At 45.7% G+C, this 121896-nt stretch overlaps 1 protein-coding gene and 1 long non-coding RNA gene across 3 annotated transcripts; one reads left to right on the forward strand and one right to left on the reverse strand.

Moving 5' to 3' along the window:
* Positions 1 to 54081: 54081 nt before the first annotated feature.
* On the reverse strand, positions 54082 to 76595 carry LOC142459057 (uncharacterized). The gene is made up of 3 exons (XR_012786437.1): positions 76469 to 76595; positions 75552 to 75769; positions 54082 to 54599 (listed from the first exon to the last, which is right to left on the reverse strand). It is a non-coding gene; the product is annotated as an uncharacterized LOC142459057 (long non-coding RNA).
* Positions 76596 to 78455: 1860 nt separating this feature from the next.
* NR4A3 (nuclear receptor subfamily 4 group A member 3) lies at positions 78456 to 121099 on the forward strand. Of its 2 annotated transcripts, XM_075560218.1 has the most exons (9): positions 78456 to 79034; positions 82207 to 82380; positions 83234 to 83305; positions 84461 to 85422; positions 89000 to 89129; positions 89691 to 89863; positions 98468 to 98667; positions 102446 to 102624; positions 117790 to 121099. In XM_075560218.1, the coding sequence occupies exons 4-9, from the start codon at positions 84463 to 84465 to the stop codon at positions 118035 to 118037; spliced, it is 1890 nt and encodes a 629-aa protein (XP_075416333.1). In that variant the 5' UTR covers positions 78456 to 79034; positions 82207 to 82380; positions 83234 to 83305; positions 84461 to 84462; the 3' UTR covers positions 118038 to 121099. The 2 variants fall into 2 exon arrangements, with proteins under 2 accessions (XP_075416333.1, XP_075416332.1); XM_075560217.1 differs by lacking the exon at positions 83234 to 83305 and having other exon boundaries at positions 78460 to 79034.
* Positions 121100 to 121896: the final 797 nt, after the last annotated feature.

Here is a 121896-nt window from a genome sequence, read left to right on the forward strand (position 1 = left end):
TGAGGGTCAAGGTGTGCCTAGCCCAAGCCAGAGTATTCTCAATTGCCACAAGTTGCTTGAGAAAGTTAGACGTTACTCAATTTCCAGCTTCCTTATTCCAGGACGATCTAAGATAAATCAATGCATTCGGATGATGGTGCTGGTGAAGACTAGTCAAAAGACCGTGGACTGCCAAAAGAACCAGCACAGCTGCCTTGGAAGAAATGCCGTCAGTGTGCTCCTTAGAAGAGCAGATGGTGGGACTTTGGAGGAGGACATTGTGCTTGGCGATGTGGAGGGACAGCAAAAAGGAAGAAGACCCCAGTGAGATGAATCGACCCCGAGGCTGCAGCAGTGGGCTCAAACAGAACAACCGTGAGGCTGGTGCAGTACCCGTCCATCTTGGGTTCCATTGTCTGTCCCACAGAAGGTTGCTGTGCGCCAGATCCAACTCGGCAGCACCTAGCGACAACATCAATGATGTAGAAAGAAAGAACAGGTTTTTAAAAAATCCCATCCAGTTTAGAGATAAAGAACTGCTCACTTTTAAGGGCCCTTATAATCTTTCTAACGATTATTGAAGCCAGCCTTTAATCGCGGTCTTTTGATAATAAATCTCTTTTATCATTACATTCTTTGTCCTCCTGTAAGCCGATTTCAGGAAATCTGCACTCATGCCCGTCCTTCCAGCTCAGCTTCTTCAGTCAGATTCCACCACCTCTCTGTCTCCTCTTCACACAACCAACCAGTTGTCAAAGTTTAATCAGTCTTACCCGCAAAACTCCTGCGACCCAAACTGTGCCTCATGGACCAGCAATATGGTACCTCCTGGTTGTCAATATATCATCAAACCCATCGATACTTACTACTCAGAATCTGCATTTGACGAGACCAGTGTAGAACTTGTGGGCACATCGCTGTGGGAGAAGCACAACTCTAAGTGATTGTCTCCTCCCCGTGATTTTTCTTTTTCTTTTTCTCTACTCTTTTTCTTCAGGCTCTGGGCATCTCTCCCCTGCAGGGTTTACTAACACCGTAACTAGCCATCTTCCTCCCCTCTGCGATCTCCTCCACCTTTCACCTGCTGTTTATAAACCGACACACTGTTTCTGAAACAGACGGAGTCACTCTTCCCACTCAAAACTTCTACCAGCTCCTCAGTCCCTATTAAAAATAACAACAGTTAACAACAAGGGGCTTCCAAAAGTTCATGGGGAAAAATGGAATCAAATGATCATGGAATGTTTCACACCAACGTATTGTAAACACCTGGGATTAGGTACATGCTATAAGCACTTTCATTAACTCAGGAGTACCAGGGGTGCAGTAATTAAGCACTCAGCTGCTAAACAAAATGTCAATGGTTCAAATCTACCAGCTGCTCCACAGAAGGGAAATGTGACCATCTGCTTCCAGAAAGATGGCCGTCTCAGAAATCTGATGAGGAAGTTCTACTCTGTGAGTTGGTTGATTCAGCATCCACAGGTTGAGTTTTCTTGTTGTTGGTGGTGGTAGGGGGTGGTGGGGGGAGGTTTACATTAACTCATTTACTCCTCACACCAACTTTATCAAATTGATGCTAAAATGAGCTCCACTTGACAGAAGAGAAAACTGAGCCTGAGAAAGATTAAGTAACTCGCCCTAAGTCACGTTTCAGGTAAATGGTAGGACCATGTCTAAGACTCCAGCTAACTCCTTAGCCTTGCCTACCGTGTCCGTCACGTTCATATGAGACACTGGACAGTGTAAGATATGACAAAATAATAATAATTTATAAATTTTCAAGGGTTCACGAGGCAGGGGGGAGCAGGGAGGGAGGTGGGGAAAGGAGGAGCTGATGCCAAAAGCTCAAGTACAAAGCAAATGTTTTGAGAATGATGATGGCAACAAATGTATAAATGTGCTTGACGCAATGGCTGGATGTATGCATTGTGATAGGAGTTGTACGAGCCCCCAATGAAATGATTAAATAAAAAAAAGAAAGGATGAGTAAGTTTCTTTAACCAAGTATCTACTCTACCCAAAACCTTGATAAGCATTCTTCCTTGATCATATCATGTAAACCTTTCAAAAAAGCTTGCAGCAAGGTTCTGATGTTATCGTTCCAGTTTTCGTAGATAAAACCAAATTTCCGTTAATTCCAGGGCAAGACACTTCCTGTTGTGTCATGTTACTGTCCTTTCCTCCAGAGCGGTTTCCCTAGTGGTGAATGAAGGGGCTTCAAAAAGGTCATGGGAAATAAATCCATTACTTGTTAATTCCATTTTTCCACTCCCTTTTTGAAACACCCTTGTAAGTCCATAAGTATTGCTACTCGAGGTTCTGTTCTTTCATGCATTGATTTATTCCAAACAAAATATGTTTAGATACGTGCCCAAGATCAGTGGATGATTGAAGACAAGCTCTCTGAGAAAAACATTTCTCTTCGACTTCTTAGGGTTCCTTACCAAAAAAATAAGAAGACGAAATAAATCTATGGCCAACAAGTTGATTCCAACGCTAAACAAACCTTCAATAGGGCTTCTTGAGGCTGTAACTCTTTGGGGAGAGCAGACAACCTCCTCTTTCTCCCACAGAGCAGTTGTTGGTTTTGAACCATTAACCTTGTAGTGTGCAGTCCAATCTGACAGCTTCACTAAGGCTCCACAAAAGGACACCGCCCTCCCCCCCCCAAAAAAAAACATGTGTGAAGATCAGCTAGCTCAAAGCAAGATCAAAGGTAATGGAGACCATTTCATGTTGTGAGAACTGAAACCAGGGACAAATCTTGGGTCTTCCAATACAATGCAGAGAGTGAAGTCCAATCAAAGCAGTGCTTACTGAGAGGATCTGCTGAGCCATTTAAACTCAAGGCAGAGAGAACAATTCTGACGGTTACAGAAGCCAGTGTTTGGAATTCCAAAAAGAGAATCTTGATAGATTTGATTGAAGGGCCCATGACAATCACAGAGGCTTATTATGAAGCAGTTTTAAGAAACTGAAAAACTTCACTGGTGAGAAAAAGGCCGGAAAATTTGCACCAAGCAATTTATTTTTACATCATGACAATATTCTTGCTCGTTCTCCAAGGGGACAGAGGCTGTCCCCAAAGTATTTCATTGGGAAACCTTACGCCATCCACCTGACAACTCTCATTTTGCCCCCTCGGACTTCTTTTTTTATTCTCAAAACTCAAAAAATATTGAAAAGGCACAGGATTTGAGTCCTTCAAGGAGGTCCAAACTGCTGTTTTGATGTGGTTTGCTGTAAATCTACAAGTGCAGAATCATTTACAGAAGAATCGAGAGATGGAAACTCTGCCTTCAGAAGTCTATAGACCCACATGGAGATGTCAAGAAACAATACTTTCATGGGTTATTTTCTGGAGGGTTGTTTGTTTTTTTACATTTTTGTTGATTAAAAATTTCTATAATTTTGTAGCACTACTTTTTCACTTACATTCCTAGCTCCTCGTGAAGAAAAGATAAGAAATTATCTAAGGGAAGAGGATTCCAGGAAGAGTGGAAAGTTTGGGAGAATTGTGGTTATTGTCCCTGAAATTTGAAAGGAGACAGTCGATTTGAGGCATGATGATAAGAAAATTAAAGATTAAAAGAATGTTTAAATACATTTATTTCTAAAAGCTACAAGTGCAGGAACTGAAACTTAAAACTGTTCATATGAAATACTTTCCTGGAAAATAAACAATTTGAAAAATAGGCCAAAATGAGCATTTATTATTTAATGTCTTTCCATAAAACCGAACAAAACCCTCTTATAAGTGTATTTTTATGCAGCGTGGGTTTTTTTTTGAGTTCTCTACCCGCTCATCAGTTGTGTTCTGTCAGTCGGATTGCCTCTTTACCCATCTTACTTTTCCTAACAGGCATTACCTCGTATAAACAATCCTTTTAGATGGCCCCATTTGGAGAATTGTTCCAAAATTACCTCAACATAATTCCAGCCTGTTCATACTGCTTGGCATAGGTCATCCCCACAAATAGCCGCTTTAAATTCAGTGGATTGTGGAGGGAAAGGGGGAGAATGAAGATTTCGCTTACATACACTTTCTTGTCATGATCGTTCGGGTGCAAGTTGACAGAGTGCTTTCGTTCCCGTTCAGCCATTCAGATCAGTTTGCTGAGGCGATTGCTATCCCTTCCATGTAATGGCACTCACCTGCGGGCGCCTTCCGCCTTCACAGCTGCCTTCACAGCCTTCACAGCCTTCGTCCCTGCCCTTTCCAGCCTCCCCAGCTTTGTTTCTGGGCAAACGCTGCCCTTTGGTCTCCTATGGCTGACTGTGTTAAGAGGTTTCTTTCTGCCTGGTGTTAGTACCCACTTTATTGGGCTGTCTCTTCTGCTGAAAGTTGGTCCCTGGGAGAGGGTTTGGTTCCAGGCTTGAAGTGTGTCTAAGGGCCTGCAGTGTCAGGATTCCACACGCCTCTGTCTCACCAGTGAATCTGATCATTTTTATCTGTTTGAATTTTGTTCTATGGCTCTTTTTACTCCCTCTCTGTCGAGGACTTTCTATTGCGATCCTGATCAGATTGGTTGCTCGTGGTAACCAGGCACCGTCTAGGTCTTCTGGTCTCCAGGTAGTGGAAGCTAAGAGTCGCATGATCTATAAAGAGCCATGGTTACAAGCTAGACTGCTTGCTAACTGCAAAGTCAGTAGTTCAAAGCAGCCCCTCCGCGGGAGAAAGATGAGGATTTCCACTCTCATAAGGAGTTACACCCATGGAAGGAACCCCACATGAGCAGTTTCTACCCAGTCGAATAGGGTAATTCAGAGCTGAAATCCACTCTGCAATATTAGCTTTGCTTTTTATATTATCAAGCCAATAATAAAGTTTAAATGTTTTGCTGAGAATCGCTGTGAATTCCTACTGTCACAAAGAGAGAGCTTTACATTTTGTAACAGTATGCAATCTGACAACTCAACTGATATTGTGATATTGGCAGCAACCAAGAAAATTGTCATATATTTACCTATTTCCTCTTTCATGGAAGTTGACTCCCACATCTAAATAAAGGTTAGTGGTAATTGTTCCAGTAATTCTTTTCTTCTTTTTTTTTAATGTACTTCAAAAAAGCATAAAAATACATATATATTTATTTAAATCTCCATTTTCTAAGGTGTTTTAAAAATCCACGTTAACTGAGGACATCGTTTGCAGCTTTTGACCTGAATCCCTTCTAGAAAGAGCATCTCACACTGAGGGACCCTTTTAAAACAAACTGTTATATATTCATTTTAAGACCAACTTCCACTTTTTTTCCTATTTAGTTCAAAGGGGACTTGGAAACTGTGTGGCAATTCCCTTCTACATCCAGTATTGTCAACTCCATATGGCCCAGAAGTTGATATCACTTAACCACATAGAAAATAGGTCCTGTCTTTCTCATGGTTACTGAAAAATTTCCAGCTCTTAGAACAATGTATTACATATAATGTGCTTAATGTTTTTGAAATAAATAAACTTTCCAAATTTCAGAGATGTGGAAATTAAAGTCCATGCAGTCAAATGACCCGACCAAGGCCACATGCAGACTTGGTCGCAATACTAACAGTAGAACTTCATCCTCGTACTATTTCCATTTCCATTTCCACTGGTGTCATTCCCACTGATCTCAGCCTACGCAAATGCAGGTGCTGGGTTGGGGAAAGAAGTGAATGAAAAGGGAAAAAAAATAGATACCTGGAGACTGTTTTCCATCATCTCATTGAAAGCTCAGAATAAAACAGTATATAAAATGAGAAAGTTCTCCAAAAAATTATTTTTAATTAAAACTTTCAAATATTTTTTTAAAAACATAAATATTGTTGATAACTAAAAAGAATTGCAGTGATAGAAAAAAAAATCTGGTTTTATCAGTAGACTATTAGCCCATATAAGGAAAACCAAGAAGCCTACAAAATATATCAGGCTAGCTATAAACTGAAAACTAGACAAACTCTCATTTGGGAAATACTTTGCAAAGGACTCCAAAGCCTGTGAGCATTTTTAACACACACTTTAAAGCAGCAAAAAGGACTTAGGAATCTGAGAGATGACCGTGATCTAAAGAGGTCCCCTTGGGGAAGATCAGATGGCAAACGGAGCAAATTAACCATCGCCTTTGGTCTTCATGGGACAAAATATGCTAGCAGAAGGGACACTCGTCCATCATTAAGGTCTGCGGAAACACACAGTTAACCTATAAACCATCAAATAGTGGTAAATACCCAAGAGTGATCAGGAAAGGGGCAAAGAGGTTCCAATATGGGTCAAGTATTTATTTAGGCCATTGGGTATAAAAAGGTAAAGTAAGTAAATAAATACTCCCAACTCCATATCATGACACCATTCCCACCAGTAAGCCAGGAACAGGACATAGACATGCTCTAAAGGCAAAGATACCCCGTCAGGATGCTGCCGCAGCCCAAACTCCAAACCAAATCTGGCTAAATGGCATCAACTAGATTGCAGGAAACAGGTAGAAAATATTGCCACTTCTGTTTTTAAAAGTGGTCCATTCATGGTGGGGGAAAATAAATGCACTGTGGCCGGGATGTGAGGAAGCACGTACATAAGAGACTTGGAGCAGACCAGAGGGAAGGACTGCAGTGCTCAAGGAGCTCGTGAAGCCAACAACGGCTCTCCAGGTGGACTGTGAGCTCAGGAATTGCACAAATGCTCTGGCACTGCCACCACCTCTGGCTTGGGGTGACTTTCTCCACTGGGTGAAAATGTGACTACTGTTGGCTGCCGTCAAGTCTGCTCCAACACACGTCCTGTGCCATCTTCAAGACCATCTGCATGCTTGAGTCCACAGGGGCGTCGTGGGTCTTTTGGGTGCCTCTCAGCCTACAATCTCACCTTCCAGCACGTGTGCCAAATGATACTCGATTGTGATCCACAGCATTTTCACTGGCTCATTTTTCAGAATTAGCTCGCCAGGCCTTTCTTCCTAGTCTACTGTAGTCTGGAAGTTCTGCTGAAACCTGCCTGCCACAGGTGACCCTGCTGGTATTTGAAATAATGATGCTACAGCCTCTGGCATCATGGGAACATGCAAGTCACCACAATGCAACACACTCACAGACCTGTGATGGATGTGAAAATAGGGGTCATTTTAAAAAGTGCTTAATTATGTACCAAGCAAAGTAAAAATCACTTTATATCCATTATCTCATTTAATCTTCAACCCATCCCAAAGAGTGAGTCTTACCCGCTTGACTGGTAAAGAGATTAGTTTGTCCCATCTCGTTCAGCAAGTCAAGAAGAGGCTGAATATGATCCAAGGCTGGTCAAACTTTTATGTTCAGAACGTTACCATATGTCCATAACTGGAAGTCAGTTATACTACCTCCTGGGCCCTCGCTTTTACTCGTTAGTGGGACTGAATACTCATTAGTTGTCCCATTGGGTGTGACTAAATTGATTTACATTACATTACATCATGTTATAACAAATCAAATGACTATGTGCAGAAAGAACCATGTTTCATTTGTCTGTGTGTCTAGTGAATGGAAACATGTTGAATAAATATCCTAATAATACACACTGTAAGTCATCCTCGGACAAACCCCGGACAAGGAACCTGGTTAGCTGTGCCTGGGTGCGTGAAGCTTGTCCTTTAAAAAATGAAAGCAAAGTGACTGCAACACACAAAAGCTAGGGTTTTCTATAATGGACACATCGGCGCTGGCATAGAAATGACATAGAACAGCACCAGTAGACCATAGAGAATCGGTGCTGTAAGGAGGGTTATTGGTTGCAAACAATGGAGGAAAAAATGAATTTATTTAAAGTTATGGGGTAAGTCATAGAACCGACACAAAGGCAGAAGAACCAAAATGCAAGCAGAAACCATGAAACCAGAGCCAACCAGAGTCACTGCCAAGATTGCATGGCATGAAGATGGGTTAAATGGCACAGATGTCACCACGGGATGTTGGATTGCCACAGCTGGCACTGCCACCACCTCTGCTCAGACTGCTGCCTTGGCCACCAAGGGCTCTGGATGCTACTGCCAACACCACCACCCACCCCCGGGAATTCGAACGTGTCCTTACTCTTTCGGGTTACTCCCTCTGGATTCAAATTCATGGGCCCGAGAATCTATGGCGGAGGTGAGCAAGCCGAATGCCAGCTTACAGAAAGACCAAACACCAGATTTTCTATGTATCTGTAGTGGAGTTTATCCTGCTTCTCCGGGATTTATACATGAGCCCCCCAAACATAGAAACGGGGTTCTTGATAGTCTGTGATCAAAACAAAGAGGTAGGAATTTACTGCTCCAATCATGGTCTGGGAGAAGGGTCTAGAGCTGGATTAAGGACAGACCTGCTGACTATGGGGTGTCTCCAGGTCACCCTCTTTAGTAGGGGGACTGCAGTCCTTCAGAAGGATGCATGAACTGCATAGGCACTGTGGTGGGATCCCAGGGAGTTGCATTTCTTGCGTCATGAAGGGGCGGTCGTCCATTTCGTTCCAGGAACATGCCTGCAGACATAATTATGTTTCATTCCTGTTCAGATATTTAGGGGCCCTGGTGGTATAGTGGTTACTGATTGGACTGCTAACCTCAAGGTCAGCAGTTCAAGCCCACCAACTGCTCCGTGGGAGGAAGACTTGGCTTTCAACTCCCAGAAAGAATTACAGTCTCGGAAACCTACAGGGGCCGTTTTGCAGCAGTGAGCAGAGAAAGAGTTCAGGTATTTATCCGTCCTGGCCTCCCAGGTTGCAGTTAAGCTTCCAACACCTTTCAGAACGAGGACAGGGATGGTTACATCTCTTGAGTACCTGCTGAGTGTCCGAATCGGGCGAGGGCTTTACCTGTACTAAAGAACTTTCTCCTCACCAAGAACTCGGTGAAGTCGGGGCGATCGCTTTGTATTGAGACAAGTGAGGCAGAGTTTGCACAGCTTACCCAAGGACACCTGATTGGCAGAGCCAAAACTAGAACCCAGCAGCCTGGCAGCAGAGCCAGCTCTTGGCATCCCCTCCCTCAAGAGAGGACTCTGAGCATGCTGTAACGGACTGCTGGGCTTCGCCATCATTTTTATCAGATCGCCCCGTAGAGAAAATGAGCACTTTGAACAGCCAGAGTTGGACTCCTACTGCGTGGTGGCACCTCCAGCACTGCCACTGACACACCTTCTCCAGCTCTGTGACTCAACCCCACTCTCCAGGCTGAGACCGCGTCAGGAAGCGGAGCCGCAATAGACAGCAACAGACTAGCATGCCAGCAGCTGGCAAATCCTCCTCACGAGCTCCAGCTGACGGTGAGCTTCGATGGAGTTCAAGCTGCTGCTCTTGATGATCGGTCCCCTGCTGCTGCTCAGGGCTCTAATGGCTGACGGTGTGCAAGTGTGAATCTACCCATCCTTGCGGCACAAGCTTCACTATCCAGCCAGCATTGTTCCGGGGAAGCCCTCAGTAAGACATCGCCATGAATTGGTGCCACCTCTACCACAACTTGTCATTTATGTTATGGTGGTAATATATTTATATTTAACTTGATGGTTTAATGAACTACACATGATGTATTCTGTAATGTGTAATTAATTCTCACTAATTTCTTTGATGCCTCTAACTAATGTATTTGATGTTATCTTTCCCATTTCACTACTTCTTTTCAATGCTTTCTTACTGTAAAAAATTGAGTATACAGAAATGTGGGAAAGCCTGTACAGTAAACACCCATACACCTACCCGCTGGATTTGACAACTAGCATTTGGCCACATTTGTTATCACTTACCTATCTAGCTGCATATCCCTCCAGCAAACCATCTTTTGCTTTTAACTTAGTTACCGCTTGTGTTTTTAGTAAACATTCATTAAAAGTTGGAAGGGGAGAGTAGCAAGGAAGCCTGTACATGAATCTTCGTAGCAACTTTATGTTTAATAACCAAAATTTTAAAATTACTCAAATGCCCATGAACAGGTATCAGAACAGGTTAAACAGTATGCCCACGCGATGGCATATTCTTAGCAACGTAAAAGAAATGTTTTTGAAACAGTTTTATTGGGACATAATCCACGTGTCACATAATCCAATAATTCAGTCATATCAAGAAGAGGTGTACAATCATTACCCACGGTCAAATTAGAACGTTCCCTTCTTACTTGTCCTCCTTGTCATTAGCTCCCCATTCCCCCCACCTCCCCTGCCATAACCCCACAACGCCATCATTGCAGCTACTGTCTCTATGGATTCACCCACCCTCGGTTTCGTCTACCAAAAAACATGTAAAAACAAGAAAACTAACAACAGTAATAAAATAAAGGAAAACCTCGATCGAAAAGAAAGCAGAAATTTGTGTTTTAAAAAAAACTAGAACAACTTTAAGGAAATAAGTTCTTGATGTAAACAACTCAGGTGGATGTCAGGGCATTCTATGCTAAATTAGGGGCGGGAGCAACATGCAAAGGTGTCGTATGAATGTTGCAATTTGTGGGACATTCCTGCAAATGCAGCCACATTATGCTCATAGGAGTAGACTAGCAGTGACCAGGCCTGCAGGGTGCATTTTCAGGTTCTAAGAAGATATGTTTGCCAAAATAAGAGGTTTATTTCCAAAATTTAAAACCATCTTATTTTTGAAGGTTTTTCAAAGTAACTTGCCAATATCGCGATACTTCACCCACCAAACACTTCAGCATGAATACCACTACATAGCATTTAGTACATGCTTATGTTTCTTTTTTGAGATAAAAATACCATGAAATGCAAAATTCTTCAAGCGTAGGAGTTTGAAAATACATACCTGTGTAACCCAACCCCTTGCAAGCTATAGATCATTACCATATCACAAAGTAGATCAGTAGCATCTCACAAAACGGGTCTTCATGTTCCCTCCAGCCCATCGCAGAGCACATTCACCCCCAGGCCAACGGTTGTTCAGAATGTTTTTCACCATAGATTAGTTTTTCCCGTGTTACAACCTCTTGTAAACAGTCATGTACAATATGAACTAGGTATTTCCTTGTGCCTACCTTCTTTCACCCGGCACAGCTTTGGGTCTTTTTCATTTTGTTCTGTGTTTAAGATTCTTTGCAGCTGTGTGATGTTTGAGTAATCTGCTTTTATTGCTGAGCAGAATGGCCCTGTTGGACTACATCCCACATACTTTCTGTCTGTCTGTCTGTCTTTTGTAATGTTAACAGTTTGATTGACATAATTCTACACACATTTCCTATATCATATTCTGGTGACTGAGCACCAGGATTCGTCTCAATATTTTGTTGTTTATTAATAAAATTACCATGAGCACTTACACGAGTATTTTGAGCAGTTTTTATTACTATTGATCCTCCTGGGTAATTATGTAGGAGTGAAATTGCTGGGTCAGAGAGAAGTTATATTTTAACTTTATAAGAAATGTCTAGATCTTTTCCCAAAAAATGGTTAAATCACTTTACACACCCAGCAGTCTGTCTGAGTATACTGTCATTGCACATCTTCTCTAACATTGACTGATAACAGACTTTAAATTTTTATCCATTCCAGTGAGTTTTTTATGTTAGTTCACTGCGGTTTTAAATTTCATTTACCTAATGGCAAATGATGTTGAGCATGTTTTTGTGTATCTTTATTATTGACTGTTTATATATCTTCTTTAGGGAAATATCTGCTCCGATATTTTGCCCATTTTCATTATCCATTTGCATATTTTACTATTGCATATAGTATTCATTCTATTACACATGCTTTTTTTTAACAATTTATTGGGGCTGATACAATTCTTTTCACAGTTCATACATATACATACATCAATTGTATAAAGCACATCTGTACAGTCTTTGCCCTAATCATTTTTTTCCCTTTTCTTCTTTTACATTTTATTAGGGACTCAAACAACTCTTACCACAATCCATACATATACATACATCAATTGTATAAAGCACATCCATACATTCCCTGCCCCAATCATTCTCAAGGCATTTGCTCTCCACTTAAGCCCCTTGCATCAGGTCCTCTTTTTTTCCCCCCCTCCCTCCCCATTCCCCCCTCCCTCATATGCCCTTGGTAATTTATACATCGTTATTTTACACATGCTTTTACTTCGTGTCTTTTGTAAGATCCAAGTTAAATGAACTCTTTCAAGTTCATAAAATATGACACATGAGCCAAGGTGTCCCAAGTTCTAGTGTGCAGATGAATTTAAAAGCCCATTTCCCATATTAAAAAAACCCAAATCAGTTTATCACCAGATTCTTTTTTAAGCAAACAAATTATTCTTTCCATGTTGAACCTCTTCACACACTCCAATGCAGGGATATACAGGTGTCAAAGTCCTCGGAAGCTGTTAGACTCCCTAGTCTAGGGACACAGTCCCGGACAGCAATAGATCTCTCATCCCCCCTCGCCCCTGTCCCACCCCCGCATCTTAAGTCAATGCTTATCATTTGCTAACAATCTTTTCATCCTAGGTTTCCTCAGCCTCAGAGTCCAGAGCCCAGTCTTTGCATTCTTGCCTTGGAGAGAATACATCATGACCGACTTTCTCGGTGAATCCGTCCTCCTCAGTAATCCATGTATTCCTTGGTCAACTCACGTGGCCTTCTGGATGGCCTTGTGGCCCCGCTCACTTGGAACACTCAGCAGATGCTCAGCAAACGTGCGATCCCGGCAAGTCACATTAATAAACTAGTACCTCTCCATGTGTGGAACAGGTCATCTGGAAGAAGATGAGAAAAGTGAAACAGTTGGGGCTGTTGAGATGACAAGTAACAGGAACCCGGCTAGAGGGAAACATAATGAATGGGTCATGCCATCGGAAAGCCAGGGCTATCTCTGGACGTCAAAGGTAGGCACTTGAGTGCCAGAAATTTTGGAACCAAAAATCTGAAGCCCACGAGGATGTCCTTCTTGCCATTGCTTTTCTGAGTAAGTTCACGTGATCCTTTTACACTAGTTGCAGGCACGTGATAAGGAAAACGGCCGCCAGCCTCTAGTGTGCTCAGCTTTACCTCCTTGGTCCCTAATCCAAAAACCCAAAGGATGAGTTCAGACCACTTTTCCTTCATCAACTGGGGCAGGTGGCAAGGTTTGCAAGATCATGGCAGTTCACAGTTGAACCAACTAACATGAAGCTGGAAGGAGCATTTCCCAAAGGGATGGACCATGTTCTCAGGAGAAGAGTGAAGTGTGCCAACAGACGAAACAGTGGAGAGGCCCCATAAAGAGAACAGCCAGAGCCCCAGGGTGACTCGGGCGGGTGGAGGAGGGAGAAAGAAACTTCAAGATAAAAAAGGAGCAGGAGAAACTTGTCAAGTAGAGTAGTTAGCACCAGGCTCGCTTCACTTACACTTCAGATACAGCTCCACGAGCACCTTCTCTGTAGACCAAGGCAAAGCTATGCAGAGCCATTTCCAGGCTTTTGAGAGAGACGGCCTGCTAGGCCACCGTTTCCTCCACAGAGTTAGTTGCCCAATGCCTCATCCTGGAAGTTAGATTTCTTGGGGACCAATGCTTCAGAAATTCAGAACACCTTTTCCTAAGCTGATACCTAAGAAAGACCACAGAAGCAAGTTGTAGTCCACCTATGGGACTGCCAGCAGCCGTAAATGCGCATACACACACACACACACACACACACACACGAGCTGCGTATATCAGTACCTTTGCCAATACCCTGAGGATGAGGTCTACCAATCCAGAAAAGTGTTAAAGGTGTCTGTATCACTCTTCAGTGTGAGGGACTCCTCTGAGGCCACCTTGGAATTCAGCCAAAACAATCTGAGTCATTTCATTCCTGCTCCTGGGCAAGAGGCCAGAACTAGCACTGACCCCCACACCCTGGTGAAGCCTGTGGAACTCCCTGATGGCCATCCCCATCTGTGTCACAGCAGGATCAAATAGAGCCAACACTAACTATATGTTTTGAAAACAAATGCCTAAGAAGAGTCATACTTTTTTGGAAATCAGGTTCTATTTAGTTTCAATAACAACAACAACAGCAAAATGCCAAGAGAATTTTCTAGCTGGGAGTAATGATGATACTCTGCCTATGGTGGCCATTCTATCTGCTTGGTCGGTAGCTAAAAAAGGATGCATATGGAGACAACAGAGAAGAGTTGTGACCCTTAGGGGTCACTACTGAAATTCAATATAAAGTTATTAGTTAAGCCAGGCCACAGAGACAAATAAGAGTGTTACAGGTAGTCCGCAGCTGATGACCTATTTGAACTATGACAAACCACACTGACAGCCATCCTTCATCAATGATCCATGTTACTATTTATGTCTGTATGGATTCTATCTGTAAATTTATATGTAATATTCCCAGCCCCCCCAAAATCGATTATAGATCAGCTTTATAAAGATACTGATACTAAAAAAACAGTAATAATGAAAAGTTTTAAAGAAAATAATCTATTTGCAGAATCATTGGAATGGAGCCCTGCCCTAAATGAGGGACAAGCTGTACTTCACTAACACCTGTAAGGGAATTCAACCTTTCTGGAAATTCTGCTGGATAATTAGGACTTAGAAATTCAAAGCCTCCTCTTTAAGATTTTTCAAAACTTTCGGTACTAAGTTGTGGGACCTGGAAATAAGTTAAATACATGTGGAAAACTTAAAATATTGTTCTCACTTTCATTGCTAGGAATGACAGAATACTTCTAGATGTGTGCTAACTTTTGGGGTTATCTCCCATAACTGTAACTGTCATATTGAAAACTAGACTTTGATTATCAAGTAGGCACTAGGACAACTGAATTTCTTTTAGATAATGATTTACTTGGCCAATATGTTTTGAAAAATATGTATATGGAAAATCATCATTGTTTAAACATCCCCCAAGAAAAGCTTACCCAAAACACAAACTATAGAGAATTGTAAAATCACTTCACTGCGATTCACTAACCTGCTATCATACATGGGTCTGCTTTTCTGGCTGGCTCACTTTTAGTCAAATTTCAAAACCCAGATTGGATTTCAGATGTAACCAATCCTCTAAGTTGACTTTAAAACCAATTAGTACATCTCTTTTTTAATACATTTGCTCCAACAGATCCATAAGAGTGTGGGGATCAAATTCCTTACTTATAAAATATACAAGGGGAGGGAGGGGGGAAATGAGGAGCTCATGCCAGGAGCTCAGGTAGAAAGATGTTTTGGAAAAGATGATGACAACATATATACAGATGTGTTTGACAAAATGGATATATGTATGGATTGTGATAAGAGCTGTAAGAGCACCCAATAAAATAACATTTAAATTTAAATATATATGTATATATGTGTGTGTGAAAAGTAAAAGAGCTCCCTCAAGTTCCATAAACTTCCTTGAGTACTGCTAGACCTGGAAGTAGTTTCATGTTCTTGATTTACCTTGCACTTTCTTGGTTTTCTTTATCTCTTTATCAAGCTCAAAGTTTCTCTCCTTCACCTTTTACTAATTCCCTGTTCCATTCTCGTTAGTGGCCTTTCAAAATTTTCTCTTCCTCTTAGTTGCTAAAATCCCCAATCACAAGACTCCACTTGTAGCTTCTATGTTTCTGAGAAAATATGTGTCTCCTTAATTCCATTCTCTTGACTTCTACTTTCCTCTGTAATGCACATTATATACATCCCCTCCATTTTTGCATCTCTAGCTCCAGGAATAAATGTCCATCATTCTGGTCAAATTAGCTCCTTCACCTTGACTCTTGATCACACCCTTACTGCTCTGATCCTTTAAATTATCTTTACTAGCTCTTTGATCCCTCCATTGACCCGTGCTGACCAGTCACCTCTTCTGCTGCCTACTTGGGTTGACAGTTTTTAAAAGCAAAATAAAACCTCACTCTTGACCTTGCGCTAGTCTCCAAGTTTCACCCAGATTATAATGATCTAAAATTTGCTTCTTACATCTGTGCACTCAGACCGAGGTGGGGCGCTGTTTTGTTCTGTGATACCTAAGACCTCTGATAGCCATACAGAGACATACACAACCAACTCGATGCCTCTTAGCAGCAAATGCACCTTAACTCATTAATTCATGCTAGGATTCAAACGTACCTCCTACACACCAACTCCAACAGCTTTTCTCTAACTTCATTCTCATCAAGTTGTATGCAGTATGTCAGGATACTGGTAAATGTATGCTCTCTGAAACCCTCCCTGGCTTTGGTTTTGTGAACCTGAGCTACTTTCTTGGTCCTAGGAGTGCTCTGGCCATGCCTCCTTTGCTTCTGCTTCCTTTTTCGGTCTAGAGCAACAAGGTACTTCCCATGGTTTACCCTTGCTTCTCCTCGTGGTTGTTGTTAGATGCTATCCAGTTGGTTCCAACTCATACTCATACTTACAACAGTGCCTGGTCCTTGCAAGATTCTCACAATCATGGTTATGCTTTGACACATTATTGTAGCCATCATGTAAATCTATCCCACGGAGGGTCAATTTTGTTGTTGCTGCTCTGTTTTGCCAACCATGATATCATTCTCTGGTCCCTTCTGCTAGCATGTCCAAGTACATTAGACTCAATCCTAAGAAGTGTTCTAACGTTTCTTCCTCCGAGGCCGATTTGTTGGTGCTTCATTGGTGCTTTCCAGGTTCTTTGCCAACTATAATTCAAAGACACCGAGTCTTCTCCAGTCTTCCTTGCCTGTGGCCCGGCTTTCGTCTACGTATGAAGCAGTTGAAAGTACCACTACTTGAGTCTGCCATCCCTTAGTCCTCAGCGTACTTCTTTCCTGCTTCACGTTTTAAGCCGGTCTTTTGTAGCAGATTTGTTCGATGCAACATGTCGTTGCCTCTTGGACTACTGTTACATTGGGTGCTTATCCAAGGACAACGACATTCTTGAGAACTTGAGTATTATCTTCTTTCGTCGTCACGTTGTTGCTTGGTCCAGTTGTAAGGATTTTTGTCTTCTTTACATTAGATATCTTACATCCATCCTGAAGGCTGTAGTCTTTAATAGTCATCAATAATTGTTTCAAGACCTCTGCTATTGGCAAGCAAGGTTGTGTCATACCTATGCATATCACGGGTTGTTAATGAGCCTGCCTCCAGGCCTGAGGGTGACCTCCTCATACAGTCAAGATCACAGATTATTTTCTCAGCATACAAACGGAATTAGAAGGGTGTAAGGATAAGCCACTGATACCGATCTTTCTGGATTTCAAACCATTCCGTTCTGTTTGAACGACTACCTCTTGTACTGTGTACAGATTGCACATAAATTCAATTAAGCGTGCCGGAATCCATTATTTACAATGTTACCTGTCATCTGTTATGATCCTCTCAGTCAGTAAAACCCAGGAAAACATCTTTCTGGTATGTTTGGTGTCCGCTAATATCCCTCGTGTCACATCCTCCTTTGATTCCAGCTCAATGATCTGAAGTTCCTCATCTATTTGCTTCTGCAACTATTCGTGAGTTATCTTCAGCACAACTTTACTTGTACGGGATGTTAATTATATCGTTTGTTCATTTACTCATTCTATTGGACCACCTTCTATTGGACCACCTTTCTTAGGAGTGGGCCCAAATAGAGACCTCTTCCAGTGGGTTGGCCAGGTGACTCTCTTCCAGATTTCTTGGCGTAGACTGAGTGCTTCCGCATTGCATCCATTTGTTGAATATTTCTATTAGTGCTCCATCAATTTCTGGAACCTTGTTTTTCACGAATGCCTTCAATGCAGTTTGAATTTCTTCCTTCACTACCATCCGTCCTGGATCATAACAACCTATTGAAATGGTTGGTACAGCGACTCGGTGTAGTCGTTCCATCTTCTCTTATGCTCCCTGTACTGTTCAATAGTTTGCCAACAGAGTTGTCCAATATTGAAACTCGAAGCTTTAATTTTTTTCTTCAGTTCTTTCAGTGTGGGAAATCGTTAGTGTACTCTTCCCTTATGGTTTTCTAACACCCAGGTCTTTATTCATTTTATTGTAATTTCTTACTTTGTCTTCTCTGACTGCCCTTTGAAATGTTCAATTCCGTTCTTCATTGCTTCCATTCACTGTGTTCAAGAGCATGTGTCAAAGTCTCTTCTGACATCCAATGTGGTTCTTTTCTTTCTTTCCGGCCTTTTCAATGACCTTTTGCTTGCGTCGTCTACGATGCTCTTGATGTTGCCCCCCAGCTTGCCTGGTCTTTAGTCGTTAGTGCCCAATGTGTCGAATCTGATCTTAAGATGGTCTCTCGGGCAAACTAGAGGTGATCATTTGGCTCTTGTGGGCACATGTTAATTTTCTTCAGCTTCAACATGAATTTTTATGTGAGAAATGGATGTCCTGTTCCTGATCTTGTTGGCTGATGCTATTAAGCTTCTCCATCACCTCATTCCAGATATAGATTTCATTCTTCTATATTCCAGCCGATGAGGTCCACATGTATAATCTCCATCTATATTGTTGGCAAAAATTACTTGTTCTCTTTACACCTGCTCCCTGCTCTGCCCTTTGATCCTGCAGGGACTGCGATGGAGCCGCAGTATCTTTCTTAGGGTATGGATCTCAGTGCAAAGGTTCTCTGCCAAGCTCCACTTTTCAAATTACTTGTCAGACAACTGTCGGGGCTTCTTAAATGAACACATTTTTCTGCTTTAACCCCTAATTCCATCATCCATGGCCTAGAAAACAGATTAGTAGTAACTGAATAAAAGTTACTTAAACTGAAATTTTCCAGCCAGCACTTGGAACTCAACAGTTTCCATTGCTGTTGGGCCTCCCATCACCAAACCCGCCACCTCCTCACTACTTTATTTCTCCAGATGACCAATATCTAACATCCAAATTTTAAAATCTCTGTTCCAACTTTGACTTGCTCTTCTCCTTGTCCCCTGTATCTAATAAGTAACCCTGTCCTGATGTGCTTGCGGCCCGTCTATTCACTTACCCCTCCTACTGTCATCTCCGTTTAAGGTCTTGATCGCCACCTACATTTCTTATTGTAACACCTTTCCAAACCAGTTTCCCCAATCTCTCCTACATACTTCTCCTAGATGAAGTTTCATCTAATCCACTTCCAATAATATTTCTCATCTCAAAAATGTCTATCTCCCTTGCCTAGTGAATTACATCTCGTGTAGCATCCCAATTGCTTCATAATATGTCCCTAAAAATGCCTATATACTTGGAAGGATTCACATTCCACTCAAGGAAACTCAAAAAGGAAGAATTTGAAAATGTAAAGGATATGCACTGATCAAAAGTCCTTGAAACCCAGAAAGCTTTGAAACTCGGCCCTCTGTCTCTTTCTACCAGTGTCTCTGCTTCTCTTTTCGGTTTCTCTTCTCTTTACGGTCCTGCTTCCTCTGGCTGCTCACACTTTCCATCCCCTCACAGTTCTAGCTAGCGTGCAGTGCGATAGGCCACTCCTGGTGCCTTTTAAACCCGGGCAACTCTCAGCACATCCTTGAACTTCTGGTTTAATTGGTTCAGTCCCTTGATGTCCCAATTCCAAATGACCCAATCTATCTTTTCATGCTGAATTATAAAAATTCCAGGAAACAGCTTCTGGGTTGTCTGTTTTGGGATCAGATGCCCACATCTATTGTAGTCAACTGTGATCCAATGGCATGTGGGAGGGGCAGGATAGCGGGGTCAGAGAACGGAACCTTAGAAGGCAGGAATAGAGTCGGGAAATGTTCTCTTTATTTTTAAAATGAGAATTTGATTATTAACATGAAAGAGACTCCATATATAACTAACTGAGGACACAATAAGTAAAGAATAAGAAAGAATACTTTCAGAAGGAGGAGGAAAGGGCAGGCGATCATCAACACCTCTAAGGCATATTTTTTCCTGCATTATTCTCCTACACATATCACACACTCCTGTCAAACTGGAATTATCATCTTGAAAACCCACTTTTATGATCCTACGCCTTTGATTTTATGCCTGTGCTCACTGTGTCCTCTCTGCTTGAACAATTCCTACCACCATCTTAATATCTTAAAATCTGCCACCCCAGAGGCATGAAAGAAATAACTCATGAAACATTCAACACACAACAGAAAGTTACTTTAGCACAGAGAAATGAAACTTAAAGTAGCATGGCTGTCAGTTAACTGATTAAAATAAATTTAGAATGACTAGCACATCTATGAAGGAGCCTTGGTGGCATAGTGGTTCTCTGCTGAGCTGCTACCCACAAGGTCAGCAGTTTGAAACCACCAGCTACTCCTAAGGAGAAAGATGGGGCTTTCTGCTCCTGGAAAGAGTTAAATTTACAGGGACAGTTCTACTCTGTCTTATAGGTCTGTTATTAGTTGGAATCAAGTCAATGGCAGTGAGTTAGTGCATCTATGGCGACCCAGGCCCAGCGTCACAGTAGGTTCCATGTTGGGCTGCTAACCACAGGGTCGAAACGACTAACCACGCTCAGGTACAGAGACCAGGCCTTCTGCTTCTGTAAAGGTTCACAACCTCAGGAAACTGAAGGGCTAGTTCAAGCTAAGTCCGATCAGGTGGGCAGAAGTCAGAATCAACTTGATGGCAGTAAGATTCTGTGAGGGTGTGGGTGTATCTATACCAAAGAATTCAAGCCTCATGTTGCAATACTGAAGGTGTCTATAGGCAAAATATCGAACAACTCAGGCAGCATCAAAAGAAGATGGAAGGAATATACAGAGTCGCTTTACCAGAAAGAATTTGTCCGCTTTCATCCATTTCAGGATGCAGCATCTGATCAAAAACGCTCAGGCATATTATGGAAGACATGCAAGGTGCACTGAAGGTATTGATGCAAAGCAAAGCGTCTGCAATGGAGGGAACATCGTTTGAGATGTTTGAATAAATGGATATACAGCTGAAAGCACTCACTTATCTATGTCAAGAAACGTGGACAACAGCGAACTGGCTGACTGGCTAGAAAGGAAACATATTTGTGCCCCATTCTAAGGAAAAGAGACCCAATAGAATGCGGTATTATCAACCAACAACATTTGTATTACACTCAAGTAAAGTTTTCCTAAAGACATTTTTAAAATGAGTACAGCAGTACATTGACAGGGGAATTCTAGAAATTCAAGCTGGATTCGGAAGAGGATGTGGAACAAGAAATATCGATGCTAACAACAGATGGGTCTTGGCTGAGAGCACAGAATATCAGAAAGATGTTTACCTGAGTCTTGTTGACTATACAAAGACATTCAACTATGTGGATCATAATGTATTATGGATAACATGTGACAGATTATTAACAAGTCTCCCTCAAATGCCATTTTCTTCTTCATACAGAATTCGGCTCCTTATGTTATTTTCCAAGAATGAGAACTCTAGAACACTTACCTGTGCACAGACCTAGAGGTAGTCATTAAAAAAAACAAGGAGCTAGTGCATGCTTCGAGACCAAGAAAGGTGTGCATCAGAGTAGAATCCTTCCACCATACTTATTCAGTCTGCACGATAAACAAATATTCTAAAAAGACGAATGATGTGAATAAGAACACAACATCAGGATTGGCGGAAGAATCATTAGCCGCTGGCGATACACAGATGGCACAACCGTGCTTGTTGGAGGCAAAGAGCGCACAGCACACTCGTTGAGGTCTGCAGCCTTCCTTAGAGATTGCTCCTCAACCAGAAGAAACGAAATTCCTCACAACTGTACCAAGAAGCCATATTCTGGTAGCAATAGAAAATAACGAAGTTGTTAAGGAATTTCATTTGCTTGGATTTGCAGTCAACCCTCAGAGAAGCAGCAGTCAGAAAACCAAATGGTGTGGTGCACTGGGCAAATCTGCTACCAAAGGTCCCTGCCGAGTGTTGAAAAGTGTATGTCACTCTGAGCACTACAGCGTGCCTGACCTGAGCACAGTATTTTCAATCGCCTCATATGCATGTGAAAGCTGGAAAACGAATAAGGAAAACCAAAGACCCGTGTCTTTGAATTATGGTGTGGCGAAGAATCTCGAATATACCAGGAACTTCCAGAAGAATGAACAAGTCTGTCTTGGAAGAAGTACGGTAGAATGGTCCTTAGAAGAAGGAATGGCTGCGCTCCATCTCACATCCTTTGGACGCGCTGCCAGGGGTGACCAGTTCCTGGAGAAGGACGGCATCTGGGTAAGTAGAGGGTCAGCGAAGAAGAGAAATGCACTTCATCAGGTAGACTGGCACAGGAGCTGCAGCAGTGGGCACAAACATAAGAGCAATTGTGAGGAGGGCCCAGGACCTGGTGGTGCGTTGTCCTGTTGTACAGAAGACCCTATGAGTCACAACATCTAACACTGTCATCTATGATGAAAAATTTTTATCTGACTAAAATATAGCCCAAGGTAAATTCATTCAATTCAGGTCAAGATTCTGTGAAGATGTGTAAGTAGAAGGAGAAGCACAACAACAACAACAATAACAACAACAAGAAGAAAGGGTGTTTCTAATCAAGAGTTTCTAAATAACAGCACCACACCACGTTGTTAGAGTCCAAGAGAGCCGCTGGTTTGGTAAATAAGCTGATGGTACGGCAAACTCACGGCATCCTTGGAGAGAAAGCAATTTGCCAACATGATCCACTTTGTAAAACACAGAAAAATCTAATTAGGAAAACAAAATTAGCTCTCCCTCTCGTAATCCAGATAAGTCCACTTTTAACATGTGGCCCATAGCCACCTACGGCCTCTTAGTAGGGTCATTTTTTAAAAAATAGAAGTTCAGTCTAAGTATGCTGTCATATTTTATCATCTTTTCCTCCTCACTATCTCATGAATATTCTCAAATGCAGGGTCTTCATAATAGTTTACCATGTGAACATGGGGACCATGTTCATGATAGTTTACCGTGTGAACCAGAAGACAGAGTCAAACTGCCCCATAAGATAACCAAGGCTATGAATCCTTACAGAAGCAGACTGCGGCCTCCTTCTCCCACAGAGTGGCTGCTGGGGCCAAACGGCATCACTTTAACCACTGGGCCACCAACGCTCCTTCCCATTGTTGATAAAGACCTTAAAATTAATAATTTTGTGAATTCTTACTAAGAATTCTCTACAATCAAAACTCGTAGCTACATGCTGCGAGAGATACAAATAGTCTATCATTTCATGCTCAGAGAAGACAATTATTGTCAACAGAAGAAATACAATAAATACAGTATTGTCAAACATAGAAAAGTAGTCATGAATCTGATGAGTTTCCACTGCCAAGAGTTGCTAAGTGTTTCTCCATCATATTATCCCCAGGGAGTGGAGAAGAGCGAGCTATCAGACCCAGATTTCTCTCTTGGTCCCTCCTTGCGACTACTTTCTGCCTTCTTCCCCTTTCCCTTCTCTGTGTTCAATCCTCCCTCCCACTTTCCACTTCTGCCTTTCTTTAAACCCTCCCTGGGAATTCCCTTTCCCTTTCTCCTGTCATAGCCCCACCTCAAACCCCAGCTCTGAGGTAAAGAAGGGGCCCGTCGATTGTCTTTCCCCACTCACAGGAGACCAGAGATTTGACTTTTAGGTAAATAGATGCCTGGCCAGGAAGAACATCTGACAAAATAACAGCTAACATTGTAAATATAATTGAGACTAAACGAGTTGGAATCTTATCAGAATGCCATGGTCAGTTTCTCTTTTGCATTTAACTACTATTTGAGTATAATTCTTTGACCTTCAATAATAAATTAAATGCTAAATTGCATTCGTTTCTACTTTTATTATTCTCCCTTTTCAGTGTTGTGTCTGATGGCCATTATGTAACTTCAGCATCTGCTCTCCAACGTGCCCTTCCCCAACCTTCACCAAATCGACCTCTCTCTGCCAACAAGTGGGGACGTAAGTACCTGTGTCCTGTCCTCATCTGAGTCTCTGTACTGATTAAGCTGGGTCTCTGTGCCGAGGAGTAAACAATATACGGCTCCTTCCTTAGGACGAGCTACATCCAACTATCATATTACAGAAAGCTCAAATTCACATTCTACAGGAACCTTTGGACTCTGAAAAATGTGGCTTAGCATCCCACCACATCTGTGTTTTTGGAATGAATGTTTCATCTTCCAGTCAGAGTAGACATATTACAAGAAGAATCTGGGAAGGAAAGATGAGAATTGTCTATCCGATGAAAATATCAACTTCGACACCGAAGGGGGTGCCAGAAATAGTTGGCTAAAGAGGACTATGTCCAGGATTTAGATTGTACACATGAGTCTTTACAGTCAATCTAACTCTCCAAAAAATAACTTCCAAATGATGCTTAAAGTATAATAAATCCCAAAATACCACCTGAAAGCAGTCACATAAATGAGGATGGCGCCCACAGGTCTAGAACTTAGGCAAAACCCGCCTCAAAGATTTGTCGGTGCACCAGAACAAGGACTGTATTTGTCGGTGCACCAGAACAAACACTAGATTTGGTTCACAAATTTGGGTTTGCAAGTTTGACCTTCTAACCCAAACATCTCCATTAAACTGCTCTCCCTCACACTGTTGTCTTAATTCCCCATATGCAGGATCATGCTAATGAATTGATAAGATGGGAAAAAGCTATCAGAGGCCCTCTAGGCTTCGCATTAAGGAAACTCACAAGGACAACTCCATCCTGTCCTCTAGCGTCCCTCTGAGTCCGAATTGACTCCATGGCAGGGAGCTTGCTTTCTGTCAGGGTGCTGGGCATTGTGCTGGGGAATTTAGAGCACTTTTCTGCTGCAAACAAAATATCCAAAGCCTAACTATTTGTTGTTGTTGTTGTTGCTGTCATTTGTTGTTGCTGTTTTTGTCATTTTGATTTCTCATCTAACCTCGTGCTTCAATCTGGCCTGACCTGGCACTATTTTTGATCCTATCTTTGTTGACATTTTTGCTATTTTGCTCACTGTGGGATTTTTGCATGAATATCTATTTTTAGACATTGCATTCAAAGGTTTCATCTTGATAACTGAGTTTTTCATCACCCTTTAATTCTTTGCACCTGAAGCAAGTACTGTATTTAACTCTCCTCTTCCCCTAGTCCTCGCCCAGATCAGAGTTTAATAAGCCACACCAGAAATTTAGAAAACGTTTTCTGTTAGGGTCAGACAGTTAGTCTTCAAGGCTTCACGGAGTCATCTAGTCTCTATTGGAACAACATCACTCTGCCACGGCAGCACAGAAAATACCACTGACAGCATTTAAACAATAGGCCTGGCTGTGCGCCAATAAAACTTCATTTACAAATGCCGGCTTGAGACCAGATTTGGGGGAACAGGTTGTAGCAACAACTCTGTGCTGTTGTTGTTGTTACATATCATTAAGCAGAGACCCTACATGACAGAATAGAACAGTCCCCATAAAATGTCCTACATTAATCTTGACAGAAGCAGACCGCCAGCTCTTTTCTTCTGCAAAGCCACGGGGTGGGTACGAACTGCCAACCTCTTGGTTGACCTGAGCGCTTAGCCGTGGCCTCCTTTGCCAACTCCTCTTCTACACTAAATCCTCATTAATGAGTTTTCTCTCAACAGCTAAAGCTTCCCTTTTAAGAGTCAATGCTTTTTTCTAAAATAACCAGTTTGGACTAAAATCTTTCTAAAATGAATGAAACACACCCTTTAAGAAAAGGAAGAGCAAAAAAAAAAAGGTGTCTTAAAACTGAAAAACATTTTCAAAGGAAGCTAAAATCACCCACAAGCACTCAATACCCACCATTATCATCCTGGTGAATTGTCTTCAGATCATTTTTTGCAAGATTTTTTAAAAGATCATTTTATCTGGGGCTCTTACAGCTCAATTGTATCAAGCATATTTGTACTCATGTTGCCATCATTATTTTCTAGACATTTACTTTCTATTGAGTCCTTGGTATCAGCTCATCTTTTTTCCCTCCCCCACCCCTTTCATCCTCGGGACCCCTTGATAAAGTATAAATTATTATTAATTTCACATCTTACACTGAAGCAAGTTTCTTATAATGTTAAGTCAGGACAGGATAGAGCACATCGTACTAACAGATTACCCTCTGTTTCTCACTAGTGCTACCTGTCCGCGACAGGTTAGGAGAGGGCTTTGCCCCACCGACTCCATCAAAGGCCCAGGCTGAAGCGCATCTGGGCCCCTGAGCCCTCCAGTCCCCCATTAGTGAGTCCCGCCACTGTTACAAATGCTCTTGGGGACTGGGTATTTTCCTAAGTGCTTTGCTTTTCTTTACAACAGTTTTTGTTTCCTGGTTGATAGAAAACTTTTATTTTAAATGTGAAAACCTTTCTTGACTTCTTACAGGAATAGCCTCATAACAGTATTTAATGGAAAACTTTTAAAAATCTTTTCAACAGTTCTATTAGCACTTTATCCACATGTCACACAATTCAATAATTCAATCATCAAAAACAGTGGCATAATTGTCATCATATTCAATTCTGGAACATTTCCTTCTTCCTTGTCGTCAATGGTATTCATGTAATTTTTTTTCAAAGTGTGGCAAAAACATGCAGAACAGCACATTCCCCAGGTCCACAACTTCTACGTGTGTAATTCGGTGCCATCAACTATCCTCTTCATGCTGAACAGTCACTTTTGATAACCTTTCCCAAATTACTCTACTCAATGCCCCCAACGCAACTGCACTTGTTTCTTAACCCCTTCAACTTCCCCATGTGGAGGATGGACTAGCGTTCTCCTCTGAAAGCTTGGAAAATGAGCCTGGCGAGTCTAGGTAACCCACAGCCCGTAGTCTAGAGCTCCTTCCCTAATTGCAGGTGGCAGAGGGCACCTGTCAAAGCGCTGGCGAGGACTGCTTGGTGAGTACCCCTCTCTTTGTCAGGAGCCCGGGGTCACGCTGAATACAGAGCTCAGCTGCTGACTGCAAGGTCGGCAGTTGGAGCCCAGGGGAGAAAGATGCCGTGGTGTACTCCTGTCCAGAACCACGCAGCAGCACACAGGATTGCTCCGGGTCGCATTCAAGAGTCACACATAGACACAGTTTTACTCCTCTTTTCGAAGATCACATAGGCAGGAAGTAGCGGATCTGGACTCATCTACAGGATTCCCAGACATTAAAACCCATACTCTTAACAGAGTTTAGTTTACGGTGAGACCTAAAGATGTTTCGAGGTACACTCCAATTCAAGTACCTTTAGAAAGTGCAGAGTTTGGGCTCTAGTGGGGTGTGTGTGTGTTGGTGTGGGTGTGTGCGTGTGTGTGTGTACATGCGTGCACAAATCTGGGTGCATACACTCCATTAGCAATTAAATAAACCATCTGTCTTACAAAATCTAGCAATAACCCATTTGCCTACAACGCTGACCATAACTCATTTTTCTGTTTTATCCTTCCTAACCTCTCAATGTTCTAAGGACAGGGACTTTGGTATTTGACATATGAAAAACAAAAACATCAAAGTCATTGCCATCAAATCTCACTCCCAGTGGCCCTGTAAGACGGAGTGGAACTGCCCCCCTGGGTTTCCAAGGCTGTGAGTCTTTACAGAAGGAGACTAGCACATCTTCCGAACCCTGCAGCTCCCTGAGCACGTGGTGGGTTTAAACCGCGGATGCTTGGGTTACTAGCTGAGCGCTTAAACACTGAGCCACATGGCTCGTGCTCTCTAACATGCACTGTTGATGAAGGCTACTGCCATGAAATGAAGCCTGGCATAAAGGGGTAGCAGCCCGACGATGTCAGCCAATGATGCTGGTGATGATCATTATGACGCTGTGCTAGTTAGTGATGGCAGTAAATCGAAATAGGAATTTCTAAGAATGCCGTTGCCTTCTATTTCTCGCAAAAGAAGTGCCTTTTTCAAAGGAGATAAAGGCATTCAAGTATTTGCTTATTATTTCTTACATAATAGGTACAGATAGAGATCTGGAGTTTATTTTTAAAATTAAGAAAGTAACCAAAGCTCAAAATAAATATCTTCAGTGGGGAACAATAGTCTTGTAACAATGCTGCCTTTAAGCAAAGCACCTTGGAGCGATGAATCATTGCACTTGATGATCTTAAACAAGTTTACATATAATTAGAGAGCCATGGGAGCTAGGGGGTTGGTATTGTTGTTTCACACAGAGATCTGGCCCCAGACATTTAATAAACATGCAGTGGTTTGCTTGCATCTTATGTAAGGATTACAGCAACCCTAACAGGAGGAAGAAGAAGAAGAAAAAAAACCTCTAGTCAAACTGTAAAATAATTTTTCACTTCCGTCTGTGAGTCACTTACTGCAAATTGCAGGCCAAAAATAAAAACACACAATCGGTAAAGGAGTCAAGCTAATTTTCTATTACATATTTAGATATTTTGCCTTATAATATATAGTACATATATACTTAAACATTGAGGGGAAATTTCAGGGAATATTCACAAAGATGCACTCATATTATTTTGTAGCTCCTGATCTGCCTTAATATAGGAATCAGCATCTGGGAAGCCAAGGTCATTGTGAGGTACCACTGGGTCCTTTCTGACTCCTCGTGACCCAGCACACCACAGAACCCAGCACTGCCTGGTCCGGCCGCACCCTCGCAGCTTTGTATGTTTGAGTCTGTGGTTGCAGTCACTCTGTCTGTCCATCTCGTGGAGGGTCTTTTCCTTTGAGTGGACCCTCCACTTTACCAAGCCTGATGTCCTTCTCCAGAGACTGGTCTGTGGAAGTGGATGCTATTTGGGCCACACGACGCATTTCCGCAGCAACTCCATGGCAGTGAGTTATTCAGACTCACTTCTTGTATAGTTTACATCTTACACCGGAGTCCTTTCTCTCAGTCTTGGCTTGGTTATCAAACCTCATTCCGATTGCTGGCACTTATTTGCGAGAATTTGCTATCTCATTGTCCCTCTTTCCTGGCACTACTGTGATTCTTACTACTTTACATCTTTCCGACTTTAATCTCTACTCCTGGCCTCCTTCTCGCGGCTCCTCTCTTGAGATCTGACACTATTAAAACTGGATCCTCTCAACTTCAGCTGACCGCTCTCCCAATGGAATAAGGTGCCAAGCAAGCCTTTGCTTCAAGCCCAAAGAGAAAGCAAAAAAAAAAAAGTATGAAAACGTTTTCCCATTGCAGATTAAAATATAGGACTTGGATGTATGAAGAGGTACCTTCAGCTGTGGACAGGTCTCTTATTACATGGCTTCGCTCCTTGTTTTGGTCATTGCTTCACAGGACCCAGCAGCCCAGGGTATTGCTCTGGGAAAATCTGCTGCACACAACCTCGTTGGCCTCTTTAAAGAGCAAAGATGTCACTTGGAGGACTGAGGTGTGCATGACCCAGGCCATGGCCTTTTCCATCATTTCACATGCAAGTGAAAGCTAGAGAATAATAAGAAGCAATGGTGCTGGCAACAAATATTGAAAGCACCATGCACCGCAGAAGATTAAATAAAGCTGTCTTTGAGGAAGTACAGCCAGGATGCTCTTTAGAATCGAGGATGGAAAGTCTTCATCCTCTGTCCCTGGAGAAAGACATCATGTTTAGTAAAGTAGAAGGTCATTGAAAACAGGAAGACCCTCCATGAGATGGATTGACATAGCAACAACAGCAATGGGCTCAATCTTTAAAAGTGATAGTGATGCTAGTGCACAACCCGGCAGTGTCTCATTCGATTGTACAGAAAGGGACCAACTTGATGGTATCTAACAACCATAAAGCAGTCCATTCACAGTTTCACCTCCAAGGGCTGGGGGCACCTGGCTTGCTTAGACTCCCCAGTTCATTGTGGCCTTGGCACAGGTTGTATCTGATTCCTCCATTGGATCCGAAATTTACTAAAGACTCCACAGTGATACCGAAGAGGTTATAAAAGCCTAGCTTCTCTGCACATCCCAAATAACAGCCAACGCTTCAGAAATATACCTATTTCTCCTCGAATTCCTGACAGCTCAAACAGTTCTAACTCTTCCACTACCATTTTGATCTAGCTCCTAAACTTCATAAAAGTCTGCCTGGTTTCCACTGAAACCTTCTGTTGGCTTCCTGTAACCTCACCAAATCTGCAGGCACTAACTCTAATATCACTGACATTCCATAAATATCTTTTATCCACCGAATCCATGAAGCCCAGCTCAACCACGTGTCCTCACCCACGAGGGCTGGTATTCCTATCTCTGGAGAATGAAAGAGGAGGCAGGAAAGTTGGTGTACCTATCAGTAACCTAAGAAGTTAGTAGAAGATTCACTACCACTCTGCTCAAAGCTTTTTTTTTTAATCATGTACAACTCTTATCACAATCCATACATACATCCATTATGTCAAGCACATTTGTACTTCTGTTGCCCTCATAATTCTTAAAACATTTGCTTTCTACTTGAGTCCTTGGTACCAGCTCCTCATTTCCCCCACCCCTGTGCCACTCCCCCCTCCCTCATGAACCCTTGATAATTTATAAATTATTATTATTTTGTCATTTCTTATACTTTTAAAGAAGTAATTCACCAAGTTCTGTTCCTCTACTCTGTCAGATGATGGTTATTTTTTTAGATCCTTTAGATGGAAGAGATCAAGAATCCAAATACAGGCCGGATTTGACTCAGCTAGTTCATCCTGAAGAAAGCTATGGTGGTCCTGTGCCCCACCTCCGGGAGTCCAGTCCCCTGGCATTACCTAACAGTCACAAAATGCAGATTCATGGCCAGTAGAAAAATAGGACCTTTGCAATGCTCCAATAGACAAGGTCATTTAATAAAAATAAGTCTAGAGAATTATTCCAATTAAAGTCCATATTCCAAAAAATCACCTGAAGTGACTTCATATTGAAAACATATGCCACCTACATATAATCTTGTATGTAGATAGATAGATCCTTGTTAAATACACACACACTTTCCATTGGGATTATTAGGTGAGAGAAATTTTTATGAGTCTTTATCATGCTCAATTTGCAGATTGGCCACTTGACCTGGTCTGATGGGTGAAACTGATGATGGAAGAATCATATCCACCGCCAGATATTGTGTGCACAAACTTAATGAGAAACAAAACAAATCTGTAGTTGGGTGCTGTCGAGTCCATCTCAACTCACAGAACCCCGCATGGCACAGTAGAACTACCTCTATGTGGTTTTCTAGGCTTTCATCTTGATGGACAAAATCATCAAGTTTTTATCCCTAAGCCATTGGGTGGCTTCAAACCACTAACCTTTACAGATCGCAGCCAAGATCTTAGCCAATTGTGCCAGTGAGGCTTCTACAAACAACTTTCTTCAGTGGGAAAATTGACTGTTCTGTACTAACTGCTACAAGCCACGTCATTGGGAGCCCCCACGGGGCAGTGCTTAAAGGGACTGGCTGCAAACCAAAAGATTGCCAATTCAAATCCACCAGCTGCTCTGTGGGAGAAAAATGTAACTTGTCTACTTCCGTAAATATTTGCAACCTTGGAAACTCTAGGGGGCAGTTCTACTCTGAGTTCACTGAGTCGGAATTGGCAATGGGTTTGGTTTCTCTCTCAGTCCAGTTAGAATGAAAAATGCAAAGGGGCATTATGTGTAAGAGCAAATACAACATAGCAACAACTAATGGCTGCACAAAGAGCACAGGAGCAGATTTTCTGTCTGAAATCACTTCTATTTGCTTAAAAATTGGAACAGGAAATGCAGTGTCTCTTTACAAGGCCAGTGATGTTGAACTATGATCTTTGTGGAAAGACAGGTATTTCTGAGTAAAGTTGAGTTTCACATAGCATCAGATGATTACATTCTGAAAACACTGAGTTTATACTCACATGCGATCATCATGATACCTACAAATGGTGGCTTAGATAAATCAGAAGCACATTCTTCACAGAAGCCCTATTAGGCAATTGATATTCTTGAAATCAATAAATAATTTATTCATAAAGAGGCTTAATTATACATAAAACTTTAATATATGATAAAGATCACAAATCAGTGCATAAGAGAAGTGATATGTAATAACTGATTCTTTGATCAATTTATATCTGTATTTCCTACTAGATAAATTTCAGGTGGATAACAGAGTTATATGTAAAAATGAAATTATAAAGCCTACAGGGTTTTATAACTAATAATTGGGGGGAACCATGGAAGTCATAGAACCCCCACATAACAAAGGGAAAATGCCTTCCTAGGATTTTTCTAGGGTATAATCTTTATAGGAAAAGAGGTCTTTAAATCATGGTAGATTCTTTTTAAAAATTTTAAGGAAAAGATTGATAACCTAACAACATAAAAACATTAAAATCCCATATGCCCCAAAAGCACCAAATCAAAAGTTAATAGCCATATACAAAAGGGGGAAAATATAAATATAACTGACACAGGGTTAGTATGCCAAGAGGATACACAGGCTAATAAGAAGAACCCTAAATTGGCTGTTAACAAATGGCATATGTAAATAATTCACAAAGGGAGAAATGTAAGTACCCAGCAAACCTGTGGAGGAAATGGTCAGCCTCACATATGATCTATGATCACAAATTTTTTATAGTCTGTAGTTATTTTTTGGCAATACAATTAGCAATCATTTTAAAAAGAAATTCAGTTCTGTCTCACCACTATTATACTTTGTAGGAAAGAAACAAATAGAGGAAATTAGACCTGTTGGGGAAAAGACAAGTAAGGTTTTTCTCCACCAAAAGGAGAAATGCCATCAGTTGCCCTCTCTGTAACCCAAGGTCTGCCAGAAACCACAACTCGATCCAATCTACCAGCTCAAGTCTACCATGCTCTGAGAGGTGTCCTCAACCCAGCTTTCCAATCCATGGCTATTAAACTGTCTCCTCACTGATATATGCCTAATCTTTAGCTAACTTCATTGGAACCACGTCTCGTGGAATCTTTAGTTATCTTCTATTGGAACCATGTCTCGTGGCTGTTGAAACAAATTATGATTGTGGGCTTCAAGCAACAGACACGTGGCCTCTCACAGTTCTGAAGGTCAAAAGTCTGGAATCAAAGCATTGGAAAGCCAATACTTCAGTCTCTGTCTCCATCCTCACATGGCCTCCTCCTCGACTCTCTATGTGTTTCCCCTGCAAGAACACTTGTCATTAGATTGAGAGTATACCTGGTGATCCAGGATGATTTCCTGTCAAGATCTTGAAGTTGGTTATATCTGCAAAAACCTGCCCCTTCCCCCACCCCACCCATTTTAGCTTGTTTTTATTATTATTGTAAATTAGGGGAAGGCCTACACAGCAGATCATCAGTTTTACACTCAACAACTCAGCTACAGTGTGTTTCATCCCACTAGATTGGAATCCCCTCAATGTAACATCGCTGATCCAACTTCCTCCCTGAGTTTCCTGGTCACATTCCTCCATCTTTCGTAACCCTTTTGAACTTTGTCCTTAGTTTAATACTTACAGGCCAGGGCATAGCACCCCATCAGAATTGGCCGGAAAACACTCCTAAAGCTCAACAAACAGACCTTGAACTATTTATAGGCTATTGGTTTTTTAATCATTGGTTTTTGTTGTTGATTTGTTTTCTTTTGTTGCTTTGCTTTGCTCTGTCTTGTGTTTGTTTTTTTATTATCTCTGCAGGTGTATCTAGATAAGATTGGCATGATAAACAATCTGGAGGAGAAACAATGGGACCAACAGTTCCAGGAGGGACATGGGAGAGGGGGAGCTGGAGGAAAGGAAGCGGTGTTAAGAAACCCAGGGACAAGGGAACAACAAGTGATCCAAAATTGGTGACAAGGAGGGTGTAAGAGACCTGGTAGGGCTTGATCAAGGGCAATGTAACCGAGAGGAATTACTGAAACCCAAATGAAGGCTGAGCATGATAGTGGGACAAGAGGAAAGTAAAAGGAAATAGAGGAATGAACTAGAAGGCAAAGGGCATTTGTAGAGGTTTAAATACAGGCATGTACATATGTAAATATATTTATATATGATTATGGTGAAATAGATTTATGTACATATATTTATAGGTTTAGTATTAAGGTCACAGAAGGACATTGGGCCTCCACTCAAGTACTCCCTAAATGCAAGAATATTTTGTTCTATTAAACTGGTATTCCACGATGGTCACCTTCCCAACACAATCGCTGAAGACAAAGCAGGTACATAAGCAAATTTGGTGAAGAAATCTGATGGTGCCTCGCTATCAAAAGATATGGCATCTGGGGTCTTAAAGCTTGAAGATAAACAAGTGGCCATCTAGCTCAGAATCAACAAATCCTATATGGAAGAAGCACACTAGCCTGTGTAATCTTGAGGTGTCGATGGGATCAGGTATCAGGCATCAAAGAACAAAAATCATTATCATTGTGAATGAAGGGGAGCATGGACTGGAGACCCAAAGTTTATCTGTAGACAACTGGACATCCCCTTACAGAAGGGTCTCGGGCAAGAGGTGAGCCAGTCAGGGTGCAGTGTACCAACGATGAAACATACAACTTCTCTATAGTTCTTTAATGCTTCTTCCCCTTCCGCCCCCTCCCCACTATCATGATCCCAATTCTACCTCACAAATCTGGCTAGACCAGATGATATATAATGGTACAGATAGGAGCTGAAAACACAGGGAATCCAGGATAGATGAATCCTTCAGGACCAGTGGTGAGAGTGGCGATACTGGGAGGGTAGAAAGGGAGAATCGATCACAAGGATCTACATATAAACCCCTCCCTGTGGGGCAGACAACAGAAAAGTAGGTGAAAAAGATGCCGGACAGTGCAAGACATGACAAAATAATAATAATTTATAAATTATCAAGGGTAATGAGGGAGGGGGCGGGAAGGGAGGGGGGAAAATGAGGAGCTGATACCAAGGGCTAACGTAGAAAGAAAATGTTTTGAGAATGATCATGGCAACAAACGTACAAATGTGCTTGACGCAAAGAATTTATGTATGGATTGTGATGAGTTGTACAGACCCCCCCCCCCAATAAAATTATTTTTTAAAAGTACTTTACCTACAATATTCAGTTGCATACTTACAATCCTGTGAAATTGGTTGAGTTCATTCCTTCTCCTAGCAACCCTATGTACAACAGAACAGAAGACTGCCTGGGTCTGCCTCATCTCACAACTGATGTTCAATGAAAAGCTACTTCACCCCAGAACTGATAGCAAAATTTGAAGAAGCAGAAAATGACAAATACCGGAGGGAGTGCCAAAAGACTGACTCATATCCTGCTGGTGGGATTGTATCGCAATACAACCACTGTGGGAACTGGTGAGATGCTCCCCTCAAACAACTGGGAAGAGAAATACTGTGTGACCAAGCAATAGTGCTACTTGGTATATACCCTATAGAAATAAAGTACTTAGCACAAATAGATAGATGCACACCCATGTTCATTCCAGCACTATTTACTATAACAAGAATGTAGAAACAACCTACCGTATATACTCGAATATAAGCCGACACGAATATAAGCCGAGGTACCTAATTATTACCTGGGAAACCAGAAAAACTGATTGACTTGAGTATAAGCCTAGGGTGGAAAACGCAGAAGCTATTGGTGAGTTTCAATAATCAAAACAAATGAAAATAAAATTACTAAAAATTGAGACATCAGTAGGGTAATATATTTAAATTTTTTTAAAACATAAATAAAAGGACAAGAAGTCGTTTAACATTAGTAAACCAGCACAGTAAGTGGAAAATAGCTTCAACAAAAACAATAAGGTATCAACAATGATACCTTAAGAGTGCTATTCCCTGAGCTCAATCAGCAACCAAGCTAAAATATAAAGAGTTAAAATCCTTCAAAACTGGATTCCTCATCATCATCCGTATCCCAATGCAGAGCTTCAGCTGGTGTGAGGTCATCATAGACGCTGTCCTCACTGAGGTCGCCGTCATCACCATCACTGCTGTCATTTTCATACAAAGCGCAGTCTTCACTGCCATCCATAGCATTACTAATACTACATTTCTGGAAGGCATGTCGCACCATGTCTTCCCATGCATCTCAAACCCACTTTGCTATTAACTCTATGCCAGGCTTCATGAGATTTCCTCCTTTTGTTAGTCGGGCTTGACCAGATGACATCCATTCATGACACATCCTTCGCACACGGTCTTTAAAAGGCTTGTTCAAAAATAGACGTCATAGGACGGCTCTGATTGGTTAGATGTGAGTAAACAAACATTCAAAGCCCTGCAGTGTCAGCAGGGCTTTGAATGAACAGTGGAGAAACGGCAATCACCCGCGAGATGTTACACCTTACTTTGGTACCACTGACCCGTGTATAAGCCGAACCCCAGTTTTTCAGCACATTTTTTGTGCTGAAAACCTCGGCTTATACACGAGTATATACAGTATATGCCCATCAGTGGGACAGTAGATAAATAAACTTTGGTGAGTACACCCAGTGAAATACTATGCAGCACTGAAGAGTAATGAGCTGTCAAACTGAAACAGCTCTTGACATGGGTAGGTGTAGAGGACATTATGCTGAGCAAAGTAAGTCAAACACAAAAGGACAGATATTGTAGTAGACCCCTGTCCTTTTTAAAATCAAGAAAAGGTTTTCATACCAAAAGATACAAACTTTGGCAGTTATAGGGGCAGGTGGGATGAGGTCAGTGCAGAAGGATACCCCAATGAAGAAATAGGCTAGACAGGTATTGATTTGGGTTAAAGGAGGGAGATGGTATGAGCAGGAGGGAAGCAAGCGGAGGAAATAGGACAAGACATTGGAAGATCTGATATGTTAAGCTGTTGACTGCGAAGACAATGATCTTACAGTAAACCCTCTAATTCACAATAATTAGTTTGGGGGTAAACTATTGGTAAGTTGTAGCTAATTGTTGCAGTTATTGTGTCAGTCTCTCTCATTGAGGGTCTTCCTCTTGGTTGTTGACCCTCTACTTTACCAAGTGTGATGTCCTTCGGCAGGGACTGGTCTCTCCTGACAACATGCCTAATGTAAGGTGAAGCTTGTAATCCTAACTTCTAGCACAAGGGACATTCTGGGTATGCTTCTTCCAAGATGGATTTGTCTGCTCTTCTAGCCATCCTTGCTACTTTCAATCGTCTTTACAGCACCCCAATTCGAATGAATCATTTCTTTATTCTTCCTTATACATCGTCCGACTCACATGCATGTGAAGTGATTGGAAATGCCATGGCTTGGAGCACCTTAGTTCTCAAAGTGGCCTCTTGCTCTTCAGCACTTCAAAGAGGCTTTGGGCTGCAGATCTTCCCAATTGAATACATCTTATTTTCATTTCACCGATGAGGAAAATGAGACTTTAGGAGGTTAAGTTATTTGCCTAGTCTCAAACAGCTAATAACTCTAATACACGCCTATTCAACAATAAGGCTCACAGCAGTTTTACTATATGGAGCACATCTGAAAGGCCACGGTTTGACCTAAAGAATAAATCCGTATGGTTAAAAAAATGAAATATAAAGTTATGTACTCAGCATCTACCTAGGGAAATCAAGTATTTTCTGGGAAGTCAGTCGGTACTGAAGGAAACAGAATCTTACATTATGTTTTACAAACTATTATTTTCTCTGACTTTTCTAGGAATTGGAAGATATAAAAAAGAAAAACAAACACCATCCTATTACATAAACTGAAAGGCCGTGGACTAACAAGAGAAAATAATCATATATGAAAACAAATATTATGATTCCAAGGTGTTAAATGGAACTTCTCGTATGGTCCCCAACCCGGCATTAGTCTCCAGAGGAAACCCATGAGCATTATATCTCCATCTTCATAGCAACAGATTTCTTCCCTCAGGGCTTACTAGTAGGCAAAACTAATCCTGTCACAACCAATCATCAACCGAACTCCTACACACCCCCAATCCATGTAAGAAGCCTGAGAAAGAAGAGGAGGGAGATTAGAAACCCCGAGCCTTACCGAGAGAATAATATTTACAGGGGTAATTGTGCTTCCCCTTACACCCAACTCCAGGAAACCAAGTGGTAAAAGGGAGAAGAGATAGGGCATAGCTCCAAGAGAATTACTGATCGAGCCTGACAGTGACCACAGAGGGGAAGACTCGTATCTCACTGCCCACACTGGTACCACCATTAGGGCAGCGTGGACAGTTCTTGGCGGAGAGCCTGCTAGAGGGTTCTCAATGGGACTTGGTATATACGCCCTCGAATTGATGATATACACTTGAACATGAGACCTAGGTTTACTCTTGATGTGGATTTCTGAAGGCAATATTGGGAAGAGAAGGCTGGATGTCATGTAGAAGAAGACTTCCTCCACACTTCCTACACAGTTGTCAGAGCAGACAAGGGCCAAGCTTGGGACAGAAGGGACTCTCTGGAGTGCCGGAGCACATGAAGTGACACTCACCTACACAGGGGACCACAAGGGTGGACCGTTGGTAGGGCTGCTAACCTGTCAGACAGAAGAGAAGAGCTTTACTTTACCAAGAATAATATGGAGACCATGACATCAGCACAGTCCACCAGAAGTGGACAGACCAGAGCTATCAAGGCAAGCCAAAGACCTAAAACTGGCAGGTAACCACATACGTAAGGTGACAAGGGGGCTTCAAAAGGTTTGTGGAAAATGGAATAAAAAACAATGGAATTTTTCCATGAAACTTTTTGAAGCCCTTCATCTTGTTGCCTCTCCTATGTAAGCCACCCCTTCTCCCACGTCTACCACCATGTCCTGGAGGATCTACAAATGCACAAGGAAGAGAGATACCTCAACGTGTCTCTCCTCCTTCCCCATTGCCTTCTCTTCCTCTCTCCCTCGTTCTTTCCATCGTTGCTTTCCTTGCTCTCCTCCTCCTGATCTCTCTTTCGTCTTGCTCTCCCTCTTCCCTTTCAGCCTCCTTTCTTTCTGCTCTGTCTCACACTCTATCTTTCATACATTCTCCATCAGGTCACCTGAGCAATCAGACAGGAGAAGAATTTTAAATGAATATGAGATCGAGGTGTGGGACTCAGTTTTTTTTTCTTTTAATAAATTATTGCATTGGGGCTCTTACAGCTCTTACAACAATCCACACATCAATTGTATCAGGCACATGTGTACATAGGTTGCCATCATCATTTCAAAAACATTTTCTTTCTTCTTGAAGCCCCCTCCCCTCCCCCTCGTGAACCCGTGATCATTTAGAAATTATTTTTGTTGTCATATTTTGCACCATCCGCTGCATCCCTTCACCCACGTGTCTGTTGTTCATTACCCTGGGGAAAGGCGGGGACAGGTTGTACATCAATCATTGCAATCGGTTTTCCCTTTCTCCCCCTTCACCCCCCACATTCCCCCTATCCTCATGGTATCGATGCTCTCATTATTGGTCCTGAGGAGTTTATCTGTCCTGGATTCTGTGTGCTGAGAACTCTTATCTGTGTCTGTGTACATGCTCTGGTCTAGCCGGATTTGTAAGATGTAACTGGAGTCATAACAGTGGGGGGAAGAAAGCATTAAAGAACTAGAGGAATGTTGTGTGTTTTGTCAGTGCTCTACTGCACGCTGGTTGGCTTGCCTCTTCCTTGTGACCCTTCTGTGAGGGAGTGTGCAATTGTCTACAGATGGGCTTTGGGTCTCTATTCCGACCTCCCTCATTCGCATCGAAATGGTTGTTTGTCTTGGGTCTTCTGGTGCCTGATACCTGATCCCATGGACACCTCATGATCACATGGGTTGGTGTGCTTCCTCCATGTGGGCTTTGTTGCTTCCCTTTAAGACCCCAGGTACTATATCTTGTAATAGCCGGGCTCCATCAGCTTTCTTCACCACATTAGCTTATGCACCCATTTCGTCTTCAGCGATCATGTCAGGAAGTCAGCATCACAGAATGTCAGATTATTAGAATAAAGTGTTCTTGCTTTGAGGGAGGACTTGCATAGAGGCCCATTGTGGCACTCGGTATTGGGCTGAGTTTTACCCATCAAAAATACACAGGATGGTTCGGTACCAACTTATGACACTATGCAAGAAAGCAACAATGAAGATTCTACGAAATGGGTAGAAAGCAGAGAATGCAGGGGAATTAAAGTGCTTACCCAACTAAGTTGTCAACAATTTACATTTTACTACACAGTCTTGGAAGAACTGTGGTTAGAACCTTACCTGAAGTAGGTTAGCCCATCTTACAAGATAAGGGTCAAGGTTGACTGGGGTGCTCTCTGGTTTCCCGATTATCCTGTTTGGGCTTGGGGCTAGAGGGGGATCACTTAATGCAATTTCCCATCCATGGGAATCAATCACTAGGGATCAGGGCAATGCACGTGAAAATAAATAAATAAAATCAGAGATGTAAGTCATGTTCGTGCTTGGCAGACAAGCTTTAGATGAAACCTGCCATCCCTCTTCTTGGTGAGTCCTCTAAATACTAGAGGAAGCCATGACTTTCCAGCAGGACCGGTGATAGCCCTGCCACACAACTGAGTCGTGAGAAACCGACCAACCAGGCTTGACAGCCTCAAACCACTTCTGCTCAAACCATTCACCTTTACGCTTCTTTTCATATTTTTCCCAGAATCCCTGCCTAGTGGAATTAGTTTGATAAGAACACTCTACCTGCTGCCCTCTTGAGAGGACACCAAGACGTCTACAATCCCAGAAGCTATAAACAGCATTCTACTCTGTTTCTTACTGACAAAAACAAAATGGATCTCTCTCTCTCTCTCTCTCTCTCTCTCTCTCTCTCTCTCTCTCTCTCTCTCTCTCTCTCTCTCTCTCTCTCTCCCCCCACCTCCCCCACCCCCCAGGGAGGAAAGAAACGACCCAGATTTCTCAACAGTCTCAATCTCAGTTGGGTACCGTAATTGCCATAAATAAATTCCTTACACACGCAAACCAGTTTTGCCCTTTTCCCAGGAGGTTTTTGTGAAGCCCAACATAAATTCAGCTATCTCATATGATGCAATTGTGATTTAGGAAAAGCAAAGACCATCATCAATACACAGCTCCATCCTCCCACACCAACAGCCCCATCTAACTGCCGCCAAGTCCCCAACCCTGAAACTCCCACCCACAAGCTGCCAAACCCTCTGGTTGCCCTATCCCTGGCAGCTGCTACGATGCTCTGTCAGTAAAAGGTTTGTGAGAAACTGAAAAGTGTACAAAATCAAACAGAATGCAAAGACATTTTTACTGAGTTCAGTTTCAGGATTCTAGAATGCGAAATGCTTCAGAATTCAAAGATATTTGAGAAAGCATAGCCCAGTCTTTGTCTGGCCAACTACAAACTGGCTATTACCTGCCTGTCTAAAGTGAAACCAGAGAAGGCAGTTTGTGAAGACTTTGGGTATGCACCATGCCAAGTATCAGAGACAGACAATGTGGTGGTCATTACTTCTACATTCAGGCGATACAATGAACTGCACAGCTAAAGAGCAAAGTTACTCTGAGAAGGGGGAAAGTCATAGGCCCTTGTCACTCACAGGCATTGGGCTGAAGTGTGTCCAAAGATGGAAGATCATGCTGGTTTAGTGCGCTGAAATTCTAGAACCACGCAAGGCACCAAACTGGACACACTTTACTTTGCTCTTGTGTTAGTATGGGTACTTTAGAGAAACAAATTCACAGAAACTTGTGTATATGAGAGTTTTATATAAAGGTTAAATGTGCATCAAGAAAATATCCCAACCCACTGCTGCCCAAGCCCACAAGTCCAACATTAACCCATCAACCCATATGTCCATCATCAATCCACAAAGTCCTCCTCCATCTCACAAAGCACACGCAATGTTGCTGACTGCAGGAGGAAAGCTGAGTCAGGGAATGTGTAAACATCTCAGCACTGGCAGGGGTCTCCACACAGTTGCTCCAGCACCCAGGGCTGCATCGGGGCAGATCCATGTGGCTTCTCCTTGGGGATGTCTTGCAGGAAGAGAGCCTTGCCAACTGAAGCAGGGAACTGGCTAAGGCAGCTGCACCCTGGTCCCACCATCACAAAGCAAGAGACCCGAGAACTAGAAAGGCGAGGCTCACTGAGCCATTTATCCCCCTGCCCTTCAATTAACCCCACATGTGTTTATCGGCCAGGTTGGCACAGTAAACTAACTACCTTGGTTCTAGAAAGCAACCTCAGTACTCTGAGCTCCTCACTTTACCAATGAGGAGACTGAGGCACAGAGACTGCCCTGGGTGGTGTCCGATGTTAATATCCTCGACTACTAACCAAAAGGTTGGAGGTTTGAGTCCATTCCGAAGCCCCTCGGAAGAAAGTCTCTGGCTATCTACCTCCCAAAATACCAGCCCTTGAAAACCAGAAGGAGTATTGGCCTTTTCTAACACATTGAGAGGAGGGGGCACCGTGAGTTGGAAGTGAGTCTCAACAACTGGTTTCCCTGGGAAGCCCAGGAGGCTTCGTGATCAACCCGTGTCAAATAGCTCAGATATCAAAATAGCTAAAGCCCAGACTTTTTACTCCCAGGTTAAATTCATTCCACCCTTTTTCCTGCCACACAGTCTCTGTTTCCACAGATACTTTCCTCATCCAAGTCTCCTCTATGCGCTCCTGCCCATAAACTGCCAGATCGCCAGCACTGCTGCAGTGACCCGAGCCGCATCTTTGCCTGCTTCCCAGTGCCGTCCCTCTAGCCTCGCACTTCCTTCTCCCTATGACCGCACACCGCACCTTGTCTTTCTGGTCCTCCCAGCACTCTCCTGGACCGCAGATGTTTCTCTACCTAGACTTGGGATTCATTTATGAGCCCCGGACCTCCCTCGGTCAATGCTTACACTGAAACCTTATATACTAAAATAGTGCATCATTTTCCCCTAGGCTGTAACAATTACCACAAAGCCAGTGATTTAAAACCCCAAGAGTCTTCCCTTACAGTTCTGTACCTCGGACGTCCAACAAGCTAAAATCAAGGTGGTAGTCGGGCTACATTCCCTTTTGGAGAATTTGAAGGGAATTTGTTTCCTTGACTTTTCCAGCTCCTAGAGGCCGCTCACGTTTATTGGGTAACCCCCTTCCCCCATCTTTACAGCCAGCATGGAGTAAACACCCCTCTGACCCTGCTTTATCACATCTGACCCATTGTCACATCTCTGTATCGGGTTCCCTTTGTCTGTCTCCATCTTCCACTTTAAAGAGCATTTTAAAGTGATGGTGCTGGGCCTGCCTGGGCCAACTCCCTGCCATCCAGTCGACTCTGACTCACAACGATTCTATAGGCCAGAGTAGAACTGCCTCTGTGGGTTTCCCAGACTGTAACTCTTTATGGGAGTAGAGAGCCTCATCCTGCTCCTATGGAGCAGCTGGTAGTTTTGAACTGCCGACTTTGCATTATCAGTCCAAAGGGTAACTCACTTGTTACCAGGGCTCTTTGCCAGGCAGAACTTCCTAGTTTAAGGGCAGCTGGCTAGTGATCTAATTCTATCTGCAACTTTAATTCTCCTTTACCATGTACGCTAACATATTCAGGTTCCAGAGATTAAAATATGGACATCTTTTCTTTATTTCTCTCTTTTTTTGGGGGGGGGCGGGAAAGCGCAGCATCATTCTGTCTATCAAGTATCATTTCTCTATCTTTCCTATTCCATCAGCTCCCTGTCCACTCACACACATACACACACAGACAGACACACTCCAGTCCTAGAAAGAAAGGATTCTGGATTGACTAGATCCCTAATTAAACACTGGGGTACATTTCCCCTCACCCACTCTCTTCAAACGTTTGGGAAGGCCATTGGACAAGGCATCATGCAGACCTCTGTTTGCATGAATTTCCTGGAGCTAGAACCAGCTGAAGATCCTTGAGGTGAAGAAGAGAAAGGTGGGGTATGGTGTGAACGTAATCCTGGAGGAACTGAATCTCAACTCAAGAAAAAGATCATCTGATTCTTAACTCAGAATAATAAGCACATACTTCCATTGTTGAGGCTAACTTTGGTGTTGAGCAAACACAATTTAAGCTTATAGGTCACTGTCTACTGACATCTTACTCCAGTACAAGAATGGTCTGTTTAACCATTACTCACCCTCCCGATACGATTGCTGAAGACAAATTAGGTGCATAAGCAAATGTGGCCAAGAAAGCAGATATAGTGTCTGGGGTCATAAAGGCTTTAAGTTAAACAAGTGACCATCTAACAGGGAAGCAAAAAGCCCACATTGAAGAAGCACACCAGCCTGTGTGATCATGTGGTGTCAACAGAAATAGCTATCAGAAGGTCAAAAATAAGCAACTGAATCAATGTGAAGGAGCGTGATGTAGTGAAGATGCAAACCCCACCTGTAAGATAATTGGATAGTCCCTCACAGAAGGGCCAAAAGGAAAGGGTGATATATCCAGGGTGCAGTACAGCACTGATGAAACACATAGCTATCCTCTAGTTCTTTAACGTTCCTCCCTACTATTATGGTTTCAGTTCTACCTCATCAACCTTGTTACACTTATGAATGGTCATTGGTAAAATTAAAATTGTTCAATGCATGAAAGCCAGCCGAGGTAACCCACCCAAAAATGTAACAGGAGTAATGGTTTCCTCGAGGGTACCAGAAAGGGGAGAGGGAACCAGATAGCAGTGAGGACTGTTGAACCCCACGTGAGGGGAGCAAACAACAGAATTGTAGGTGAATAGATATACTAGATAGTATAAGATACAGCAAAACAATATATATATATATATATATATATATATATATATATATAATAAGGGTTCCAAGGTGGAGGGGATAAAAGGGAGCGAATATCAAAGAGGTCCAGAAGAAGGAGAATGTTTGAAACGGATTGTGGTCACAAGTGTACAATACTGCATGTTGTGACTGAACTGTGGAATGTTCATAATTCAAGTCTGTAAGACCTTCCAATAAAATGATTTTTTTTAAGAAAAAATCTTACAGGCCATTAAATGTATGTGTTGAGCCCTCAAAAGGAAATTTCTTGGGACGTATTTCATATTCCTTGGGACATACATATTTCATAGCAGACATTGTGAAAATTAATTGTCTTGTTAGGTAATCTACATTTTGGGTGGGAAGCCACATCTAAGACCATTGTCCCCCAAACCCACCAAACCCACTGCCATAGAGTTGACTGCAACCCTTAGAGGCCGTATAGAACACAAGGATCCCCATGGCTTTCTGAGACTGTGCATCTCTCTGGATGCAGGCAGCCTCCTGGCTATCCCCTGGAGTGGCTGGCATGTTTAAACTGTCTGCATAACCCCCTATGACAACAGGACTCCTTTGGATCACTGTACATGTTACAAAATCAAAATCCATCCTAGAATGAGTCCTATGGATCAACTTTTAAGGTCCACATTTTTCTAACCTTTCATTTTGAAATAATTAGAGATCCAAAGGAAAGTATAAAGAGAGGTCCCCTGTACCATCAAACAGTTTCCCCAGTGGCTACCACCTTCATAACTATAACAGAATAGCAAAACTAGGGAATGGATGACGATGCAATGTGAACATATAACTTTATATTGTGGAATGTACATTTATAAGGAACTATAACGAGATAAACGTATAGGTCTACATCAACCACGCAGTCAGAATCCTACAAAGATCAAGGAAGCACTCCATAGAACTTGTGGACTCTTCTTCCACCAACTGACAAGATTGGTACTTGCTCTGAGTTGGAATACCAGGAGCTTTAGTGGTGACACTGATTTGATACCTGCAAGGTCTGATGTTCAAGCCCACCAACCACTTCATGGGAGAAAGATTAGGTTCTCTACTTCATTAAAGATGTAAAGTCTCAGAAACCCAAAGGGACAGCTCTATTCTGTCCTAGAGGGTAACTGTAAATGGAAATCAACTCAACGGCAATGAGTTTGGTGAGTTTTGTTTTGGTTTGGTTTGGGGTGAGGTGGAATCAACCCAATGGCAGCAAGTTTAGTGAGCAAGATTCACAAAGCTCTAAGGTCAAGTATGCAAAGAGAACTTGGCAAGGGCCTCGACCAACATGAAACCACCACCCAGACTTCCTGACATTACACACAACTCACTGATCTCCTGGCGCACCTGCTCCAATGAGGAAATGATCTTTAAAAATTTTGATATGGTTTTCTTCCACCTCTTGGAACTGTCTTCAAACTTCAAAGATACCAGACACGGTTTTCTTCTCTAAGAAGAAAAAAATAAGAGAGCTCCTTGAAATACCACCTGGGGTCCTCACATCTCTCTCCCAGGAAAGTCCACAAAGGATCTAGAGTGGGCCTTGGACTTCCCGGTTTGGACTAACCCTTTCATTCACAGATGAAGAAACTGAGGATGAGGGGAAGGGCTGCTTAGAACCTCTAGTTAGTGGTTGTGTCAAAATTGAAAGCTGAGTCCTTTAACTGCTAAACTTGCACATTGTGTAGTATGCATGTTATCTATCTTAGAATATATGCTCCTGAAATTTCAACATGGTTCTCAAAGAAGGATGAGTGGTAAGAAGCCAAGCAGCCAACTCACTGCCATCAAGTTGATTAGGACAGATTAGAACCACTCCCTAGGGCTTCCAAGGCTGTAGTCTTTATAGGAATGGACAGCTTCATCTTTCTCCCATCACTGGTGGGTTTGAACTGCTGGCCTTGTGGGTAGTAGCTCAATGTGTAACTTTCTATGCCACCAGGGCTCCTTTACAGTAGCAGAGAAAAAAGACAATGGCAACTCTCAACCCCCACTCATTAAAATGTAAATCCAAGCAACCACTCCGCAGGTAAATCTGGAAATGTCCTGAAATGTTAAAGACAAGCATATTCTGCAATATCCTACTCCTAGGTATATGCCCAAGAGAAGGGAACTGGCCCACCCCCAAAAAGTACACAATTGTTCAAAGCAGCCTTGCTCTAAGTAAAAAAACAAAACCCAAGTGTCCAACAAAAGAATGGGGAAATCAATTTTGACATAGTAACAAACTACCCAATGATTTCAAAATGAGTAATATCCACACCACAAACAGCTCTCAGATATACTATGTCGAACAAGATAATCCAGACACGAAAGGTATGTATTGCGCCCTCCCATTTACAAGAAATTCATAAACAGTCAAGACCCAGTTAAACCAAGTCAAATAAGGGTTACCGTACAAGGACACTGGGAGTGGGGGTGCCCCCAGGAAAAGGACCTGAGCAGGGGATAAAAATGTGGCCCATCTCTCGATCAGGATGGTGACATAAAAAGTCATCCAAGTGTACACTTAAAATTTATGAACACCACTGCGTGAAAGCTACAGCTTTACATGATCAGAATCAAAGCAAATAACACCCCTATGCTAGCACTGTGGACATCTTCTCAATGGAGGCAAGCGAGAGGAGCAAATGAAATCACTCGCTGTCCACCATTCACCTAGACTACTCTTCAGTGCTTTCTCTGACCAAGGTGGTTTTGTCTCTGTCTGTTTGAAACTTGCCTATCATACTTTTTTTTAAGTCCGTTATTTTGTAGTGAAAATATTATCTTCTTTTTTATTTTAAAGAAGTCATCTTCAAACTTTTCGACAACAGCAACCTTTCCTGAATGACATTTCCTGTGGCTCTGCCCATGTCAACATTCTCGTGGTGAAGCGCATTGGGGAGTCCTGACCTGGAGGCGGGGCTTCCCCTGTGACCATCCCTCAGGGTCTCGGAGGGCACAGTACCCAACCCAAGGAAAAAACAACCAAACCACTGTCCGGGAGACGGTTCCGACTCCTTGTGGTCCTAGAAGACACAGCAGAGCAGCTCCTTAAGAGTTTCCAAGCCAAAAATCTTTCTCGGAGCATCCTTCTCCTGCCGAGTGGCTGGTGGGTTTAAACTACTGACCGCTACACCCACAGAGTTGCTGTCAGGGAACCCTGAAAAGCACGAAAACTTTCATTTTTCATGACTGTGCTCCAGTTCATAAGGAAGCCGTGATTTATTTAACTCCAAAAGTGACAAAAATATCAGCCCCTCTCTTTCTACCCCCCCCCCCAGGTAAACCCTGGAGTTGTCTAATGAATGTCGCCCCCATTCACCCCGTCACCTTGAACGCCTCCCCAAATAAGACTTGTCCAATCCAGTGTAAGAAGGCTTTTTAAAAGGGAAAGATGGGCAAGGAAGAAAGTAACAAAGATCCAGGAAAGGGGAGGTTGGGGAGAAATAATTTGGAAGAAATGCTGGAGAAAAAGGAAATCGAATTGGAAGCAGCTGCAGGGTGGGGAAGGTATTGGGAATAAGGGGAATTTGACATGGTGAGTTGAATCAGAAGAGCATGACAAATTAATTTTCTAAAGTAAACTAGCCAGTAGTGCCCCACAACCACCCACACACCAGATTTTTTTTTAATCATACAGTATGATCCTCTCCGTTATCAACTGTCTCCTTAATTATGTGTTATTTTGTTCTATAACCTTAGGACTGCTGCTAGACTTTTGATTCTTTGATAGGCCTATCTAAAGAGTTCTTCGCACTCAAAGCTCACTGCCATTGAATTGATTCTGACTCATATTGACCCGATCGGACAGAGTAGAATTTCCCTGATGGGTTTCTGAGGCTGTAAATCTTCGCCAGAGCAGAAAGCTGCATCTTTCTCCCGTGGAATGACCGGTGGGTTTGAACTTCTGGCCTTGCAGTTAGCAGCCCAACGCGAATTCTTATACAATACAAATGATCATCACTTCGTAGTGTTGTAATGTGGAGGTGGAGAAAAAACTCCATTGCTAACCAATAAGTCAGGGGTTCAAACCCTCCAGCGGCCCCAACAGAAGCCAATGATGGCAGTCTGCGTTTGTAAGGGCGCCCGCCGGGGACACCCTCGGGGCAGCTTGCCTCGTCCCGACAGAGCCGTCATGGGCTAGAATTGACTCGACGGAACAGGTTGGTTTGTTGATTAGGACAAACTTCTGCTAGTTTAAAAAATCATTTTTAGATAATTTTGAGTGCTTATAATTTCATCTAACTACTAGTCTGTCAAATTCCCAAAAATCCATCACTGAGATTTTGGGGGTTAGAATTTAATCTGTGGAGTCATTTGGAGGCAACTGAATTTGTTCAGCCTTTCGGCTCTAAGTATAGTCTGTCTTGACACTTATTCAAAACTCTCTGCTCCCCAGAAAAACGCTGTCATTCTCTCCATACAGTTCAGCCTATTTCTTGCCAAATTAATTCCTATTTGCTTTTTATTGTTTGTGAAAGGAATATTTTTTCTATTATATTTTCTAACAGGTTGATGAGCATTTCTAGCTGGGAAAAAGTACACACATGACAGTGGCTTCAAGGAGTTCATGGATAAACTCCTTTGACTTAATTTCATTTGTCCACAAACTTTTTGAAGCCCCTCCCTCTCCTTTATACTCTCAGGGTGGGGTACATGATTTGAGTCGTCCCCAGCGAACCAAAAGCTGTGTGTTCAAGCCCACACAGAAGTCCTCAGAGGACAGGCCTAAAATGACTTTTTCTTTATGTGGAATATATTTATACCCACATCTTTGCCTGACCTATCTTTGTAAAGAGATTTTCCTATTTTCTTTAAAAGCTTTATAGATTTGATTTCATGTTTGGGTCAGTGAGACATCTCTAAGTTATTTGATTTTTTTTCTTTTCTTTTTTTTTATGGTTTTTTTTCTTTTTTTTTAATTTTAACAATTTATTGAGGCTCATACAATTATTTTCACAGTTCATACATATACATACATCAATTGTATAAAGCACATCTGTACAGTCTTTGCCCTAATCATTTTTTTCTCTTTTCTTCTTTTACATTTTATTAGGGACTCAAACAACTCTTACCACAATCCATACATATACATACATCAATTGTATAAAGCACATCCATACAATCCCTGCCCCAATCATTCTCAAGGCATTTGCTCTCCACTTAAGCCCCTTGCATCAGGTCCTCTTTCCCCCCCTCCCCCCTCCCTCCCCATTCCCCCCTCCCTCATATGCCCTTGGTAATTTATACATCGTTATTTTACACATGCTTTTACTTCGTGTCTTTTGTAAGATCCAAGTTAAATGAACTCTTTCAAGTTCATAAAATATGACACATGAGCCAAGGTGTTCCAAGTTCTAGTGCGGTGTGGAACCTTGGAGGAAAAGCAGGCAGTGAAAATATATGGGTGAGATGAACACGAAATTCAGAGACTTCATTTGAAGTCTTAAGAGACAACCTCCAGGTTAGACAGACAGACACACACACACACACACCACCACCACCACCACCACCACCTCCCCCTCCTCTCCCCCCCCACCCCCGCAGACATCATGCCACAAACTTTTTGAAGCCCCTCAGATCAGATCCAGGCCTAAAGGAAGCCCTGAAAGACAGATTCACTGCTTTGAGCATGGCTGCATGGCCCACTAACCTTGGCCCAGACAAGGTGTGAGTGCGAGCTTTCAGCTGTTTGAATATTTCTACAGCTTTTCCTGGGAGCCCTGGCGGTGCAGTCACCACCAGCTGAGCTGCTAACAGCGGAAGTCCGCAGTTTGCAACCACCAGAAAGACTTCTGGTCGGGGAGAGCAAGGGGGAGAGAGGGGAACCCATCTCAAGGTTGGACAGATACCCCCCCAAGGGGAAGAATAACAGAAATGTGGTGAAGGGAGACAACGGACAGTGTAAGATATGAAATAATAATAACAATGTATAATTGATCAAGGATTCACAAGAGGGGGAGGGTGGGGGAGGGAGGGAACAAAGAGGAACTTATACCACAGGCTCAAGTAGAAAATGTTTTGGAAGTGATGATGGCAACATATGCACAAATATGCTTGATACAATTGATGTATGGAATACTATAGAAGCTGTGAAAGGCCCCAATAAAATGATTTTTTTTTTAAAGACAAGGCTTTCTATTCCCAAAAAGAGTTTCAGAGTCTGGGGCAGTTCTGCCCTGTCCTATACCATCACTGTGAGTTGTGAGATATCTTTTCCTAGGAAACTAGTAGGAGTTATAGGGAGGGTTAGTTCAACATCATTGTCTATGCAAATTTGAACTTACATCCCAATAGTTATTTATTCTAAGACTATGTGCTCCAGGTATCAACAGCTATTATTTTGTAAGTTTCACACTCAAATATGAGAATTGAATTAATTAAAATGAAAATTATACCAATTACTAAATTGGTTGAGTCAATGAGAGAAAAAGTGTACAGGAGAACTAGAACAGGAAGACAATGAGGGGCAGTTACTGTCATTTCATAGAGGGTCAGCGACTGGAAACCAAGAGGATTTGGGGGGCTGTCCTCCTGGCTGGGGGAGTGCAGAAGCCTGTGATTTCCAAGGGGCTTTTGAGCCTAGTCAGTCCTGACACCTTCCATTTCTTTCTTTCCTCCTCGCCCCTTTCCAACTGTGAGAAGTGAGCTTGTGGGTGAAAGTCCATGGAAATGTGTCCAATATGAAGCCTTGAAACTTACAAATGAACTTCGGGGAATGATAAACAGCAGGGAACAAACCTACCTCCCTTTGAGGATCTCCTTCATCACACGTGAGCAACTGCTGGGCTTCACCACCCGGGCCACACCCAGGGAATCAAAGAAGCAGCAAGGTCATGGGAGCGAGCTCTAAGGTGACAGCAAAGGGGGAGGGGTACCCGCCTACTAGAAATATTCTGACTTTTCCAAATGTCAAACAAAATGATATTTTTGCATGTTTGGCTGTGATTGAGTGCCATTAAGGTACAGAATGTACAGAGCACTTTGTCTTTTATCTGCTCTTTCCAAATCATGTTACCGAACATCTACTAGATACCGGGTATTGTGCAAAGAATAAAGGAATAAAATGGTGAGGAAAAAAGGAAGCTAACAGACAGTCATGTGGGGAATGGGTAGGACTGGAGAAGATAAAGTGAATTGATTGCTCATAAACTGTATTACCAAAGAGAGCATGTTGATGGGATCTTAAGTCGGGGGGAAAGGAGTAATTCTACTCTAATAGGTAGCTCAGGAAGTGGTGTGTGTGTGTGTGTGTGTGTGTGTGTGTGTGTGTGTGTGTGTGTGTGTGTGTGGTTGATTTGGGAAATAAGGGAGCATACGGAGAATCCCTCAATTTCTGCCCAATAGAAGTGGGAGGATGGAATCACTGATGTTCCAGAAGCTAAGAAAGGAAAAATGTAAATTATTTTCTCTACGCATGTGGTTTGCACAACATCCTCCAACATAAGACTCCCACTTGGGCCCTAAAGTTGGAGAAATCCAAGGGAGCATGGAGAAGGCGAATAGAGGGACGAGACTTGGCATAGAATGCCAGATGTCAGCAGCCTGACTTCTGCAGGGTGACCTTGTAAGATATTCTCTGGACTCAGTAGCCATGTTGCTATTATTAGTTCAGATTAACCCATTCCCTTAAAAGACCAAGGCAGCATCCAGGGAATTCCATTTTACTGAAACTATGGGATGTGTTAAGCACTGTATTAGGTGCTAAGGTGCTAAAATTACCTATAACATGTTATCAGGCTCCCCCAAAAGCTCCACAGAAAGCTTACAGTTCAAGCTGGACACAAACGTTGAGCTGACCCCTTCCTGTCTTTCTGGCCTTATTTCCTGCCCCTCCCCTCTTCCATGCTACAGCTAGGCTGTGCTACTTATCATCCTTCAGAGTGCCAGATATTCAGCACGGCCATGTCCTGCAACCTGCTATTCCATCCATCTGGAAAACTCCCTCTCCTACCCCCTCTTCCACGTTCACTAGTCAGCTCCTCCTGGAATTCCCCATCCCGTGAGATTAACGTACCACATTTTACTAAGATATTTTTATTGATCTGCCTCCTCCATTATGCCGTAAGCCGCTAGAGAAGAGTCCTGGTGATATAGTGAGTTACACAGTGGACTGCTAAGCACAAGGTCAGCAGTTCAAACCTACCAGCTGTTTTGCTGGGGGGGAGGGGGAGAAGAGATTTTTTTCTGCTCCTGCAAAGATTTACAATCTGGGAAAGCCACATAGTGATCCTATGGAGTCACTATTAAGATGGAATAAACTTGATGAAATTGTATTTGTTTTTTAGAGATAGGGTCGCCATGAGTCAGAATCAACTCCTTAGCAGTAAATATGCTTTTTGTGATTACCCTAAACCCCGGAACAATGTGGTCGCATTCCACAAAGATGTAGAGTGAGTGAACAAACTGCAATTAAGGCTGTAATACAAGGTCGGGTTATTAAATGCAAAGATGAGAGAAATTGCCTGGGGAGGGGAGGGAGGACTTCTCTGAGGTGACCTGTGCAGTGACTCCTGACAAGGAACAGTGGATATCTGCAAAGGGCTTCCGATAAGAGATGGCTCCAGGGAAGACCCTAGGAGGACACTTAGGGTATCGTACGTTCTTGTCTGTGCCAAGAACACAGGGAAGACAGGAGACAAGGAAAGGGTGCCAATGAAACCGGGGATTACAGGGACCAAAACATTAGTCAATTATTCTCAAGAAATTTCCCATTTTAATCCATATTGTTGCAAGTAATGTTATCAGCTTCCAATTCTATTTTTTTGACATCTGCTCATAACTAAACCTTGTTTACCTGAAAAACACAGCTATGTGTACAAAAAGGGCTTGTGGAAAAAAAGATGAAAACGGAGAAAAACACGAAGCGATTTCTCTCAAGACATCTAGATAGAAATCGCAAAGACAGTGCATTCACCTTAACCAGAAGATGGGCCACGTGTCACCAGCAGGTTGGTTTTGTTACACTTATTTTTCACTGCTAGTTTTTATGTTTTCCATATTTCCACACCAAACCTCCATAACCAGTTAGAATCCAAAGAACCCCAGGGAGAAGCAAAGCCATCGTGGAAAGGGCATTCTTTAGGCCACAGTGTGCTTCATTGGATGGGTGGCACCAACGGTTTGCTCTTTATGAGCCTAAAAGCTGGCCGTTAGAACCCAGCCAGCAAAACTGCAGAAGAAAGGCCTGGAGATCTGCTTCCATGAAGAGTCCAGCCAAGAAAACACTGCAGAGATTCTACCTTGTAACACAAGGGGTCTCCATGAGTCGGAATCAACACTGACAGAACCAAGTGAGGGTGGTTGGTTAGTTGGTTGTTTTGTTTTGCTTTTGTTTAGTGAACCGCTGGGACCTACAAGAATTGGTGCGGTCTGGTAGTGTTAACACAGGGTGCATCCCAGAAGGGCTCAAGCACTGTACATACCCCCCTCTCAATGTCAATTGGGATACTTACCACACATCTGTTAGGGGAAAGGCCTGCTGTGTGCTAGGCCCAGAGAGGGACCTAGATGAATTTGATATGACCAAGGTCCTCCAACAGCTTACAAGGAGCTGAGCTAAATGTGTATACATGTATTTCAGAGTGTGCTAATGTTGGAAATGTTAAGCACAAAATCAAAAAAGGCGAGTAGTCATTAATCTTAACAGGAGGAATGGGGGAAAGGCTTCATGACAGGGTCAACTGAGACTCCTAGGGAAAACATCCAGTTGGAGTCTTGGTAAAACGAATGTCTTTAAATTACAAGGACGATACACGCATGCCCATTATAGAAAAAAATGTGAAACAGAAAAACACACCACCACTCTCAGCATTTTATATGTGCCATTTTATTTATAAGACCAGATTGTTCATACTTTTCAGCACAGTTTTCAGATTCTATATTTCAACCATCTTTCCATGTTATTTACTATACTTCTACAACTGCCTTCTACATTGACTTGATTGGATGCAAAAGAATGTGCAGTGAAAGCATCTGTCTATCCACTATGAAAGTTCTACCCAGTTGCCAATTTCACATGATCTTTCCACACATTTCATGAATCTAAATGGGAGCATTGTGTGTATTCAGTTTCCTGCCTTTGTTTTGGTTCCCACATACTGCACATCCCTCATCCCTCTGATTGGCTACAACATATTCCACTGGATGTACACATAATGACTAATTTACATAAGTCTCCTTTGATACACCTGGAGGATACATCCGATTTTTAAAATTATTATTATAATGGTGCTAAGGGCCAATAGGCAGCATCATGGTAAATGGAGAAAAGAGTGAGGTTGTCAAGAATTTCATCTTGCTGGAATCCACAATCAACGCTCATGGAAGCAGCTGTCAAGAGATCAAAGGACACATTGCATTAGGTAAATCTGCTGCACAAGACCTCTTTAGTGTTACTTTTAAAAAGCAAGGCTGTTACTTCAAGGACCAAGGTACACCTGACCCAGGTCATGGTATTTTCAATTGCTATGGACTGCCAAAAAGGCATTTTGGTAGGAAGCGCTGGGTTCAAGTCCCACTCCCATCATTTAGTACATTTGCTCACTGATGAGTCTATTAACCTGAGATCTAATTGCACAATTTGGTTTTTTTTTTTGCCAAAGTTTAATAAAATCCATCATACTTTTCCCTAGAGTCATGAAATAAGTACAGCGAGAATGTCCCTTAGAGGCAAGAATGGCAAGACTTCATCTCATGCACTTTGGTCATATTAGCAGGAGACCAGTCCTGGAGGACATCATGCTTGGTGAAGTGGAGGGGCAATGAAGAAGAGGAAGGGCTTCAATGGGATGAACTGGCACAGCGGCTGCAACAATGGGCTCAGGCCTAAGAACCATCCTGAGGGCGGTGCAGGACCCGGCAGTGCTTCCTTTTGTTGTACACAGGTCGCTAGGCGTTGGAACTGACTCGACGGCACACAACAAGTGAAGATGAGGCGGTCTGCTCCTACAAAGGTTTGCAAAGCCTTGGAAACCTCACCCAGAGTTGTCATGAGTTGCAATTCATTTGAAGGCAGTGGGATGTGTGGGGGCTTAAGGCAGTGGGTTGTGTGGGGGCTTAAGTATATCCGTAAAATGTAATGATGCACATATCTGAGAATGCATTGGTTAGAAAAATTGATAGAAGCAAGATTTTGAGGTCAAAGGATGCATATATTTTAAAATCTGACATTTGTTATCTAAATGCCTTCCATCCAGGTGGCTCGAGCTTCCACTCCTGCCGACTACCAAGGAACGTCTACTCCTTGCCCTGTGGCTGCCCACATGCCATCTCCCATGCCTGTCTCCCCTTGGGCCACAGACAAACCTACCTATATTCAGGTCATGTGCCTAGTTCAGGCCAACGGAATGGGAACAGAAACAATGTGTCATATCCAGGCCAAGGGCACTGAGAAGAGGCCATACATTCTCCCCTCTCATCTTTCACCCAGCTGGGAAAAAATGTCAAGCCCCTCACAGCTGGCAGGGCCACATGACTGGAAAGAACCTGATCACTGACTCGCTGTTTTGAGAAAAACGGTTCCTCTACCAGAAACAGCCACCCTCAACAATCACACACGGGAGAAGCACAATCCTCCTGGGGTAAGGCACCACTGTGGCTATAACATCTTGTACTCCCTTTTTAAAAATTAACTCCCCTGGGGAAATGTTGTTCAAATATGTCAATGTAAGTATATGACATTAACTGTTACAAAGTATCCTTCACTTCCTGGATCATTAGGAGCTGTTTTTTTGGTCTGTTTTTAATTGAGATGGATATTGATTTATCAAATTCTGGCGCAGTATCTTTGGAAATGATCCTGAGATTTTCCTCCTTTGATCTATTAAAGTGATCTATTATATTAATTTTTCCTAATGCTGAAATAGTCTCCCATTCCTAAAATAAACCATGTTTACTTGGCCATGCTATTTTTTTGGATGCTGCTGAACAAAATAAGCAGAAACAAAAAAATAATAAGAGGAATTCTCAAAACATGATTTGTAAATGTTAAATTGAAGTTGAAGATGTAAACAATGGAACAGATCACATCCTTTTGAAGAACAAAGTTCTTATCCGAAAAAAATCAAATGACTGACCAAGAAGCCAGAATAAAAAGAACTGAAGAGTGCAGAAGCCTCCTCGTGAAGCCGACAAGGCATGAGGAGGAGACAAGGCCCCTGCAGGCGAAAGCAATGACCGTGGCACAGAACTAAAAGAACTTCCCTTGGTACTAAGGTAAAGATAAGGCTAGGGAGGGGTTGAGACAGAAGACAAGACACGGACCAGAAAAGGAGGAGGTCAGGTGAGCAGGAGGCAAAGAGATTGGCGTGATGAGGCCACAGCCACCAGCAGCTGGAAGAGACAGAGAGCCAATGTCTCCCCTGGAACCTCCAGAATGACCGTGGCCCTGTCCACACTTGGACTTCTCTGCCCTCCAGAACTGCAACTGAATACACTGCTGCGGTGTTAGGCCTCCCACTCTGTGGTCCTCAGGGCAGAAACTAATAGTGAAAGGCATTTTAGTAGGAAGCGCTGGGTGCAAGTCCCACTCCCGTCATAGTCCATTTGCTCACTAATGAGTCTGTTAACCTGAGTTCCAATTGCACAGTTTGCTTTTGTTTGTTTTTGCCTAAAGCTAATAAAATCTGTTGTACTATTCCCTAGAGTTCTTGTGATAATCAAATGAGATCACGTATGTGAGAACACTCAGAAAACTCAAACAATCCGATTACCCTTCCACCACATGTGGAAGCCCAAACGAAGTTTGTAGCGCCTTTATTCAGACCCACTTGCTGCACCTCTGTGCACAAATCAATATGTGAGCTCAGTTTTGCAATGCTGACCCTGTATCGGTTATTAATTTCAAATTGTATTTATAGAATTAAGCTGTTGCCAGTCCGCTTAGTATTTCTTTGGTCCTAGGATACAATGAGTAAGGCCTGATGACTCCTAACCTTATCCTCTACTTCCCTTCCTTCCAGGTACCTGCTCCTGTCCCACTAATTCACCAAAGAGACCGTCTCATTGGTTTAGTGTCCCCATATACATTAAATCAATTCTAGCCCATCTACTTTCAGCAATAGCTGTGAACTCATTTAACAAAATCACAATTCCTCCTCCAGCTGACCTTAATTATTCCACACTGAGTTTTTCTCAGCTAAGCAGGGGCATGTCAATAGCCTCTCCCTCGTACTTCTGTCTGTCTGTCCCCGACAGGTAGATCCGGATCTAGTGCTAGACCAAGTTCTTCTGAAACAACGTGTATTTCCCCCCAATATAACGATAAACTAAGGATATGAGTTCCACAATCTATGAAAAGGAATAATCTCCACACTAATCGACCACACCCATGCATCAGTGTGTGCTTTCTGAGAAAAACATGTTTTCTGTTGTTATTTCACAAGAAACTTCACCAAACATATTCCAAACTATGGAGAAGCTCCCCGCTGCAAGTTTCTGATTTCTTTCTTCAGAGCAAGCAACGTGGATACTAGAAATAAAGAAGTGATACTTTGGTAATATAGTCTGATGTGATTTTTTTCTTCTTAGTTTTACTATAAAGTACCATGAACTTTTTATATTCTCTGAAATTTTGCCTCTTCCGAGATCTTTCCGTAAATGTAAAAGAACTTCTCCTAAAGAAAAAGAAAAAAGAATTTCTCCTACACAGAAGATGAAACAGTAAAAGCTTCAAGAGACTCCAAGATGGGTGAAAGTGGCGAACACAATCATCATCATCAACAACAGCATCCATTCTTAAGGTGAGATGCCCTTCAAAAATGCATTAGATGGTCCTACGAGGCCACTGAATTGTGGATAATATGATATTTTAACAATATCATTCCAATGCCTTTCCATAGGTAGCCATTAAATCATGTAAGAGATGCAAATGAAACATTTGGTTCTCAGGATCTTCAATGAAAATTTCCCAAAATAATACTTAGGAAATCTATAACCACTATTATGTATGAATAAAGATGGATACTACTCTCTTTGGCATTATCCACAACCCTCAACAGAGGCTTCCCCATGCCCCCCTTGACAATGGGATTATAAAGGTGTGTTCTGTATCATCTCAGAGCAGTAAGAAGTCCTGCATCACAAGCTTCCCAATGTTGACGATCACAAGAGGACCTACATAAAAGTAAACCACGAGCTGTTCCTAGTCACAGCCGCTACATTTTTGAGACACTCGCTATCACATCAAGAGTGCAAAGATATGATTCTGCAACACAGTTTAATCATCTCGATGACTAAAGCTTCAGCTCAGGCTCTTCCCTAAGAATGCTAACTCTTGGTCAGCATCCCCCTTAGGAAACTTCAGACACATCCTAAGTCACCCCTTCCCCCTCATCCACCTTAGCAACCAAGCGCAGGGTCTGGCACCTCACCACTAGAGGGGAGTGTTTCTTTTACTGGTTTCTCTTTCCCCTCCTTTGGCTCAGCACAATCTCTGGTTGCTGATCCACATTCTGACCATTTTTTCTCCCTTCCATAGTGTGTGGCCCCTTCTTCCTTGTCAAGCCTTAGGATGCCACCAAAATCAATCTGTACTACAGTGCTCGACACCATACTCCAAGGCCTTCCACCAAAATCAATCTGTACTACAGCGCTCGACACCATACTCCAATGCCTTTCTACAAACAGATTCACAAGCACAGACCCGATCCTAAACATTTTGATGTATTTCACTGGGAAAGAATTATAAAATCCAGCCAATCTTGAGTATTCTTAAAAAAAAGGGGGGGTCATTTGTTATGTCCACATAATTTCATAGGAATCACACTAATACTTGAAAGAGCTTGTTGTGTTGCTATTCGGAGCCATGGAGTTGGGTCTGACCCATAGCAACCCTCAGCAGAACAGCAGGAAACGGCCCGGTGCTGCACCATCCTCACAATCATTGTTATGCTTCACCATCATGGTAGCCATGGTGTCGATCCATCTGGTTGAGGGCCCTGCTCTCTTTTCATGTCCCTCCACTTTTCCAAGCATGAGGTTCTTCTCGACAGCATGTCCCAAGTACGTAAGATGAAGTCTTGCCATCCTTGCCTCTAAGGAGCACTCTGGCCAGATTTCCCAGATACACAGGTATGTCCTTTCTTAGACTGGAGTTAACAACAAATGTAGGTTGTCACTGACTGTGACCTTTGTGAAGTAGACTGCTCGGCCTTTCTTCGGAGACTCGGGTGGGTTCAAACCAGCACCGTTTTGGTTAGTCAAGCACTTCATCATCGGCACCACCCAGGGCCACCGGCCCCCAGACGAGGGTCTCTCTCATTGTCCCAAGATGGCTAGAGCAGTTCTGGCCCTCACATTCAGACTTAACATCCTTTCACTCGCTCCTTTTTTGGGAATAAGAAAATCCTTCCTAGAAGCACTTAAGCCTCCTCCAGACTTCTCTTGAACATCTCACGGACCAGAGCATGTTATCTATGCCCCACCCCAACCCTTCACTGGCAGGGGAAATAGGATGAGCCAGGACTGCCTGGACTGCAGTCAATCGTGGTGACTGCAGAGGACCAATTCATAGTGTGTACTACAGCGTCACTGGCTTCCCTCTCTAACAAGCCTAGTTATACTGCGACCGCGATCCTACTTATGAAGTATGTGGCTTTGTGATTTGCCTGAGATCCTGACACTTACTCTTTGCTTACACCATATATTAATCCCCATCAATTTATCAGTTATGAAATACTTTACTATAACTTTCTTGGTCAATTATCTAAAACAAAAAACTTCCGTGCTACTCTTTGGAGTAAACATGGTAAAGAGATTTGTCTCCCATAGCAACCTCAATGGATACAACTGGCAAGAAGGTGTTTTGAAAAGGGGTCTAAAGCTAAGTCTGGACTCAATGAAAAAATGTGCTCTGTGAATGCCCATCAAAGCATCAGTCAAGAAAACAAATGAAGTACTGCACTGGGGATGTCTGCGGCAAAAGGCCTCTTTAAGTGAAGAAGCAAAACTGTCTCGCTGAGGACTGAGATGTTACCTGAGCCAAGCCATGCTGTTTTCAGATACCTCATAAGCAGGTGAAACCGGACAGTGAATCGTTCACTACCTTTGGATTGACTTGACTCCTACTCATAGCCGTCCTATAAGACAGAACAGAACTGCTCTCTAGGTTTCTGAAGGTGTAAAGCTTCTTTCTCGTGGAAATGGAGCAGCTGTTGGGTTTGAACTGCCTACCTGGTAGTTAGTAGGCCAACACTTAACCTACTATGCCACCAACCTGAAAACCAAACTCACTGCCATCGAGTCAGTGCTAACTCATATTGACCTCTGGGGGTTTCCAAGACTGTAACTGCTTACAGGATTAGAAAACCTAGTCTTTCTCCTGCCACCAGGGCTCCAATAAATAACGGTGGGGAGGGAGGTGTTGATGCATTTGAATTATGGTGTTGGTAAAGAATATTGATTATACCATGCCCTGCTAAAAGAATGAACAAATCCAAGTTGGAAGAAGTACTATTCGTCATCAACATCCTCCTTCAAAGTAAGGATGGCAAGACTTCTTCTCACTGACTGTGCATGTTATCGGGAAGGACTAGTCTCTGGAGAAAGACTAAGTCGATCAGTGAGAAAGAGAAAGGCGCTCGGTGAGGTGGGTTGACACAGTGGCAGCAACAATTATGAGGCTGCTACGGGATCGGGCAACACTTCTTTCTATTACAAGTCAGAAGCAACTCGACTGTACCCACACCCAGTAACAACCACACACTAGGGTCAAGCATAAGCCACTGCAGATACGTGCTAATCCTGTTTTAGGTCAAATCTCTTTTGCTCAGCGGCAATGCCTCCTTTTTCTATTAGGGAGAACCCAATCGAATTCCTTCCCTCTCCTCATGTTTGCCAGCCAATTTACATGCACAAATAATATAAATCAAGAATGAACTAAAATTTATATTTTAAATGTAAGCAAAGTCCCTCAGGAACTCAGAAACTAGGCTCCTAAGTAGCTCCTCAGAAACCCTGGGCAGAATGGTTTCATTTACAAACTGCCTCAGAAAGTTAAACATGGCCCTGCAGCAGGATTGGTTGCTGTCCTGTGGCCTTTCTCCCAGTCTAGTAAGTTCCGCCGAATGATTCCGTGGGACTGTGCAAACACGGTGCTTGTGGCCCACCAAGGAAACTGACCATCTTGTTAATAATGCAAATGAAGTACATGGAAACCCCACTGAGGGGATTGCTCAGTTTTGCCATCTGCTAGGTTCCAAATGAGCCCTGGTAGTGTAATGGTTATACATCGGGCTGCTAACCTCAAGGTCAGCAGTTTGAAATCACTAGCTGCTTTGAGGTAGAAAGATACTCACGCCAAGATTTGCAGTCTCGGAAACCCACAGGGGCAGTTCTACCCTGTCCTACAAGGTCACTATCAGTCAGAATCAATTCAGTGATAATGAGTCTGGGTGAGAGGTTTGAATGAGCCATGCCAGAAGTGGAAAGTAGGGACCTCACTACCAAGGAGAATCTGGATTGGTGCACATTATTCGGATCTGCAGATCCCTATGCAGACAACCTGACTTAGACCCAGGAAACAGAGAGGGCTGTAACACTGGAGAAAGAAAGATATCAGGAAGCAATGACAGAAACACAGCAGCATAGAACCAGAGACCAGCAGGAGATGGTACAGTGGGTTGCCTGGGCCCCTGAGCCGGACAGCTGACAACTTCGAGCAGGAAACTGACTAGTGGAGTGGAATGCCTCTAGGTATCTGTCCATAAAGCTCGGCGTGCTAACCAACTCATGGAACAAGAGAATTGAGCATCTTCAGGCAAGAGTCTTTCTGGTGGAGTGCCTTGTACACATATTGGTGGAGCTGAAGATCTTTGCACTTGCCTGAGGAAGACAGGGGCCAGGTTGAAGGGCTGGGGGCAAAGACCAGGGGAGATGCCTGTGGGCAAGCACAATTGAAGTTGTCCTTAGTGAAGAACTGTGTCCAGGGTCATTCCTGATCCTAGATTGGAAACTTTTATTTCCCTAATAAACCCCATAATTGTGAGTCTGAGTTATGTGTGGCCATTGCAACAAATTATTGAACCCAGCATGGACTAGCAAGTGCTGTGGGAGGGCTGGCTGTGTCTGAGTTGGTAAAAAAAAAAAAAAAAAAGGATGGGAGAGAGGCCATATGCCTGGCCTCTGCTTCATAGGAATCAGCCTTGAACTGTTTGGCTTGATGTTCCTTCCACTTTCTGAAGGCAGTGGAGGTCAGATGGCCTAGCCACTTTTGACTGACCCGGTAACTCCACTCCTATGCATACAGTCAAGAAAGCAGGCACTCACACACACTAGTGCACCACTGTTTACTGCAGTCTGTCACGATTTCCAAAAGGTAGAAGCAACCCAAGTATCCACTAACGAATGCATGGATAAACAAAATATGAGATTCAAATTAAATGGAGTATTATTCATTCCTAAAAAGGAATGAATTTGGAATATATGCTTCAATATCCGTGAGCCTCGAAGCAGTATACCAAACAAAACAGGCTCAGCCCGGGACTATTGTATCATCTCACTTATATGAAGTATCTTGAACAGATGCATGCAGGGAGACAAAAAGGAGTGGCTGCAGTGGGCTTGGAGGCTGGAGAGCTAGGAGGCTATATCTCAAGGGCTACGAGTTTCGGCCTAGGGTGACGGAAATGCTTTGAGAGCAGACAGCGGGGATGGCTGTACAACACTGTGAGTGCGGCTGTACACTTACAAAGGATTAAAATGCCAAGTGTTATGGGGTGTACATTGTACCACAATGTCAAAAAGTGCTATTGATCACAGTGTACGCTACAGCAGCAGGAGAAAGTCTGAATGCACAGATGAGACACAGGATCCACGGCAGGTTCACTCAGAAACAGGAAAGATGGTCTAGCTACCCGACCGTGGGAAAGCTCACCTGGGGCAGAGGTGGAGAGGGGAAGTAAGGGTTTTTATGGAGGACTGTAAGCCCAGCCTATTTAACTTAAAGTCAGCAAAGCACCAAGTGGTTTCAATTCCATCTATCTGCCTGGACACCTGCTCAGAGGCATGGCAATGCTGCGGTTTTCCCTATGCTTCCTGGATAACAAAAAAAATGAGTTGGCTTCGGTTTCAAATTGAGGAGGTAGCTTCCCAAATTCATCCATCCAGAACCACTTTCCCATTAAATTATGTCCTGGAGCTGAGCACTGCCCAATGAGCAATCAAGATTTTTGTTTTTTAACATCATGGTTCTCTAACCCAAATTAGGGGCCCTGGTGGCATAGTGGTTACAAATTGGGCTGCTAACCATGAGATCAGCAGTTCAAAACCATCAGCCGACTCCACGGGAGAAAGACAAGGTGTTCTACTCCTGTGAAGAGTTACAGCACAGGGGAAACCCACAGGGGAAGTTCATGAGTCAGAATTGAATTGATGGCAGTGACTTTCCCAAATTACAGGACATAAGGAGTTCTAGTTGTGCAGTGGGTTAGGCACTAGGGGTTTGGAACCCACCAGACACTCCATTGAAGAAAGATGAAGCAGTCTGCTTCCATGAAGTTTTATAGCCTTGGAAACCCTAGGGAGCAGCTCCACTCCGTCCTACAGGGTTCTCATTCTGCCACCGAGCCCATGCTGACTCATATCGACCCTCTGTGGATTTCCGAGACTGTATCTGTTTACAGGAGTGGACAGTCCAGTCTTTCTCCCACGGACCTGCTGGTGGTTTCGAACTGCTGACCATGCGGATCACAGCCCAATGAATAACTACAACACCACCACCTGGTCACTAAGTTGGAATCACCTCAGTGGCAGTAGGGTGTTCTTTAAAATCCCAGAGTGTCAAAGCAGAGGTGGTAGATGAGCGGTATTGACACCAGACCTGTATTGCCACGGGAATAAAGAACCCATATGGTCAGCCTTCCGCTTCTGAACTCCCTGGGTCATACCGCTACAGAGAGCAAGAAGACCCCTCTGAAAAGTGTCCTGAGGGCACTGTTTCTAGTTGGGATTTCTTTATAGCCAGTAGCACTCATTGCTCAACGGAAAAATCTTGGAGTGCCTAATGAGCAGCCTGTATTCATTCAAACGGAAACTGGTGGCAGACTGGTGGCTTTGCTGAGGAAGACTGCACGGTGGCGTGGAGGAAGACATCTTGGCCGTTAGAGAGGAGTGCTGTAGGAAGGAAAGGAGAACCAGATTCATATTCAGTCATAGCAAAATAGGTGAATCAATATAAAAAAAACAAATGGGGTTGGGGTAACTGAGTAGCCACTTAAAAAAAAAAGGAGAAGCTGGCTGTATCCTCACCCCAGACACTAAGAAATATGGGCCCAAAATCTAAAGGTAAAATGTGAAACCATAAAAATAACACAAGAAAACGGAGAATTCGTTCAGAACCTCAGAGTGGGAAAGGCTTTCCTACATCTGACACAAAATCCAGAAGCCACAAGAGAAAAGACAAATGTAACTATATTACGCACACACACACACACACAGTAAGAATACCACAGTCAAACAGCAGATCAGGAAAAGGAAATGTTACAACTCCTATCACAAAGGGAAAATCTCCCAACTAGAGCAGCAAAATGATCTTTAAACCCCAAGGGGGGGGGGGGGGATAAAGGCAGAGTACATGAAAAAAAATTAACTCAGGGAAATGCAAATTACAATACTGTTCTGTGCTATGAAGCTGGTTCCCACTCACAGCAAAGCTACAGGGAAAAGTGGAACGGGCTCCCGTCGAGTTTCCTAGACTGCAATCCCTGTGGGAACAGGCGGCCAGGCCTTTTCTCCTGCAGTCAAACCTCTAACCTTCGGGTGAGCAGCTAAATATTTTAACTAGTGCACCAGCAGGGGCTCCTGCAGTCCTACTAAAATAACATTTTCCACCAATGCGATCGGAAAATGCCAAAAGTTCAGTAATCGTGTATTGAGAAACCTATGGGCAATCACTCACACATTTCCGGTGGGGTCTAGCTTGCAGAAGCCCTAGAGAGGGCAGTTTGGCAGATCCTATCAAACCTCTGGAGCCCTGGTGGCACAGTGGTTGTGCATCGGGCTGCAAGATCGGCAACTTTAAACCACTAGTGACCCCACGGGAGAAAGCTGGGGCTCCCTTTAAAGAGTTTCAAACCGACAGCGCAGTTCCACCCTGTCCTCCGTGGCAGTGAGTTTCGGACATCAAACTACCAATGAGCCTTGGTGGCGCTTTTGTATAAGCACTGCTGCTAACCACAAGCTCTAAGACAAAGATAAGGCTTGCTACACCCGAAACGTGTGAGTAGTCCCAGAAACCCCGCAGAAAGCCGTTACGTGTCTTCACCAACTAGATGGCAGTGGGCTCGATTTGGTTTGGGTGATCTACAAAGAGGGCGACAGCATTGTGAAAAGGCTTGAAATATTGGGAGAATCACTAAAATGTGGCACAGAGGCATGAAGGCAGCACGTGCTGGTGGGAAACCGTGCCCATATAAACTTGCCTGATGCAGGGCTGCCATAAGCTTTCAGTTTGTGGGGAAAATGCATTCTCTGCAGAGCATGACAGAGAGAGTGTGATAAAATGAGGTTAAAATGAGGTCTGCCTATATCTAGGGACTGGAACCCCAAGATGTGCTAAGCGAGCTGTATCTTATATATTGTTCCACTGTAAGAAAAGAACCCTGACATTTGTTGTTAAGTGAAAAATGCACAGTAATATCAATCATAAGCTTCCATCTGTGTAAAGCAGGGAGGGAGAACAGGGTTGCTATTTCTACTGGCGTGGCTGGGCAGCTAAAGTCTCTGGAAGAACGGGAACCAAGTCGAGGGGGGTCAGGAAGGGAAAGACTGCGCTTCTCAATGTTTGGCTGTTTGAATCATGAATCCCACCTTTCCAAAATGCAATCGTCTAAGTAGACAGCATCCAAGTTCTTAGCCTACCCTTCAGCTACGGGGTCTATGGCAGCGAGCAAACAAGTCCCGATTGTCCTTGCAGACCTTGAAGAGCAGTACCCAAACCCAGAGAGCAAAGAGCAGGTTGAGAACTAGAAATCTGATGGCTAGACGTGAAGAACGCCCTGGTGAGCAGGTTGCCCGGGGGCATGGTTAGTGAAGCAAAGTGCAGAGAATACAACCTGGGGAAAGTCGTACAGCAAGAGTGGTGCAGACCAGAGACTGATCTTGGGAGGCTCTGGGGTCAACAAGTGGCGCAGCAATTCTGCAGAGTGGCTGAATGTGTCCTTAGCTCAAACATGCACAAAATAGTAGAGCGCAGGGCCTCTGCCCTGGGCCTGGGCTTCCAGAAACTCCTCCCCTTTGGCAGCTGAGCGCTAAGGGGCGAGAAGGGTCCTGCCACAGCACCAGCATGGTGACCACTGTGTACACGGCCCCTGCTGCTCCTCTCTCCCTAGTCCCTGAGTAAAACTATCTAAGAAGAGCTCGCTAGCCAGTCCACCAGGCTAGTTAGGATTAAAAGAAATAAAATGTTTCAAATTAAGCTTCTTGGAAATTGGTTTCATTTCTTCATCAACTGTTTAGTGAGCACCTGCTCTGAGCCAAGAAGCGCTCTAAAGTGTTCAATAAATTCATTGCCAAGAATATTCATCTCAAAGCATATGTCTACCATGACTTAAACAAAAAGACATTTTAAAAGAGTTTGAAAAAATAGAAGCCATTCTCAATAAGTTTTTGAAATATGGAAAAGTCACTGAAAAGTTGATTTGACAACTGTACACTGATTATAAAAGCAGGCTACACAGTTGTGAAAATTTAGTCAGTTTACTCTATTGTTTTTAAAAAGGCAGTTAAAATGTACAGTGGCCTAATAAAATGTGAATTCAAAATAAGACATCCATTTTCAGATTAGAAAAACATGAATGATTATTCCAATTTTACTAAAGTTATACAGCAAAAATCTTAAATAGCAGAATATAGTGTAACACATGAACAAAATTATAAATTATCAAGGGTTCAGGAGGGAGAAGGGGTGGGGGAGGGGAAAATGAGCTGATACCAAGGGATCAAGCAGAAAGAAAATGTTTTGAAAATGATGATGGCAACATATGTACAAATGTGCTTGACACAATGTATGTAAGGACTGTTTTAAGAGCTGTATGAGCCTCCAATACAATTATTTTAAATATATATAATTTTTATTCTCATCACAATTGACAAAACAGGAAAACATAACTGGAAAGGGGGACTAATTCAGAACAGATGTCGAAGATGGATTTTTCCGGTAGTGAACTACAAATATGTGGAACACTAGGAAATGTAGTTAAAAAAATCAGAATCAGTTACTAATTACAGGATCTAAATATGAAACAGGATACTTAAATATGTAGAGCAGGCATTTAAGAAATAGCCCTAAATTAATAGCTAAACCATGTTTACTATCCAGACCTAGACCTAACTGAAATAATACATAAACTTTTAACATGTTAAAATTGATATACCTCCGGGGCCTATAAAATCAAGGCAAACTCACTGCCACGGAGTCCATTCCGGCTCACAGTGACCCACAGGGTGCCCAGAGCTGTCAGTCTTTACAGGAGCAGAGAGCCTCATCTTTATCCTGTGGAGCAGCTGATGGGTTTGAACCACTAACCTCACAGGGCTCCTATAAAGCCACCAGAGCTCCTATAAAGCCAGCTCTTCTTTATCCATAAAGAAGTATCTACCTGAAAACCTTACAAGTTTCTAATAGAATTTATTGCATTCTACTTATCTTACTTTTTTGTCAACTTAAAACCTTCTTGGAACTTTTCTTATGATCTGCCTTGTTAATATTTCTCCTGATCTACTCTCCCTCTGAAAGAAACTGCCTTCTTAGTATTCCTTTTTATTTATTTGCTCTGGAGCGGGGAAAAAAGTGTAAAGCCTTGTAATCTCACAGCCGGCAGTCTTTCTCTAGGAAAAAAATTTTAAAATAAAGGTTTAAAAAGCACAGTACTAGCTTGGCTGCTACACTCAAGAAATGGTTTATGAGGATCAGAAAGAAATTTGAGAGAAGCAAACAACAGAATCCACCCCAACAAATGTGTGCTAATTTGTATGAGGTCAATCTGTGACTCATCCACATTCAAATGAATAGACAAAAACAAATTCCAAAACTAAATATAAAATGACTTTGGGACTATCTAGGTTTCTTTCATGTCCATGTAATGGACGGAAGGTTCACTAACTCTCTCAGGTCACTAAGATTCCACTCAAGGGCTTCAGTTAATTGCCATGTAGACCCAAAGAGTTTAATATAACATTACTATCAAATGACAGTCTTGTTACGCAAGAGAGTTCGTGAGTGCCTTGCTCTGTGATAAGATAGTGTCTTAGAAGAACCGGGCAGAGCTGACTCAAGATTCACCGTTGCGGCAAACCTCATGTTATGGCGCTTCACAGGTAACATGCTGTTTTACACATGCGAGGGCTCTCCCCACCTAGGCTGGGGCAAGTCTGTCAGTCATTTTCCCATGTCCTTGTAGCAGCACAAAGTGATCATTCTCACAGAATTCAAAACTTGTCATACAGCGACTGCTTCCTATTTGCCAACAACAGTAGAGTGTGAACACAACATTGGCGCTCACGGGGGAAGTGCAGGTCTCTTGGGACTCACTCTATGACGGCATTTGCTTTCTTGCAGTTGTCTGGAACCAAACCCCCGATTTCTGAATGAAGCCTGTATTCAACTGGCTCTAAAACGCACTCCACCTTAGAGCCTGGCAGACACTTAAAGACCACTGGTGAGAACAACGCAACGTGCTAGATGACGTGGTTTCAGCGCTCCTTGCCACAGGCCACTCACTCCTGGAGAAAACGCAGAGAACTGAACTTGCAAAACATTCACACAGCTGCAAAAAGTTTGTTGGAAAAATTCTATTCTCTTTTCACTCCGTTTTTCCCATGAATTTTAAAAAATCATTTTACTGTCATATAAGTCACGTATCTACATTAAGAAGAGTCGTGCAATCACCGCCCAAATCCATGTCAGAACATGCTCTTCTTTCTTGGCGTCATCGTTGTTAGCTCCTCATTTCCTCGCATGCCATCTATTGATGGTTTTTATGCACTTTTTTGATGCAGTGTGTTAGTCTGACAGGCACGGTTCTGCCTTCATGAACAAGTGTTATGGGAAGTTTTGCCCTAACCTCATTGCTCCTATAAAGAGTGTCCAGTCACTTAAGCTTTTGATCTGTACAATTCAACAATTCATGTATTGTGGTCTGAAAAGCCAGCCTACATGTGTATAACTTTCTTTTCTCAATAGTGCTTTAAATTCTATACCACTGGCTAAATTAATGACACTATCAATAGGATTATCTTATGCACCATGGGGATGATTTATAATATTTTCTATAATAAAATGACAATGATATCTCTCAAGTGAACCAAAGACATGTATAAACCACAGATCTATGAACTGATTTGGGGCTCACATATAATTAAAGCCATAACCTAAGAACAAATTATTTCTTATGTCATGGCCCTACTCCATACACGCCCTCATGAACAAATCACTGAAGATATGGGAGTTGTAGCCAAGTGTGGTGAAGAAATCAGATGGTGGCTGGCTATCAGACAAAATAGTTTGGAGTCTTGAAGGCTTCTCTTTAAACAAGCAGTACTCAAAGTGAGGCTAAACCTCATGGAAGAAACATACCAGCCTGTGTGATCCAAGGATTGTAAATATTAAAATCCAAATCCAGAGGAGGGTAAGGTATTAGAGCATAAACTGTGAATACCCCGTTTGCAGAAGGCTATGGATGACAGAAGCCCAAAATCCATTTGCTGGCTCCAACATGGATTAAGCCTCTAGTACAGAGGTTCTCAACCTGGGGGTCACGGCCCCTTTGGGGGGGTGGAACAACCCTTTCACAGGGGTGGCCCAATTCGTAACTGTAGCAAAATGACAGTGATGAAGTAGCAACAAAAGTAATTTTACGGTTGGGGGTCACCACCACATGGGGAACTGTAGGAAAGGGTTGTGGCGTGAGGAAGGCTGAGAGCCACTGCAGGGGTGAGAGTGGCCTTGCCAGCCGAGAGAGCACTGAGAACTCCGTTACGGTAGACAGTTAGGCCACAGTGATCATGCTTTATCAGTCGATCTCGCTTTAACCCATTTTAAAGTTGTTTCAGTTTTTAATATTTTCTGCTTTCCTTTTGATGGAGGACTTTTCCTCTGTCGTTGTTGGGAGGTTTTTGTTTGTTTTTCCTTTTTGTGTTTTGTATGGATTTCTGTATATGAAATCCAGGATAGAAGTCTATTGGGGCAGTAACTGGATCCACAAACTTTCTGAAGCCCCTTCACATTATTTCAATGTTGCAATGAAAAAAGGCTTATGCAGTTGGCTATATGTGCGAAAGGTTTGATTTATCCACTCTAACAGAAATGCAGATGCAACTTCTTTAATGTTCTAAAGGGAATAATGCACAAGAGCAATAATTCTTCTTCCCCAAACTGTTGTGGTCTTCCAGAGTTTCCCAGAGATTAGGAAAACATAGGAAATGAACTATGTTTTTAACCAGACTGGAAGTCTGTGCTGATGGCTACTATTAATGGACATAAACATATTATTACATTAGAGTTTAAAGTATTATCACTTAAATTTATTATTACTACTTGCTCAATTAAATAATCTTTCCGTCTATTTTTGAAATTTCCCTATAATAAAAAAGCCTCACGTTACCTTTTTCCATTTTGAAATAGTTTAATATTCCTAGTCATATGGATCTCAAAAATTCTCACAAATCACCATAGTTCCATAGCTCTTTGCCAGCTTACTTTTGCATAGAATCCAAAACTACAGTGGAAGAAAAGGTACACGCAATGCTATCATGTCGTGTCAACTCAGAAAGACCAGGAGGGCACAGCAGAACTGCTCCGTAGGGTCCCCGCCTTTACATCTTCCCAGCAGCAGACTGCCACTTCTTCCTGCTGAGAAGCAGCTGATGGGCTCAAACTGGCAACCTTTCCGTTAGCACCCCGATCCTTAAGCACTGTGCCACTAGAGCTCCCTAAATATAATCATGTCACACAAAACAGCTTTAAAATATTTTGGCAAAGATGCAAAATTCCAGGGGTTTTCCATTCAACTGTTTAGCACCTCAATTTCCTGAACCTTAATAAATGTTTCTAAAATTAACATTTGTTCATCGTCGAAAGGAAGCAGCCCAAGAGAAAGTGCAAATAAAAGGGGAAAGTGGGTAGAATAAGAGTCAAACCAAAAGTCTACCAGGAAAGAAAAAAAAAAAGATCACAAAGATCACTGCACATCTTCCTACGCAGATGTAATAGCTACGAGCCAGGCTGCTGCGATTTCCTTTCATCACCACGTAGCTGTCTGGGCTTGTGATGGGCACCCTGACAAGGGATGTTCAACTAGGAGGATTAAAAGTTGAGGTAAATAAAAAATATACATATGATCTCATATATACCCATTCATGGCAAAAATCTCTAAAACCATGTAATTTGTTGCTTATGTTGTGGCTGCTCTCTATTCACATTCAAGTTTAGACACCGTATTTTATAGTTATTTACTACCTACTCTGGAGACCTGAGTTACATAGTGGTTATACACTGGGCTGCAATTCCTAAGGGCAGCAGTTCGAAACCACCAGCCAGTCCAGGGAAGAAAGATGGGGTTTTCGATTCCTGTGCAGAATTACAGCCTTGGAAACCCAGAGATTGCTCTACCCTGTGCTACAGGGTCGCGATGAGTCCGAATCAGCTTGATAGCCGTGAGTTTGGTTTGGGTTTATTGTCTATGCTGAGCATTCCTTAATGCCAGACACACCTCACAGATGAGTGAGGTACATTTCTGAAGAGTACAGTCTGGTAAGGGGGAGCAAGGGGCGTACTACAGCCACAAGAATACAAAAACAGAGGCTGAAAAAGCACTTTATGAAAAACTAACACACACTGAGTTCATTTCCTGAGCTGAATTTTAGAAAAAGGGCATGATTTCAATAAGCAGAGAAAGGGAAGAAGTGAATTTGCTAAAAAGGAAAAAGCTATGAACAAAAGTGGGAAGTTGAAAGGGTATTTGAAGAGCAGTGTGGACACTGTTCGACTGGACAAACGCAGTGCCGTCCACTGTAAGTCACAGCAATCCGAGAGAGTCTCAGACTGTACATCTTCATCTCATCTTTCTCCCCAGAAGCAACTAGTGCGTTTCAACGGCTGACCTTGCAGCTGCAGTCCCACATCTACTCCAGAGCGCCATCTGATTCAAAAACAAAAATCACTGCCCTCAGATCACTCCCAAGTCATAGGACAGGGTAGACTTGTCCTATGGGTTTCCAAGACCGCCACTCTTGACAGGAGTAGAAAGTTTCATCTTTCTCCAGCTGGTGGTTTTGAACTGCCAACGTCACAGTTAACCGTCCAAAGCATCACCCATTATGCCAACGGTGATCCTGTCACCACTATCTGGTTAGGACGGGGAAATTCTGTAAGGATGAAAAAAGGTCAGAGTGTGGAGGCCCTGGGTTTTCAGAGGCAAAGTTATAGTGCAGAAGTGTCTGAAAGCGATGTGCCAAAGCCACCTCTTAAGAAGATGTGTCTAGCAATGACCAAGCCATAAGGCAAGGCTGGTGGGCAGGTAGACCAGACAGAAAACCATTACTAGAGTGTCAGATTTCTGAGCCAGATATATCTTCAGTGTATGAGTATAAATCAAAGTAAGCTGAAGTTACTAAATTTTATATATGTACATATTATACATAATATCTATCATATATTGTGTATGTGTTTATACATATGTGTAAGTATATAACCTCTAGACTGATTGCAGGAAAAACTTGGATTTAGACCATTTCTTTTCCCTCCGATTTCCACCTTAGCTAACAACTTCTGGCTTGAAATCTTTATTTCATGGTCTCTCACTTATGTTAGCAAAATCAACAAAAGTAGGTGTCAGGTTTTTAAGCTTCTAAAGCAATTTTTAATCCTTTTAAAAAAATAATTGCCCTTTGTCATACATGATAAATTTTCTCTAAGTTTCATATTGTAATTTCCAAGAGAAAGAGCAGTTTCTTTCTGGCAGGTAGATCAGACGTACAAAGCCCAAACAAAATGAAAGGTGATTACCCTGTAAGTCTGTGAGAGCTGCTTTCTAGAAAGCATTTTTTAACAGAGTGGCTGCCATAAGTGTCAGGCGAGTAGAAACTAGCTGCTTTCTCTGCTTTTGTGTGTGTAAACTAGGCCACACATGAATGGCCCTCTTCTAGATAAAAGACGGAACCAGCTAGGTCGTCAACATTTCACAGATTAAAATAGCCTTATTCTATCGAATTTTTTAAAAAGGGTTTTACTTATAAAACACAAAATTTCACTTAATACAATAAAAAGATAATGTAGATTGCTAAAATGGTTATCTTACAGGTGCTTTACAGAAAACTATGCTTGCTTTCTAGGAAATCTGGCTTGTGACAAGCTTTGGAAGCATGGGTATCAATTTGAACAAAAAGGATGAAGAAGAATGCAGTCGAGGTTCACCTATAGTATGGCATACATATATGGACGCAGTTAAGAGTCAGAATCAACCCAATGGCAGCAAGTTTGGAGCTTAGGACTTAAGCACGAGATAAACTATCTCTGTCGGACAGCTTTGTCCCTGCTTCCATGAGTGTCTCTTTGAGGGCAAAATCAGGTGTCACCTATCAGTGACTACTGACTGACTGGGACTTGCCAGTTTTCCACCCAATGATCATAAAACAAAATATTGGCTCTGTATAGTCAGACAACAGCCCTCTGCGGAACAGGGCAGCCAAGGACCAGAGTGGGTGGCCTGATATTCAAGAACAGTCCGTGTCACTACGTCTGGAGCCACTCAATGCCTTAAGTCATTGTGTCATACCCACTTGCCCCTACCATGACCAGAGAGAACCCTTAGTAATGTTTATGATCCATTTTAATTATAGGACAATACAAAAAGAAAACAGTTACAAATGGCTTAAATATGATTATTTTTAGATTATATGAACACAGATTAACAGTTTTGCAAAGTCTTTGTAAAGCAGAAAACCCTGTCTGTCTCCCTCAGTGGCTTGTGGTTTGACCTGCAGATTGCAGCCCCATGTGTAACCACTATGCCACCTGGGCTCCTAGTGTCACTGCAGTATCCTGTGACACCCTCTGTATCACAGCCTGGTTAGAACTCTGCCAGGGGGCTTTCTTGATCTGTCTCCTTTTCCTTTCATTGCTTCTTCATTCTCCAAAAAAGTCATGGATACACATTACCACAATGTTGGGGTGACCCCAGGAGCCCTTGCTGCATAGCAGTTACACATCAAGCTGCAGCCCTAAGGACAAAGTTCAAACCACCAGCCACTGAGAGGAGAAACACAGGGCTCTCTCCTCCCGCTATGATCTCCCCACTATCCTGACCCCAATTCTTCCTTACAAATCCCGCTAGACCAGAGCATCTACATTGGTACAGATAAGAGCTGGAAATGCTGGGAATCCAGGACAGATAAACCCCTCAGGACCAATAATGAGAGTAGCGATACCAGGAGGGTAGAGGGAAGGTGGGGCATTGGGAGAGGGAACTGATCACAATGATTGACCTTTAATGCCCCCCTGGGGGGGAATGAACAACAGAAAAGTGGGTGAGAAAGATCAATGGAAGATATGAAAATAATTATTTATAAATTATCAAGGGTTCATAAGGGACAGAGGGTGGAGGAGAGAAGGGGTAAAATGAGGAGCTGATACCAGGGGCTCAAACAGAAAGTGCTTTGAAGGTGATGAAGGCAGCATGTGTGCGGGTGAGCTTGACACAATGAATGGATGAATGGATTGTGGTAAGAGCTGTGAGAGCCCCCAATAAAATGATTGTCACAAAAAGTTATAGTCTCAGAAACTCACAGGGACAATTCCACCCTGTTCTACAGGGTCACTATGAGTCTCCACTGACCTGATGGCACTGGGCAGCTGTGGTTACGCTACCAGAAAATGTGACAAAATCAGTGACTATAAAACCAGGGCCACTAACAAAAAGAACGGTCACTTTAGTGAAGTATCACTGTCACTGGGTAATAATGACAACTCTGAGCAGAGCACCTAAGAAGGTACAGAGGGTAGATTAACAGAGTCCTAGCTTTTGAATAGGGCCACCGCAGCTTGTAAACTGGGCTTACAAAAACGTGTCATGCTAACTTATAGAAATGTTTCTATTTAAAAAGTAAAGGTCTGCTGAAACACTGCACCGACAAATCACAGTCGTTTTCATGCCATTGTCACAGCGCTGTTCCCGTGTGGTCGTCTGTGCAGCCCTCGTGGAGCACGCCACTCCTCGGGACAGAAAGAATGGGGTGGGGGCGGCAGTACTACCCAAAACAGATGTCCACCCAAAGAGAGAAACGTTTTACCTGCAGATTCCTAAGCCCTCATGGATTTTTGTTGTTGTTGTTGTTGTCGAGGTAAACTAGGGCCCATGATTGCAACTCTCCCTGGCTGCGTCCAATTAGCACGGACAAACTTGGTGGGCAGCTTCAGGACTACCACAAAGCGAGCGAGCACCTTCTTTCGAGGGGAGCTTTCCACAGGGTCCTTTATTCAAGACGTGCTTTGGAAGATGTCATTTTCCCTTGAAAAGAAAAAAAAAAGTCTGCGCCTGAATGTAGGGTCCCTGCTTTAAAGCGATTCCAGTTCTGCACGCGATTTTCAATGGAAGGGGGGTAGGGGGAATAGGTGGGGTGCAGAACACGGATGAGATTTTTACAGCATGGAAATAAAAAGTATTTTTAAACCTCCTTGGGGGTGAAGAGTTAGGCAAGAAGTAATACGTGGAAACTGTCAAGTGCTTCTCTACACACCCACCCACCAGATAGCATCGCGGGCAGTCGCGGGGTGGGGGTGGGGGCGGGGGCGGGGGAGGGAGTCACCCTCTCCCGGCCCGACAGCGCCACGGTCTTTGAGGTCTGGGGCTGGTGATCGCACTGGCCCGTCATGGTATTTTCAGTTAACAAAGCACTTACTCAACAGGGGAAAAAGCCACAAAGGAGCAGCAGCAGCTGCTGCACCCGTGATGCAAGTGCAGGATGGGCCCCGGGCCGCCACCGCCGCCTCGGCTCCTCCGTGACGTCGGGGAGGGGTATCCCCGGCTCTCAGGAAGTGGCGGCGGCGGCGGGCGGGTCCGCCCCCACGCGACTCCAGGCCGGCCGGGCCTGCAGGGGGCGGGGGCCGCCGAGCGGCACACCCGCCCGCACGCCCGGGGGCGCCCGCCCCGCCCCGCCCCGCGCCCCCCGCGGCCCGCACCCCCCGCGCCCCCACAGCTCACACTCACCCCGACGGGGGCCCCGGCCCGGCGTCGCGGGTCACCAGCCCGGGCGGAGCGCGGCCCAAGATGGCGACTCCGCCCCCGCCCCCTCCGCGCTCCCGGCGCTGCCAGGGCGCCCCCTCGCGCGGCGCGCTCGCGCCCGAGGCCCCGCTAAAAATAGCCGGGCCCGACTATATTTGGTGCGGCCGGATCCCGGCGCGGCCGCGCGCCCGCCCCGCCCCGCCCCGCCCCGCGCCGCGCTCAATGGAGAAGGGGCGGGGGGTGACCGAAGGGAACCTACTCCGCTCTCGGGCGCGCGCGCCGGCGGCGGGACCCGGCCAAGCGCCGAATTTAGAAACAGCGCCTGCGTCAATCACGCGCCTCGCGTGCGTCAGCGGCGCGCGGCTCCGGGTCCCGCTCCCCCTGCTCCAGCCTGTGAATGGAGACAATGTCGGAGCGCCCTCCTTCCTTCCCAGGCTGGACCCGGACCCGCCGCGAGGCTGGGGCCAGCTTTCGGAGGCTGCTCCCACGGTCTGCTCCACGCCACCTCCTGTCTGAAGGGGAGGGGGTGAAACAAACGTGTGAAGTGTGTGTGTGTGTGTGTGTGTGTGTGTGTGTACTTTGGTTTTGGAGTTTCTGGTTCTGCTCGACCCTGCTTTGGTTCCGAAACGCATGCTGTCCACAAGGGCATGCTCTCCAGACCTCGCATCGCCCAGACACACTCCACGACTGTGACCGGCCCAAGAAACAAAGTGTCGCCTCGAACTCCAACACGGGGACCGCGTCCATTTGGTCTCACTCAAATAGTTTCTCCTCCGCAGAAATTCATGTCTAAAAGACTTTGTTTTCCCTGGAAAGTAACCTTTGGAGTTGTTTTCCCTGGAAAGTAACCTTTGGAATTAGGAAGTATTGTAATTTGGGTCAACTTTTTGTTTTGTTTTCAGAGAAAAAAATAAATCACACGCAAATTCATCATTTCCAGTGGGGAAAATTGCTCTCCCTTATACAGTCGCACCGGACTGTCGGCACACCATTTCATGACAAACGTGTCTCTGGAGACCACAGCTAAACCCCTCTCGAAGGAATTGACTAATAAATCCTGTTGATTGATTTCGCGATGTTTGAGGGGGGAGGGGCACTTAGGCATCGGAAAGTGAAAGTGTGCGCTGTAACTCATTTTTCGGCGGGGAGCGAGGGACCAGGATTTCCAACAGTCCGACCTACTCAGCTGTTGAACACGTGTGTACATTTGTTTGATACGCATTAAGTAGTTGGTGCTGCCGCGCGCGCGCGTGGGTGGGGGATGGATGTGCACTTGAGTTATAACGTGGCCAGTTAGGAAGTCCACACGGTAAATGCACAAAAGTAAGACCTTATGCCTGGCGTCCTCTTCATTCCCACGAGCAACAAGCGGCCGGCAAAAGACGGGAGGCGGCGGCGGGTCAGCGTGGGCGCGCAGGGCCGCCGGAGAGACGTCAGCAGTTTGGGAGTCCCAGCAGGAGGAGAGTGCAGCTGCACACTCGGGCGTCTTTGGACTTGTGCCCGACTTCTGCACCGACTGCCAGGCCGCTCCAAGAAGCGGGCGGCCCGAGCCTTCCCTTTCGGGAGAGCTGTCCTCTCCCTTACCCCCTCGCCCTGGCTCCCTGCCTCGGGGCAGCCTCGGAGGCGCGCCAGCCGCGCTCCTCCAACTCGACTCCACCCGAGCCTGACAGCTGGGCGGTCCCGCCTGACCCGCGCGCGGGCCAAGCGCCCTCCCGCCGACGCGCGCCCGGGCGAGCGCAGCTGCTGCCCTGTGGTTGGCAGCGCGGGTCGGAGATGCCCCCGGGCCGGGGAGGGCCGTACCGCGCAGTTTCCATTGTGCGGGCGTGCTGGTGGCCGGGGGGGCGCGCGCGCGCGCGCACAGGCTCTCACACACCCTCCCTAGCACACGCGGAACCGGCTGGGCCAGGGGAGGGAGGAGGAGGGTGACGTAGCGTCCCATGGCGTCACATTGACGTCTCGCATTCCAGGCACTCTATGGAGAGGCCGCTAGGGCTCCTGTGGCATAAATGACGTGCCCAGAGAGCGAGCGAACCCGCAGCCGGGAGAGCGGAGTCTCCAGCCTCCCGCCCCCCAAGCCCTCCAGCTCCTGCTCCTCCTCCGCTCCCCACACCCAGACACGCTCACACCCGCTCCCTCACTCGCACCCAGAGACACACGCGCGCACACACACTCCAGTCTCTGCCGCGCTCTCACACCCCTCTCGGCCCGCTCCCTTCGCGGTGCAGCGCGGCACCCGGGCCGGACGCCCCTCCCGGGCTCACTTTGCAACGCTGACAGCGCCGGCGGTGGCCACCGAGGTGGGAACGGCGGCGGCATCCTCCCCATCGGTCGCCGCCGGAGCCCGGACGCCCGCGGAACCCCTCGGCCGCACTCTCCCATGAGTCGCGCCCGCAGCATCCCCCGCCAGCCGCGCACTGCCCGTGGGAGCCGCTGGGCTTCTCCTCCGCAGCCTTTCCGGGACAGCAGCGGCGACTCCCCGCTCGCCCCAGGTCACATCTTGGAACCGCTCTCTAGAAACTCGCTCTAAAGACGGACTCGCCACAGCACTCAAGTACGTATGACATTCGCCGGCTCCGTAGGGGCACTTGCTAAAAAGTTGGCGCGCTGGGAAGCGTCGCTCCTGAAATTTGACAACTTTGAGTGCGGGCTGGTTTGGTGGTGCTGCCGCTGCTGCGGCGGCGCCTGCGGTTTTCTCGCGCCGCTTTTGCTGCCCTCGCGGCCCGTGGGTTCCGATGTGAAACTTTTCCCCCGGAGCAGATCGTGGGGATCTTTGGAACTCCTGGGATCCCTCCCGCCCCCTGCCCCCACCCCACCGGGGAGGCGAAAAGCCTCTAACAAAGGGGAGGATCGGGATTTGTGCCGGAGCGGCTCCAGCACTGTAATTCAGGGGAGTTAGGCTCTAGTTGTCATGGTAATGATGCTCTCGGCGGCGGCGGCGGCGGCCGCGGCTGGGAGTTGCAGCTCCGGTGATACACGGCAGTCATTTTCCCATCTTTTAAGTAGAATTGTGGACAGAGGTGGGGGGGGCGTGTGGGGGGCAAGTTCATGTACCTAGTGGTGACTCGAGCTGGTTGACGGGAACTTTCGGAGGGAAGGGGCCTGGACAGCGACCACCGAGCGTGCAGAGGCGCTCGGAGGGAGCCCTGGGAAGGGGCACAGTTGTGGGAATGTGGCTTATGGTATTGAAATGAGCCGGGGGCTCCGCCAGGCACGTCTGCCCCGCGCCCTCGACCTGCCGGTTCACACTTTTCCCTTCGGAGGTAATTGGAAGTAATAGCTGACTCGAGTGCCCCGACACGCGTGGGGTCCATGTCCCTGTCCTCCTGGCCCCGGTTTGGCGTGAGAAAGGCATGTTTTACTCTTCACTGGCAGACCTCGGCGCCTCTGGAGAAGTTGTTTCGAGTGTTTGAGTCTTGGGAGAAAGGAGAGTGGTCACACGGAGAGGAGATAGCTTTCCAAGGCCCTTGGGAACCTGTTGGAGGCTTCAGGGCTGTGGCCAGGAAGAAAGCGTTCGCTACCAGATTCCAAAGAACATTCGCAGAGTTTGCTTTTGATTTCTGCCCCTGAATTCTCCTGAGGCACGAGGGCCACCGCGTCTCGTAAGGAGAAATCTCAGCTTGTTTCCTAGTGCCTTTGGGTGTCGGGCAAGGGGTACGGGAAGTGCAGTGTAGTAATTTCATGGTGAATCCAGTGTGCCCCCCCCCCACGACGGAGACCCAGTTAATAGGACCCAGTTAGAGAATGTAAAAACCGCCTAACTCGGCGACTGGGACAATGAATGAAGTTTAGAGCTTACGGGTCAGCTGAGCAGAACAAGATGCTGGCAGTGTGACTTCCAGAGACCCCCTCAGTCCCCGGAGCCTCCTCCCCGCGCCCCCACCCCTCCCCACCCCCTCCCCTGGGACTGTGCGCTCGCAGAAATTCTGCCCGTGGTTTGTCTCCGTCTCTCAGTCTTTTCTGAGAACCTGTCTTTCCTTTCTGTCTACGGCTCCTCCACTCCTCCAGCCCCCGCCCAACCTGTCCCCGCCCCCCGGGGCTGGAAACTCCGCGGCGGAGCCCCGGACCCAAGGGTGCATTTCACGGTTGCCTCCGCACGCTTCACCGCCGGGAGGAGAACGCCGGGGGTACCTCCCGTCTGCCCTCGAGAAAGAAAGGGGCGTGGGCAGAAATAGTTATTTCTTCCTAATTTGCCACCTCGAGGCTCTGTGCTCCGGCCCCGGCAGCCGCGAGCGGCTGAAAGTGTTTGCAGGCGCCGAGGCTTTGCCTAGGTAACGGGCCGTTTACTGGGCCGAGAAAGCCGGGAGGCGCGCGGTGTGACAGTGGGCAGGCAGTGCGCGCTCTCCTGCGAACAGAGGCCACCCTTCCTTGGGAGACGCGACTGTCGCCCACCCAAATCAGAGGGCACACCTTGGGGAAAGCCTCCACTTGAGAGCCCCCACCCACCCAGGGAGGGGGAAGAAGGGTATCTACTAGCGAGAGAGGATGGGGGGGCGGTCCTAGAAACCCCCACGGAGCATCGCGGAGAGCTGGAAGCGCGCGCTGCCGCCGCGGGGAGGTTCGTAGGGGTCCGTGCTGGAAGCACACGCTTTCTGTCGGCGAGGCTGGGGCTGGGGTTGGGGCGACCAGGGAATCCCCATTTCCTGGCCTTCTAGAGGCGGAGATGGCGCTTCCCCGGCCCTTGAGGTTCTGGTCTGGGCCAGCTCTCCCGGCAGGCAAGCTCGCTGGCGCAGGGGCCGCGGGAAACGAAACTTACGCGACCCTAGAGCTCTGCCCGCAGCCCCCGAGGTATGGGAGTTTTTCGACAAAGGGGCCCAGGTCCAGGCCAAGGGGGCGCTGCAGGCCGGAGTTGGGGCATCCGGAGCCTTCCCCAAGGCCCTCCGTGCGTCGCTCCCAGCTGCAAAGTTTCGCTGCGACTGGGCTCAAGAGGCCGACGCTCGCCCGGGAGCAGCGCTGGGCACGCTCGGGAAGGTGCCTCCTCTGGGCCGCCCGCTGGCCTGGAGCCTGGAAATCGCCCCCTCTCCGGGCCGCCTCCAGCTGGGTGCCCTTGGGCCTCCCTGCGCCGGATTCACCAGCCGCGAGTGCAGTAAGCTTCGGCGCCTTCATTCCAGAGTGGGCCTTCTTTATTTCCACTGTTGCCTTTTGTTTGCTTGACCCCTGCCCTCCCCCACTCCGTCCGCCCCCCCTCTCGCAAAGGGACGGCTAATGGAAGCAAAGCTCCATTAGCATTTAGAATGAAAAGCACCGACTTTTTAAAAAATTCCTTAGGGCATCCATGCGTTTGTTCCGGCTCTTGTGCATTTCCTATGCAACGTGTAAAATTTGTCTTTGAGGCGTGGGGACCCGCGGAGTTGGAACTGCGCTGTTTTCCGCTCTTGCACCACTCCCGTCCCTAAATCCTGGCGGAACGCGTCTCTCAAATGGTCCCTTTTCCCTGTACCTGGCTTTGCGGGGTGTGGACCAGTCTGGGGCCACAGAATCCCTCTCGGGGCAACTGCTGGCTGCATATTTTAAAGCCCCCGGTGCCACAAATCGGCCGTATATACACGCGGCTGCCGCGAGGGACGCGTTGCCTTCGCCGAGGTCCACACTGGACCTCTCTGAATTCTTTGTCAACCATTTGGGATTTCTAGAGCTCTCCTCCACCCCCTGAAAGTGTCCACCACAGGCCAAGTAGGCCTAGTCTGGTCCCACTGTGACCTCTACCCCCTTTCCCGTGCCCACAGAGCGCATTGTGAAAGAGCGCCACCCGGCGAGCCCGGGCACTGAAATTGACCCCGAAGCGGAACCCGGCAGCACCACTGCCACATCGCCTCGCAGGACATCTCCACCTCCCCGACCCTCAGCTTCTGCTGGACAGACTCCCAGCCCCACCATTCAGCGCGCAAGATACCCTCCAGGTAGGTCTGAACGCACAATCCCTTCTTCTTCCTGGGCTAGCAGATGTAGGCTGAGGAGCTGGACACCCAGGGCCAGGCTGTTCGGTGGGCCCAGCTCCGGAACTGTGGCAGCGCTACGCATTTCACAGAAGAGGTGGCTTCCTAGCCCAAAGCTCCTCTCCAAACCACACCCTGTTGCTACCGAATGGGAGGCTGACTAAACTAAGCCATTGCATTGCTCAAAATTATTTTCTTCTGAGGAAATACAAAGACCCTAATAGATTAGGGTCCCTATATATATATTTGTATATTTCAATGTTTTCATGTTTGTCATCTTTTTTTATTTAATTTAGGCATTTAAGGATTATGGGGTCCTTTATGTGAAACTATAATTATCTGGGTGCCAAAGACATTTGGATCCTTGAAGTGCAGAGGAAAAGAGCAAAAAGAAAGGCATTTGAACGGAAATTCCAGACATAAAACTGAGTTTGGCAAAAGCAAAGGTCTCAGGTTTGGCTTGCACCACCTGGTCACACACTTGCTAAAGGGCTGTAGGGTGCCAGGCCTTTGCAGGCATCAGAGAGACACAGATAGATAGAGCAAGCTCATCTTCGAACTGGAAATCTCAGACAGAGGCAGAGAACAATAGGTAGGGACTGGCAGGAAAGGATAACTGACCAGACAAGGGAGAAATCCTAGAAGTGCCCAAGAAAGAGAGAATCTAAAGAGATTTGTAGATCAAACTGTGATCAGCTCATCCCAACAAGCATGCAGCCAGATAAGTAATCCTTTACCTCCACATAGAGAGTGTCTTTGTAAGGCCCTGTTTTCAAGGCTTGAATTGGCCTCGCCTCACCACTGCTTCTTCCAACAGGCCCTCATCACTTTTTTTCCAGTCAAGATTTCATCCCATACAGGCATGACTCAATCAGATTTGGAAATGTGGGTAAGAGAAAGATGTCAAAGGAAACGTGAACCACTCACTTCTCTATTAGTCACACCTTTTGCACCGTAGGCTCCAAAGAGATGTTAACACCTGGTTTTCCTTTGTCTCAGAAAACCCAACCACCAAAAAAACGTCCCATTTTACCATTGATAGTTAGCCATAGAGAAAGGCAAATGATTAGGTAAATCACCCAGGGGATTCAGTAATTCCCAGGACCTTCTCACCTAGCCAGCACCCTAGGTACCAGTTGTTTGGGGTGGGGGGTGGCCGTTGCCTCTACATAGTTCAACTGGCAGAGAAACTAAAACTGTTCTGAAGCATCTTTCTTCTGTTCCAGGGGTACGAATGCTTCTCTTGTAAGGAAATACAGAGACTAACTTACCTACATGATAGCTATAAACAGTTGGTATAAATAGCCACTGATATATCTTATTAGCCAGATTTGGAAGGGGGGGGGAAGCGCCCACATACACACACACATACACATACATATGGCGCAGAGCAGATTTAGTGGGCATTGTGTTGCAGCAGCTGATCTTTCTCTTTGCAGATGGCCCAGACTCCCCCAGTCCACTTCCTGGACCTCCTTTCCCAACTGGATACCTAGTTGGCTAAAGTCATCAAGGGGTGGAGGTGTTTCCCTGATTGTACAAGCTGCTAGTCTTGTTCACAGAAGAGGGGTGGGAAGGGGTGGGTGAAGTCGACCACAGCTTGTGTGGGCAGTCTCTGCTGGGCTCATAAATGTTAGAATCAATTTCTCTCTCTCTCTCTCTCTCTCTCTCTCTCTTCCTCCCTCCCTCCCTCCCTCCCTCTCTGCCAGTAAATACCACACATAGCAAGCACCTTTTCTACTAACTATGTGTAGGTGGGGGACCAAGGGCCTCTTTCACCAAAAACCAACCAACAAGGTATTCACTAGCATTCTCTTTGTCCAGCTTGTGTCTGGAATGACTCCAGTTACTTTATAGGACCCAACGTCACTTTAAAAATAAATAATATAGACACATAAGGGAAAACATCCGATTTCGCAAGGACAGACAAAGGGCGAGAGAAGGAAGGGAGGGAGCCACTTTGCTCTCACAGGGGATGCAATGCTACTAGCTAAGGAACAAGGACCGATTTGCTGCTAAACCACCTGTTCCCCTGTCCCCGCAGATATGCCCTGCGTCCAAGCCCAGTATAGCCCATCGCCTCCAGGTTCCAGTTATGCGGCACAGACCTACGGCTCGGACTACAGCACGGAGATCATGAACCCCGATTATGCCAAGCTGACCATGGACCTCGGCAGCACTGAGATCACAGCCACTGCCACCACGTCCCTGCCCAGCTTCAGTACATTCATGGAAGGCTACTCCAGCAGCTATGAACTGAAGCCCTCCTGCCTGTACCAAATGCAGCCCTCTGGGCCGCGGTCCTTCATCAAGATCGAGGAGGGCAGAGCGCATGGCTACCACCACCATCACCACCACCATCACCACCACCATCACCAGCAGCAGCAGCAGCAGCAGCAGCCAGCCATTCCACCCCACTCCGGCTCGGAAGACGAGGTGCTGCCCAGCACCTCCATGTACTTCAAGCAGTCCCCGCCTTCCACCCCCAGCACCCCAGGCTTCCCTCCGCAGGCGGGGGCGCTGTGGGACGACGCGCTGCCCTCGGCTCAGGGCTGCATCGCGCCGGGCCCGCTGCTGGACCCGCCGATGAAGGCGGTGCCCTCGGTGGCGGGCGCGCGCTTCCCACTCTTCCACTTCAAACCCTCGCCGCCGCACCCGCCCGCGCCCAGCCCGGCCGGCGGCCACCATCTGGGCTACGACCCGACGGGCGCCCCCGCGCTCAGCCTGCCCCTGGGCGCCGCCGCCGCGGGCAGCCAGGCCGCCGGGCTCGAGGCGCACCCCTACGGGGGGCTGCAGCTGGTCAAGAGGGGGACTCTGGCCTTCCAGCCGCTCGGCCTGGCCGCCTCTCCCGCCGCAGCCAGCCTGCTCAGCGAGAGCCCCAGCCTGCCGTCGCCTCCCAACCGGAGCTCGTCGTCCGGCGAGGGCACGTGCGCCGTGTGCGGGGACAACGCCGCCTGTCAGCACTACGGTGTGCGCACCTGTGAAGGCTGCAAGGGCTTCTTCAAGGTGAGCGCCCCCCCCTCCTATCCCCTGCCCCCTGCGGGGCCGCAGAAGTGAGCACCTGGGTGGATGGCAAGGGTGACCCTTGCCCTTCCCAGTGAGACCCTTAGCCTGGGTACTGCTGGCCACCTTCAAGTCCATTTTCCCACTCTTCCCTTGAATCCACGCACAGGAGTGAGGGTGGGGGTGGGGGTGGAGGCGGGACTGGATGGAGCTGACAATGAGCGTGAACATTATCCTAGGAAGAGCTGTCAGCTGATTCTCAACTCTGTGACCTCACAAGTGCAGAAACCTCCCTGCAGTCCTTGTGTGTGTCCCCTGGGTGTCCAGTCCAGGGATGGGTTCCGAGCGCCATTCATACCTGCTGTGAGCCTGGCAGTAAGGGTTCCTGCTCCAGAAGCAGACAGCTCTAAAATTGAACGATGGCTTTTATGACCCTTGTTTCATCGCTGAGGGTTGGAGGCCCAGAGAGATTATCCAGCTTCCCTGAGACAACACACCCAGGCAGTGAGATGGAGGCAGGTGACAACCCCTACAGCTGAGCAGATGCACAGGACAGACAGGCGCAATCAGCTAGATGTCCTTGGGGATGGCTCCCCCACAGGGGGTAGGACTTGGGATCTCACCAACCTGCTCTCTCCACTAGGAGGCCTTCGCTCCCTCCGTGACACCAAGTATAGCCATTGCTGGTTTTCTTGTCGACTCAGAAGTGTGCGATGGGTAGGAGTGTCTTCAGCGTCACCCACATTTTGCCCATTAAGGGTGCTGAAGTCTAGGGAAGGGAGGGTCTTTGAGTCAGGATGTACAAACAGGGGCTTAAGCTGCACACAAGGCAATTCCAGCAGGTTTCGTTTGACGTCCAAGCTCAGTGCTCTTTCCATCCATCAGGAGGAAAAACCTGGTTCTCTGGTGGTGGCACTGCTGGCTTGTGTGCTTCTCCAGACCCTCAATTCTGTGCCACCCTCCTCATGCCCTTCATTGTAGGCCTGGGCAAGCCCACAGAAGTCCTCCCACTGCCTGGTCTAATGTAGGGCAGGTGGGAGGATGGAGACGTGGGATGCCTATTTAGCAAGAGGATTTGGGAGGCCGATAGGATGTAGCCGGGTGCATGCTGGAAGTAGAAGAGTTCTGGACCTGCCTCTTACCAACTGCATGACTTTGGCAGTGGCCACAGTTTCCGTGTTAAAACACCCCTCGGAAAAATGCCATTGTTTGTGGGTGAGTATGCCAACAGGTGACGTGTTCACAAACAAGGACATAGGAACAGGAATCATGTGACTGATTGATTCCTTCAGATACGTGAGAAAATGGAAAGACTCTGAAACCTGGTAGGGGCCTGACAGGTAGACAGTCATGCTTCTTTAAATGTAGACCCAGAAGGGGTTTTGTCAGCGGGGGCGGGGGAGGGGGGTCCTGTCTTTAACTACCAGCGTTTTACCTAGAGAGCTACTTTTCAGTAGCTGCCTTCTTCCAGCAGATTTGATGTTCACAGCACCCCAGTGGAAATGCTGGAGGGCAGTTAGTGGGCAGCAGAAAGGGGGACCAGACAGAGCAACAGCAACGAGACCCTCAGATAGAATCACCCTTGAACAATTGAGAGTTGACCAAACTACAGGCATGGTAATACATTCCGAGTCTGGAAATGTCAATTAGCTTTCCTCTGCAGCAATCCCTTGAAAACAAATCTATAATCTCAAGGGCAGGGGGGGGGTGGTGGTGGAAGGGGAGGGTGTGATGGGGGAGAACCACCCCACAGATCTGTTAATTAAGGGAACAGGAGCAGGTTTTACCCAGTGGCTTTCTAGCATTAAATTGAATTCTTTAAAAATGTGACATGAAGTGCAGTTAATGATGGGAATTCGGTGATTGAACCATAACGATCGCTCCCTGTCCTGAAACTGTGCAGGTCCTCACAAATATGAGGACGTCTCCAGGTTATTGGGAAAGGGTATACCTGAAGGGAAAGGCCACCAGCACTGGAGCGAGTGGACAGTCTTGAGGGTGGTGGGGAGGAAGACAGTTGAGGTGATGACCCTGTGCTCACATGAAAGCGAGCTTAGGAGAATTTAAATGCTCCTAAGCACCCGGGAAGGTGTTCCACTCGAAAATTTTGCATTTGAAATTAATATAGCAAATGTATCCTGAGAATGAGTCTTATGCTTAAAATAGCTTGGCTTGGTAAGATTCTTTTTAAAATTTTTATGTAAGCCATTCAGAAACAGTCCCCTAAACTGAAATTTAAATGTAAATTGCATGAAAGCTAATATGTGGGCTTAAGGAGCACTGAAAGTGAAGAAAATATAGAATTTGGGGCATAGACAGATCCGGAAACCCAAATTATCTGGATGTCTTTTTTTTTTTCTCAATTGCAACCCAGGCTTACCAAATAATTAGCAACTTGCCACTCTATTGAGAGTTGTATAGGCCCTCGTAATTTCTGAACACTTTTGTCCTAAGTGGTAAAGAGTTGCACAAACACCTTTAATAAGGAAATTCAAGCATTATTTTAAAATTAGAGCACATTATATGTTTACTTCTCCATTTAAAAATTCTGGATGATTCAGAAAGTCCAAGTTTATGAAGTGCCCTTTAAAAGACCATGGAGCCCTGGTGGCAGGCGTAGTTGGTTACGCACTAAGCTGCTAGCTACAGGGTCAGTGACTCCGTGGTTCTAACCCACCCGTCATCCCATGGAAGAAAGATGAGGCTGACTGCTTTCATAAAGATTTAAAGTCACAGGGGCCGTTCTGCTCGGTCCTATAGGGTTGCTATGAGTCAGCAGTGAGAGTGGTTTGCTTTTCAAAGGTTACCCTCTGGGTGTCAAGATAATAGTCATTTTTTAAGTGACCGATTGATGGGCATTTCATTGAAAATGGATGTCACCCAGATTCCCTTCTTTTTTCTTTTGTTGACTTTTTTTTGCCGTGCTTTGGTTTCTTAGTGGATTGAGTAGCAAATTGCAAGACATTGCTTTCGCCATTAGAAATGGCCAGTTTGCCATCTATTTTCTGTTAACGTTAAAATTTACAATGCGGACTGATTAAATGATCTGTGTGTGTGTCCAAACATGATTTCCTCTATATTTTAACTAGGTAAACCCCGATTTTTGCTTTTTATGATTTCATCTCTATTGGGTAACAAAGCCAGTTACTGTGATATTGACTTATGATAGTGATAGCAAGCAATGTACATCTCAGATCACTTTGATTTTATTTTAATAAGGTCAGCAATAATCAGGGGAGTGGAACAAGTAGGAAATTGTTCCCAAAGGGATATTAAAAATGGAGATAATCTAATCCTCTAAGGTATGATACGTTGACCTGGTAATTTCAGATATGATTTTATCATTCAGAGTTGGGTGTCTCTTGAGACTTGCTTCAGAACAATCTGAGATGATTTTCATTGTCAGCAGCGAACACTAATAAAATTGTTTTTCCTGCAGGCTAGCGTGTTAGGAAATTAAATTTATCTAATTATACGAATTGCACTGTCGCTTTTCACATTGTAATTAAAATACATGTTGTCAGGCCCTACCTCTTTCCAGAAACTACGAGCTGACTATCACTGTGCTATCTTTTCTCAGAGAACGGTGCAGAAAAATGCAAAATACGTTTGCCTGGCAAATAAAAACTGCCCAGTCGACAAGAGGCGTCGAAACCGATGTCAGTACTGCCGATTTCAAAAGTGTCTCAGTGTGGGAATGGTTAAGGAAGGTAAGGGCATCACACCTTGTCTCCAGTGTGCTTACACAGCGGGGCTTGTCAGCAATGCTGACACATAGTCTCACACACCATGGGCAAAGTTTTTCATTTGTGTCAGAATATTCTTCCTACCTTCCTTGTGGCTCCGGGATTTTGTTTTTTTATGCTATGCGTTTGCATTTAAGAAACAACCGAGAAAATTGCCGATTTGTAATTTTTCAAAATCAGTGAAAGCTTGTGTGCATCCACACATGATCACTCGAGACGTAGAGCACACATGTGTGCTGCTTAGCACTAACTCACTACCAAATATTAACTACGAGGGGGGGTCCTGCTGCGTGCTCTCCGCTCTCACAAAATCCCTGGGGTACTGCTATTCAACGCGTACTGCTACTTTTCAGCAGTTGGTCTCATGAAGGAGTGTCTGGTTGTAATGTATTTGACTGTGTGTGTGTGTGTGTGTGTGTGTGTGTGTGTGTGTATGTGTGTGTGTGCGCGCGCGCACACGCGCAGTTTATGGCTATTCATGGATATCTTTGCAGACTTCTCCCTTTCTCTCTCTCTCACCATCAGTTGTCCGCACCGATAGCTTAAAAGGGAGGAGAGGCCGGCTGCCTTCCAAACCAAAGAGCCCGCTGCAGCAGGAACCTTCGCAGCCGTCTCCGCCTTCTCCTCCCATCTGTCTGATGAATGCCCTTGTCCGAGCACTGACAGACTCAACCAGCAGAGATCTTGATTATTCCAGAGTAAGTTTTGCGATGCCCTGCTTTCCAAGGAGTAATCGGGAGCGCTTTTGTACTGTTGACGCGCCTACCAGCTGTGGATTAGAATGACTTTGCGCCGGGTGCTGTGCTAGACAGGTCTGGTGCCTTCTTTTGCGTTTCTCTTTTTCCTTGAGAATGAAGTGGAATTTCATCTGCATTGCACCAAATCATATTTTTGCTGTATTGGATGTCTAAATGTCTTCGTAAAGGCCCCTGGCGTTGTTGCGCCAGTCCTGCCTGTTGTTTACAGCAGTCCTTGTGGTAGTGCCGGTGAAGAGTCTGCGCAGGTGAATGGCAATGTGTAGATGTCCTTCATTGGCTCCCACAGCATGGCCACTGCCTTTCCATATTGTGATCAAACTCTGGGTGAGCCCTGAGTTCTCCTTAAGCAATTTGCCTGATGCCATTGGCATTTATTGACTTGCTGCTTATTCAGAGGGATTAGATCGCTGATGGAGAGGAGCAAGCACTGGCCTTGACATTGGGCGGTGCAGGAGGCCTGGGGTGGCACGCTGCCCCTGCCACTTCCTTTTGGAGTCACCTGGCTTCCACCCTTGCACCTCCAGTGGAGATGATTACAATATTTAAGCTCACAGGGGGTTGGGAACACCAGCCACACACAAGCGATGGGTGTGAAAATGTTTTGAAAACCATAAAGGATTGCCGGTATTATCATTTAAGTCAACCAAGGCGTAACAGTGTTTCATTTCATGTGGGATACGTTTGAAGCTTATCCCTCTGAGCTGCGCCAATTCCCCAGAATTGGAGAACACATAGAAGATCTCAGAGAGGATTTTTGAGCAAACGTGTCAACCATTGTTGTTGGGAGTCATCGGAGCGACCTCACGTGATGGGCTAGAACTGCCCCTTAGGGTTTCCGTGGCTGACATCTTTAGGGACGCAGATTGCCCAAAGAGTAGTGGGGTGGGTTCAAACGGCCCCCCTTTCGGTGAGCGGTGGAGGGATTAACCATTGCGCCACCAGGGCTCCTAGTCGACATTACGAAAAGCAGTTGTTGAAAGAACAAACATCTGCTTACAAAAAGGGTCTTGGTCAGAGAGGGCAGGAAAAGGGAAGACCCTGATCACAGTTAGTGAGTAGTTTCTGCATCCTAGGCAGGAAGCAAGGAGCCCTGGTGGTGTAGTGGTTATGAATTGGATTGCTGACTGCAAGGGCAGCAGTTCAAAGCCACCAGCTGCTCTGAGGGAGAAAGTCAGGGTTTTCGACTCCCATAAAGAGTTCCAGTCTCAGGGGCAGAAATACGCAGTTGTACCCTGTCCTGTAGGGTCACTAGGAGTTGCCATCAGCTGAACGGCAGTGAGTGAGGCCAGAATGCTAGGTGCTGTGGTATACAGTGTCTCCTTTAAGCTTTCCGACAGCCATGGACTGTAGAAATAGCTCTCCTCACTTCAAGCCCAGAAAACAGTTACATCGTGCTGAAAGGAGAGCGACACCCCTACGGTAGGGCCTGACTAGTTGATCTGCTTGACAGCTACCTCCGATGGTTTTCCCTGGGTTTAATCAGCATTTCAGGCTTCCCGCTGAGTGGCTGGTGGAGAGCGTGTCTGTTGCGTGTGCCCTGACGACGTTCCCTCCTGTAGGTTACAGAAATGAAGGGGTGGTTCGTGTACCACCCGCGAGCTCCTTGCCTCACTCAGCACCTTCCCTGCCAGCTCTTTGGCCTCCTCCCCCATCCGATCCCAGCATGCCGTGGGAGAAGCTCAGGAGGGCCTTAGCACCAAAGGTGGAGGGCTCTTGTTCTGATTGCAAGTGGCATCTCTTAACTAAAGTCAAGTCCCAAATAATAAGCTAACAGATAATGAATGCGGCAAGTTTCGGATTGGGTGTTCAGGCCTAGATTAAAATAATCAATCCCAACGTCATCATTTATTACCTGGCAACCTTGAGCAGGGTGATTGGGAACCTTGTAATACCTGTTTCCTCACTACCAATTTTGGGGTAATAGTGATAGATAGAACCAAGGGATCCCCCTGTTGTTTTTAAGGTGGAAATGGCATTTGGTAAAGCTTTAGGACCGTGTCCTGTATGCTGAGGTCAAGTGTAGTGGACCCCAAAGTCTGTGCTAAGTTCCTCCTGGAGTTCAGTGAGCGAAGGTGCTGGAAATGCATTTGAGATCATGAAGACTTCTCCCGGAGGTGTGCCCTGGCTGCCTCTGATGCAGGTCACCTGAACTAATGATCCTTCTCTTGGCTGTCGAGGCCACAGAACCTGCCCTTGTGCCAGGACACTTGAAATGATTATTAATGATCCTTCCAGAGAATGTAGACCCCAAAAGTAACTTTTTTGGCCCCAAATACTCCAATTATTTGGATTATTCTATGGCCTACTTAGTCGTTCCATGGCACACACTCTCCCAGCTCTTTGAGCTGCCCTAGCTGGGAACTGTCCCCACAGCTAAAAATTGATCCAGTGTGTTTGCGTACCTGTGCACCATCCAGTCTGTTGGCCTAGAGTGGTCATCCGCATCAACAAACATTTATCCATTGTAATGGTTGGCTTTGTCCATGGACCGGCCAGAGTCGGGTCACATTGATACTTCCTTTGGGGTCTGGCTCCATTTTTCAAAGGCTGTTTCTTCTAACTGCATTGCTTTGGGAGTCAGCCGAACCATATGAGCTTGGATTGTCCTGCTTCTCCATAGCTTTACGAAAATTATTTTTAAAAAATTGGACCCAAATCTGTTGACTTAAAAGACTTTTTTGAAAAATACAGTAAGTTTTCATCAAAAACTTGGATGAAGACATAGAAAGCATGCTAATCACACTTGCAGATGACAGAAAGCTGGGAGGGATCGCTAATATGATGGATGTTAAAATCAACATTCAAAACGATTTCGACAGGTTGGAAACGGGATGGGCTGAAACCATCGTGATGAAAGTTAACAAGAATAAATGTGAAGCTCAACATTTAGAATCTAGAGGAAAAACGGGGGAGAGCCTTGGCTTGTCAGTGGTGCATGTGAAAAAGAGCTGGGGAGAGTATTCCACGCATGCTCAATATAAACCAACCAAGTACTGGGGGTGCTGGGGGGGGTGCTTCATTACCTTAGGATGAGTCTACGTGTATGGGGATCAGAAGGTTGTTGTTGTTGCCACAGATGGAGTTCAGCTTCGAGCTGAGATAGAAGAGGGACACAGTGTCTCCAGAAACGTTGACAGGATGATTAGGGGAAGTGGGAAAGATGCAAACAGGAGGAAAGAGGAATCAGGGGGAACGGGGCCACTCTTGGGATTTCTGATGGTCTTCCCTGGGACAAACAGGACTTTTCTTCCTAAGGACAGATGGAAGGAGGCTGAGCAGTTCTTAGTCACAGCAGCTGCTGTGGGACCCTGAATGAGTGCGTCCGCATTTGGAATAAAGGAGAACACATGCCAGGATTCCTCGCGAGGAGAGTTATTTTGGATGATGTTAAGCCCCTTCCAATGCTAAGATTTTATGATTCTGAGGTTCACCTTATTAAAGCTAATCATTAGCGACTCTCTGTGCACCTAAGAGCTGGGTGAAGTAACTGGTTATTTAACCAGACTGAACTCCCTGTTTGAATGGATCGCATAGTGCCTGCCAGGCGCCATCACTTAACATTCTTATATCATATCATTTCAATTAGGAATCCAAACCTCACATGCCCAGAGGAGTGAATTAGGGTTTACGGAGGTTAAGCGGCTTACCAACGGTCAATGGCAGAGTGAGGATTAGACCCAAATCTCATCACTCAGGGTGTGACATGTTTCCATTTCACTGTGCTGCTACTTCAGCTTCATGGCAATTTACTCCATTAACCGTAAATGCTTCAATTTTTTAAGACTACAGTCATAGTACTATATGCCTACTGATTTTTAATATATATACACACACACACACACACATACACACACACAAATACGTACATATCTTCTTCATTTACCAGCCAGTTGCCATCAAGTCTCTTCTGAATCACGGTGACCCCGTGTGTTTAAGAGTGGAACTGTGCTTACAGGACTTTCAAGGCTGGTGATTTGGAAGTAGGTAGTTAGCTCTTTTTCTGAGATGCTTCTCCCTGGACTTAAACCTCCCGCCCTTTGGCTAGCAACTGAGCATGTGAATCATTTGTACCACGCAGAGACTTGACTCTCCGGTTTGGCCATCTAATGACACTTTTCAGAAGTCTGGTGGTGTAGGAGGCTACCCACTAACCTGATCACCACAAGGTCAGCTGTTCGAATCCGCCAGTCCTCTGTGGGAGAAAGACTCGGTGCCTTTGAGACTGTTGCATTAAATCCCACGGTTTGTGTTAAACATTGTTACTATTTTAGAGGATAGCCCTGATTGATTACATTCTAAGTAGGACTCTGCTCAAAGCTTGAACTAGACCATTTTTGTCACCCATACACTTTATTGCAAGTACACACACACACACACTCAACCCCCTCCCCAAATCAGGTAAATAGAGACATGAAAAATGTCTGTCCTACCTGCCTGTTTTAATCTTCATGCCTCTGCTCGCTGTGAGATAGTCAGCAGGTGGTTTCCCCCTGCTTGTGAGAAGGGGAGGTCGAGGACTTTTGTTCGTTCAGAAAGACAGCTCCTGGGCTCTGTAAGCCTTCCTGCCTCGAGGGTCAGCACTTCTCCTTTGGGCCAAACTTCTCTCTCTCAAACGTGAGCTTAGATGGTTGTAAATCACGGCAGTCAAAACATGCACGTTTGATTTGTTTCTCCTTGAAATGTTGCTATTCTCTGTCCCACGGTTGCTTTTAATTTAGCAGTACAAGTATCTATAGATACCAGCTTGGCTTCCGAGCCTGCATCATTACCAGTGAGAAAATATACTTAATGTCCTCATTAGTTTGGTTATTTCAAATATTTCTCAGCACACAAGGATGTTTTGTTGGTAATTGGTGCCACTTAGTGCAGGAACAGAGTCCAAGTGGGAAAACCCCTGCTCGGATAAAGGCAGGCCCCAACAAGCGGCATCTTAAGAAGGCCTGCGGCTGACACGAGGCCGGTCCCCAAAGTCAGCCAGAGACTTTGCGAAGCTGCTCCCGAGACCCATGCCACCCACTCCCTCATGTGTGCCTCAGTTTCCTCATCCACCATCGAGATTAGACTGGTCTTTCCCACGGTCTCCTCCTTCCCTAACCTCTGGCTCCGCTAGACAGATTGTCACTGGGTGAGCTGGCCAGCAGTGCCCAAACACAGTGCCCAGCCTGCCTCGCCCTGAAGAGCCAGGGGTGTGTGCTTGGAAATGCAGACTCCTGGGCCACGTCCCGACCCACTGAAGCAGAATTTGAAGAACAGGGAGGCAGGCGGGAATCTGTATTTTAACAAATGTCTCAGACCATTTGTGTGTGTGTGTGTGTGTGTGTGTGTGTGTGTGTGTGTGTCACTAAAGTCTGAAAACCACCAACTTAGTTGCATCAGAACGGTTCCGGGTTACCTAGGGCTCCCCAGCTCTTCTGGGCACTTGACCAAGAATGCTCGACTAGAGGTATGCCTTTTCTAAAGGGTTATGAGATAATAAATGTTTGTTGTTTTCAGCCGTTAACCCATTTTCCAGAAAGTAATGGATCTGTGTCACAGACCTTGAGTGAGTGGCTGTTGGGCATCAGGCAGTGTTCTAGAGCATTGGGCATGCTGAATAGGACACAGCCCCTGTCCACTGAGGGGGAGAGCAGGCCAGCGAATCTGTAACTGCAGTGAGTGATGGCGGGGGGGAGGGGGGAGTGGGGAAGCTCCAGCTTGGTTTGGTTCGGGTTTTAGGGGGAGGTTGGTTACAGCAGAGAAGAAGGAAAGAATTGATGGGGAGAAAGGAAACATGCCCATTGCCAGTTTTTAAAGCATCATACGTTAAAGGGTAAGAACCCAGCTTTTAGAGATGGAAAGGCCCAGAGAACAGAAGCGTTCTAAGAGGAGAAAAGCTAGGGCTGGGTGGATTTCCACATACAGCCTGGGCAGACAGTGAGATGGGTACCTAAGAGGTTCCACTCTGAAAGCATCCTATTGCTGGGTGTTCGGGGCCATTTTCACAGATCCCGCTTAATTGCCATTCAACTAACGTATTTCAGCCCAGGTTGTTGCTGAGGTCTGACATAAGTGGTTCTTTTACCGCTGTATGAAATGTGAGGCCCAGTTTTGTTTTAAGTAATGGCCATTGCTATTGGCAGCTCTGGATTCTCATTGTGGGTGCTTGGGAGAAATCACCCTCAGGCATTGGCTGTCAGCAGATGGGATGCTGTGTCTTTGATTAGTGTTAGAGCCAGATCTTTGATGGAGTAATTACCCATCTAGGCTGGAGAGACAATTAACACAAAGGGGTGGTGGTGGTGTTCATTTTGAAAGTCTTTTTGGATTTGGACTTTATTCAATGGAATGGCAGTAACCAAATATTCTAGATTTCTTCTGCTGAGCCCAAAGACAGCCTAATCCAGAGGTGATATGGTGTGGGGGAGCGCAGAAGAAGCTTGATGATCAGCTCTTCCAATGTCAAGTTCAGTCTTCCTGGGGTGGAGTTTTGTTTTGTTTTCTGCTGACCCTCTGGGCATCATCAAGTGCCTGGTGGCTCGGGCTGAATCCAGGTTGGCTCCAAACTTCTGGACTAGGAACCAGACTCAGACTCCCCCCAGGTGAATCCCAGAGGACCTAGCTGGAGTCTGGAGCTGACCTGCTGGCCTTCCTAGCTGAACTTCACCATGGACAAGGCATCCCTGGATTAGTAGGGACTATGCTATCCTGTGAGCCCAGCAGGGAGGCGCAGAGCCCTGCTGAGCAAGCCCCCCACGGTGCAGGCCAAGCCAGAGAGTTCTGGTGGGTGTGAGCTCTCGCATTAGAAACGGAGAGGGTGGAGCTGCCAGCAGTGGTCCTTGCAGGGAGGTCAGTGCACGAAGGGTGCAGTTAGGTCCCAATCTCGGGGAAAAGTTTCCGCTCTTTAGTCTTTTGCTCTAAAACGTTCTTCTTTTCAAATCTTCCTGTTGAATCAGTGACAAATTCTAAGCAGTAGCATCTTATTTGGTGTAATTAAGAACCGGTCAAATCAAGGCACCCAAGAGCGGGAAGGCACCCCCCCCCCTTCCCCTCCCGGGTCCTCGAACCTGGGGCTCTTCCAATTTCAGAGGCAGAAACAGACCCAGAGAGAATGAAGAATTTGCCTGGAGCTGTGCTGCCTGCAGCTTGGAACCTACCCCATAAGGCCTATTGTATTAAAAACTTGAGATACATACAACAGTATCTCAGTAACACAGGCTCGATCCTCCCATAACAAATGGGTGCTAATTTGCATCTCACCTCCATCAAGTCATGTCGTCAACATCCTCATCATCGTGTTAAAGATGCTTTCGTGCATCTAGAAGAATGCTTTAATGTGCTTCCGTGCATAGAAAGGTACCCTAAATACGAAGACAAGCATCTGACGACATGACATCCACTACCAACCATACGTCCCTAACTGTTCTGACTTACATACAAATTAAGCCAGAAGGCAGGTTCAGGAAGGGAACTCATTCGTAATCTGGAAAGGGCCTGTGTAATCTTTCTGTTTTCATCATCCTGCCTGAAGGAAGAAACAGTTTTGTTCCCAGTGATTCAGAGCAAAACCCTCGCTCTACCAGAATCGTCAGACCCTGGCTAGACCTTGTACCTTACCTCTCTTAGGACCCAAGATCACGGTCAACGCTCGCCAACAGAGCCTTCTGTAGTGATTGAAGTACTTGTTCTACACCTGTGCTGTCCGACCCGGTGGCCATTGACCATATGTGACTATTGAGCACTACTGAACTTTATACTAGATTTAATATAATTAAGTTAAATAGCTATAAATCCCAGGTCTAGTGACACACACCTTCCTGGGCTCGATCAAGAACTCCTCCCTCCCCCGCCCCCACCCGATTTGTTTTACAGCAAGCAAAAGCCATTCTCTCCTCCTATTGGTTGATTCCGTGATTCTCAGAGTCCCTAAGATTCACCCGGCAGTCTGGGCAGAACAATTTCCCGGGCTGACAGGGAGTTTCATGGGGTGGAACCCATTGTCACATCATGTGAGCTCCCAGGGATTGCTGAGGGTGCTGGTTCCGGGGCAGGATTCTAAGAACCACTGCCTGGATTCCGTGTACTTTTTGGAGCAAGCTGTGCCAGGATGAGCTAAGTAGACCCTGGGGCCACTTGCCACCCATCCCGGGGCAGTGGTTCTTTATATTAGCTGCCTTCTGGAATCAGCCTGGGGAAGCCTTTCAATCCCTGGTGCCCAGGCCCCACCTGTCAGCTGCTGCAGGAGAATCTTTGGGAGAAGGACGAAGACTCAGTGCTTTTTGAAGTTCCCGAGGTGATTGCAGTGCACCTTCGAGGTCTTGAAAACCACTAAACGGTGGGGATATTAACGCATCTCCTGGCATGCTGACACAGAATCATTCGCTCTGTGTGCCCCAGGGTCCTTGTGAGAACTGGCTGAGACTGGGGAGGTGAAGGAGTGCTATGAACTTTGGGACCTAAAAGTAAAGATTTGGGCATTCACGGGTTTGGGCATGAGGCGGTTTGCACATGCTGCTGCTCCCCTTGGGGCGCGGACAATAACGTGGCTTTTATGTGGCTTGCCCCCAGTACTGTCCCACGGACCAGGCCGCCGCGGGCACGGATGCCGAGCACGTGCAGCAGTTCTACAGCCTTCTGACCGCTTCCATTGACGTCTCCAGAGGCTGGGCAGAGAAGATCCCAGGATTCACTGATCTCCCCAAAGAAGATCAGACATTACTTGTAGAATCAGCCTTTTTGGAGCTGTTTGTTCTTCGACTTTCCATCAGGTAATCGCAGGATTCCATCTTCCTTCCGTCCAGCCTGTGTCATATGTTTTCTGAAGCAGTGTGAAACCGGCCATGCTGGGAACCGAGGGGTGGGCAATGCGTCTGATCAACTTGAAATCTGAGCTCTGAGCACCTGTGTGGTGGGTGATGGCGAGGGTGCTGGACCCCTGGGACGCAGTCCCATCTCGAAGGGGGGCCTGCTCTGCGGGGCTGAGGGGCGGCTTCCTTCTCTGTAAGATGGGCAGGTCGGACCTGGCGATCTCTCGTGCCCCTCGCCATGCCCACGTGCTCTGCTTCTGGGAAGATTCTCGGGGTACATCAGGTAGTTCCCGGAAAGAGTGTTTGCTTGGGAACCTGCCTGTCACCTCCCGGGTTTCTAGTCACGAATCTCGAGCGTGAGATGAGCCTCTGCGGGGTTCCCACTGCGTCCCGCACCCCGGGAGCATTGCTTCTCCGTCAGATCTGCTTTCACCTATCAGACCCGGAGAAACCCGAAGCAAAGGGAGGGCACAAAGCTGGCACCTGCTCCCTCCGTGAGCTCCTCTCATAGATACCACAGGTAGCTTTGTGGCTCTGCCTCCCCGGCTTCCTTTCAGGTTTCTGTTTGGAGGAGCTGGGGCCTGTATTCACCCAAAGGCATAGGAACACTAACGAGCTTGTATTTCCCCTCTCACTTCTTTCCTTCTTCTGACCACCTCCTCCCTAATTTCATACTCACTCACTCATTCATTCACTACCATGGAGTCGATTCTGACTCATAGGCAGGGTAGAGCCCACCCCCAGTGGGTTTCTATGAATGTTATTCTTATTTTTTTAATCATTTTATTGGGAGCTCATACAATTCTTATCACAATCCATCCATCCATCCATTGTTTCAAGCACATTTGTACATTTGTTGCCATCATCATTCTCAAAACATTTGCCTTCTACTTGAGCCCATGGTATCAGCTCCTCATTTTCCCCTCCCTCCCCACCACCCCTGCCTCATGAACCCTTGATAATTTATAAATTATTATTTTTTCATGTCTTACACTGTCCAACATCTCCCTTCACCCACTTTCCTGTTGTCCATCCCCCAAGGAAGGGGTTATATGTAGATCCTTGTACATTGGTTCCCCCTTTCCACCCCACCCTCCCGGTATCGCCACTCTCACCATTGGTCCTGAGGGGTTCGTCTGTCCTGGAATGTAACTCTTTATAAGAATAAGAAGCCTCCCCCTTCTCCCTCAAGGCGTCTAGTGGCTTCGAAGGGCTGGCCTCTCAGTAAGTAGCCTAATGAGTAACCACGACACCACCAGGGCTCCCCGGATGTCACCAGACGTGTGTTAAGTGTAGACTCACATGCCGTGTCCCAGCTATGTGTGTTTGGTAGATCTCGGAAGATATCTAGACATCTGCATGAGGATGGTCATGTTTTATTTACACTCTGAGATCAAAGCATTCTGCCATGGCTGTGCCCTCAGTGGAGGAATCGGTGAGACCCAAAGGGATGGGGTTACAAGGAAGGTGCCAGAAATGAACATAATCCACAGGCAGTCTGGTGTCCATATCTGTGGAGCCAGCGGTGTGGGGACCAGGCATGAAGGAAACATGACAAGGCTTCAGGCAGGTAGACACCTCGTGTGTCCTGTTCACCGAATTTTCTCCAGGGCCTGGACCCAGGAATGGAACGGACTTGGTGCCCAGTAAACACTTGCTGACTGAGTGAAGGAGTGAATAAAGCTACTCCTCCCCAAAGCACAAAGAGACATTAACTTGCAAATGCAACTAGGTAAGATAAATCAATACATGGCAGGGGATTTGAAAATGAAAGGAAAGCTAAGATTAAAATAAAGACCACATAGAACTCAGAATGAGGTATACCAAATGAGGTATACCAAATGAGGTATACCAAATGAGGTATACCAAATGAATTCTGTCAAGAGGCCTGGTCACACTGGGTTTGATGGTGGGCCACTAAACTGCAAGGTCAGTGGTTCAAACCCACCAGCCTATCCTTAGGAGAAAGATGAGACTGTCTGCTCCTGTAGAGACTTGCAGTCTTGGGAACCCTATAGAGATAGGTTTGTTATGTGTCAGACTCAACTTGAAAGCAGTGGGTTTGGTAATGAATTCTGTAGGTGTTGAACGACACCTGCTGTGTACCAGTCCCTATGCATAGGCGGTCAAACGCTTCCTCATTCTCACAGATATCCTTATTGTCGCTAGCTGCTGTTCAGCGAGGCCCCTGCCTCTGGTGCCTCTGTTCACAATGAAACAATCCCCTGCCTGGACTTGCACCAGTTCCACTGTCAATTACAGATCGGACTGCTGTGATCCATAGAGTTTTTAGTCGCTCATTTTCAGAGTAGAATGGCAGGCCTTTATTCTTAGCCCATGCTAATCCAGCAGCGCCACTGAAACCCATCCAGTGTCAGCAACACGTAAGCCTTCACTGACTGGCAGGTGCATTAGACAGAAATCACACTCGGGTCTCCTGCTTGGCAGGCAGGAATTCTACCACAGACTATAATCTCAGGAGGTAGCCCTGAGAATTCCTGTCCCATAGAGAAGGCAAAGGAAACCCAGAGAGACTCAAGGAGCACCCAGGGTCACACAGCGAAGAGGTCACATGCAACCAGGAGCTGAAACTTTTAAGGAAGCCGTTGTAGAGTGATAAAACCATCCGGCTCAACAGCCAGGGTTTCTTTCCCCAGGGAAGGATGAGGTGATTGTGGCCATAATCTAAACCCTGAGGAAACACAGCCCCACCGCTAAACACAAACTCGCCAGTGCAAAACAAGGACACTTGCTGCTGTAGGCCACTTCCTAGATTGCGATTGGCTTCTGACACATGCAGGCAGGTGCTTGTAAGTCTGTACAGTGGTGGTGTCCTGGCTGGCCTCAGGCCTTACCTGTAGGAGACTGAAGGGTGTCTTGGATCAGGACCATGAAAGGGGGTGACCTCATGCGTGTTGCAAGAGAGATGGTGCCTTGGGATGCCACTCCTCCAGGCCCTGTTCCAGGCCAAGCCAGCCACTGACTCTGGTGTCAGAGAGCAGCCGCCCCAGGCCCAGCCCCAGGCCCAGCTTCCTCTGAGCCCACTCTCCCGGGAAGTTAGCAAAGGTGAGCCAGTGGTGGTGATATATCCCCAGGGGCTTAGTGTTGTCCACCGGCAGGTGTCTGGGCAGGTGTCTGCATCATGCTGGCTTCAGAATGCTGCCCCCTGACCATTTCACTTCCTGTGCCTTGAATTTTCTAGTTGGCTAGACTTTTCTAAGGTATCTCTGAACTCAGAGAGCTTTAGGCACAAGAGACTCTCGGACACGGAGCTGAGGTCAGGCAAAAGACCTGATGAAGCTGTTGATGGCTCAAGGCACCATGTGCCTTTGCATCGACAGGCAGGATGGCATGGACTTTTTAGGGGGTTTGCAGAAACTAGTGGCAAAGAGGAGTCTTGGTGGTGCAGTGGTTACAAGTTAGATGGTTTGAAAACACCAGTTGCTTCTTGGAGTAAAGACGAGGCTTTCTGCTCCAGGGAAGGGTTGCAGTCTCAGAACCCCCAGGACCATTCTCCCCTGTGTTCTAGCATCACCACAAGTAAGAACTGACTCGATGGCAGTGAGTTCATTTTGTGTTTTGTTTTCTAGTGCCGGAGGAACTTGGGCTGTTACAGAAGGCGACAATGTTTTGCTTCTGCCGGGCTAGTCCGGGGTGGTGGTGGAAGGGTTTGTGCTCCATGCATGAGCTGAGCAGATTTTAATCTCTCCACTTCCACCCCCACGCCGTGGCCTTACAGGTCGAACACCGCTGAAGATAAGTTTGTGTTCTGCAATGGACTTGTCCTGCATCGACTCCAGTGCCTTCGTGGATTTGGGGAGTGGCTCGACTCCATTAAAGACTTTTCCTTCCATTTGAAGAGCCTGAACCTTGATATCCAAGCCTTAGCCTGCCTGTCAGCACTGAGCATGGTCACAGGTAAGCACCACCTCCTGGTTGTCCTGGGGAAAGGCAGGCTGGCCTGGGCCTTTGCACACGGCGACTTGAGGAGAAGGCCCGAGCTCTTCACTGAGGTCTGCTAAGCTGAACTGTGTTTACACAAGAACACCCACCCCTGCAGGTTGCTGCTTCAAACTTCTAAGAAAGAGGACCCCTCCTTTGTGGGGTTCTCATTGTGAGCAGAGCCTGCAAATCTGTGGTTTTCACAGAGCCATCCCAAGGAAGGCGATCTGTCCTTGTGATGCAGAGGTAGTGAGCCCCGACCCCGACCCCCGCAACCCCAGTCCTTGACTAGAGACACAGAAAACCCAAAGAGACACACACACAGATGATGCAACCTGGTCTCAGAGGCATGATTAGCTGAAAACTCAGAAGGAAAACAGATGTGTTTGCTCAGAGAACGAATGGTCCCCTCGGCAGACTTTAAGAACACAATCCGTAATACTCAGAGTCAGCAAATAGAAAGTTGTTTCGGATTAGATGATTTCCCCAAATGTCTCTCCCCCTTCTTCATTATTAGAAGAAAACGGATGCTAAGTCTGGGGACGGGGCGGGGAGAGAGAAAGCTTTGTCTCAGAGAGAGGGAAGACCCTCTGCCCTGGCTGTCCTGAGGAGCCCTCGTGGAACTGTGGGGTCAGTGTCCGGCTGTTAGTCGCAAGGTCAGCCGTTCACCACCCACTGCTCTGCAGGAGAAAGAGGTGGCTGTCTTCTGCTCTGAAGATTCACAGGCTCAGAGCCCTCAGTACAGCAGGGCCAGTATGAGTCGCAAGCACCTCACAGCGGCAGGTTGTGGTTGGCATGAAACCCTTGGGTGGTACCAATGGCTGAGAAACTCAGCCGCTACTGAAAGGTTGCACCTTTGAGTTCATTCAGAAGTGCCTTAGAAGAAAAACCTGACAATCTACAAAAAACTAAAACCACACACAGCTATTGAAAATGCTCTAGAGCACACTCAGGGGGCAGCAGCTACTCCAGGACACATAGTTCTGTGGCTGCCGTGGCCCCAGCTCCCATTGCCCCTTCACACCTTCAGCGTCCCCGGTGGAATTCTACCCCTTTAGGTCTGCCAGGGGAATCAATGACAGAGATCGGGGAGAAGCCCAGAAGAGGCGAGTGAGGCCTGGGGCTCCCCACCATGCTTGCCGTCAGAACCGGGCTCAGGTTGGCTACCAGCTCAGGTTTAATACGCTCTTGATGGAGTTCATGAGAACCAGGTGTATCCCATGGCATCGTCAGCCCCTTCTTCCTGATGCATCAGAAATGGGTGTTGGTGCATTGTTTCCACACGACTCCCAGGGACTGGTTTACACGGAGGCAAGGGAAAGGAAGGGTGCTGTAGGGAAGAGTTCCACGTGGCACCTGCCTCCCTCTGGGCCTCTCAGCTGAGAAAAGGAGCTCTCTTCCGATAGGAGCTGCCAGGAGCCCTGGCGGTGTGGTGGTCACATGTTGGGCCACTACTGACAAGGTCAGCAGTTGGAAACCACCAGCTGCTCCACACAAGAAAGACAAGGCTCTTTAGTGCCATAAAGATGTAGAGCCTCAGAAACCCAAAGGGGGATCTGCTCGTCCTGAAAGGTTGCTGTGTCGGAGTCAACTTGATGACAGTGGGGGAGATGAATGCGTGCGTGAGCCAGGCACTTCTATATAGTGAGCTTCTCCCAGGGCAACTTCACCCTCAATATGCGAAAGTATGATGTTTGATGAATCTGAGATTTATGTCTTAATGAAATTAATATAGAGCCAGCTTTGACTTTATGTGAAGGAGACCGCATGGTCATATCTCTGTGGAGACAGGTGTTGAGTTCAGTTTGTCCACAAGCGTGCGTGTCCCAGACAGCAGTTGCCTTACTTTTAGAGTCAATGCCACGTACCTCTGATGGAGACGGATAGAGCGCTCCAATGGCTGCCATGTAGTGTGCCTGGCAGCAGCCATGGGCAGGGCATATCAGGTGCTGGAAGAACATGGGGGCGGGAGAGGGGGAGTGTCTTTGACAAAGAGAGAACATGAGTTGGTTTGGAATAAATGCATAGGGTGTCTTCGGACTGAGAAGGCAGAGGTGAGAATTCCAAGCAGAAATAACAGATGTGACAGAGCCATGGGCAGGATGGCAGTTGGCCTTGAGCTTCAGGAAGGAAATGGTAGGAAAGAGGGGCAGTGAGAGAAGAGCCTGGTAGGAAGTTACCCTGAGGGCACTGGGGCCCCCAGAGGGTTTTGGACAGGGGACAGAACCTTCAGGCCAGAAAGATGGACCCTGATGGCTGGCTTGAGGCACCAACTAGAGCAGGAAAGAGCCCGATAGGAAAGAGGCCCAGCCCAGGTGAGAGCTGTGGTTTCAGAGGAGGCCCCGAGGCCTACAGCTTTCTCTGTTTTACTCCCCGAGCGGAAATTCATAGACAGCCACGCGGCCAGGGTATATAAGGGCCTGGGGATTCCAGCCTCGAGCCATTAGGCCATTGGACACGGACCAGAGTGGGGAGTAGGAGAAAGGGGAGTGTCTGGCCTTTCTCTGACCGCCCCCCCCCCACCTCTATTTGCTCTGTGTTCTTGAGCAAGCCCCCCACCCCACCCTAGGCCTCACATGAGCATGTGTGTGTGGCAGATTGATTGGTTGGTTGGCTTGGGGATGAGGGACTGGCCAGCCTGCTGTCTGCTTCTCTGGAGACTCGCTGGGGGAGGAAATCATTTGGCATGGCAGAAACAGCAGGGCCTTCGATTCTGGCACCTCCACGTTTTAATCCAGGGTTCTGCATTTAACAATCACATACTGTTGAATCCTGTGATTCGTTTCCCTGAGCCTGTAGTTTTCCCATCTGGAAAACAGGGATAGCAGTGTCTATTCCAGAGATTTGCAGTGGAGACTAGAAGAAATTAATTTTAAACTGATTGTGGTAGCAATTGTGCTTGACGTGATTGAATGATGGAATGAGATGCTATGTGAATCAACTCCCAACTAATAATAAAATAAATAATAAATGGACAGACATCTCATGGTTCATGGCTCGAGAGATTCAGTATCGTCGCGATGACAACTGATTCATAAACCCAATGTAATGCCATCAAAATAAAAAAAATTGGGTTTGTGAGGTAATCAAACTAGACTCAGGCCCTCCATCTGCCCCCACACCCCACTGAAGTGACAGTGCCAAATTCCTTCATATAATGCTCTGGCCTTCCCCTTTCCCTTGCGAACCCTGGGAGGACCTGTCATCACACTCGGAGGCAGGAGGGCGCAGGGTGGTGGCTTTAGGAGGCAGTGTGTGGTGCATCGCTCCTGGGTGCTTGAGAGAGGCGCTGAAAGAGGAGAGCAATGTGAAGGTCGCTCAGCCTTCCCTTCCAAACTGCTTGCCATTGTCAGCTTCTCCCCGCCGACCCCCACGCAACCCCCGCCCCCTGTCGCTGCTGTTCCTGCCCTCATTCCTGTCAGCCTACAAGCAGGTTGGTCTAGGCTCCTCCTCTCTGGCTCCTGGGCCTTGCCTCCCTCTCTCTGCAATTAGCTGGTTGGGAGGGGGCTTGCCATGTGTGACAACATCCAGCAATGGCAGAAAAGGGGACCCCAGGACGGCAGCAGTCTGCACCGTTGTGGGGATTCATTTCCATTGGACTACGGGCTCTCATCCAACCGTGGACTCCTGATCAAGCTCCGTGGGTCGCCACGTGTGCGGGTGGACGATCCAGTGGGTCCTGGGCCCAGCCAGTCCATCCCCAGCTCTCCTGGCCCTGGAGCTCAGAAAACCCGCCAAAGGGTAAGGGAGTCTTAGACATCTAACCCATCTTGCTTCCAGGAAAATCATTAAGAATCTAGACAGAAAAAAAAAAAAAGAATCTAGACAGAACTGGTGGTTTGCACAAACGTGGTCTTTTCTCTTGTTCTTTTTCCTCCTTCTGCCTCCTCTTGCAACGGCCCTCATGGAAAACTCGGGGGTGACCTGGGCCAGGAAGTGGTTTCTTCAGCCCGCTCTCCTTTCCTACGACGAGCAGGGAGTTCCCCGCTGCCACAGCTTTCAAATGTGTGGTTCTGTTTCAGGTCCCCAGCTCCTCCGCTCTCACCATTCCCTTTGCCACCACCCTGGCATGGAAATAACAGAAAGTCTTCGCGTCTGATAAGGAGCCCCCGTCACCCTACGCATCAGGTGTTGGGGCTAGGTTGGCAGTTCAAACCCACCAGCCGCTGCACAAGAGGGTGGGCTGGGGAAGCATGATGCTGTCTGCACTGGTCAAGACTGACAGTCTCAGAAGCCACTTGATGGCACTGGGTTTGGTTTGCGGGGATCCATTTTTGCTTTCTCGCTTTTGTGTTTTAACTTCTGATGGGTACCAAAGAGGTAATGTCTAATTGCAGTTCGTTGTGCTTAATAAATAAGAAGCCCCGCAAACAAAAATTCAATGGGGATGATAATTTGATAAGTATCCATTCCATAAATAAATATCGAGGGTCTACCATGTACCAAAGGGTTCTGGTGACCCCAGGGATTGAGCACCAGGCTGTCAACCTCAAGGCCTGTGGTTCAAACCCCATCAGCAGCTCCTCGGGAGAAAAATGGACTGTCTACGCCCATAAAGACGTAAAGATTCACAGTCTCGGAAGCCTATGGGCAGTTCTACCCTGCCCTGTGTGTTAGCTACGCGTCAGAATCCGTGTGATGGCAGAGCCATGTACGAGGCACTGTGCCAGTCTCAAAGTATGCACGGGTCAGCCACGAGTGAATTCTGCCACCAGAAGCCAAACGGTCAACCTGGAAGTTATGTATAAATCAGTAACATGCCCGTCCGGTGTGTGCTATGTACAGTGATTAGTCCTCAGGTACTTAAAAGGGACATTTTGCGTGAAGGAGAAGTCTGGAGTATTCAGAGTATTGCTAGGTGTTTTTTTTAGTAAAACAAGGAGATCATGGGAGTCCTAGAGGTTGGCATCTTGGTATGGAGGGGTAGAGAGGAAAAAGGAAAATGACCTTGCTCAGGGAAACTTGACAGGATGGTGTAGTTGTAACAAAGAAATGAAAGTATGGGATTGAGAGATCTGAATTCAAGAAGCCTGTGCCCTATCACTTCCTAGCTGTGGAATCTTGGGCAAGTTCCTTGCCTTGTCAGAATCTCGGTTTTCTCGTTTCTTGTGGTGATAATGGAACAACTACGCACCAGCCTGCTACCACTCTGAATAGTTCTGATTGTACAGGGAAAGTTCTCCCTATAGAGAGCTGCTACGGTTCCAGTGGGGCCTTTCAAGTCCACTCAAGAACTGCACGATGCTCTTCCCCGTGGCGGGAGGCAGAGAGGGAGGGGCCACCGCAGCGTGATGGAGGAGCAGCATCTCCTTGGCCCACAGCATGGCAGTGACCCTCTCCTTGGGCAGGTTTCAGAGCGCAGGCCAGCCCAGCCTCAACAGTGCCATGGTGGTTGAGTTTCAGTGCGAGTTTATGGTAAAGAACAAATAAGCCAGCGTGTACTTTGCAAAGAATAGGACGCCAGACAAACAGCCATTCTTCACACCCTGAGATGGTGTTGGCCCAACACACACTTCCCAGAAGTCCTTCTTTCCGAGAACCCATAAAAATGGCCACACACCCCTCGGATTGTATATGCCCACATATCGTAGTAAGTCATTTCTTTATGCCTTCCGGTTCTAGCTAGTCTGGGGCTTCTTAAGGGCAGTCAGAATTTTATTCATCATGATAATTGCATTAGCATTTAATAGAGTCTGACACATGGCAAATAATGCTTGAATGGACGAGTTAATTGTGAATATCAGAAAGTCTCCCAAATTAGGAAAATCAGAATTAATTATTTTTCAACTACCACATTGTTATTAGAAAACAGGCTGAATTCCTGGGAATGGCCTAATTTAAATTCAGATTAATTCAGTAAATATTTATTGAGCATCTGCTATGTGCCAGGCACATAATCCCTTGCCCTCCGGGAGTTTATGGCCTCATTGGCAAGAAAGACAGACACACCATCTAATAAATCACTCAGAGACAGGCCGGGCCAAGATGCACGACCAGCTCCTGCATGGGCTGCTGACCCTCCGGTGGTTTCCTGTGTGGCCTGGGCTTCGAGTCCCCAGACTGCACCCATCAGGAAAAGAGGCCTGACCTGAGATGGAAGAGTGAGACGTGGCACCAGGAAGCCCTGCTGGCTTGCGCTTGCTTGAGTGAGACACGCTCTTGGTCCAGGCAGCCTCTCCTCCCCTCCCACCAGCTGGACGTGTGGTGGGGACCCTGTGCTAGCTTGTACTCTAAGACTTGCTCAAGGAAAGACCCGTCGCCATCCTGTCACAAGGAGAGACTCTCCTCCATCACGCTGCGGTGACCACGGTCTTCTCTTTCCTCACTCGCTACTCCCTCGCCGCCAGGAGGAAGGACATTTGCCATTCCTTGAGTGAACCCAGAAGGTAGAACTGGCAAATGGTAGCTCAATAGAAGGAAAACCTTCTGACGGTCAGATCTACTCCAAATTGTGACAAGCTGCCTTGGCTGGGTGAGCTGCTTCCTTGGGGAGGAAGAGCCGGAGTTCAAGCATTTCATGGGAACAGGGATTGAGGAGAGCAGAGCTTCTCAAGTTCATGTGCATGTGAGTCCCTTGGGGATCGTCTTAAATTGCAGACTGATTCAGCAGGTCCTGGGTGGGACCTGAGATCTCTGCATTTCTTCCAAGCTTCCAGGTGAAGTGCATTCTGCTTGCCCTTTTACCACTGCACTGTGCTCTCAGGAGACAAGGGCATCCTGCAGCAATTGGTATTCCGTGAAATTTAGTAATATGTCTGTTATCTAAAAATACTTGGTGCCAGGCATTGTTCCAAATGCCTCACGTATGTTTTTTTATTTTGCGTTGATAAAGATAATTTGGACGTACCTGAGGTGAACTATAGCAGAGATCACAAACAGGGAGGACATTTAAAAGGCGTTAAAATTATCCAGGTAATGGGTCGTGGAGACCTGGTGCAGACAGCAGATTCGGCCGGGAGCTGAAGAGAAGCATGTGTGTTTCCGCTGTCCATTGGCGAGGAGGGGCTCGCTGAGGGAGAGGGGAGAAAAGAGGATGAGGAAGGTGGAGTGTTCAGGAATATCTAAATTGGGACTGGAAGTGAGGGAAAAGTGGCCTTAGGGGAGGGGGCGAGCAGGGGGGAGAAGAAACAGATCCCATCGTGGTGGAGTGAGTGTGAGAGAAACCAATTGAGACCTGGGAGGAGGAAGGAAGTGGTGCGCCCTGGGGGTTCACTAGATGGGACTGCTCTGCCCCTGAGAGAGCAGCTGGTCGGTGTCTAAGCCAGACCAGACGCTGTCAGAGATGGCAGCGTTGAAGGTGCGGGGGCAGAACAGACAGAAAACTCTCCCAGACGTTTGCCTTTAAAGAGAAGAAGAAAAAGGAAAAATACTAAGGTTGATAAAGATCAAATCAGCTCCGTGTGCATGTGTGTGTGTGTGTGTGCATGTGTGTGTGTGTGTGTGTGTGTGTGTGTGTGTGTGTGTGGTGATTTGGGTGAACGTCCAGAAGATATTGGTTCCCAGTCAACCATTCCTGCATGTTTTGTTCTGTGACATTGACCGCAGTCCCCACTGTGCAACAGCTCTCTTCCCGCCGCCTCCTTGTGTGCACCTTCTCCATCCATCATTGCTTCTCACCCTTCCTTTCCTCCTGAGCTCTATCCCTGGGCAAATGCTCCCTTTGGATATTGTGTGGTTGACTCTTTTAAAGGAGCCTGGAGGGATCTCCTTGGTGTTGTGACCATTCACTCTGTAGACCTTTCCATTCGGATGAAGGCTGGGCCATAGGATTAAGTGTCCAAAGGGTGTCCTAAGATCTTAGTCTCAGAGTTTCAACAGTCTCTGTCAGACCATGAAGCCTGGTCTCTCTCTTTTTTTCTTTCTTACTTTCTTTCTTTTTTTTTTTTTAACGATTTTAAGTTTTTTCCCCACATTTTCCTCCCACGCTACCTAGGATCTGTGATGGTCCCTTTCAGAGTGTTAGCCGTGGTAGCCGGGCACCATCTAATTATTCTGGTCTCAGGATTGTGGAAGCTGGGGCTCATGTGGTCGGTGCATCCTCTGGTCTAGTTGGTTCCCTGTGTCTTCGATTTTCTTCACTCTCCAGATAAGTTTTTGATGTAATTTTAGGCTGAGGGAGATGTGAGCAGTGAATGGATCAGAGGAGGAAGCAGCAGGCGAGAAGGGCAAACGAAAGACACAGCAAAGAGGGGTGCAAACAAGGCAGGAAGGATCGAGTGCTCAAGTCAGGAGAGCTTTCTCTGGAAGCGAGAGAAGACAGGATGAGAACAGAGACATTTTGAAATGGAGAAGAGGGAGGTTGACCCAGTGCGTGCTTGCCTGGTCTAGTTCACTAGAGATCACTGCCCCTCTTTCACTGATGAGAAAATTCAGGCTCAGGAAGGGGGGGCTGGCTTGTCTGTGGCCTCATAATGAGTTGATGGTACTACTGGAATTATAACTTTGCTCTCAATTCTCCACTCCAGGCCTCTGAGAACCACACCAAAATAGGTTCACAAGGGATTCAGACAGAGCAGGATTTGCAATATCTAATTCTCCTGCCATCTGTCAAAGTGCCTGAAAACATGTGTGTTTCAGATACACGGCGACCCTATGTGGATCAGAGCAGAACTGTGCTCTGTAAAGTTTTTATTTATTTGTTTGGTTGTTTGTTTTTAATAGTTTTATTAGGGGCTCATACAACTCGTATCACAATCCATACATACATCAGTTGTGTAAAGCACATTTGTACATTCATTGCCCTCATCATTTTCAAAACATTTGCTCTCCACCTAAGTCCTTGGCATCAGCTCCTCATTTTCCCCCTCCCTCCCTCCCTCCTCTCCCCTCCCTCATGAACCCTTAATAATTTGTAAGTTATTATTTTGTCATATCTTTCCCTGTCTGACGTCGCCCTTCACCCACTTTCCTGTTGTCCATCCCCCAGGGAGGAGGTCACATGTAGATGCATTTAATTGGTTCCCCCTTTCTAACCCACACTCCCTCTCCCCTCCCAGTATGGCCACTCACACCACTGGTCCTGAAGGGATCATCCGCCCTGGATTCCCTGTGTTTCCAGTTCCTATCTGTATCAGTGTACATCCTCTGGTCTAACCAGATTTGTAAGGTATAATTGGGATCATGACAGTGGGGGAGGAGGAAGCATTTAGAGACTAGAGGAAAGTTCTATGTTTCATCGTTGCTACATCGCACCCTGACTGGCTCGTCTCCTCCCTGAGACCCTTCTGTAAGGGGATGTCCAGTGGCCTACAAATAGGCTTTGGGTCTCCACTCCACACTCCCTACCTCATTCACTATGATAAGAGTTTTTGTTCTGATGATGCCTGAGACCTGATCCCTTCAACACCTTGTGATCGAATAGGTTGGTGTGCTTCTTCCATGTGGGCTTCGTTGCTTCTGAGCTAGATGGCCACTTGTTTACCTTCAAGCCTTTAAGACCCCAGATGTTATATCTTTTGATAGCTGGGCACCATCAGCTTTCTTCACCACATTTGCTTATTCACCACTTTGTCTTCAGTGGTTGTGTCAGGAAGGTGAGCATCATAGAATGCCAATTTAATAGAAGAAAGCATTCTTGCATTGAGGGAGTACTTGAGTGGAGGCCCAATGTCCTTCTGCTACCTTAATACTAAACCTATAAATATATGCACATAAATCTATTTCCCCATCCTCATATAGAAATATATTTGCATATGTACATGCCTTTATTTAGACTTCTGTGAATGCCCTTTGCCTCCTAGCTCTTTCCTCAATTTCCTTTGAATTTCCTCTAGTCCCATAATCATGCTCAGTCTTCATTTGGGTTTCAGTAATTCCTGTTGGTTACATTACCCTTGATCATGCTCTACCAGGCCTCCTACACCCTCCTCACCACTGATTTGGATCACTTGTTCCCTTTTCCCTGGGTTGTTAACACCTGTAAAGCTTTTAGTGGCTGATTTTTCAGAAGTCTGTTGTTAGCTCTTTCTTCTGAAGTGTTCCTGGTGGGGCTTGAGCTTCCCACCTTTAACAGCCGAGTGCATTAACCATTCATACTACCCAGGGACTTTTTTGAAAATGCAGGATTAAAAGGCCATGTTTCTCTGGCTTCTTGGAAGTTTGGTGGCTCATTTCGGATTGTATCACGGTCTTTGCTATTCTTTGCTTCCCAGTGACTCCAAACCTATACATTTACTCTGGGAATCCAACACTAAACCCAAACTCACTGCCACAGAGTTGATGCTGACTCGTAGTGACCCTATAGGACAGGGTACAACTCCCCCTGTGAATTTCTGAGAATATGGCTCTTTTTGGGAGTAGAAAGTCCCATCTCTCTCCTGTGGGACACAGTGGTTTCGAATTGCTAACCTTGCAGTTAGCAGCCCACCGCGTAACCTCCCACCACCTGGGCTCTACTGGCAACCAACACATTCAGAACTTGTTTAGTAGGTTGGCACAGATGCCTGGCTGCCCCCAAGCCCCCATTTCCTTTAAGAGATCTTCACTGGGTGCCTGCCCTGTGCTGGGTTTGATGCTGGAGATACGATGGCAGGCACACGCATTTCCATCAAGGAAGCAGGCCACAGTCCACGGAGAGCCACGATTCCAAACCATGTTCTGTCCTGCAAGGGAGAGAATCGAGTGCCACAGGAGAACATGGCTGAGGCTGGAGAGAGCAAGGGACACTTCCTAGAAGAAGCATGTGACCTAAGATGGAAAAGATGTGGAGGCCCTTTGGCTAATGAAGAAGGAATACCTGAGCACAAACCCAGTGCCACCATGGGTTATGTGTCAGGCTGCTGACCAAGCTGGAAACCCCCATCTGCTCCAGGAGACAACGATGAGGCTTTCTGTTCCCGTGAAGAATTCCAATCTCAGAAGCCCACGGGGCAGTCCTCCTCTTGTGTATAGGGTTGCTATGGGTCGGAATCTACCGGATGCCAGTGAAAACTGTGAGTGGAGACCCAATAGCTATTTCACTCCATCTCTCCTTCCTCCCCGCCTCTTTCTTCTTCACTAACTCTCCTTTTCACTCCCTCTCGCTCAGCAGAGATGCCCTTGGAAGGGGTAGCTAAGATATGCCGGAATCCAAGTGTTTTTAGATCTTTATCCCCCACACAGGTTGGGAGTGTGTTCGCTTGTGCGTCTCCTCGGTTCCCTGCTCTAACCCCCTGGCTGTAATGTTGTTTGGCACTGAATAGGTGCTCAGTAAATATTTGTTGAGAGAAATTCATTGATTACTGACTGCACTGGGTGATGATTCATTGAGTGCACATGAAGTAGGGGAGAGAATGCTGGGAGGCTGGGATCGTCCGTGGGGAGAAGGAACCGGCTAACAATTGGAGGCAGATGGAAATGGAAAGCGGCCTGGTAAAATGGAATACCGCAGGACTCGGAGTGAAAGAAATTAGCCGCTTGGAAATTTTAACCTTGGGCAAGTCACTCAATTTCTGAGGCTCGCTTAGCCTTCTTGCCTATTAAAGAAAGACCAGCTTTGGCCAGCCTAATTCATGGGATTGTTTAGAGGGTGACATGGCATCCTCTAAGTAAACATTTGATATGAGAAGCTATTAGATGCATTTGTATGATTAGTGTGAATGAGGAATCCCCTTCTCTGTCTGGTGCTAGACTCTGCCTGTGGCTATCTCGTAGCAGAGGATCTTAACTTAGGCAGGAGTTTGAACTAAATGACTCATGGCCCTTCTGGGCCATATACAATCTGAACATGACTCATGAATCCATCACCGAACCATCTCTAGAAGTTGTCTTTTAAAGTTTGAAATCCATAATGATCGAGGTAAAATTCGGAAATGTTGGATAAAATCGTGTTTAGACCAAAACACAACAAATCCCCGGAAGCTTGCCTTGTTCCCTGGCAAGCGCACTCCCAGCTTCTCTGTGTAACAGTCTCTCCAGAGGAGGAAAGTTCTCGTGTTGCACCCCCTCCCTCCCACCCCAGAAGTGAAGGCCCTCAGTCTGTAGAGCAGTCCTGCAGCCATTTCCATCAAGAAGCCGAAAAGGAAGGGGGTGTAGGGTGGGGAGTGAGAGAGGGTCCCTTAAACTAAACAATCAATGATTGGGGTTTTAAAGAATTTAATAATTACTGGGAAGGTCCTAGACACTTAGCGACTCCCTGGCGTTATGAAAATCGTGCTGACTATTGGCAGCGGCCTGCCTGGAGACCAATTTCTGTCTCAGCCCTCTCTGGAAAAAAGAAAAGATGCCACAAATCCAGTAGCTGTTCAGAACAACAAAGAAGGGTGGAGGTGCCTTTGGCTTCTGACAGGAGTGTCTCTGAATTCCTCCAGGAATTCCAGGCCGAGGCTAGATCCAGCTGGCAGGCGGTATCGATCTGCACTTGAATTCACTGAATAAATAATGGTTGCCATAGTTATTGAGCAGTCACAACTGGTTGGAGAGCAGGGAGAACTCTGAGCTCCTTCTGTGAGTTCGGCCATGAGAAAGTCTGGTGACAAGATTCTGCAATCAACCCCCTCCCGAAATCCAGCAGACACATGACTCAGATTCTGCACCCTGATAATGAACATGGGAGCTTCCTGGTGCTGTCAGCTGAAAGGAGGGGGGGGCTTAACTGGATGGATGGGGCTTGTTTTCTTGGAAAAGCCACTCTCTCAGGTTATGAGCCTAGGTTGCTGTTTCTGGATATTAATAGAATTTAGTGTTAACAAGAAGAGTGTTGGATCTTATTATAGCTACACTGTACCTTTGATCATTAAAACAAAAAACACTAGAGGGCTGCACAAGGGTGCAGCTCTCAGCTTGCTCTATTTAATCAGTTTATTGTGCCAACAACCTAGGCTGGACATTTTTAAAGAAAGGAGCCAACAAACCTGCCGCCTAATATTTTCATTTGTCCATTTCCTTTCATCCTTGTCTATATGCAGAACTAATTTTTACATAGATGCAATCACAGCTTAGATTAAATGTAGCATTCTACTCCTCAGTCAATAGTACTAGTAATTTCCCATGTTGCTACATAGTCAGTGTCTGTTCTTTCCCATGTCTACAAGACGTCGGCGGATCCTTATTTCCTGAAATGTTGTCTCTGTTCTGTAAGCTTTCATTTGTTTCCAGGTTTTTGGTTGGCTTTTGGTTTGCTCCTGGTTGTGTTTTTATGTCATGGATCCCGCTGCATCATGTATCTTTACGCATGCAGTTTTATTCTTCTGTTGAATTTTTCCTTTGGTAAATTCCCAAGAGTAGGATTTCTTGGTCAGAAGCAAAGAACATTTTAAGGCTCTTGGAATGTACTGCCAGATCTGCAGTCTGCTTTTTTTTAAAAAAAGAAGGAGGAGGAGTGGGGACCTTTAAGGTAGAGCACCATTGCAGGAGGACTTTTCTTAACGAGATTTCTAGGGGGCTTCCTCTGACTGAAACCTGGGACGATCTGAGGAGCAGAGATAAGCCACTGCGGATAGCTTGTACCTATTATGATGAGCTGTTCCCCAGAGAAAGTACAGAGCCTGGTGGCGTAGTGCTTACTTGTTGGGTTGCTAACCGTGAGGTCAGCGGTTTGAAACTACCAGCCGCTCCTCAGGAGAAAGGGCATTCTACTCCTAAAGTGACCATCTCAGAAGCTCTCAGGGGCAGATCTACCCTGCCCTACAGGGTCGCTCTGAGTGAGCATGGACTGGATGGCTCTGTGTGTGTGTGTGTGTGTGTGTGTGTGCGTGCGTGCGTGAGAGAGAGAGACAGAGACCGAGGGAGAGAGAAAAGCTATGCTATGCGCTGGCTTAGGTTACACATTGGTCTGTTAACAGCAAGGTCAGCAGCTTGAACCTACCAACCACTCAGCAGGAAAAAGATGAGACTTCTATCTCCATAAAAACTGACAGTCACAGAAACCCACAGAGACAGTTCTGCCCTCTGAGGTCCCTCTGAATTGGAATTGGCTCAATGGAAGTGAAGTTTATTATTATTATTAACTACTGCTACTATTATTGCCTTCTGTTTGGCCCCGTAGTTGGCAGCCACTAGCCGTGTGTCAGCCATTGTCTTAGGGGCGGACGGTGCCAGGTGCGTCCGTGGGATCCTCGGAGTTGAGGCTTACAGCAACTCATGGAGGTCGGCTCGATCCTAACCCTCACTGTCTCCTAGCATCTACTGTGTAACACTGGAGAGACGTGGAGAAGGGTGAAGAAGGAAACCAGTGACCCCGGTCTGTGTCCCACCCGATCATCTCCACCATCTCCATTTTCTCACGGAGGACATGGCGCCCTAGAGAGTTTGGGTCACGTGACTCATATGCCTATGGTCTTGCGACCTCCATGCCCTTTGTTCTGTGTTAGGTTGTGTTAGATGATGCACCTGCAAATCACGGGACACGGAGGTGTTGCTGGCTCTTTTCCTGGTTATACCTGACCCTGACACGTCAGAGCTGGAAGGGCCCATAGAACAAAAGCAAAAAGCTGTTGCGTCATCAAGTCGGCCGCCACTCAGCGGGGCTCCGTGGGCGTCAGAGTAGAACTGTGCTCCATGAGATAGATGCGCACTGTTGCGATCTTTATGGAAAGCAGGTCACCAGGCCTTTCCTCCAGGGCGCCGCGGGGTGGGCTCCAGCCTTGCCATGCGTAGCTGGTTGCAAACCGCTTGGGGGTCATTAAATCCAATTTCCATCCATGGTAGCTTAGCCTAAAGAGGGAAGAACTGACTGACGTCGTGCACAAATAGACATCCACGGTGCATGCTGGGGCAGCCCTTCCATTAGCCAGCAGCTCCCACAGCCCCCACCGAGTGAGTCTGCTAAGACACAGTCATTGGTTCGCGGCCAGCGGCTGTGGTTTCCATGACTCTTTGAAGAGAGAGCTGCACACATCCTCCTGATGTGAGTCCTCATCAGGAGAATATGTACAAACGAACAGCCATGGTCTCATTCATCCAGTGTCATTGGGTACCGGGAGCGGTGTGCCATGAATGAGGTATGGTTATTATCTCCATGATCAGGAAACTGAGCTCACACGTGCAAAAGACACGCAAGCTAGTAAGTGCCACAGGCCAAGGTGCTGCCTGAAAACCAAGATCCTGCTCCAGGAGCGGGGGCACCCCCCTGGATGTACAATGTGCTCTCAAGGGTCAGACCTGGACGCAGGCCTGTTGAGGTGGAACTGGCTCCTTAACGTGCCTTTTCTCATCCCTCTGCAGAACGACATGGGTTAAAAGAACCAAAGAGAGTGGAGGAGCTATGCAACAAGATCACAAGCAGCTTAAAAGACCACCAGACTAAGGGACAGGCCCTGGAGCCCACCGAGCCCAAGGTCCTGCGTGCCCTGGTCGAACTGCGCAAGATCTGCACCCTGGGTCTCCAGCGCATCTTCTACCTGAAGCTGGAAGACTTGGTGCCTCCACCGTCTGTCATCGACAAGCTCTTCCTGGACACTCTGCCTTTCTGAGCAGAAACCACGGGAGCAGGGGACCGCCTCATCTGCTGGCACCTGCTTCCCGTGCAGGGCGGGAGAGGTCTGGACACGTACCATTTCTGTCCTTCCTTAAGAGAAAAAGCAGCTCTTGGAGAAAACAAAGACTTTTTCTTCCCTTCTGGCACTCTTCCTTACAACCTAACGCCAGAAAAGCTGCAGAGTATTGTGTGTGTGTGAGGGGTGGGGGGGGTGTTTTATATTTAGGCTTTGGGCGGAGGGTGAGGAGTGGGAGGATAGTTCATGAGGGTTTTCTAAGAAATAGCTAACAAAGCACTTTTGGATGATGCTATCCCAGCAGGGGGTGGGGGGATGCAAAAGGATAATATAACTGTTTGAAAACCCTTTTCTGGGGAATACAATTAAGAGTCGCTTTGTACTTACAAAGAGAACAGCCGCGGTGGTTTGCCAGGGTCGGTGTGTCTTGAGAACGATCCCTGTAGTGAATCCTTCTTGTACCAAGGGTGCATATGTGGTGCAAACAAGACAGGAATTCCCTTCTCTAAATTTCTTTCCATATTTTACTTTAACAAGTGGTTAAAAAAAGAGAGAGAAGGATAACCTATGATTACCTATGAGTCAGACATAGCAAAAACAATTATGGCTGTTCCCTTCCATATACAAGTGCAATTTTTAAAGTGCTGTCTTACTAAGTCTTGTTTATTAACTCTCCTTTCTTTTATATGTAAATACAAAGGAGGCAGTCATGTTAGCAAATGACACATGCTAATTTTTCTAGCAGAGGCTTGGTCCCCCTGCCCTTCTAGAACCCTTCTGAGGAATGGTCCAGTCAAGATGTTTCAGCCAATCTTGATGGAACCAGATCCCTGCCCTGACTGACCAGCTGTCTGGAGGGGGACTCCGATGATAAGATGGGTTGGGCACAACTATTCGGGTTGCATTTTGTCGACCTCACCAGAGTTCCCTTAGCTGGAACTAGTTATGCCGACTGGCTGACTCACACATTCAGAAGCTGCCGGAGCAGTCGGTGGGTCAGACAAATATTTGATCCCTAGATGAGAGCATGCAGATAAGTAGAAACTGGATCATCAGGGTAAACATCAGGGATTGTAAGGTTTTATATATATATATATACATATATATATAAATTTTCATTTTTTTCTATCAGTTAAAGACAAACATTTTGGAGAAAAAGCAAGTCTTATTACGAATGTGACTACTAGAGAGGATTAGTGGGCTGCGTTTCAACATTCCGTGTTCGTATTCCCTTTTGTGTGTTTATACTGTTAATGCCATATTATTATGAGATGATTTGTTGCATAGTGTCCTTATTTGTATAAACATTTGTATGCACGGTATCTAGTAATAGCTTTGCCTGTATTTATTGCAAGACCACCAGCTCCTGAAAGCTGAGTTACTTAAATGGGATGTTCACAGCAACTTGGAAGCACCAAGTCGACAAATAAACAAATATATATATACACACATATATGTATGTATATGTATATATATACATATATAGGAGGTTACATATATATATATTTATAATGTGTCTTTTTATTAACCCTTTGTACAATAAACTTCTCATGCAGTTATTTTATGGTTCATTTGCAGTGACTTTTAAGGCAGTACTGTTTAGCACTTTGATAACATTTTGCTTATGTTTTGCTAAATTCAAATAATGTTTGAAGATTTTTCAGTCTAAAAATCTTTATATTATATACTCTGTATCAAATCAGACTATCTTTGGTCAGTTTTGCTAAGAAGCAGACTTTGAATGTCAGACTGATGTCGCAGTAGTTTTTTGTTAGCTTTAAATCCTTTTTGCTTTAGTTTTTTTAAAGAAAGAATAACAAAACTATGCTGTTTATATTATCATTAAATTATACAATCAAACAAATGCCAAATGAATTGCCTAATTGCTGCAGAGGATAACCCGATAGGGAATCATAGATGTTTTGCTTTTTTTCTCCAGTCATTCTGATATTTGATCATGTATTATGTTTGTGTGAGCTTTTACAAAAGAGTGTTATTTTTTATATTAAGAAGTGGGTTTGTTGGGATCTTGGAATGATGGGCTTGGAAGGAGCCTGACTTATCAATTAGTCCAACCCCTCAGATTCATAGAGAAAACAACTGGAGCCCAGCAAAGGGCAAGGTCATAGCCAAGGTCAAAACAGAGAACTACTTCCCCTTCCAATGGTCTTTCTACTAAACTACTCTGCATTTTAGGAAAACAGGCTTTTACGTATAACCGCTAACATTTACATGATACCTGAAGATAACCACGAGTAACATAGTACTTTTGCATTAACTTTTTGAGCTTATATGCAAACATAATAAGCATTATTAAATATCAGGAAAGCTAACATTTCATACAAGGTAGCTCCAGACCAGATTCAAATTGAATTTGAATAAATTAGAACGTTCGTGCATACATAACCCTCCCGGGCACCAGGGGTGTTTGGAAAGTTGATCCTCATTTCTGTCGTGTCTGTAAAGGAAAAAAAACAAAAACAGCCCTAGAGAAATGCTGTCACTTTTCGCTTTTACATCCATTCAATTAAGGAAAAGACGTGTTAGCCGTGGTATCTGTTGGTTGGAAAGAGTCAAGATAGTTGTTTGTTTGGGTTTGGGGTTTTTCAGTTGTCGTTCAGACACTGGCGCTGAAAACGAACCTGCTAGCCAGAAAGCTTCCGTGTCCTGTAGTGATCTCAACTAGGAGAGCCGCCGAGTCGTCTATCAGTTCCACGCTCCTTTATTTTGTCTTAACGCTGACACACAAGGTTGTTCAGAACGGACAACCACACTAGCTCGGCAGAGAACCAGAAAGAAAGCAGGTGATTCTTCCCCCGGCGGGCGAGCTCTCTGTGTGTGAACATGCCTTCTGTGGGCAGAAACCAGGAATCCAGCAGCTGCTGGTGGAGAGTGCCTTGCTTTTATTTCAGACAGCAGAGGTTTCCCAAGTTTCTCTGTTCCTCTAACGGCGTTGCTCTTTGGTGTGTGTTCACCTGTGGTTGGAAAGAGATGCTCTTGTACATTGACCATGTAAATTTAAATGATTAAATTAAATGACATTTTATCAATGGCTACTGATGTGTTGAATACCCATGCTTCATTTAACGGTTTTCTCTTCCATGAGATCAAGTCTGATGTAGGCTCCTAAAACGCATCCCAAAATGGATTTAAAGGGCGGGGGCGGGGTGGGGGGCTGATTTGCGATTTGGAAATAGAGTAAACCTCACGGATCTGGAAGAAGAACAGGGTACTTTCAATAAGCATTTATTGAATACTTCCTGTGGATAAAGCCCTGCTGTGCTTTGAGGAAATCCAGGCATGCACATAAAACCTCATTTTTCTTTGAATTGCAGATAACTGCACTCTAGCCAATAATGGATCGCCTCCAAGCGTGTGTTGGGGTCTGCATGACTTATTTTTTTATAGCATTGTGAATCAGAATTTAGAAGGATAAGAGGGAGATATATCAAAAAGATTGGCCAGTCTACCTTGCGTTTGGGCCATCGCTACTACCTTGACCAGAAACCCTTTCTCTGCGGGCCATGCAGATGGGACTTCTATTCCCGTCTGCCCAAAATAGCATCTATTCTGAGTCAGTGCAGGTGGTGTCTGTTTTTGTGTTGGTGGCTCGAAAGGAGAAATGGCTCCTTCATCAGTCCCTCATTAAGCATCCCTGTGACTTCCATGCACCAGTACAGCGAGGTCTCAGAGCCAAACTGCTTTTCTTCCCTCTCACCATCTTCATTACCGCGCCTGTAACATACAACTTGTGGAGAACCAAAAGCAAGCACCATTTTATACGTGAATTCCAACATAGGTACATGCCTACTCTCCAGAACAACATCAATCAAGCCCC

This window comes from Tenrec ecaudatus, chromosome 10 (assembly GCF_050624435.1).
Source record: "Tenrec ecaudatus isolate mTenEca1 chromosome 10, mTenEca1.hap1, whole genome shotgun sequence".
Taxonomy (NCBI): domain Eukaryota; kingdom Metazoa; phylum Chordata; class Mammalia; order Afrosoricida; family Tenrecidae; genus Tenrec; species Tenrec ecaudatus.

What these genes read in the sequence shown, in the direction of transcription:
- NR4A3 (XM_075560218.1), top strand. Translation starts at nt 84,463, where the DNA reads ATGCCCTGCGTCCAAGCCCAGTATAGCCCATCGCCTCCAGGTTCCAGT. An exon ending in GAGATCTTGATTATTCCAGA is followed by an intron (nt 89,864 to 98,467) that starts GTAAGTTTTGCG and finishes GCTTGCCCCCAG; the next exon opens with TACTGTCCCACGGACCAGGC. An exon ending in GTTCTTCGACTTTCCATCAG is followed by an intron (nt 98,668 to 102,445) that starts GTAATCGCAGGA and finishes GTGGCCTTACAG; the next exon opens with GTCGAACACCGCTGAAGATA.